Below are 142,146 nucleotides of genomic sequence, written 5' to 3' on the forward strand. Positions count from 1 at the left end.
CTTTACCCCTCATCTGTCTGGCTAGAAGTTTATAAATTTTCTTGACCTCCTCAATGAAACAGCGTTTGGTTTCATTGATTTTCTTTTTAATTTTTCTTTTTCCTGTTTCTTTGGTTTCTGCTCTGAACTTGATTTCCTTTCTTTGGCTTATGTTGAGTTTAATTTGCTCTTACATTTTAGTTTCTTAAGGTGAAGCTCAAGTCATAGATTTTAGACCCTACTTCTTTTATAATATGGGCATTAGTATATTATAAATTTCTCTCTGAGTTCCGCTTTAATGGTATCCCATAAACATTGGTATGTTGTATTCTCATTTCTATTAAATCCAAAACTTTCTGATTACACTTTTGTTTTCATCTTTGACCGATAGGTTTAGAGGTGTGTTATTTAATTTCCAAATATTGGAGGATTTTCCAGATATCTTTCTATTATTGATTTCTAATTTAATTTCTATGTGGCCAGAGAACATGCAGCATATGATTTGCATCCTCTTAAACTTATCAGGGTCTGTGTTATAGCCCAGAATATGGTCTTTCGTAGGAAATGGCCCATGTGTACTTGAAAAAAATCTGAATTCTGCTGTTGTTTGGTGAAATGTTCCGTAAATGTTGATGAGGTCAAGTTGGTTGATAGTGTTGATAGTATTTTTCAAGTCTTATGTGTACTTACTGATTTCCTGTCTACTTGTTTTTATCAATTATTGAGAAATAAGTATTGAAATCCATGAGTATAATTGTGGATTTTTCTAAACTTGCCTTTCCATCAGCTTTTGCTTCATGCTTTTTAAAGTTCTGTAATTAGGAGCATAAATGATTACGAATATGTTCTTTTGATGAATTGACCCACTTATTATTATGAAATGATCTTATTATCTCTGGCAATAATATTTGTTCTGAAATTTACTTTGATTTTCATATAGCTATTCCAGTTTTCTTCTGAATGGCATAGCATAGACATAATATTAGCTAGGTATGTCTTTTTCCATATTTTTACTCTTAACCAATTTTTCTTTATATAGGAAGAGCAATTTTGTGGGTAGTAGATAGTTGGGTCTTGGTTCTTTATCTTATCTGTCAATTTCTGCTTTTTAATTGATGTGTTTAGACCATTTACATTTAATCTTTTATTGACACAGATTTAAATCCCTATTCATCTCTACTAATTTATGTCACTTTCCTAGGTGAGGAAATAGAGGCTTAGACAGTTAGAAAGCAATGTGAACTTACCCCAGGTCATGAGGCAGATGAGTGTCAGAGTCTGGGCTTCACTCCAGGTTTTCTGACTTTAAAACGTGCGCTCTTTTTAGCCACACTCTACTCCGGTGACCGTACCATCCAGAGTGGGCCACCACACGTGCTCTTGGAGTAACCTGTGGGTAGAGGCATCACCCACCCCAGTCATGGCTGCAAAGAGCCCTACAGAGCTTTCCTGTCTCCACTGTCCAGTCTATGCACTGCACATGCCAGGAGGACAAGCGAGAAAGGAAACATAAAAATAACAAAAAACAGTTACCTACCCAGCAGCTGAGTTCACAGCCAGCCCTGGATCCTGGTTTTGTTTCACTGCTCTTCCTTGTCCATGCCGGGAAGGACAATCCACAGTGTTGATCAGCACACCTGGCCTCTGGGCAGATGTGGCCCGGTTCTTCCACCTGCCCAGCCCGTTTCCCATGGTGTTCTTCTCTGTTAGCTTCTGCTCTGCTTCACAAGCCCCTAGACGGTCGTTGTCAGGCATCACGAACTCCCCAGATCTCCGGGAACTCCGGAGTCCATCTGCTCAGGGGGCCTGGACTGGCAGGATTTACAAGGAAGGGCAGAGGATCAGCCTGTGTGGAAAGAGGAACAGTGGGTGCTTCTCTTCTCCTTAAGGAACCACTGGGATGTAATGACCACACTCAATTCATTCGGCTTCATTTTGGGGCTCCTTTGATCTCTGGCTGATATGAAGTGATGGGTGGTGTCTCTCAGGGCTCATTGCTGGCTGCCATTCAGGGACTGCTTGAACCCCATTCTCCCCAGGGCTGGGCTGCGATGTTCCATGTCATGGTGAGCAGGGACTGCAGGTAAAAGCCAGATCTGATTGGGTGAGGCTGATTTTCTCTACCTGCAGGACATGGTCTTCCCCTCTGCTTCTGTAGATCCCTGCCCATGCTGGCGCTCACCACTTAGCCTTGCACTCAGCTTCTGCATGTGGCTGGGAGCGTCTCCAGGCAGGACCGTGTCTCAAGTCCCTCGTTCACATGGAGGACACTTGCTGTTTGCCCCATGTGAACCAACAGCTTCCTCTGAGATCTGAAGGGCTGCAGAAAATGTGGGCTCTAGTGGTAAAAATACAGGTTCACATATTCTTAAGGAATAAGCAAGAAGAACAGTTGAGAAGATGGCAGAGTAACCAACTATAATCTCAGCAGGCCAGGACCTGGGGGCTGGTAAACATTTCACTAACAAAATTGCACCCCAACCTTCCCTGTCTGTTCTGTTCCCTGCTGTACTCCTCTGCATTGCACTTATCGATACCAGATGCACTTTTATCTGTACAGGTCCATCTGCTTTTTCTTCATGACTTCCCACTAAAATGTAAACTCCTTGAGAGTCAAGATTGGCTCTGTTTGGTTCACTGCTATTTTCCCAGCAAGTTAATAACGCATAGGAAATTCCTAATAAACACTGTTGAGTAAATGAGTGAATGAACAGATTCCATACATCAGGACTGAGGGATGGGAAAAGTCTCCACAGGGCTGAGCCAGTCACAGAACTTTCTTATAAAATGAGTCTCCAGCTGAGCCTCAGGGGGGACTGTGGGAAGCAGGTGGTTGAGAAGAAGAGGGAACCCCAAGGTGAAGGTGAACGGGGCACTGCAGGCCATGGGCAGGCCCTGGTCAGGCTGGGTCCGAGGAGCTGTGGGCAGGTGAGACGGTGGGCCCTGGGACGGGGCGTTGCCCACAAGAGGGGCTTCCATTGCCAGGTGGGGAGCGAGCCCCTTGGAAACCAGGACAAAAGGCTCTCAGTCACAGGGAGGATATTACTTGGGCAGAAACTGTCAACATGAAACTCTATTTTTACTATTTGTGGATCTGAGTTGTGGTACATAAAGCTCAGGTTGAACAGTATTTGCACAACAGTCTCTAAACATTGGGGATTCAGTGCCATCATCTTTTACTTCATCAGCCTGTGCTTCATCAGATGGGCGAGCTGCAAGCTGTTTCCTGGATTCAAAATGCCAGTGATGTACTTTCTCCTTTCCCCCCCGGCCGGCACTCTTGGGACTCCGTACACGGCTATCCCCCTAACCCTGAGCTGTGGGACAGAGCAGTGCTTCTCCGTGTTAACGTGCAGGCAAATCCCCGGGCACCCTGTGGAAGTGCAGCTTCTGACTGGGGAGGGCTCCACAGGGCCTGAGACTGCATTTCTAACAGGCTTCCAGGGGTGCCCGGGCTGCTGGTTCTTGATCCACAGTTATTCGAAGTTCCTTCCTTTTCTCCAAGGCTGGTTATGTTTCCCCAGATGATAAACTCTCAGATATTCTGATCTGTAGAGATATTGAAGTGAACCAGAGCACAGAGTTAGTGATTTTTGTCATTACCCAGAGCAAGAGTGCAAAATGGTTGACGTATCACTGGGGCCAATGAAATATAGTTATTTTCCAAAATCTATAATAAAAATATAGAATAAATGTTATACAATTTAACATATATAATATTAATGATATATATAAAATAAAATTGCTGCCTTTCAGGGGAAGTGTTTTGGGCGAGACTCTAGGTTGAGCTAGCTCATTCATCAGTATTTCTCCTTTGGGATTTAAATTGCTTTTGTGCTGTAGCTTCTGTGGAAAATAGTTTAGTTTATTGAACTAACAGATTTTCATCTCATTATGGAGCACAGTGAAAGACAATGAGTTAATGATTCAAGAACATAAAAATTGGGAGGAGAGTAGAGGGGATCTGACATTTCCAGATCATTAACTTTTTGAATAACTTCTTAGAGAATTTCTTTGCTTGAAGGTTTCACCTAGATTTGACATTACTGAGTGAGTGTGTGTGTGTGAGTGTGTGTATGAGTGAGTGTGCAATTCTTAGCCTCTTGTGTGTGTGGGCTTAAGTCCTAGGTGGCAAATCGTATTCAACAGGTGGAAATGGCATTTACTTGGAACCTAACAGGGATGAAAAGAAAATTCTGGAAATTTTCTGCAGCAACTTGCAAAGATGTTTTGACACAGATGGATTCCTATCACTGTTTGAGATGGAGCATCCTGTAAAATCAGTTTTGCTGTAACATTGTTAATTGAATCACCTTACGTCACCAGATTGATTTGGTCACCAGCTTTCTCACACACCAATGCCCACACATTTTAGAACCTATTTCTGATGTTTCTATTTATACCAGTGATCTCTCTGTCCAATCAAGCACTACTACACATTGTTTTGATTATTAAAACTTTATGAGAGATGGAAGAAGATGGCAGCATAGAGAAGCATGGAAGCTAGTTAGCCCCCCTGGAACAACTAATAAACAACTAGAAACAACTAGTAAATAATGTGGAATAACTGCAGGGGGACAAATGTGACTGTCTGCTCATCATACACCAACCTGAATTGGGAAGAATGCCCGAGATCACAGCATAAAATCTGTAAATAAAAACTGTGGATCCAAGCTGGGACCCCCCCCTCCCCCCATTGCTCAAACTGCAAAGCATCACGGTGCTAGAGAGCAGCACTCTCTGAACAAGCGAATATAGCTCAGCTGAGCTCCTACTGGGGTTTTCATTAACAAACATGGATTACTCAATACAAGCTATGAATCCTCAACAAGCAGACAGAGGTTTTGGGTGACAACTTACCTTGGAGAACCAGAGAGTGGCCGTGGACTGGCCTTGAAGGGGGCTTTCTGTCCCTTTTTCAGCTCAGTGGAGAAAGCCTCAGCCATTTTCAGTTCCCAGCGCTCTGACCAGACAAGGGTGGAGATAGCACAGGCAGAGAGGCTATTCAAATGCTGATGACCTCTCCCTAGTGGGGTCACCTTCCCTAAGAATAAGAAGGTGGTTACTACCCACCTTCCATTCAGAGCCAGACCCCAGAGCCTGGGGGAAAACAGCCACAGGCCACACCTCCTTACACCAGTCTGGAGCTGTAGGCTGACAGGCGACACCTGCTGGGCAGAAAAGCACAGTGACTTCAGGCCTCACAGGGTGTATCAATCTTCTAAGACACACACTCAGGGAGACCTGAAACTATTGCCTCCTTCCAAGACCTGAGCCTGTTCTGGTCTAGGAAAACCTGATTTTGGTAACCAAGGAAACCAGATACCTAGACAACAGAAAACTACAACCTACACTAAGAAAAATGAAGTTATGGCCCAGTCAAAGGAACAAACTTACACTTCAACTGAGATACAGGAATTTAAACAACTAATGCTAAATCAATTCAGAAAATCTAGGGAAGATATGGCAAAAGAGGTGAAGCATATAATGAAAACACTGGGAGTACATAAGGTAGAAATCGAAAGTTCAAAAAAACCAACCAGCAGAATCTATGGAAATGAAAGGTCCAACACAAGAGATGAAATACACAATGGAAACATACAACAGCAGATCTCAAGAGGCAGAAGAAAACACTCAGAAACTGGAGAGCAAGGCACCTGAAAGCCTACACACATAAGAACAGATAAAGAAAAGAATGAAAAAAATATGAGCAACATCTCCAGGAATGTAAGGACAAAATGAAATGCAGGAATGTACATGTCATTAGTGTCCCAGAAGGAGAAGAGAAGGGAAAAGGGGCAGGAGCAATAATAGATGAAATAGTCAATGAAAATTTCCCATCTCTTATGAAAGACACAAAATTATAGATCCAAGAAGCACAGCATACCCCAAACAGAATAGATCCAAATAGGCCTACACCAAGACACTTAATGATCACATTATCAGACATCAAAGATAAAGAGAGAATCCTGAAAGCAGCAAGAGAAAAGCGATCCATCACATACAAAGGAAGCTTGATAAGACTATGTGAAGATTTCTCAATAGAAACCATGGAGGCAAGAAGGAAGTGGGGTGATATATTTAAGATACTAAAAGAGAAAACCACCAACCAAGAATCCTATATCCAGCAAAACTGTTCTTCAAATATGAGGGAGAGCTTAAAGTATTCTCTGACAAACAGACAATGAGAGAGTTTGTGAACAAGATATCTGCTCTACAGGAAACACTAAAGGAAGCAGTACAGACAGAAAGGAAAAGACAGGAGTGAGAGGTTTGGAAAACAATTTTGGGAGAGAGTAGCACAGCAATGTAAGTACACTGAACAAAGATGACTGTGTGTATGGTTGAAAGAGGAAGGTTAGGAGCATATGGGACACCAGAATGAAGACAAAAGATAAAGACTGGGACTGCATAATTCAGGGAAATCTAGGGTGCTCAACGACTGTGATAAAAGGTACAAATACGTTTTTACATGAGGTAGAACAAATGAATGTCAACATTGCAAGGTGTTAAAAATAGGGTGGGATTGGGGGGAAATACAATCAATGCAAACTACAGGCTATAATTATCAGAAACATTGTACTATGCTTCCTTTAATACAACAAAGGCAATATACCAAAGCTAAATTCATATGGAGGGGGGCAAAGGAGAAGGGTATGGGACTCCTGGCGTTAGTGATGTTGTCTGACTCTTTATTCTACTTTAGTTTAATGCTGTCTTTCTTTTTGTTGCTTTTTAGCTGTCGTGTTTTTTTTCTCTCTTTCTTTTTTCTTTTTCTTTTGTCCCTCTACCTTCTTTGACTCTTCCTCTTTCTTTGTGGAAGAAGTGGAGATGTGGTTATGGTGCTGAATACATAAATATGTGATTATACAGGGAACCAACAATTGTTTACTTAGGATGGCATGTGTGGTGTGTGCATAAAACCGTCTTAAAACAAAATGGGTTGATGACGAAAACTTGAGGGCTTTATATTGAGTGAAATAAGACAGACACATAAGGACAAATATTGCAGGGTCTCACTGATATGTTAATTGTACTAATTATAACATGTAAACTCATAGACATGAAATATAAATTACCAGGCTATAGAACGAGGCTAAAGAATGGGGAGCGGTTGCTTGTTGTGAGCAGAGTGTTCAATTAGGGTGAACTTAAACGTTTGGAGATGGACAGAGGTGATGGTAGAACGTTGTGAGAATAACCACCAGTGCTGAATGGTGTGTGAATGAGGTGGAAAGGGGAAGCTCAGGGTCATTTATGTCACCAAAAGGAAAGTTGGAGGTAAAAGATGGGAATGTATAAAACAGTGAATCTTGTGATGGACAATGTCTGTGATTAATTGTACGAATATTAGAAATCTCTCTCATGAACTAGAACAAATGTATGACACTGTAATTAGAAGTTAATAATAGAGGGGTATATAGGAAAAAAAATATATCTATTGCAAACGATATACTACAGTTAGTAGTATTTTAACATTCTTTCATCAACAGTAACAAATGTACTACACCAAACTATGAATCAATAATGGAGGGGGCTGATTAGGGGTATGGGAGGATTTGAGTTTCCTTTTTTTGTCTTTATTTCTTTTCTGGAGTAACGAAAATGTTCTAAAAATTGAAAAAAAATTAATTGTGGTAATGGCTGCACAGCTGTATGATGGTACCGTTGATTATGCACTTTGGATCTTTGGATAATTGTATGGTATGTGAACAACCTCAATAAAACAATAAATTAAAAAAAGAACAAACTTTATATGTTTCATATCTGTTGGGCTAATTCTCTTTTCTTCTATTACCCTTAGAATTTCTTAGTTCTCAGATGTCCATTTTCCCACATGAACTTTAGAATCTACTCATCTCTCCCTAAACTATCCTTTTCATGATGTCATTGAGGTTCTGATAACTCTGTGGATTAATTTAGAGAGACAGCATCTCTATCATGATGACTCTTGTGATCCAAGAACATGGTGTGTCTTTCCAACAATTCAGGTCTGCTTTTGGGTCCCTCACTAAAGCTCTCTTCAGTTCCCAGTAGTTGTATTCTTGGCACTTTATATTTTTGTTGTCATTGCCATGAGAATGGGATATTTTCTGTCATCAGACCTTCTAATGATGTTGGTTTGGATGAAGGCTATTGACTCCTGGATTTTGAGCTCACTATCACCCACTTGGTTGAGTCTTCTACTGGTACTAGTATTTCAGTTGATTTTCTTGGGTTTCCAGGTTTGTGCTGCTACTGTCTGCAAATGCTGACAATTGGGTTTTGTGGCATGGCCTGGAGGGGAGGGGACTTTGACCGTGGGAGGGATGGGATGGCCTCTGCCCCCACCCCGGCCTCCCTAAGGGAGTTCCTTGGACTGATTTTGAAGCCTGAAGAAGTAGGAGGAGCAGTTAGGGCTGGAGGGGAGGGGCTGCTTGCATGACTTTGCAAGACCCTGAGCCCAGGTGATGAAGCGTGACCCCCCACCCTATTGTCCCTCCCCTACCCCCAGTTCCCATCTTTGAGGAGACACCAGTGGGGCTCTGCGTTGTGAGGCCTGGAGGCCCTTGCAGCACTGGGGAGTGGCTTGTGGTGAGCCTGGGAGTCATCAGGGGCCTCTTGAGTAAGGGGGTGGAGGAGGGTGGGTTCCACAGGGAAGTGTGGGTGACTGAGGCCATGAGCTCCTTCCTGAGGACCTGAGAGCCCCCTTCTGCCCCCTGGAGTAGCAGGAATCCTTGGGGGCAGAAGCTGGGGGCGGGGGAGAGTACCGGTTTGTATATATTATGCGCCCCAGAAAAAGCCATGTTCTTTGATGCAATCTTGTGGCGACAGACATATTAGGGGGGATTAAGTTGGAACGTTCGGATTAGGTTGTTTCCATGGAAATGCGCCCCACCCAACTGTAGGTGATAACTCTGACTGGATAATTTTCATGGAGGTGTGGCCCCACCCATTCAGTGTGGGCCTTGATTAGTTTACTGGAGCCCTATAAGAGCTCAGACAGAAGGAGCGAGCTTGCTACAGCCAAGAGGGACACTTTGAAGAAAGCACAGGAGCTGCAGATGAGAGACAGTTTGAAGATGGCTGTTGAAAGCAGACTCTTGCTCCAGAGAAGCTGAGAGAGGACAAATACCCCAAGTGCAACTAAGAGTGACATTTTTGAGGAACTGCAGCCTAGAGAGGAACATCCTGGGAGAAAGCCATTTTGAAACCAGAACTTTGGAGCAGACGCCAGCCACGTGCCTTCCCAGCTAACAGAGGTTTTCCGGACACCACTGGCCATCCTCCAGTGAAGGTACCCAATTGCTGATGTGTTACTTTGGATACTTTATGGCCTTAAGACTGTAACTGTGTAACCAAATAAACCCCCTTTATAAAAGCCGATCCATTTCTGGTGTTTTGCATTCTGGCAGCATTAGCAAACTAGAACAGGAAGGGAGAAGCCCGGGGACCCCAGGACCTCCTTCTCTCCCAGGCTGGAAGTGGGGGGCATCAGGTAACCCACGTCCTTGCCTCCACATCTCGCTAACACCTGCTTGCAGTGACTCGGATTTTCAGGTTTAATGTTTGAAAATAAGTGCATGGGGGAAAATGTCAGCAGGGACGAGGCAAGGATCCCGGTGCTAAAGCAACCTCAAATGATGGCTTGTGCTGAAGTTTTCTGCCCAACATTCAGCCCCTTAGAGGAAAACCAAAGAGTATGCTTTGGGGTATTTATCTGTATGACTTTTTTATTCACCAACATGAATCGTATTTAAAAAAAAGTCTCAAATTAGATTCTAGAGCAAGGCTTGCCTTGGTGGAGAATCACGGTGGCTTTTTCTTCTCCGGTGAAGACAGCGGCTGTGGGCCAGGAGTGGGAAGTGGGCTTCGCTGTGGCCTCGGACCAGGCACCCCGGCTGAGGGGCTAGGGTCCCTAAGTCTTTTACTGCCTAGCCCAAGGCTGGTTCCTCCTCCTTTTTTTCCCACCATGTGCTACAAGGTTCATAAAAACTATGTTAACATCCGTTAAGCCTCAGCAGGAGGCCTGCCAAACCAGACGGAGATTTCTGTGGACGTCTGTGTTTTCAAGCCCACAGGTGAGGCAGTCAGAGATCGAGCCCCTGGGTCTTTGGGGATGTGGGAACTGGGGCAGGAAGGGCGCTAACAGGGTCTCCATTTCCCGAAGGCTCCAGCAGGGGTCAGCCGAGGCTCACGGGAAGGAGAGCGCGCTGAAGAGCGGTTTGTGGCTTGTTGGTTCATCGAGGTGAAATGTTACCCAGAATAATGAGGAATGTCCACACATTTCTACCTGTGGCGTCATCCTCCGGCACTTCTGTCCCCCGTGTAACGTCCTTATAAGGGATGGTGTGTTCTGGAACCTGGGTATGTCGGACTCGACCCTTCTGCCATCGCGGTGCAGGGCACCTGCCGTGGGGACCAGAATCAGAGGGGACAGGGAACATGTTGCTTCTCGTATGCTCGACTGTGAGATCCGAGCTTCAAAGCCATCTTGTTCCCCTTTGCGAACCCCCCTCAGAGGTCCCGCACGACGCAGGGGTCATCATGGGGTCCTGTTACCCTGGGGCACGAGCGGACGTCGCAGCTCCGAAGCGGTAAATCCAGAGACACTGCAGACCAACCCAAATCAGGGACTGTCAGTTAAATTCCATTTGCTTTGTTTGTAAAACCTTTGTTCATAATCATGATTAATAAGCTCGATGTGGCCCCGAGGTCTCCAGGGGAGAAAACAGGGGCAAGACTTTTTGCTGGAGAAAAAGAAAAAGTTGTCTAAGAGCTGAGAGGGGGATATATTTATCACAGGAGGTAGTGCCTGCTCACACCCCCAACCCCAGTAAATCCAGGACCCCTTGAGATCACAGCTAGGATGCTCTCCTTAAAGATTTTATTTCTGATGTAAACCAGGTGCATGACCAAGCCCCTGGCAGACCATGCTCTTTGCTCCCTGTGGTGGTGTCAGCCTCGAAGTTATGTTTAGCTACAGAAAAACTATGTTGGAAGTCAAATAAAACAAGGGGCAATTAATCATTCTCTCAGGAGACGGGGTTTGACTAAAAAAGCAGGGAGCCTTTTCACACACTGGCTCTTTGTACTGTGATGGAGACAGTTCTCCCTGAGGTTTGGGGTCTCTGGCACCCTCCCTTCTGCACGAGCAAAACCGAGGAGGCTGAAGGTGAAGAGCTGGGGCTTTCTGGCCAGCCTCTGCATTTTATAAAAGTCCACTTACAACTTGGCTGCAGAGCAGTTTGCAATAACGACATAATATCAGAGCTGGAATGGGGTCAGGGGTAGAAAAGAAGAAGGGCCCAGGGGAACCCCAAGTTACACCTGGACCGTAGTTGATGGTACAATTATCCATATGTGCTTTATTGGTTGTAACGATGCTCCACACAAGGCGAGGGGTTAATAATAGGGTGGTGTATGGGAACCCTGCATTTTAAGCATGATTGTTCTGTAAACCACACCCTCTCTGATAATTTAATAAAAAAAAAAAAAGAAAGAAAGAAGAAGAAAAGCCCACCCAACTTTTACTGTGCCACAGAGGGATTCTTGCTTGCAGTTGATGGAACATAAAGCTCGGCTGTGGGGCTGGGGGGACCTGTGCAGGCCGGGAGAGGACCCACTGGGGAGACCCTCATCAGCTGCTCCGTCCTGGCTCCTCTCTCCCCCTCAGGCAGCACCCACTGCCCCACTCCTCACCCAGCCCCCCCTTGACCAGGAGGGCGAAAAGGAGGCGTCAACGACCTACACGGTGGTGTTTGCCCAGCAAACGCCAAACGCCTCCAGATTTTCCACTTTAAAGGGTTTAATTTCATGTAATGTGAAATTTGCCTCAATTAAAAAAAAAATTAGTGGTGAGAAAAACTTCATGGTAATTGCTGTGACATCCCACGAAGGGCACATTTTTTCAAAGTCAAAGTCGTAGAAGCGCACATACATGGCTTCTTAGGAAAAAGCCCCACACCAGGGGAGCCGTCCCAAATCCTTCCAGGCCCCGTGCGAGCAGCCCCACTGCGAGCGAAGGATGGCGTGGGTGGGTCAGCTGTGTAACGGCACCCAGCCCCACCCCCACTCCCAAAGATGCCCCCATCCTAAACCCAGAACCTGCGAAGGGACTTTGCAGATGTGATTAAGTTAGGGATTTAACAAAACGATACCAAGGAGCGTCCTTGAATTAGTGGGGCCGGATGTCAGCCGCAGATGGCAGGGGGCAAAGCAGCGCAGGGCAGAGAGAGCCTGGAGGCGGCGTCGCTGCTGGCTTTGAAGATGGAGGGTGCAGGGTCCCCGGCCAAGGAATGCAAAAAAGCTGGAAAAGGCAAGAAAACAGGCTCTCCGCAGGAGTCTCCAGAAGGAACGCAGCCTGCTGGCCCTCTGGAGGACTTCTGACCCCCAGAACTGACAGAGAATAAGTGTGTATAGTTTTCAGCCACTGAGCTCATGCTAATTTGTTACAGCAGCCACAGGAAACCGAATCACGGGTGTGGACCCCAAACAGCAGCTCCCCACTTTTAATCTGGTGGGTGGCTTTCTTGTACAATTTTATTGAAGATCATACCTTTTTTTGGCCTAAAATCGCTCATACCTAAAGATTGAGTGGAATGGAAAAAGGAAAAATGATGGCAACTTGAAGAATAAGAGCATACAAAATAAAGTGAAGACATCCCGTTTGAAAACGTGTGATGGGTCTTTAATTCTGGAAATTAGAGTCATGGCTACTCATTTGCACTCCAAGCCACACCTCTTCCTTCATGTCACGGACCCTCGGGGCACGTACTGGCAACGTGGCTCCGTCACCTGCCACCTGCTCTGAGCTCCACGCACCTGAGCTCGCAGGTGAGCGGGTTCTCAGGTGGGAGGCGCCGAGGTGAAAGCCCACAGCAGATGTCCCGGAATGTGAAAGTGCATTTTGTGCTTTGACAAATCACATCAGGCAAGACCAAAATACCTTCACAATAACAGTATTTTACAGCCTCAGCCAATACTTGTCACCTCTTCATTATGAAGTTATTTAAAACAACCACCACCGCCAGCAGTCGGTGCTCTCAGCTGCCCTGGATCCAATTCCTCCAGTTAAACGCTGCGTTTGACCCATGGGTCAGGGCCTTCACAGGTGGGTTCACCATCTCCCACTTCCCTTTCTCTTTATTCTCTTCGCAGAAGCACATACCCAGAGAAGGGATCTGGAACAGAGTATCAGACCAGTTATTCGTGTTTCCTAACAAGTCAATCGACGTCAGGCTGGTTCTCGGGAAGCTGCCGTGGAGGGAGGTGTGGCGGAGCCCTCGGCTTGCTGCCCGCTGCCCTGGAAACCACACACCAGCTCATGGGAATTCTCAACCGGGAAGATTTTGCTGCCCGGGGGACATCGGGCATCACCTGGCACAGCGGGGGGTGGAGGTGCACGTGGCATCGAGTGGGTGGAGGACAGGGATGCCACTCAACACCCAACAAAGAAATGTCCAGCCCCAGGTGTCCACGGAGCCGACGCTGAGACACCTGGTCTAAGTCTTAGCAGCGCACGGTCTTGCGTTGGGGTTACCGAAAGATACAGGTGTCGCATTATCAGACCCGGGGAAAAAAGCACGGAGTGAAAATTTAGACCTCAATTCCTTCATCCATCAAATGAATGTGTTGGACTAGATTTTTGCTTTAAAATCCTTTTCATTTGTATGTTTTCTTGTTCTTTTTTATTTCTCTCTTTTTTTTGTTTTGTTTTGTTTTGTTTTGTTTTAATGTCTAGACATTCTTTGGTGGGATGAAAATTCTAAGACCACAGCAGAGGCTGGTGCTGACTCAGGGATGACTGCCCCCCTGCTTACAGGGACCCTGGGGGGTGGGCAAGCTCCTGGAAGGTCCATTCTCAGCTGCTCCTCACTCGAGGCCCAGTGTTCAGCCGAGCCCTTGGTGAACTTCTGCTGCACCTGGGCAAGCCCAGCCTCTGTTGGGGGAGGACGGGGAAGGCCAAGTAGTTGCCAAGTTTGGATGTTCAAGGCTGGCATCTTGAGAGGGCAGCAGAGCAGTGAGGGGTGGGTGGGGGCCGGGGCCACGCTGACTTCATGTGCCAATATGGGGACATCGGGGGCAGCGTCAGCCGCGCGTGCAGTGTGATCACCCTGGCTGGGCACGCAGCCCAGAGGAGAGCCCAGGGTGCAGAGGGGTGGTCTGTGCAGGGTACAGGGCTGAGACAAGGGTGCAGGAACAGGAGCCTGTGGGCTGGGGAGACATGGTGGCCTTTGCAAGACTGAGAGCAACCTTTCGGAAACAGGTGGCAGCTGGAACAGACCTGAAAGGTGGGCTCCCAGAACCCCTGGGTCCACAGCGAGTCCTGTGGGGGCCTCAGTCATCCTATCTGGAAGTCAACTATGGCTCAGGAACCTGGAGGGTTTGGGGACTGCTGGGTCCTAATTGGGAAATACCATCATGGGGACATTTTGAAGAGGAGATGTCTTTCTACGCAGTTCCAGAGGAAAACAGAACAAGAAAAGGGAGGGTATCCACAGCCGCCGGATGCCTCAGCCACCACATGGTAACACTCAGGGCTCAGAAAGCCGTACAGACACAAGCTCTTTAGATTCTCATGGACCTACTAAGAGGGGCAGGCACGGTCTCCCTCTGGCAGGTGGTGAGCTCAGCGTTGCAAGGCAGTGACGGGTGATGGCCAGCCCAGGTCTAGGGATCTGTCTCCCCGGCAGCCCCCAGACCCTTCAGGGAGCTCAGCGACACCCTCCTGCCTGCACCTTTTGGCAATGATAATGCCATGCAAAAGGAGCAGGTCAGGCAGCTCCTCCGCCATGGCACTGGCTTTACCACTGCACCAGCAGCCACATGCCCATTGGTTACCTGGTTCATTAATTTGACCATAAAAGACAAGGACAGTGGGCAAGTCCAGCCCTGAGTAGATTTTCGCGGGAGAGGGCTGGGCTGGGTCTGAGCCCCTGAGTTTGCATCTGTGCAGTAATCTCATTAATTGGATAAAAGCCAACCTCTGCTCTGCTGGGCGATGTTCACCAGGGTTGTCCGAGGTCCCCACTGTCCTTCTCTTCGTTTTTGCCATCTGTTTACTTTACTGTCAAGTTTTCAGGTAGCCCCAGCCCAACACCCGGGCACAAGAGCAGGAGGGCTGGAAGGTTCTCTCTGCCCATCGACCGTCCCTGGGTCCCCAGAGTGAGCCAGCCCAGCACGTCTCCTTCGTCTGACTTCTGATCCTAACTGCTCACTGTTTATTGGGCCATCTGTTTACTACGGGAATTACCAAGAATTATAATGTGACTTTAAAAAAGCCCTGTGTCTGGTTCTTTACACTGAGCCGAGGTCACGGTGAGGGTGAAACAGATGGACACCCTGTCCTGGGAGCTCCTGCCCGAGGCTGTCCTTTGCAAAAGCAGGTGGGCACGCTCTAGGGGGGCAGCCAGGCCCCTGCCCCTTTCCTAGTGGGCCTGTGTGTTCATTCTAAATGGGGGCATGATGACCCAGCATCTTCAGGTTGCTTGACCTTGGGGTCCCACAGAGAAGGGAGGGCACGTACCTTTCTCACTAGCTGGGCAAAGTCCCCGCTGTCCCGGGGTGGCAGCCTGAGGAGGGGCCGTGTGCAGGAGTCCAGCGCGGAGCCGTGGCTCACAATCAGGATCATGCCCACTGGAGAGGAGAGAGCACCAGGTCAAGGCAGGTGCAGAGAGTGCTTCAACAGACTGCGGGTGGGGTGGCTCAAGGTCATGGGTGGAGCCGCCTCTGAGTGCCCCCCAAGCCTCGAGAGCTGCAGGGGCGAGGAGAGGAGGGCGAAGAGGGGGAGTGGGCATGGCTCGCAGGAGCTTCATTTGAGGGGTGTTCTTTTTCAGCGTGCCCCATCTCTCACGCACCACTGTCCAGGAGCTCCAGTGATGGCCGAGCAGCCGTCCCAAATGCACCTTCTCCTGGGTGGCTGCCCCGGCACCATCATCCCCAGACCGGATCCGATTCCCTGTGGATTTATCAGCCAGTGGATCACCAAGTGCTTTAGATAAGAATATCCAGAGTCCCAGGCTGAACGAGCCTCCCTCAGGTGACACCAGGTGTCCTGAGCCAGCTCGGGGGGGGAAGGGGTGGGAAGCAAACACCTCTGCGTCTACATCGCCCTGGACAAACTGGAGCTCAGGAGCCTTAGGAGCCAGGCTGGCGGGTCAGGGAAAGTGTCCCAGGCCCCCAAACTCGACCTGGCAGCAGGATCTGCCTTGAGGAAATCAGAACTGAGTATTTCCCTTTAGACTGTTCTGAAATAGAGCAGTTAATTTATGTTGCTTCCAACCGTGATGACAAATTCTCCATCATGATGCTTGGGATGGAGTCCCAATCTACTTTTCCTGTGTTATTTCTTGTTAATTCAGTAGTCATATCTTTGGTCCCCAATGCCACCCCACGGCTTCCGGAGTACTGGTCTGGGGGATCTGACCCCGTGGGTCTGAGTCCCATCCTGCTATCTCTAGCTGGGCACCCAGGGCTCGGAGCCGCTGAGCTTCTAAGTCACCCGTGTCCGTGGAGATGCGTTATAGCCTGCACAGATGCCGAGGCCCTGACAGAGGAGGCTGCGGACGGGTCTGGCATGCGTCAATCACTGGCGAGTGTCAGCTTCCCCCCAGCCCAAGTGGATTTTTTGTCGCTGTGCCAAAGCTCCTCATGCCTCCCGCCCCCATGCCTTGGCTCGTGCCTTCCTTTCCCAACCATCCTCTGCCTTCCAGATCCTGCTCGTTCCACTGCTGGTCACCCCCTCCCCTAAGCCCTGGACACACCTGCCAGACCACGGCGGAAGGAGTTCTGTGCACCTTGCAATGAGCAGTGCACAGATGGGGCTTGGCAGACCCCAGACTCGATAAAGCAATGGCTCTGCATGGCATTGCAGAAGAACTTGGGGTTTTAGGGAGCTTCTGATGGGAGGATCATCCTACAGACATAGCAATGCAGCCCAGGAGGGAGGCTTGACATGGGGTAGCCCCGAAGGTGGGGCCCCGTTGTGCAGCTCAAGGCTTTAATCTCATTGTCTCTCTTCAGAGAAAATGTGGCAGTAATTGTGAATCACACGAGTTGGACAATTCATCAAACATCACCAAGGTGCAGTTTCCAAAAGTATGTTCCCCAGGGTGCTCATCAGTCAAAACAAGCAGTGCACAGGGGCTCCCTGCTCAGCTGTGTTAGGGGAACACTGGATCAGGCAAGGGCTAGAGCCTCTTTCCTGCAAGAAGCCGTCCCGGTGGGCTCCAGGCCTCATTCAGGGAGGCCACGTGCTCGCTGGTCCCCAAGTTTCTTGTTGCTGCACCTTCTGCCCCTGGACCCTCCCCTGGGACAAGAGTTTGACAGAACGCACGTGGGGGAAGGCAGGCATGGGGGCGTCTAACCCACTCTCTTAAACCCTTCTGCATGTTATTTCACATGACTTAATATTTCAAGGTTTGCACCTGTTTCCCCAAGAACATTCAAAACTCTTTGAGTGAGTGTGTCTTATTCACCTATATTTTTCCCAAAATGCTTTATTTGGGGTCTCACACGTAGTTGTGTTCAATTCACACCTGCAAACTTAAATTTATATGGGATTAATTTTTAACTTTTTATTACGGAAATCTTCAAACATACACACAAGATAGGTCTAACGAATCCCCACGTACCTGTCCCTGAGCTCCAACAATTGCTAACATTTTGCCAGTCTTGTATCAGCTGTCCTCTACCCCTCTCCCCTGCAGTACTATAAAGCATGTCCCAACACATCCTTTCAGAGGCTATAGCTCAGCTTGTCTCTCCAAATGATAAGCACTTTCCTATTCTTATATAGTCACCATGCCATTATCATGCCTAGAAAAATTAATGAAATTTCTTAAATATTTCCATATTCAAATTCCATATTTAAATTCCATAGCCAAATGCCCTAATACTCTCAGATCTGCTTGTGCAGGATCTTTCTGGCATTCAAGAGTGGCCGGACCTTGGGTTGTTATGTCTTAGTCTTTCCTGGTTCCTACGAGCAAGGAGACGAGGCCCTAAGTACTTTTGTGTTGACCCTGCTGTCCTGGGTCCCAGGGGTGCTCAGCCTGGATGTGGGGTGGCAGTGGGGTTTGCACCAAGGCTCCATTGCTGCGGAGGCTGCGATGTCAGACCCCAAAGTCTGGGGCGAGGGCCTTGGGGCATTCCTAGGTTCAGAAAATTGGCCAGTTTCCTTCCAAGCCCCAGCGCGGGGGAGGCTCATTGCCCAGGATGGTGGAGGCACTCACCGTCCTGAGCGCAGGTGCTGACGATCCACTCCACGCTCACCAAGCACCTGTTGACGTACTTGTCGTAGCCCTCGGCCGGCGTCAGGGAGGAGAGCGGAAATGCAGGCCTGCAAGCGGGCAGAGAGGGGGTCGCTGCCACCGGGCACTGCGGTGGTCTCGGCTGGAGAAGGAGCGTGGCCTTCGACACCGCTCCACCCCCAGACACGGCCCACGGCCGACAGACAGACTCCAGCTTGTGCTCAAAAGCCAGCCAAGGGCTGCAGTTTAGTGGCAAGGATGCACTTTTATCAAAGGCCATAGGGTTTTGAGCCACACATGGGAAGAGAACCAGGGAAATCGCAAGAGCAGAGGGCTCGGGAAAGGCCTACTTGTAATCAAGGTCCACGTTGAAATTCGCCTCTCTCAGCTCGGCCAGTGTCATGACGTGTGGGATGATTTTGCCGGCTTCCCATTTTGTCCATTCAAAGATTCCAGGTTCCACTCTTATCTTCATTGTTTTCTCCAGTCTGAGTTCTGGATTCAACAAAATACAAGTGTCCATGTTGGCACAAGGGAAAAAACTTTCCTCCTAGCCTCCAGAATCTTAAGCACATATTCAAGTAATACTAAAAAATGTTTTGTTTTGTTTTGTTTTTTTAATGGCAAATACCGTTCTGTGATTAAGCAAAGCTGTGTTATTTCTGAAAAAAAGACTGCCGGGCAGTCGGAAGGTACCAGGAAAGTGACCATCCTCTATCTGTCTGGAAGGTGCGGACAGCAGGACCCACCTCCCCACCCCCAGTAACGGTCAGTTACCCGCGCTCTCCCTGGCCTTATGATTCTGCACCCAGCAGGGGTTGAGGGGGCTGTGCCTGCTGGTGGTTCTTGGATTGTGATGACTTTTCTGTGGCCGCCCACCGCCACTCATCAAATCCTCACCTCCGCTGGCTTCCCCCTCCCCGCCTTGGAGAATGGCCATGGAGTCAAGGCACCATGACAAGCTCACTGATGTTCTCACTGACCTTCTAGGATGTGCTTGGCTGTCTGCACGCAGCGGAGGGCTGGGGAGGCGAACACGGAGGTGATTCTGACGCCACTGTCCAGCAGTGCTTCCCCTGGAACAGAGCGGGTGGGACACGCCTCTGTCACCATCTCAGCGTTCTCACATCTGGGATGGCAGCTGTACTCCCTGGGCAGGCAGGACCCTGAGATGCCCCCGGAGTTCTGCCTCCTTGTGTACAAGCCCTCTGAGATCCTGGGTGTGGGAGGAAGCCGAGACCATGACAGGCTGTCACCCCTGTGACGATGGCACCTCGTATGGAGAAAGGGAGAGCCCCCTGGGCAGACGGAACCTGCTCAGGCGAGCCCCACAAAAAGCGGAGGTTTCCTCCAGCAGGTCACACAAAAGACCTCAGGGAGAGATGAAGAAGAGGGATTCAACTTGCAAGAAATTCTCCATTGCTGGCTTCAAACATGGAAGGGTCCATGTAGCAAGGAGGGGGGGTGGTCTTGAGATGCTGAGACAGCCCCTCGTTAGCAGCAAGCAAGGAGATGAGGGCCTCAGTCCTAAACCCCAAGGAACCAAGCTCTTCCAACACCTCAAGTTGGAGCTGCTTCCAGGAGCCTCCCAGTGAGAACCCAGCCCAGTGGACACCATTCCCTCAGCTCTGGAGAGCCTGAGTGAGGGGCCAGCCGCCGTGCCTGGGCTTCTGGAACACAGAGCTGTGAGCTAATAAACAGGCACTGTTGTAAGTTCGTGGCAATTGCTGAGCAGCAATAGAAAACTCACATGCTACCTGAGGTTCACAGAAGGACACGCCTATAAAACATATTTCTCCTTGCAATATTAAGGGACCTGGTCTCCCCTTCTTTGGGAAAGAAAGGAGTCTCTGCAGGAGAAACACTGCTCGGTGCCACAAGCCAGGGAGGTTTTATTGAAGGCTGGCAGTGCTCACACAGACACCCTTGCACAGACTTTCTCAGTTCCACACACAAAGATGGGCTAACATCCCACCCAGGCGTGAAACACAGGCCTGTGAAGTACATCACAGCGCACAGCGAGAGGCACGTATGGTGTGCACATACCCACACATGCACACACACGCACACACACACGTATATCCACAGCACAGGCAGACCACAGTGTGCTGGGTTGTGTGTGGAGCTGGCTCCCATCAGCGTGTGGGAGCACCAGCTATGTGTGCTTCTTCCCAACTCCATGTTCGATGACCTCTTGGTAGCTTGAAATGAGTCACGGTGTAAGTACAGTTTTGACACCACTGAGATCAGCAAATGCTACACATCAGGGCCCCCCTCCCTGCCCAGAGAGCCGGGTGTGAAACCTTCACCAGTTTGCCCCGGGAGAGGGGCTGGGAGGGTCAGGCTCTAGTCAGCTCCCTCAATCAATAGCCATGTGACTTGGGAAGCCCTTTTGTCTCTCTAGATTTGAGTTTCCTAATTCATAAAATGAAGACCAGATGAACTTCATGGTCTCTTTTCTGTTCTAAAAAGGCAACTGTGTGACATTAATGACACAGACATAAAACAAAAGCCAAAAGTGATAAATTTGGAACCAAAACCAACGGGGGGACTTTGTTTTTTATTTTTAAAATAACATCCTTAGTGCACACAGAGGGTGTTGAATTTTCCTCCCTTCTCTTGTTCTTTCCATGCCTACTTTCCATTTCTGGTTTCAACCTCCTGAATCCCCCTAGCACCCATTCCTGGTAAAAATCTTTGCACTCCCACTTACTAGCTGTGTGAGCTTGGGCGAGTTACTTGCCCTCTCTGTGCCCAGCTTCCTCCTACAAGGGGGAATAAGCTAATGCTGACTTCAAGGGCTGAGCACACATTAACTCTGATCACTGTTCTCACTGCCATCACCATCCCTGCAGCACAACCGCGGGACACACCTGCAAGCCTGGACTGGAAGATTCCACACGATGATAACGGCGGGTCATTCTCAAAATCTTTGATCCCGTTGCTCCTTCTGGGCAGACTGCAAGGGAAGTTCAGGTCCGGCCTGTAGTATTTTCCTAAAGCATAAATAAGCATCAGACCTTCCACTTCCTCCACTAGGAAGCAAGACCCCTCTGGGAAGCTTGGGTACTCTTATGGTGGACTTGTGTCCCTCAAGAAGGTCTGCTTAAGCGGTCACCCCCGCACCTGTGAGTGTGGCCTTATTTGGAAATAGGGTCTTTCCAGATGGAATCAAGTTAAGATGAGGTCATGCCAGATTTGGATGGGCCCTAATCCAATGATGGGTGTCCAGAAAACAGGAAATCTGGACACAGAGATACACAGAGGAGAACCCACGGGAAGATGGAGGCAGAGACAGGAGTGACGCATCTACCAGCCAAGGTGCCGACAACTGCCAGGAGCAGGAGAGGGCTGGACGGATTCTCACTCAGATCCCAGGGAGGGGTGAACTGCCAACACCTTGTTTCAAACGTCTCCAGAGCCGTGAGGACATAAATTCTTATCGTTTTAAAACCCCCACTTTGTGGTATTTTAAGGCAACTTTAATAAACGAACACAGTCATTATTTAAATTATTGCTACCCGTGCTTGTTCTTGAACACTGTCTGTGATGTGGGTCCACTTCAAGGAGAAAATGCTGCTCTGCTGTGCACACAACATTTCCTCGAGTGTCGACAACTTAGCTTTCAGCCCCAGGAACCATGACAGCCTCTTTGTCCTCCCATAACCCCTCATGAAGAGACACTTGCACCATCTTCCTGAGAGCTTCCGTAGGAGACCAAGTGTCATCCATTAGTGATTTAGCTTAACTTGATAAGAATCTCAAGTTGGCATCGGTTAACAAGGTGAGATGGCTTTGATGGGTCCTGCGTAAGTGCATCCTGTTGCTTTCAGGAACGAGATGCATACAGCTGGAGATGCTCCGGCATTGGGCATTGCTCAGTCAATTGCTTGAAAGCTGGACTGAAGATCAGGGGGGTTCACTGGGACCTCCCACTCCCTAAGAGCCTGTGTGGCATTGTGGTTCACTTTGAGTTTGACCTTGACCTCTAAGATCTGACAGACAGGGCACAAATCCCAGCACCACCAGTTACTAGATGTGTGTCTAGAGGCAAATTATTTAATATCTCTTATCATAAAGGCAAAAATGATAAGAGTTGTCTTGATGAACCAATGAGATAATGCAAAGAGCCCATTATCTTATTGCAAATGGTCAATGAGCGGGAGGTCTGAGCTCATCACCATACAATCCTTCCAGAGGAGACAACGCCCCAGCAAGCCCCCACACTCTCTGGTTGACCTGTACGGCCCGCCAAGTGCCCTAGACCTGGCCACCCACAGGTTGTGGCAGCCAGTGGACTTCCCTGAGACGCACTTTGCACTCCATGGCAGCCCCCCGTGTTTGCACTGCCCGAGTCTGCCACGCCAGCCCTCCCTGAAGACTCCGAGAAAGAGGTGGCAGCTGCCTCACATGCCTTGTTTCTCAGGTTCCATGAAAAATTATTCTGAAAACATACTCCCCGGAATTTCCATTGGCAAGTCATTAGCTTTCGAACGCATAAACTCTATTCTCTTTAGTTCTCTTGCTCTCACTAACACTTTACCTCTGGTCGCTGCAGGAGGCAGAGAGCAGAGCTCCGAAGACGGCGAGTATCTGGGGGCAAGGCTGGGTTTTGGTGGGAAAAGTCTGTGCGGAGTCCAGAGCCAGCATCACTGGGGTCTGGGGGCCATATGAGAGGGTGGGCGCTTGGGCCAGAACAAAAACGAGGAGGAAAACTAGAGTCAGAGGAGAGGCCAATAGTGCCTTCTAAAAAACTCATTTGTGTCCACTTGGGTTGGTCACTCCAGAGAATGACACAGACAAATACTCCACTGTTATTTATTTAAAAATATAATGACAAATTAGACTGTCATTATGTACTTTACCAAAAGTTTCTTTGTCTTGTATAAAGATCCACCAGGGGTTTCCTCTAAGTAGGGAAGTTCCAGTGCCTTTAAAACATTTTCCCTCATAGTGACTTGACCTTTTGTCCAGATGACCAAATATTTTTTTCCTTTTCCCTGGAATCTAATACCTACTTTTGGTGTTGATTGTTTCGTACTGGTTTTCCAACCCCTCTCCCCCATCAATCACCACCCCCCACAACACCAACATAGCATGCCATTCCAATCTGTAGTTTCAAGAATTGTGTTATTACAAGAAACTTTCCTATAATTACACCTTTGAATGTCAATTCATCCTCACATCCACCTATTGTCTTATTATTTCTTCTTTGAGCATTTGTATCTCTGCTTGATCTTGTTTTATGGAGATGACCATCTCCTTCGTTCTTTTAGAGATGTGTTTGGTCGTGACGTGATCTGCTCAGAGGTTTTCTGGCGTGTGCTTGTCATCTGCCAATGGTTTTCCTGTTCATTTCCCCCTTTATTGTCTCATGTTGACTACTTTAGCTAATGACTCATTTTTGAGTGAATGGATTTGCTCGAGATCCGCTGTTTGCAGGAAGGCAGTAGGGCAGGACACCCTCCTGCCCGTGGTGAAGCCCCGTGTGACCTGAGGCTCCATTTGGTCTGTGGGAGCTGCCTTAGCCTTTCATTTGCTTCTCTCCCAGTTTCCTTCTCCCTGCAGCTCAGTCGCAAAGATTGCACATTTGCATGTTTCCCTGTTCCTCTCAGCTTCTGTCATAGTCTGTGGGGACAAATAGGGGTTGGGGAAATTTCTGTACTTGGTCCAGGCACTCTGATCTTGTCGGTCAAAGCAAGAGGTAATTCAAATGGCCAAAAAGCACAATGAAAAGATGCTCAACATCATTAGCCATTAGGGAAATGCAAATCAAAACCATATTGAGATACCATTTCACACCCACTAGAAAGGCTACTATTTAAAAAATGAAAAAATAACAAGTGTTGAAGAGGATGTGGAGAAATAGAACACTTGTCCCTTGTTGGTGGGAATGTAAAATGGTGCAGCCGCTGTGGAAGACAGTTTTATCGTATTACCTGGCAATCCCACTTCTAGGTATACACCCCAAAGAATTGAAAGCAGAGACTAGAACAGATATTTGCACACTGATATTCATAGTGGCATTATTTACAATTCCCTAAAGATGGAAGTAACCCAAGTGTCCATATATAGATGAATGGCAAGACAAAATATACAATGGAATATTATTCAGCCGTGCAAAGGAATGAAATTGTGATACATGCAACAATATGGATGAACTTGAAGTCATTATGTTGAGCGAAATAAGTCAGATACAAGAGGACAAATAATGTATGATCTCATGGATATGAAATAATTAGAACAAGCAAATTCACAGAGTTAGAAACTAGAATACGGTTACCAGATGCCAGGGTAGGGGTAGAGAATGGGGAATTAATTCTTAATTGGTGCAGAGTTTCTGTTTAGGGTGATGGTAACATTTTGGTAATGGATGGTGGTGATGTTAGCACAACATTGTGCATGTAATTAACAGCACTGAATTAAATATCTGAATGTGGTTAAAACGGGAAATTTTAGGTAATATATATGTTGCTAGAATAAAAATTAAAAACAAACAAAAAAGCGCCACCAAAATGACATCCATAGGACTGTACAACACAGTGAACCCTAATGTGAACCACGGACTATAGTTAATAGTACAATTATAATAATAGTCTCTTGTCTATTGTAACAAAGCTACCACACTCATGCAGAGTTTTAAAAATGGGGGTGGGTAATATGGGAACTCTGTGTTTTCTGCACGATCTTTCTGTAAACCTACAACTTCTCTAATAAGTAAATAAATAATAATAATAAATAAAGGGAGGGTGTGTCGGTTTGAGTGTATTGTGTCCCCCAAATGCCATTATCTTTGTGGTTTTGTGTGGGGCAGGCGTTTTGGTGATGGTTGGATTTGCTTGGAATGTGCCCCACCCAGCTGTGGGCAATGATTCTGATGAGATGTTCTCATGGAGGTGTGGCCCCGCCCATTCAGGGTGGGCCTTGATCGGTGGAGCTACATAAATGAGCTGACTCGGGGGGAGGAAGAGAGTGCAGCTGGGAGTGATGTTTTGAAGAGAAGCAAGCTTGCTGGAGAGGAACGTCCTGGGAGAAAGCCGTTTTGAGGCCGGAGCTTTGGAGCAGATGCCAGCTGCCTTCCTAGCTAACAGAGGTTTTCCGGAGGCCATTGGCCATCCTCCGGTGAGGGTACCCGATTGCTGATGTGTTGCCTTGGACGCTTTGTGGCCTTAAGACTGTAACTGTGTAGCGAAATAAATCCCTGTTTTATAAAAGCCTATCCATCTCTGGTGTTTTGCATTCTGCAGCATTAGCAAACTAAGACAGAGGGGTAAGTGCTCTTGGTCCCTGGGGGTGGAGAGGAGAAGGGGATAGAAACGTCCTACAATTTTAAAACCGGGAAGCTCTGTGGTGGGTTTGTAAAAATAACTTTATGCTGGTTTCAAGGCTGCCTTTTAAGCAGGGAGCTTAGTGTGTTTTTTAACTTCTAAATTTTGATGGAGTTCTTTTCTGAATCCATTTTCTCTGCAGGGTGACTTCGGCCTCTGCATCATATAGTTGGCCAGCAGGTAGTAGAAACACTTTGACTTGACGAAGCAGTGGGTTCCTGTTTGCATTTGGGAGCTCCCCGCTCCCCGGTAATGGGACAGGCTCTGCGCCCCCTTTCAAAGTACCGAGGACACCCGTGGGCATCTCTGGGTAGACGGCCACTCCACCCAGAACCTCACAGCCCCCTGCGGGTCAGCCCCAACCTGCAGGGCCTCAAGGGCACGAGGCCACACGCTCCCTGCACCTTCCCACCTGGCACACCCCACGGTTCCTAGCAGCTTCACCCGCGACGGTCTGTGGCCATTGGTCAGCAATGTCCCAGTGGACAGAGGAGCTGGACAATCTGTTGATGAAGGCAGACCCCCGGCCACACCTGGCACCCGGCAGCACCAAGGCCATGTGGCACAGCATTTGTCACAGTTGTCACAGGGCCATGGCAGTGACAGGGCAGGACGTGGCCCCTCTGGGACAGGAGAGGATGGTAGCAACGAGGGCAAAGCAGGAGCTTCTGGGTTTGGAGCTGTGGACAGAGATGCTTGCTTTGTTCCGGAGGGTGCATGAGAGAAATGCATAACTCTTTCCTCCAACAGAGCAGAAGAGCCCCTCTGATTTTCTGCCTTAGGCTGACTCAGGGAGTGTCTCCAGAATGTCATCCTGGAGATGCAGATGCTAAACTGATCTCCCAGTGCCCGGACTGGTTTGGGCCTCCTCGGATCCTGGAGGGTTCCCGGAAGGGCTTGGCTAGCTCAGCAACTGCGAATGGCTTTTATACTAGGTTCAGTATCTCACTGATGCAACTAGACCTGGCCGGAGATGGTGGCCATGGCCCAGCCAGGTGGGGAAGTGAGTTCCTTTAGACATCGGCCGGCAGCAGGACATTGGCCTGTGGGTCAGCTGCATTTAGAAGCCCCGTCCTCAGACCTGCACTTGCCGAGCGGGCAAAGCTGGGGCAAGCCAGAGACACCTTCAAGTACAGGCCCATCTACCAGGCATCTCAGCCAGAGATCACCAGGAAATGACCGCAGCAGTTAAGATCAGTGTGGGGAGATGGGGAGATTGAGTGATGGGGCACATGCCAGCAGCTGTGGGTTCAGAGACTGCGGGCCAGGGGGGCCACATCCACTGATTGAGCCCCATCCGTGTGCCACTAAGGCAAGCGGGACGGCCCGTGCCCTCACGCCGGCAGGCCTGCTCATTGTTTACAGCCGTTCCTCTGTCTGCCAGAAGTAGTTGAGGCAAGAGTCTTATCTCAAACAGACCTGCGCCAAGGCAGATGTGTGGTGCCTGTGGAGAGGGATGTTGCTTGCAAACCTCCACAGGGACCATCTGTGGTCCCTCTAAAGAACGATCCATAGGGAATCAGGTGCCAGGCCGGGGAAGTTGTGAAAGTGGCCCTTGCTCGAGCTGTCTCGTCTCTGTGCCCAGGTTCTGCTGGGGCTTTACCTACCATCTGGGGTGGTGCACTGCTGCAGCCATGACTTCCCGAAGATCTGATCCACTCTCTCTCCGTGGCGCACCACCAGGACACTTCTCCTCATTATCGCGGCCTGGAAGGGCGGAGAGAAAGAGGTGGCACGAGTTAACAAGAAGTCATTGTCTTCCTCAAGCACTGTCTCTCCCAGTCGTCCAACAGCTGGCCTGGACACTGCGTCTCTCCCTTCCCTGCTCAGCACCACTTCTTACCAAGGCCCTTACAATAAAAGAGTACCTGCCACTGGAGGTAGGAACCTCTAATTTCTTCCAACTTTTTATTTCCTGGACAGTGGAACCTCACGAAGGACGGGAAACAGGAAGGCCCACTCCCCAACACTTTCCTACTTCTCTGTTTATTTACCTGTCCTCACCCCTCCTTAGTGGCTTGCAACTTCTTAGGACATTATATATAGATTTACAGCATCTCCTCTTTTGCTGGCAGTCTTCCTCTTCCGAGGAGCCTTCCGGGACTGCTCCCGGGCTGGCCTGTGCAGGGCGGTTCTGCCCTCATCACGGGTCCTGCTCTGAGCACTGGGGGAGAAGCCCTGCATCCAGCCACCCCCTCCCCTTGCTGCTTTCCTCTGTTTGGCTGAGAGCCCGGGGAAGGCAGTATTCTATTTTGAGATTTGTTTACTTATTTTTAGCAAGAGAACAGCACTGACCAGTGGCCAGCAGCTTTTAGCCATGGAAACAGCGAATCTCTCTGGCTCTTCCTGGCTTTGGGCAGTTCCCAGATGGCCTCTGAGCCGCACGGTTGCCCAGCAGGGCCCTGTTCTCGGGGGTGTCTGCACCTGGGAGAAGCAGTCCAAGGTGCACACATCAGGGGGTGACGCAGAGTGTCATTTAGAAGGGGCTCCTATTGTGGGGCGGCATGGGAGCCCCTCTTCGGGGGAGCCAGGACTGGCCCTACCTGCCCCATGCTGGGAGAACTGGTGAGGGGAGCTCTGCCTGCACTCCAAGAACATGGTGGAGGGAGTGGAAATGGGAGCTGAGGGTGACCAGATGGTCAGACGTGCTGAGTGCTGTGTCCAGGATGAACCCCGAGGCTTGGCCCCAAGGCCCTGAGGCTCGGCCATGACCCTGGACAGCACCCCCAAGCCAGCAGGCGTTGCCCCCCAGCAGGCACACACAGAGCCGGGCCAGGTGTCTGGGGGACTGTTCTAGATTGGGGCAGGGTCCCCTCCACATCCACTGAGCCCCACAGGGCCGTCCATGGGCTCCTGTCACACTGTGGGGGCTCCAGGTTAGAGGCTGGGAGCAAAGCTGCAGATGTGGGGTCCTGTCCTGTGGGACCCCCAATCTCACTGGATGGAAGGACAAGGGGGGAAGGCAGATCACAGGTGGTAGAGAACGGGCCGGGCAGATGATGCCTGCCCAGGAGGTGGGCTTGGAGCTAAGGCCCCGGGTGGGCCCCCCTCAAAGAGGGGGACCCCTTTTCCTCCCCATGTTCTTTATCCTCAGGTGGGTCCTCTTCCTCTGACCCTGCCCAACCTTTGACTACACAGCTTTCTGAGGCTGTGCTTCTGGATTAAAACGAGAGAGATGATATTTTGCATCTTGGCTCCTGAGAGGTAAGGAATGGGGGTGACTTGACACAGGCATCCTCAGCCTAACCCCCTGTGCACCAGCCCAGGGTCCCTGTGATTCCCCCAAATCCTAGGGAGGAAAACGCAAACCCCAGGAGAGGCGTGACTCACTTTATACCCAGCCAGTGCCACTGATCTTCTCTTTTGGGTTTGGAACCTGCTCACAGGGGTTGGACCTCAAGTTGCTGCCTCCAACTGGCCGTTTCCTCCCAGACTCTTTGCTTGTGCTTATCATTGAGGGGAAAACGGGGCCCCCAGGGGGTGCCTCTGCACCTTGGGAAGTGGTTGGGAGCTGCTGAGATGAAGGGGACACTGTTAAGCAAGGGCGGTGAAGAGGAGTAGGGGACAAGGGATCCTGGGGCAGCACCACAGGCCTCCTAAGCAGCTCCTGCCAAATCCTGCCAACCCCCCCCCCCCCATCCCTTATGCCTGCTGACCTGCACAATGCCGGATCCGCAGCTGTTTAACACACCGGGCCAGTCTTTGGGGATCTAACTACATGCTGATGGGTGCATGAAATGGGGTGCTGATGAGCTGATTAGAACCTTCGGGGTCTCCGCACAGAGAGCTGATCAGGGCTGCTGGCTGAGTCGAGAACGGCAGACGTCCAGCTCTGGGACAAACTGCCTCCTGGGGTGGAGCCCTGAGAGGAGGTCGCGTCACCCAATTCTGAAGCTCGATTCAGCCGCCATTGTCTACACCAATGCCAAGAGGCCTGTTTGTTTTTTTTCCTGAGAATGAATTATTAAAATTAAAATGTCCTATCCCACCCCCTGTTGCAAGGCCTGCACTCTTGGAACCTCCACCTGCCTGGGGACAACTTCAGAGTCGTCAAGGCTTTGGGATGAGATTTTGGATTTGGGACATTTTGATACTGGAATTACTCTGAGGAGTTGAGCTTTGAAACCTGGAACTTTGCATGGAGCATTATTATGGTCAAGAGAAAGTTCCATGGGGGATGGACAGCCCAAGCCCAGGGGCTCACAGCACAAGGTGGGGTGCACTGATTCTCCGACAGAAGGTGCTGCCTTCGTGTCCTGGGGCGGCTGTAGCAAAGCACCGCAAACTGGGTGTCTTACAACAACGGGAGCTTACTCCCTCTCAGTTCCCCAGGCCAGGTGTTGGCAGGTGTTGGCAGGTGTGTGCTGTCCCCAGGGCTCTTGGGGTGCGTCCCTCTCAACCTCGTCCAGCCTCTGGCGGCCGCTGGTGTCCCGGCTGGTGGCTGTGTCCAGTCTCTGCCCGGGGCTGTGTGGCCTCCTCCTTGCTGACTGTGTGCACCCCACACCCCCACCCTGCCTCCCTCTCGTGGGGTCACGCGGTCGGATGGAGGGCACCCCCGGACAAGCCAGGACAGTCCCATCTCAGGATCTTCAACTTAATCACATCCACAAACACCTCTTTTCCTAATAAAGTAACCCTGATGGGTTCTGGGGATGAGGAGCTTATCTTTGGCCGTTATTCAGCCCGCTACAGGCACTGGTACTAAACCTGCTGCCACAGTTTTCTTCCCCTGCAAACAGAAAGGGTGAACTCGGCCAGGTGAGGTGGGTCCAGCTCCCAGGTAGGCATATACTGGGTCTTTTCTGGCTAAAGTGCCAGCTCGTTTAGACGCAGGCCACATGATGAGCTGAGACTTTTGTTCCAGATGCCTCCCTCCCTCAGGCTGGGGGGCACAGCCTTGGGGGGAGCTCCTGGGGGGTGTCTGCTCCCACTGCCCCTGCAGGATGGTTGGGGGGAGTCCAACCCCGGGCAGCCTGGTCTGGGAAGAGGCTCCCCCTCCTCAGCTTTGTGCCTGGCAGGTCTCTGGTCTCCATCAGGGGCTCTGGGGCCCGGGGTCTCCATCTGAACCCCTGGCTGATGAGGACTTGGCCTTGCCTTTGAGCCTTGGTTCCCAGCATCCTGTGCTCAGCTCCTGTTTGGGCTGAACTTGCCTCAGCCCCAAGGCAGCCTCCAGGAGGTCGGGGGGACTTTGGGGAAGGAGGATGAGCTTTGGGTTCAGGGAGACCCCGTAACGAGTCACAGTCTCAGCCTTTTGTCTGGTGTTCCATCATTCATGGAGCTGGATTTGTGGGCCAGGCCTCGAGACGGGCCCTGGGGGTTCAGGAAGTAGCCGGAGCCGCCGTGGCCCTGCCCTCTGGAGAGACCCGCTCACCCAGCCACAGGCCGGCCCCGGGTGGGCACTTGACACCCAGGTTGCCATCCGCTCCATAGCCCAGTGTGGGAGGCCCTCAGGGGCCGGGAGGTCCTGGTCATGCTTCTGGGCCTCTGTGAGCCCTGGATGCTGCATCCTCAACACGGCAAGGAGGCAGGGAAAAAGCCTCCTGTACCACTGGGGGTGCCCCGGGGTGACAGGTCACCCCATAGCGCGTGTGGTGCAGAGCAGGGCAGAGAGGCAGCTCCCCCAAAGTGGCAACAGGCCAAGGACCAGCTTGAGGTCCTGCCCCCTAGGGAAGGCGGCAAAGCTCCACACCAAAGGGCCACCCTGGATGGTTTTGGGGTCCCAGCCAAGGACATGGTGTTATTTGTTTGATTTCAGAGAAGGATCACCTGTCCCACAGGATCTGTGGGACCCTGCCCCAGCAGCCTTCCCTCCCGGATCTGCCACCACGGTGGTGGCAGGGCTCAAGGCACCCCCACCTTGCCCCAGACCCCGGACCAAGGCCGTCGAGTGGAAAGCTCCTCACCGTGTCCAGCCCTGACTGCAAAGACGAGGAGCTGAGGCCACGGGGAAGCTGCTCCTTCAGGACCACGCGGCCAGTTAACGAGAGAAGGGGGGGACTTCGGTTTCCAGGCTGTGCTGCTCCCCAGCCCCACCCTGCCCCGCGTCCTCCCTGAGACCCCCAGGTGCTTCACCGTCACCGTGCACCTACAGCCCTGAGACCACCCCAGGGCGATGGCGTGGCCACGCCGGCCACGTTCAGGAGCGTGGCAGCCGGCACTCCCGGCCCAGGGAGGAGGGGGCTCACCCCGCTGAGGCAGACGGGCCACAACCACGGCCCTGGCCACGTCTCGCCATCACCGGGAAGGCCCCTTCCCAGTCCACGGCCCAGTCTGCTTTCCAGGGGAGCAGAGAATGTGTTTCCAAAGGACAGAAGTTCTACCTAAGAAGTGTGTCTACCATGCAGTTAATGTAACAGCGAGGTTTCGCTTGGTTTACTTAAAAAAAGAAAGAGAGAGAGAGAGAGAGAGAGAGAGAGAGAGAGAGAGAGAGAGAGAAGGCAAGTACACTACCTGCAGGGCCAGCACGCTGCTAGCATCCCTGGGCGTTTGCGGAGGACGAAGTTCCCCGTTTCGGCGGCTGCTAGCTCCGTCGTCCTTTCTGGGGTTGAGGTCTGTGGCCAGACTGAAGGTGTACGTCCTGTGGAAGGGAGCGGAAACCGTGAGCAGAGAAGCGACTGGAAGCCTTTCCTTGCCTCTGGGTACGCGCGTGCTTGAGGACGCGCACAGCTGATGGCCGAGCAGGCAAGGGCTCTGTGGGGACGGAATGATGCAGCGTGTGCCAGGAGGCAGGAGAGCGCGTGGCAGGTGGCGACCCCTGAGGACGTGGCGGTCATTTGAGGGTCACTACCACCATCCTCCTGGAGTCACCTCTAAAGGAGTCCAGGGGGGAAAGACAGGCATAGCTGGTTGTGGGGATCGAATCAGGTGCCTCAAAAGATATGTTCAAGTCCTAAAACCACCAAACAATCCCTCCTCAAGCTCCTCCCGAAATCCCAATAATGTCCGGAGCCAGGAGTGGTGTCCTTTATCTGGTTCTCGGCCACACGCAGTCCCAAGGCACTGCCCGTTACCCCCACACTACAAGCCCTTCGCCTCTCCCTGCATGCGTGGGGTTTTGGTTTAGTTAATGCATTTCTTAGATTGTCTGCAAGTTTACCTTCCCTTTCCAGCTCGTTGTTACCTGTCCTGTCTGATCTGTAAACTCCTTTTTGGCGGGGTCCATTTCAAGTAGAGCTACTTTGCTTATATTTTCTCACCACGTTTGATACTAAGATAGTCAATTTTATATGTCAGCTTGGCTGGATTACGAGTTTCAGAGGTTCGGTCAAACACTGGCCTGGATGATGCCGCAGAGGCATCTAATAGATGAGATTGACTTTAAGTCAAGGAGATGACCGTCAGTAAAGAAGGGGGCCTGCGGGCAATCAGGTGAAAATCTTAAGAGCAAAGGACTGGGGTTTCCAGAAGAGACCACAGCATCTACTCCTGCCTGAGTTTACACCTGCCGGCCTCCCCACTGGATTTCAGACTCAAGACTTCAGCATCAGCGCGGGGTGGAGTTTCCAGCCTGCTGCCCACCCTCCAGGTTTTGGACCTGCCAGCTCTCACGACAGCATGAGCCGGTTCCTTAAGCCAATCTCTTGACAGCTCTCTCTTTGTGTCTATATATCCTGTTGGTTTGTTTCCTTGGAGAACCCTGACCGGCACAGTGGCCAACAGACGTGAAACACGCACTTTCATTGACGGCGATCAATGAGCATATGTTGACCTATAACTTACTTCCGTTTTAACTGAACACACTGTAGGCCACAGAGGTGCAATTTATAGTCTCCCGTTGACACAGGAAACGGTGAGTTTCCCTCTTCCTGGGGGCAAGGGGAGCATTGCACCTCGCTTGTGACTCGCTGTGCAGGCAGCAAAGCCTTGCTATCTATAAATAACATCTGAGAAGCTTACAGTCAGAGAGAAAATAGAAATTTTTTTTTGCTAGTCTTTTAAATGAAATGTAATCAAGATTACAACGAGAATGCGGTAGCGGTCAGAGAAAGGAAAGAGCTTAGCACCTTAAGATTTCTGCTTTTCTCTTTAACTTAAGAGAATCACTCAAAGGTTAATTTATACCATGGAAATATAGGTGTTTAAATTCTCCCTGGTTTGTAAAAAGGGCATAGCTGCAGTTTGTGGGATTGTACGCCCAGCACACCTTGATTATGTCTGAGCTACTTGCCACCAACTAGCTCTGTGGTTTTTGAGAAGTGATTGATGCATTCGGTGTTGAAGATTCCATCTTGACCGGGAGATGAGCAAGTTCTCCTCCAGCGCCAACATTCGTGGGCCCTCTGCTCTTTGTTTCCAATTATGCTATCTGCCTTCTGCGATATGGAGAATTGAAAACCACTATCGCCATTCATGAACACACGCCCCGCCCCCATTAATCACTCCCCAAATTCCACCTGCTCTCTTTCTTTAAAGGAATGGACAGATATTTTGGGATTTTGTCATAGAGTTCCAGAAGCATCTGGTAAAAAGGCTGGCAGACCTCCCCCATATGTGGGACATGACTCCCAGGGGTGTAAATCTCCCTGGCAATGTGGGACATGACTTCTTGGACTAAAAAGGGGAAGAGTAATTAAACAATATTTCAGTGGCTGAGAGATTTCAAATAAAGTCAAGAGGTTATTCTTATGCATTATATAGATATCCCTTTTTAGTTTTTAGTGTATTGAAATGGCTAGAGGGAAATGCCTGAAACTGTTGAACTGCGATCCAATATCCTTGATTCTTAAAGATGATTGTATGACTATATACCTTACACTTTGTGACTGTGTGATTGTGAAAACCTTGTGGCTCACACTTCCTTTATCCAGTGTATGGAGAGATGAGTGGCAAAATGAGGACAAAAAGTAAATGAACAATAGGGAGGGATGAGGGGTATGGGATGTTTTGGGTGTTCTTCTTTTTACTTTAATTTTTATTCTTATGCATTATATAGATATCCCTTTTTAGTTTTTAGTGTATTGAAATGGCTAGAGGGAAATGCCTGAAACTGTTGAACTGCGATCCAATATCCTTGATTCTTAAAGATGATTGTATGACTATATACCTTACACTTTGTGACTGTGTGATTGTGAAAACCTTGTGGCTCACACTTCCTTTATCCAGTGTATGGAGAGATGGGTGGCAAAATGAGGACAAAAAGTAAATGAACAATAGGGAGGGATGAGGGGTATGGGATGTTTTGGGTGTTCTTTTTTTTACTTTAATTTTTATTCTTATTCTTTTTTGTGCGTAGTAATGAAAATGTTCAAGATGTTCAAAAATTGATCATGGTGATGAATGCACAGCTATATAATGGTACTGTGAATAACTGATTGTACACTGTGGATGACTGTATGGTTTGTGAATATATTTTAATAAAATTGAATTAAAAATTAAAAAAATAAAGGCTGGCAGAGCTCTATTGGTGACAGGTGATGATAGCATGCCTCCTATCTGCAAAGTCACGGCGGAAACATGCTCTGCGTTATATGGAGGGCGGGAGATTCCTCGTCGGGGCATTTGCAGATCTGTTCTCTGGCACCGTATGGCCAGCAATTCTCGTTGCTCGGGCTGGCTACGCCACGTGGGTGTGCAGCACCCCATGGCTGTAGGATGGCCTTATCTGAGCACCTGTCTCTCTGTGCTCACGGGTCGGCTGGCCTTGGGACCTGGCATTAGTGTATCCCAAGACATTCAGAAACTATTTTCTGGTTTATAGCAAAGTGCACTTTGAGAGGTTTAGAAAGGCTTAGCTTGGACAATGGGTCCGACAGCTCTCATGATCTGCTGTGCTGGCCCATAATCCCACATCCCATGCACGGTTTGTCAGGGGTCTCAGTGCTCCCCAGTAAGAATTTGGAGCTTCAAAACCCGGACACCACACAGCGTCAAGCCCTGCACTGGTTTTTCTCTCCTTTTATTGTGATTTTTGTTAATGTTTATTAATTCCCAAGGGAAACTTGTCTCTAGAAAGATTAGTCCCAGAAGCGCCAGGCGGACAGGCTGGAATAGTTATGTTGGTGACAGATGACCCCGTGTATAAATTGTGAAGCCATTAATACAATAGCCACAAACTATAGCCCTCACTGCATAGCTCTGAACAGACCCGGGTTTGCCAATTGTCTGACGGTTCTGCTGTGTCCCAGGTGGGGTGGGAGGAAGGACAGGCCAAGCTGCAGGGGCTGCCGGTAGGCCACACGCCTCCTGGAGGTTAGATGGTCGGCTCAGGTGTAACCAACATCTCCTCACCTGCTTTTCCTTCAATGACTTATTGGGTCAGTGACTGATGAAGTTGGTTCTAAAAGGAAATAAGGGAGTTCTTAAGTCTGTCTTTGCCCAGCCTCCCTGCCCCCCTGGCTACGAATTTTCTCGTCTCTCCCGTGGGAGGGGTTGCATTTGATTGCATCTACAGGCCCTTGTGATTCTGATGTGGCCGCTGGACCCAGGGACATTCTCCACCAGCAAAACTGCCTCCCTCCTGGACAGGCGGCCTGCAGGATCTGTGCTTCCACTGGACAGGGAAGGCTCAGACTCAGGAAACTCGCAGCGCTGGCTGGGCAGGCCCGGCTTGGTCTTACTTCTCTACCTTTATTCTCCCCTTGGCTCAAATTTCTTACATTCTCTTGTTAAAATTTGAGATAATCAATACATTATTTGAATAAGTAATACATTTACATGGTTCAAACAGAAAAAAATAAAATAGTGGAGAATACCAAGCTTCCCTTCCATGCCTGTCCATTCTGCAGCTCCCACCCCTAACTCCCACGGGTGACCACTGCTATGAGTTTCTAGAGATTTCCTCTCCAGGGACTTTTTAGGCATATACATGTATATAAATACACATCAGGCCTATGAATACATATGCATATTTATAAACACAGATATGCATGACTTCCCCTTTTCCTACAAATGGTACCATGCTATATATACTGTTCTGCAACTTATTTTTGTCATTTAACCATGTGTCTTGGATATTTTTCCACACCAGTATGTAAAACACTTCCTCAGGCTTATTTTAAAACAGCTAGTCTCCTGTAGTATGGATGTCTATAACTTATTTCGATGACTTATTTTTTTAATTAAATTCAGTTTTATTGAAATATATTCACATATCATATAATCATCCATGGTGTACAAACAACTGTTCACAGTACCATCATATAGTTGTGCATTCATCACCCCAATCTATTTTTGAACATTTTCCTTATATCACAAAGAATCAGAATCAGAATCAAACATAAAAGTAAAAAAGAACACCCAAATTATTCCCCCATCCCACCCCATTTTTCATTTAGTTTTTGTCCCCATTTTTCTACTCATCCATCCATACACTAGATAAAGGGAGTGCGAACCACAAGGTTTTCACAATCACAGTGTCACCACTTGTAAGCTACATTGTTATACAATCATCAATGACTTATTCTTAACTTAATTGTATCTTCTATCTGCAGTTTAAATAATGGTTGGAAGGATGGAGTTTGAGTCCTGCTTCCTCTACTCAGTAACGATGTGAACTTAGTCAAATTACTTTATCGCCCTGTGACTCAGTTTCATTATCTGTAAAATGAACAGTAACAGTACCTACCTCATGGATTAAATGTATTAATAATTAATCAAGGTAAACATCTGGAGCAGAGCCTGGTATAGGGTAGGTAGAATGTAAGCATTTAGAGCTGTTACTCATCTCTTAAGTTGCCTTAACATTTTTTTGAATGAGGTGGATTATAAATCAACACATTGGTAAGTAAAATCAAATGACTGGTGCTGCATTTTCCTTCCCTATTTGTATTTTATGGTCCTTGGTGTTTATTAATTAGGGTAAGAAGTTAAATGGCTTCAACTTAACATTATATGGAGCATCTTGCTAATCACAGAGATCCGCAGCTGTTGGGAACTGCTGGATCCCCTCTGGCTGTGTGTTGAATAGTCATTATGTATAGTTGGGCAGCCCAGGGGCACAAATGCTAAAACAAACCTCAGCGTATTGAGATTAGCAGGAAAGAATGTGACACTCACTTAAATAAACCAGCCATAATCAATTGATCTCTTTTAAAAAATATTTTCAGAAAATGCTTCCAATTTTAAACTACTCTTTCTTGAAATATTTAGTCATTTGTCCTAAGAGTTTGTTAGGCACTGGTGTTGAAATCAGTTTTTGCTGTTTCTTCTTCTTTTTTTGTTGTTGTTGTTTGGGAAAAAGTGTTCGATAAGCAATCACTTACTTCAGCCCTTCAAAATGCATTGTTATTAATTTACTCAAAATGCTAGTCCCATTAGTTATGTATTGACTACCTTATACTTTTCAACGATTACTGAAATAAAATGGCATGATTCTCATGGTTTTGCTTTGTGCACAACCTCGACAGGAAGGGGTACAGGAAAATGTTCTGTAGCTGTAGAGATGCTGGTAAATATTTCTCCATAGCAAATGTGCAGCATGGACCTGAAAACGTGTAGATTGAGCAGGTGGCTAATACATCTGTGTTCAACTTAATGATTCATTCATTTGTAGGAGGAAAAAACACCTAGGGGAGGCTGTGGAGGTTTTCAGGAGAGAATTAAGAAAGTGAGTGAAATAGTAAAGTGATTTTAAAGCATCCTTGCCTGGAGGTAAGGGATGGGCCATGTGTTTTCCAGCCTCTTCACCAGTCACACCCCTCTCAAGGCCCTGGTAAGCTCCGGAGCACAACAGATGGTGTTTTCAAGCCTTCTCCTTGCTCCTCACACTCTTATTCAGTTTTTCCAACCATCTGCTTTATCAGAACCCCCTTCCATGACCTCCCACCCACAGACACACAAAGAGGTGCGGCCCCCTTCTCTTGTTACTGTGGGTTTTTTCATGTAGGGACTTTACCCTCCATTTTTCTAATCAAGGCCTGGGAGGAGGGAGTGCAAACACTCACCTTGAAAGGGCTTTGTGCTGTGTCAACCTGGCCAGCCTGAGCAGCTGCTCCCAGAATTTCCTTTCTGATCAGGGTGGGCTACAGGGGACATTCTCATGGAAGTTGAGGATGGAAGGAAGGCAGCAGCTGTTTTATAGCATACACACACCTCCTCCCATTTATTCAACCAAATGCTATTCTAGAAGCTGCTGTGAAGACTTCATGCAGATGTGATAAAAGTCTCTAAGTGGTTGACATTAAGTTAAGCAAAGGGAGATGATCCTGGTTGGACTTGACCTATTTGGTAGGAAGACTTTTAAAAGAGAGCTTAGGCCTTCTCCGAGCTCAGAGACTCCAAATAACACCTGTGTCCGCAAGGACCCGCCTATCTCCCTGGACGGTCCCTCCTGATTAGCACTTGCAGATGATGAGCTTTGGCTCCCGCCCATGGGTTTCCATCTCACTTGTGATTTTCCCTTCCTGATTCCTTACTCTTTCTTAGCTCCAACAATTGCATAAGGCAAATTCCTTGTAATAATAAATCCATATATATATATATAAAATTACTGGTTCTGCTTCTCTGGGGAAACACTTACTGATACTGAATTTAGTATCAGGAGTGAGATGCTGCTGTAACAAAAACCCAAAACGTAGGAGCAGCTTTGGAACCAGGCAGTGGGCAGAGGCTGGAAGAATTTTGAGAAGTATGAAAAAGAAAGCCTAAATCACCTTGAACAGACTGTTTTAGTAGAAATATGGTTGTTAAAGGTGCTGCTGGTGAGGGCTCAGAAGGGCATGAAACACATTATAGGAAATTGGAAGCAAAAATTATGTGGTGGCAAAAGGCTCAGTGAAATTGTTGTGGCAAGCAGAGCTTCTAAGCAACGAAGTTGGTTGTAGAAATAAGTTTCCAAGCAGAGTATTGACAGTATCATCTGCTTATGGCAAAATGCAAGAGGAGAGAGATGCATTGAGAGAAGAACTGCTTAAAAAAAGAGATATGACCTGACGATTTGGAAATTCAGACTCTCCAGAGGATGCTAAAGATGGTAAGATGAAGGGATTCTCAGGCTGAGTGCAAAGCAGCAAGCTGCCCCGAGTCCTACAGCTTCAAGGAAATGAATTCTGCCAATAACCCTGTGAACCTGGAAGAGGTCCTGGGCTTCAGATGAGATGTCACCCCAGGGGATCCCCTGATCCCAGCTTGGGGGAACCTGGGCAGAGGATCCAGCTAAGCCATGCTTGATCCTGCCCATGAACTCAAGGAGGTGATAAATATATTGTGGTTGTACAGTTAAGTTTGTGGGAATTTATTACACAGTAATACAAAATTAATAACACATCTCAGGACTTCTCGGTGATTGGAAGAATAAATAAACCCAAGTCAGGACCTCTGATCATAATTTATCATGTTCAGAAGGAAGTAGTGTTTTGCAACTTTTTTGGGATTAGCATCTCAGAAAAGTAACATGGAATAATTCATGTTTTGAATGTATCAGCAGAAAACCACAAAACAATCAAGATATTTACTGTACACCTGCAGGGGCAGTTTTGCCACTAAGGAGAATGCAGTTCTTACCAATGATGCAATGTTCTAGAAGTGTGCAAAAACTTCAACCACCTTTTTCAGATGGGTGATCTCAGACACAGGCTCAAAGACACCTGTGTGGGCTGCCCCCAGGGGCTGCACTTACCTGTGTTTGACCCAGGTGTCGGACTCACTGGCTCGCTCCGTGTAGTTCTCGGGCAGGAAGCCTCGGCAGCCCGTCCGCTGTGAGATCCCAATCACCCAGCCTACGCTGGCTTCTTCCTGCTGAGTTGGGTCCACGAAGATGTATTCGCCAGGACTTAGCATCAGCTCGTCCATGTTCTGGGGTTTATACTGGAACAGCGCTCTCAAGGTCTGGGAAAGAGGGAAGCATTTTAATTTCTCAAGCAACGATTGTATCAGGAAATGACAGCTTTGTTTGCATCGTGGCCCATTTACACTTTGCTTCTTGCTTTCAGGCTCCCCTGATGTGTTCCCTGCCTCCAAAACTACACCGAAGTCTCTGTTTAACAATGTATACATTATACATTATGTATACATTGAATGTATACATAGAATATAATGAAATACAACACAGCATTCTTTTAGTAGATTTAGAAATAAATTTTAGTACACGTTTCTATCTTATATGAAAGATCTTAAAGTGTAACCAGACTTTCACATCACCTTCCTTTCATGACATTATTTATATCTTCTAAGGCAAAGAACATGATGGATTCATTCATACTTTTTTCCTTGGATCTGAAAGGAGCGCCACATGCTTTCTTTCTAAGGCAATCAGTTCATAGGGAAGTCTTGGCATGAGGCTTCACCCAAATCATTATTTAAAACAAATTAATAAGCAAAACAGTGCATTTGTAAATCTTTGCAAGGCTCTTATTCATATCAGAAGTGTTTGCATTTTGTTCTCAAATCTGCATGTCTGCAACTAGTATAAAAGAACGCTGGTCCCAAATTGCACAAATTGCACAAGGAAGCAATCACTTCTAGAGAAGCAATAGACGTTCTTCCTTCTGCAAAGACACTGTCAGTGGAGTTGGAGTCAGTGCTGGTGGGACCATCCAGCCCAGCACCCCCAGTGAACTCACGTGGTAGTGCACGAACCGCATGTCTCGGGAGTAGAGCGCGGCCGTCCACTGGCAGCCGGGGTCTGGGCAGAGAGCCCTGGCCAGCTGCTCCAGCGTCCTCTGGTGGTGGGGGTAGAACTTGTGGGCCAGGGTCAGGTGCAGCTGCTTGGTGCAAGGCTTCACGATGCAGTCTGTGAAGACAGGTGAGATGCAGGTGATGTCGGGGCCCCTTTACCACCAGCCAGTGCCCCACGGCTAGGTTGGGGCAGAGATGACTGCACATCTTCTGCCTCTCCTCACTCCATCCTCCTCTGCCCTGGCACTGCCTGAACACGCAGCTCACCTGCAGACTTTCCCAGGAGGTGGGAAAGACGAGCAGGTAGAGATGTGGGTGTATCGTCTCTGGGGTCCATCAATTTGCAAGTCATCTGCCCAGACACATGGTTAAGATGCACAAAGTGAAAACCTTTCCTTTCTGCATCTCCTCCTGCCTCCCCGGGTGTGGGAAAGCCCCAGCAACCTGGAGCCACACACCTGTTCCCCCAGGTCAGTGGCTTTTTGTTCGATTTTAAAGTCTGAGGAAGAAAACTCCATTGGCAGCTCAACTCTGTAAAACATGGGGCATCTTCAACATCTGGCTCCCTTTGGTCACACAGGAAGCGCTCAGAGGGGCAGACCACAGACCCTTTTGCCTGCCCCTGCCTCTCACTCCTCTCTCCCTGCCAGTCCTCTCCCCAGCTTGGCGAGCCTGGCTGCTGGCATCACCAAAGCAGCCGGGATCTGATTTCAGCCGGCCATAAAGTAGTTTATGTTCCGGGGAGGCGATGTTTTCATGGAAACAGTGTGGACTTTGGTTTCGGGTAGACCTGGCGTCTGAGCTCATTCTGCCTGTTTTGGCTGGGCCACCCGGGGCAGCATCTCGGCCTGAATCAGGCTCAGTTTCCACCGCAGTGACGTGAGGGTGACGGCAGCTCCCTGCTGGGCCTGCTCTGGGGTGTTGGCCTTGTGTCTCGAGGAGGTGCTCAGTAAATATTAATAGCCTTTGACGTCTCTCACCTAAGAAACATGTACCAGACTCTCCTCTCCTCTTAGAAAGCACCAAGGATGGGGCAAGCATATCCTGGGAGCCCAGCTGGGGGGCCTCATGGGCTGTTACATCCTATACCCGAGGCTTTGGTAGCAAAGTGGCTGACGTCAAGGTCTCTAAGCTAGCCCTGAGCTGCTGGGGTGAGAAAACTAAAGCAAAAGGGCACGTAGACAGTGGGGAAATTCCTTTTCTGACATTTTTTAGCAGTGGGGGGAGGGATGGCCTTGCCACATGAGTCAGTGAGGCCTGGGACAGGCTGGTGGAGCACATGACTGAGTCCCTCCACCCAACCTCCAAATAGGCCCTTGTCTTGGCTTCTCTCCATGGCTCATGCCTGTGGGGACGTGTTGCTGGTAGGGCCCAGCATGGTCAGGGTGCCTTACAGGATGGGACACTCAAGGTCAGGCCAAGGGCACAGGCCACTGAAGGGCAGGGCAGAAGCCGCCTCGGGGTCAGGGATGGACGTGAGGTCAGAGCCCGCTCTCGGGAAGCAGGGCCGGTCAGCAGGGAAGCCCAGCTGGTGTGGAGCTAGACAGAGCCGGTTCCAACTGGCTGCTTAAGTAACCTCTGACAGGCCACGTTAGCCTTCCCAGCCTCAGTCTCCCATCTGTAAAATGGGGCCAGTGATGCCACGGGACAGTAGGGAAACCTGAGCTGCGGAGCCTGCAGGCATGTGGCTGATACATTGTATCAGGACAACAAGAATCCCTGTGTCCTTTTAGAGGAGATTATAGAGCAATCATTCAAACTCACATTTCTGCCAAGGAGACAAGCCACACAGAGATGCAAGAACTATGGTTAATCTGACAACTATGACCCATGGAGGTGTCAGGGCACAGATAGAAACCCAAGTGCCTGGGTTATGGGGCCGGGCTCTGTGTTTCGTACCCATTAAGGCACAGGAGCAGGACAAACACCTGCTAGGGGAGTCTTCCTAGCAGCATGCCGCAGCCTCTACAGGTGTCAGAGTCAGCAAATCATGCCCATATTGAGCACCTTCTGTGTACCAGGATCTGGGACAGGAGGCTCTGCAGAAACTGGCTACACTGTTTCAATATTGAGGAGCAAGAGCCCTCACTGTTTTGTGTATAAAGAAAAAAAGACTCAGGGAGTTGCAATGACTTGAAACAAGTCACAATCCTAATTGGAGGCGAAGGAAAAAGTCAAATCCAGATCTTTGGTGGCAAGCCTGGAATTCTACCCACTAAACCTCCATTGTAGCCTCCATCTCCAGACCAGGGCTGGGGTTTGGAGAAAGGGGCATTTTGCTGATTCTCCAGGTGAGTCTAGACAGTCTTTCCACCAAGAAGTCAAGAAGAGGAGAGTAAGTGCACACTAAAAAAAAAATGGAAATCAACCAATTTGGGATTTGTATTTTGCACACAGTGCTGCCCTTGCCAGGAGAGATGCCTAAGTTGGATGTGGGCTGGGGGGGCATCCTGAGGTCCCTGGGTGTGCCCCGGCCTGCAAGCCCCATCGCCCCCGTGTCCCCACAAACACACACGCATGATGCTTGGGAGACCTGGCTGGGATGGCTTCCCAAGCTGCTGGAGGATGGCTTGGGGTTTCGAAAAACCACATCAACGCAAGGAAGGCGATTCTCACCAAAAAAGGAAAAGGCCACTGTTGTTTCTCAGAATCTTCCTATTTGCTTACCTGACCGAAGGATATACTGACTCATGATGGAGGCTCTAGTTAAGTTGCTCAGTCTTGGTTTAAGACCATGCTAAGCACACTGGCTGAAGTCAGTCCTCCAGCCAGCTGGTGGGCTCCTCCACATTCAACGCCACCATCGTGCATTACAGAACAGCCTCGACACTTTGCTCTGTGGCATCGTCCCACTGCTCTGGAGGTGGGTGAACACAGCCCGGTGAGACAAAGGACCCCTCGTTAACTGGCTCACGGGGCCGCGCTTGGCCGGGGCAGCCTACCTGCTAAGACAGACGCTTCCGTGGCGAACGTCACCGCGAATTCCCGGAGGGTGTCTGCGGGACTGTCATTGATGAAGAAGCCGAGGTAGCTGACGGACGAGTGGAGGACCAGGGGGACGGAAGACGGGAAGGAGCTCAGGACCTTGTCCCCAGCTCTCTTCAGAGCCTCGTACAAACACTCCACTTTCTGGTCTTCGCACTAATGGAAAAGACACAGACAGCATGTTTCCCCCTCTCTTATTAGAAAATCATCTATTAATTTAATTAATAAAAAATATGCCACCATCAAAGGCGACCCTTCTTTGTTCAAAACATTAGAATATCATTTATCCAGTCCCTGGGGATTTGGGGTTATGGTTTTGTTCTGTGGTTGTGATCAGTTTTAATTCTGGTAAAATCCTTTGTGGAGTGGAGTGTCTTTTGGGTGCCTGGGGTGGACACCTTGTCACCTGACCCCCATCCCTCCTGCCAGGTGATGCTGATGCAGCCCCTGCACCACTCTGAGCCAGTCCCTCTTCCCTATGCCCAGGGGTCTTAGCTTCTAGGGCTGCTGTGACAAACACCTTGAATCTGGGGCCTTCAAACAGCACAAATTCACTCTTTCCCAGGTGTGGAGGCCAGAGCCCCAGATGAAGGTGTCGGCAGGGCTGAGTGCCCCGAAAGCTGTAGAGAGGAATCTGCTCCTTGCCTCATTCAGTTTTGGTGGCTCCAGCCATCCGTGATGCTCTTTTTCTGCCCCTGTTGTCACCTGGCCGTCTTTTCCCCTGTGTCTCTGTCTCGGGGTCCAAATTTCCTCTACCTTCAAGGACACCAGTCAGATTGGATCAGGCCTCATCCCACTCCAGTTTGGCTTCATTTTAACTCATCATGTGTTCAAAGACCCTATTTCCAAACACGAGTCCAGTCATGAGATGGGACATCAGACTTGATTTTGATCTTGTGGGGACACAGTACAGCCCACAACTCTGGGGTCCATTGCTTTGCTCAGGATGCCGTTGTTCAGCTTCTGAAGCTTCCAGTAGATTCTGGCACAGCTGTAGGGTGTTTCAGAGCAGGGCTGCAGGCTGTGGCTCAGGCCCCCAACCCCCAGGCCCTACTCCTGACCCTCTCCTTCCACGGGCCTCAGAGCCAATGTCTGAAGGCTCTGGGTGCCCTTTCTTCTCTTTCATCCTCAGAAGTGTTTTCCCAAATCCTGCCTGGTGTCTGCTTCTTGGAAGACGCCAGCCCCTGCCCCCCTCCCCCAGACTCTTTCCCAGTCCCTCTGAGCTGCAGCACACAGCTCTCCCTATTGGGCATCTTCACCGTCTGCAGGCACCAGGGGCATTGCGTCTGGGCAGCCTGACTCCAAGGCCTGAGGAGCTGGCCCTGCACACGCTGCCCTCTTGTTTCCCTTCCCCACTTGCACTGGACCTCCAGCCAGAGCGCCTCTCAGCCTTGGGCCCGTGGCTGCCTGCCGCGCCCAGGACACCTCCTGACCCCAGGTGGCCGCCAAGTGCCCCGGTGAAGACATGGACGCAGCGGCCCCAGCGGGAAACTGGCCAAACGCCTTCTCTGCCCAGCCATCTGGCTTCCTCTGCATGTCCCACAGCACTTTTTGTGCCCTGTAGTGTAGAATCATATTAGAGCTTGTAACGTACATTTCCATCTTGCCTCCCGGACCAGGAGCTCACCAAGTGCACCCCTGTCGGTTTTGTCTGCTCAGCCCCACAGTGCCCAGGAAAACACATGCAGAGCAGGCTTCTCCAGTAACCGCTGCCCAAATGTGTCCTCGCTTATGAATCCATCCACACCGACTTCCTTGGTCTCAGGCATGTAATTTGCAAGTGTAGAGTCACATAAGCAGAGATGTAACTGGCGTCATGATTTGCTGACCTCACGCTTTCATTTTTCTGTACCAAGGCGGAGAGTGACTCTCTGTTACACTATTTCCCCTGAAAGGGCCCTCAGCTAGTCATGACAGTGCAGGGAGCGGCTGGGGGTGGGTGTAACCCCGAGAGGAAGGAGGCAGGAGCCATGTCGTGTGTGCACACACATGCTTGTGTGTGTGTACGTGCATGTGTGTCCATGTGTGTGCCTCAACAGGTTAGGGCCAGGGGCGTGGAGGCCGGAGCCTGCTCTTGGTGCCATGATTGAGCGCATGTGGTTTCTGAGCTCACTTCTTGTGGCCCAGTTTTGGCTGCCTTTCTTTCCTTGGCAAGCTCTCGAGGACAGGCCAGAAAGGGGTGTGGCTGTCTCAGAGACCCACAGGTGTCCAGGAGGGTGACTGGCTCATCCTGAATTCCTGGAACTTTCCTGGTTTTAGCACCAAGGCCCTGCACCCCGAGAACACCCCAGCCCCAGGCAAACCAGGATGGCTGGTCAGCACGTGTCAAAGGCTTTGGAAGGGGCGCTGGTTCTCCCGCGATGTATTGGAAAACATCTTCCCTGCAGCAGTCTGCTCTCTCCCTTTCCAGCCAGGGCTGCAGAGCCTTCACTTGCAGTTGCAATGGGAGCCCCCATCCTTGGGGCCTGGTGGAATCCCTTGAAATGGGTGGAACCAGGCAGAGTTTGCCAAAGGCCAGGCAGGACGTGACAGACGCTGGGTGTGCCCCTCTCCAGGTTTCTCTGGTGGGGAACCACAGAGGAAGTGGCAATCAGTTGCTCCTTCCCTCCTTCTCACACTTCCTTTGTCTCTTTCAAACAACCTCTGGGCCCTCCCTTCCTTCCCAGGACCCTTACAGAGCTGCCCAAGTGCACCCCTGTTAGTTTTGTCTGCTCAGCCCCACAGTGCCCAGGAAAACACATGCAGAGTAGGCTTCTCCAGTAACCTAAATCAGAGACTGTCTGTCCTCGGGCAGGGAAAGTCCTGTGTTTGTGACTGGCCAACAATCACCCATTCCTCAGCTAGTCTTGGGGTAGGTGGGGTACAAAGATTAGTAAAGCATCCTTCTTCCCTTGAGGGACTCAGGGTAGTGGCAGACACATTGCAATACAACATGGTAAGTGCCATTTGAGCACAAAGGGCAGTGACTCCTTCTGCCTGAGGGAAGACTGAAAAAAAGTAGGGGATAAATGAGCTGGGTCCTGAAGGATGAATAGGAGTTGACCAGATGATTCCAGGGAGGAAATAAGGGACCCAGGGCCACCTAATCCTGCAGTGCTGAACTACCAAACCATGAGGCTGTCCCTTCCTTTCTTCCCCGTTACCTAGTTATCACAGGAATATGACTTCAGCTGCGGAGTTAGCATTCAGGCACAAGGGGCCGACTCACCGTGAAGAAGTCACAAAGTGTCACATGGGGGAAGATCTCGTGAGCTCTGTTCTTTGCACACTGACGCTTGCTCTCTCTCCAGAACTCCTGGAGATTTTCCAGCATGGTTCCCGTGGGACAGAGGAAAAGAGCATATTCCTGTGGGATGGGGTCATCTAGAGAAGGGTCGTTGCCATGACAACACAGCCTGCAAGAAAGAACAGGCCATGATCATCTACCATCAGGGCAAACAGCAAAATTGAGGACAAACAGTAGCAATGACTGCAGCTCATAATAATGGATCATGCTGAGCACCATTTGCGTGTTACAGGAGTCAACCCTCCAGCCCCTTCCAGAAGGCGATGCTATGGCCAGGCAGGATGTGACAGACCCTGGGTGTGCCCTTCTCCAGGTTTCTCTGATGGGTGTGATGTAGGAGCAGCGAGGCTCTGCTGAGGCCACGGAACTGTCTGTGTCTGCCCAGTGCTCACTCCCTGGCTGGCCTGATTCTAAAGCCCAGGGGTAAAGCAAAGGAAAGAAAGCTGACACAGAATTAAAATCTCATCTTCAAGTAGTCTTTGTGGTTCAAGCCTCACCATGGTATTGGAAAATTTTGTGGAGTAAAATCACATTTTTCTTTTATTTCATATTTCAAATTAAATAGAAAAATCAAAACCACAGAGACTAGACAAAATTTATGTGGTGATTATATTTTCTTTGGATTCAGAAAGTGATTCTAATTACAAGGGAAACTGATAACCCGCAAAGTACATGTCCATTCTCACTAATAACAAAAACAGAAATTGAAACAATCACAAGATGCTGTTTTTTCTAGCTGTCAAATTAACAAAGTTTTTTTAAAGGATAAATTTTATGCTCAATTTTGTCAAAGGCACAGCAAGACTTAAGGACGAAGTGGCACAAACCTTACAGGAAGGAATTTGCCTATATGCATCTGTACTCTTTGATTTATTCTAAGATCTTGTTAGAGAAATTCTGACTGATGCTTAATAAAACTAATTGATGCTTAATAACTCCCTTAAATAGAATGCAATAAAACTGTAGTTGCTAGTTAAGTTTGTATCTGTACTCTTTGAACTAGTAATTCTAATTCCAGAAATTTATCCCAAGAGCAACATATATAGACTAAACTGTATGTATAAAATACTTATCATAATTAAAACAGGAAAAACAAAGTAAATGATAGTAAATCCACTTATAAACTCATTAGAAATTATGGTTTTGATGAATTGCTAATGACTTAGGAAAATGTTTGTGCTATAATATTAAGTTTGTAAAGCAGTATCCAACCACTTGGGCAGTTTGGTATTGACTTGGAAAGCTGTAAACCCTGAACACAGTTCTCCCCTCCTAGACACAAAGCCTTGAGAGACTCTCCCATGTGAGTGCCTGGAGGCCTGGCAGGAATGTTCATTGCATGTTGTCTGTAATATTAATTAAAAAAAAAAAACACACACAAGAAATAACTCAATGATATCATCAGGAGAATGGGGCACAGTCACATGATGGGATAGTACAGAGCACTGAAAATGTTCTATTCAACAACATGAATCTTAGCAACATAACGTTAGTTTAAAAAAAGGAAGTTTCAGAGGACTGCTTGACAAAATCTTCCATACAACTCAAAAAAGAAGCAACTCTAAGCAACATGCTGTCTACAGGTATGTACATATGAAGTAAAGCTATATTTATAAGCAAGGTAAATTTTCAGGAAAAGACGGGATATTGAACACTTGCATCTAATTTCATTTCTTCCTAAAACTCACTAAAATAACAGTCAAGGGACTTAAAAAAATATAAAACACCAAGCCCGTAATGGTTGAGGGAAAGGGAGAAGAAGCAACACCACCAATTTGCAGAAGGAAAGCAGATGTGCAAATGACGACTGACATCAGCTGGGAGACGAGGAAGGGCCATAGAGCAGTGTTAGGGCCCCAGGTCCCCTCCCCACTTTGTGCAGCTGGCAGAAGCCTGGAGGGCCAGTCCTTGCAGAGGGTGAAACATAAGGTGCTGGAAACTTCTTCCACGCAGCTCTCAGAGCACAAGCCATGAGGCTTCGGCCCCCCAAAGTGAAGTAAGAAGAATCTTCACTGGAAGTTTGCCCAGCCCAGGGGAGACGTCTAAAGACAACGAGTTTGGGGGGTCCCCAACGATATGGCCAAGTCAGATAACCCTGCAGTGAAGTTTAAGGTCAACACACTATCTCGGAGCTTCCAATCGCCTTGCAGCCCCTATCATAAATCTGAGCTGACAGCTGAGTATTGTCAGGCAAATGAGGGAGCCTATAAAATAAAAACAGAACGCAGACCAGACAAGGGAAAGAAAAGTTAAAATTGCTATTATCTTCAGAAAGATGAGAAGATAGCTCAACCACTAAACATGCAAAACCGAAACAAGACGCAACAGAGTGTTATCAAAAAGGAACAACCAAAAAGGGCTCTTGGAAATTACAAACACATCAGCAGAAGTGAAAAATAAGACAGAAAAGTTGGAAGATGAAATCAAGGAAATTTTCCAGAAAGAAGAGCAAAAAGACAGACGGAAAACACGAAGGGGGAAAAAAACAACTAGAGGACCAATCCAAAAGAGCAAATATCCAAATAATGAGAGTTTTAGACAAAGAAAATGTAGGAAACAGAGGGAGAAAATAATCTCTAAAATAATGCAGAATGATGTTTAGAACAGAAAGACATTCATTTTCACATTGAAAGCGCTCACCAACTGAAACTTCAGAATGCTGGAGAACAAGAGAAGGTTGTTTCAGCTTCCAGAGAGAAATTAGAAAGTTTGCACCTAAAGATCCGGAATCAAAATAGCCTCAGGCTTCTCAACAGTAGTACTTGAAGGTAGAGACAATGGGAAAAAAAATTTCAGCCTAGAATTTGATATCCAGTAAAACTCTTAGTCAAAGAAGATGGTACAATAAAGCCATTTTTACATATGCAAAAATCTTAAATAATTTTCCTCTCATGTTCTTTCTCAAAAAAGTGCTGAATGAAAAATCTGCCAAAGTCAGCTCATAACCAAAAAAGAGTAAGGTGTGGGGTACAGGAAAACAGATCACACACATGGGGGAGGTGAGCAGCTCCAGGATGATGGTGAAAGGAGATCCTAGAGTCCACGCACCCTGTGTAGGGGAAAAATGGGACAAATGTCACAGAAGAGAGGGTCCTGGGGGACGTTTCACCAAGATGAGTTTGGTAGGAGATCTGATGCATCAGAAAGCCTTGAGAGGAAATGCCAACAGTTGGCAGAGAATTTGAGATTGAATTCATAAGTAAGCAGAAGAGTAAGTGAGTGGGAAAATAAGGCAATTATAACCTCCAGGAAAAACAAAAAGTTATGTGGAAAGGAAAAATAATTATAACGACCCATATGGCTCAGCTCTGAATGGTGTTCAGAGCCATAGAAATGTAAACACTGATTATAGACCGAACTAAGATCACACAAAAACTCTGTACCATGAGGATGGGAAAGGGGCATGAATGCTGCTGGTGAGTGGGGAAAGAGAGAGAGTATAAAGCCTAAAACGGAAAATTCAAAAAGCAGTGACACAAGTTGTGTTATTTGGAGATGTGACAGTAAATACCAAAATAATCCGCTAGAAGAGGTGAACATCATTGAGAAGGACACATGGGATGGGGGACAGGTGATTGAGAGGACTATCATTTTTCCTGATGAGTTTTGTAGAAATATTTGACTCTTTATATGAATGTGTAACTACAGTAAAGATAAAACATTAAAACCATGCTTTCAAATAACAGTAGTAAATAGCAGAGCACTGGAGTGACAGCTGGGGGGTGTGACCACGGGATCCTGGTTGAGTCGCTTGGTCTCTTTGGGCACTGCTTCCCCCATTGGCCAGGTGGGGAGACAGGCTGTCCTCAGGCTGTGGTCTCATGCGCTGAGTCCTGAATCCCTCAGATACAGTTTACATATATAATTTAATAATTGAAAGGGGTTTGAATCCCTTGAAAAAATAAGAATATATTTAAAATACTCTAAAGTAGAAAAAATAAAGCAAGGGAACAGTAAGCACAGAATTGAGGGCAGTAGTTACAAGTTTGGTGGGGGAGGTGAAGGGAGAGAGTCGGAGGTTGTTGGGTGGTGAGTTCCTGGGTGCTTCATAACTTGCACATATTTAGTGTATTCATTTGTATATATAAAATATTACACAACACTCATTTGAAGTAATATATAGAGAACATTGTATATATGGTATGATCTCAATTATGCATGATAGAAATATGTGGTGAGTATATCTCTATATACGAATCTGTATGTGTGTGTACATGTTGTGTAGATGTATGTGATACATATATATAAAGCACATGGCGAAATAGCTCATATTATCAAATTTTTTCCTGCCTTGCAATTATGGCTACTGTTTTTCCTTTGACTTTTCGTGTTTTAGTTTTTTAAAATAAAGAGCATATATCACTTCTATTAACAGGAAAAACCCCTTCGAGACCCCTTACCCCGCTCCCCTTGTGCTACCCCAATGCTTTTGCCCTTTCGATTGGGCCTCAGGGGTGGGGATAGAGAAATGGGCTGAATTGCCCTGGGAAGGCTCATCATTTTTGGTTTTGCTTTTTGGAGGGGATGGGGCCGTGTCTGCTGCCTGGTTTGTTTTATTTTAGAAAGTTCTAATTACCTTAATTATGCACAAATACGTTCTCAGAAAAAAAAAATAGAAACATCTCTACCCTTTTCCTCTTGGTTTGGTATCATATTTTAAGGGCTAATATTCTCTTGCATACATACTTCATATTTAGTTTATTGATTCTTACAGTAACAAGCATTTAAATTGTTTTTTTTCTTTTGTAATAGCACTGGAATCAACACACCTGTACAGATCTTTCTAGGCCCTTTGTGTTTCTCCAGGGAACACACCCACTGCAGTGGGGCTGGCTACCTCTCCTAATTAATTAATTAGTTGACACCCCGATCGATCAATCGCCTTGCATGGTGGACCTGCCGAGCAGAGGACACCCCTGCTCTCAGCAGCAGCCCTGGCAGCTATCTCTTTTGTTCTTAATGGTACTTTAATTTGCACTTCCCAGATCACTCACTCAGGGGCCCTGACTGCCTCCCCTCCAGGGGGTCTTCCGTGCTTGTGAGGTGCCAACCACACCCCTCATAGGTGGGCTTGGCTTTCAATTCAGATCTGACCCCTGACTTCAGACTTGGACCATCCAGCATGTCATGGGCATTTCCCTTAGTCCCGTGGAGGGGCTGCAGCCTCTCCTCTTGGCCTAGAGCTTTTGGAGAAAGGATGGGGGGGCACTGAGAACATCCTGGAAAATTAGAGACCCATTATCACAGAGGTTTGCCATGCTGCTTTGGGAGCCTTGCGAGACGTGCTTCCTTTTTTACTGTGTGACTCCCACTGTGGGTTTCCATGGCTGGAGTGGAGGGGATTTTCTGTGGAGGTGCCGTGGCCCACTCAGGCTGGGCTGGGTTTTAGATAACGAGGGGCGCTCCTTGTTTCCCAGAGCAGAAGGCCGAGCCCAGAAGCAGGAGCAGCCTGAGTCCACAGCTGCTTCACGGCGGCCGGAGCTGCCCCTCCACCCCTCGTACCCCTTAAAACAGGGGGATTCACTACCACAAGGGAACTTTCTTTCTATCAGGGGTTGCCAGAGAGAGTGGAAATCTCTGTTCTCTATCAGCAAAAACGGCTCTTCCCTATTTATTCAACAAATCACACAAACCTTTTTCTCCTTTGACAGTCAAAATTGGATTAAATCAGATTTTGATCAGAAGAAAGTTTTGTTCAAAGTTCTCTTTCTTTCCTTTTTACACAAGGGCCCTCCTTTTGTTCCCTTTCCCGGCTGCTGGCTGGTGGGTGTGGAGATGATTCTGGTTTTGCTTTCATGGAGCCCCCAGGTCCCACCAGATACTCCCCAAGTTCCACCCTGGAGAACAGGCAGTCTCCACACACAGGGCGACTGGGCTCCGCCCGGCCAGCCCCACTCACCAGTCAGATGCCTCCTCTGCCGTCTTCCTTCCAGTAGCTGCCAACGCTTTGAGCCTGTAGGGAAGAAGGAGCACAGGGAGCACTCAGGGCTGGGCTTTGCGCTGGGTGGAGGAGGGTGAGCTCAGCGGGCTGCCGCCCCTCTTCAGCCTTCCGGTGTGCTCCTCTGCTGGCCAGGAGGGTGGGCTCTGCCTCTGGAGCACGTGGGCACAGATCCCCCTCCCTGTGGCCACCGCCACGGCCCTTTGGAAATGCACGCTGCCCGCACGGCTCCCTGCTCACTTCCCTTCCGGGGACCCTGCTTCCAGTCCTTTGCAGGGAGTCTGGGGACCTCACCATCGGCCCTCTGTCCACTCCTGCCATCCTGTCCGCCCGAACCAAAACAGCATGGAACAGCCTGCAGAGTCAAGAGTCCCTGCCAACACGCAGCCTGACCCCACGCTGAAATCATGCTGATCTTTTGAGGCTGAGACTGAGCATCCCCTCTGGGAATCCTGATGAGCAGTGTCGTTTGCAGCCCCTTCTTTGCGCCAGCCCCCACCCATGCATTCATCACGGGTCTCATCACAGTTGATGAGCATCCATCTGTCCCCCTCTAGACAGAGTCCCCCGGGGCTGGGCTGTGTCTTAACCTCATGGTAACCTGGGACCTACATGCTGTATTTAGGCACCAAGTTGAACAGAACGGAAAATGGTTAAAGTAATTCATTCAGGAAGGCAGGCCGGAAACAGCCCAAGAGTTGCCTGCCAGTGCAGCTCCTTCAGTGGCTGCCAGCGGGCGTGTGGCTCTCTGGAGAGCCTTGGCACAGGGCCTGGCCTGCAGGGGCTCAGGTGAGAAGCTAAAACGCAGCTCCCTGCCCCCCACGTCTGCTTCATGTTGGAATAGATGGAATTTTGGGTAAGAGTCCACACTGCAGCACCAGCAGCAAATAGCCATGAGAAGAGGGTGGGCTGGACCAGGTCTCTCTCAGAGCCTCATGTTCTTGGCTGTAGCCTGGGATGATGAATAAGAGATAAAAGGCACCCAGGAGCTGCCCACGCCGGTGCCCACTTGCCACGGCTTTGCCCACGGACGATTGCCCTCCCTGACTAGCAACCCCTGGTTTCTCATGAACACACTGACGGCCAAGTCCCCGCTTGGCGAGGGAGAGGAGAGGGTCTGACTCTGAAGTTACTTCATCCAGTGTGGCCAGGGTTTCACTATAAAATTTAAGGAAAGTCTGCTCCCTTCCCAAATCCTCAGTTACCTCAAGTATATTTCTGTTCTATTTTCCCTTTGAGCAAGTGTCTGAAAAGAACCAGATCTAAGAAATGGGTTTGGTATAAAAGTTGTCGCCCAGTGTCAGCACTGTCACAGCTCATTGGTTTTTCAAGGGGGTGTCTTCCTTCTCTGAGAGGAGTAACTCCCAAGGCGGGAGTTTCCACATGAGCAACCTCTCCTTGGAGAAGGAGGTCAGCACCCACATGCTCCTAAGGTTTATTAACCATTTTGCAAAAGATTCTCCCCAAGGAGGAAGGCTCTCCCCGTGCAGTTTAGAAACCCAGGCTTGCTGCTGGTCCTTGCAGCGGACCCCGGCCTTGGACACTTACTGGGCTCTGGGACCTTTTGAAAGAGTTTGGAACCCTTTGAAATGCCATGTCCAGAATCCCTAAGCTGCACACAAAGAAGTTACGACCAGGCCCAGACTCGCGCAAGCTCTGACAGCCATGCGGACAGAGGGCTTCTAACTTTCACCCATTTCAGGGCCCCTGACCCACCAGCCAGCAGATTCTGTCTTTAAAAGGCAAAGCTCGTCTCGTTTAGAGAGAGCTGGAAGAGGGCCTTATTTAGAGACCCTGTTCCGTGCCCAGCGGCAGGAAGTAGGCGCCCGGGCTGCCTGCAGTTTTGCCGCAAGGCCGCGGAAGGGTCTGGGGCACCAGGCCCGAGCCAGCGGCGGTACTCACGCGGTGTGCGCCGGGAAGCCCAGCGCCAGGAGGGCCTCCAGGGCCGGGGGGGAGCTCCGGCCTTTGAGCTTGCTGGAGACCTTGGCGTAGAGCTGCGCCTCGCCGGCCGCCATCTCTTCCTGCCCGCAGCTCGAGAGGTTTGCCTTGCAGACTGAGGCGAGCAGATAAAGCCGGAGAGGCAGAGAGGGCGAGGGGAGGGGAGAGGCTGAGGCTGTTAAGAAAAACCTCAAGCCTCTTTTGATCTTTCTGACAAAAGCTAATATCCTGTCTGCGTGAGGGACTGGTTTCCAGAATTCTCTGTGCGGGGGCTGGAGCACGGTGTTAACCAGCCCGGCTTCCGCAACGAGTTTGGGTTCAGAAGGCCCAGCCAGGCCCCTGCAGGGGGTGGGCAAGTTTATACCGACTTGAGGGGTTTTGGGGGCCGGTCTGTGTGAGAGCAGTGGGGGAACGGCGTGAGGGCAGGGGTCAGAGGGCAGGGTTCACTAACGGGTCCACTGCCTGTGGGCCTTGGTCTCCTTATCTGTAAAACAGGATGTTGCCCTTGTGTCATCTATTGTCCCTGCTGGCTTTAACATTTTTGGGCTCTTTTGGTTATCCATTGACTTCTTTTTTGATTTGGAAAACTTTTAAATTAAAGTATCATCAATTAAACTAATTAATTATAATTAATTAATTATAAATTTATAATTAATTAGAAAAGCTGGAGCATCTTACTTGAATAGCTCAATGAATCTTCATGAAGTGACCACTCACAGGTAACCATCCCCAGGAAAGGCCATGAAACAGGGTCCTCCATGGGGACTCTGCCCCCCGGGGACCTTGGCCATGCCTGGAGACAGTTTTGATTGTCATTTGGGGGAGGGGGTGCCACTGGCACCTAGTAGGTAGAGGCCAGGGATGCTGCTACACATCCTACATGGGACAGCCCCCCAACAAAGAATGATCCAGCCGAAATGTCGACAGCACTGAGCTTGAGGGACCCGGCTCTAGAACACTGGCAGAACCTCAGGAACTTTCCTTCTTCCCCCTGCTCAGCCCCCCAGGTATCTCCCACCTGCCCTGCCAAGACAACCATCACAGCTGCTTGTACATTAGTTTTTCCTCTTTTTGAACCTTGTGTGAATTCATCCATGTTGTTGTAGCAACATTGGAAGATGCCCCGTTGTTGCTGGTGTGTTCCACTGGGTGAATCGACCATCAGTTGTGTATCCATTTCTCTGCTGATGTACATTTGGGGGTTTTCCGGGGATCGATGCTGCTGTGGACATTCTTTCGCAGGTTGCTTCGTGCCCTGGGTCTGGAGTTCTGTTGGGTGTGTCTCTGGGAGTGCAGTGGCTGGGCTACGGGGCATGGCACACTCTAGTGGAAACTGCTGAGGAGTTTTACAAGGCAGCTGTCCAGTTCACCTTCTCGGCTGCAGTGGGCGGAGCTGCAGCTGTCCACATCCTTGCTCATACTCGGGATTGCCGGTCTTTGAAACGTTAGCCGTTCTGCTGGGCGCTCGTTGTGGTTCTGATTTGCAGTCCTCTGACTGAGCTCCATTTCACGCACTTCTTGGCCACCTGAATATCCTCTTTGGGGACATGCCTGCACTAATCTTCTGCCCATTTTTCCTTTGGGTTATTTGCTTTTCCTTATCAATTTTTGGGAACTCTGGAGTTAAAGCTTTAATTGGATACATTTATTGGTGATGTCTTTCTCCAGGCTGTGGTTTGCTTTTTTACTTTCTTAATAATGTCTTTGGATGAAACGAAAGTTCTTAATTTGAGTGAAATTTGCCAACCTTTTCTTTTATGGTAAGAACTTTCTGTATCCAGTTCAAGAAACGGTCGTTGATTCAACGTTGGTGACGATAGGCTCCTATGCTTCCTTCTACAAGCTTTATTACTTTTACTGTTCATATCTAGCTCTATGATCCAGATGAATGAATTCTGCATATAATATGAGGTAGGTGTTGTTTTCTTCCTTTTCCTACATTTTTATCCATTGAAAAGACCTTTGGTCTTTTAGAACTCTTAAAGTAAGTCAGATGACTGCATCAGTGTCTTCAGATGCTATCACATTCCCTTGTTTGATTTGTCCATTTTTGTGCCCATAATACACTCTCTTAATTAGTATACTGTTAAGCCTTCTGATTTTGTCATCTTCTTCAAGATGGTCTCACCTCTTTTAGCTTCTTTACGTTTTCGTGTAAATTTTAAAATCAGTTTGCCATAGTGTGGTATTGGAGAGTTCAGAAAACCCCACACACATATGGCCAAGTAAATTTCAACAAGGGAGCCAGTGTAATTTAGTGGGTGAAAGCATCTTTCAACAAAAGGTGCTGGAAAAACCGCATATTGATGTGCAAAACACCAACCCTTACTTCACATCATATGCAAAATTAACTAAAAGGATATGATAGACCTAAAAAGTAAAAGTTAAAACTATAAAACTTCTAAAAGAAAATCTAGGAGAAAAATTTTTGCTTTGTTGGAGCTTGCAATGTTTTCTTATGACATAAAAAGCATGAACCACAATAGAAAATTTTGATTAATTGGACTTCACCAAAATTTAAAACTTTTGCTCTTTAAAAGACACAATAAGGAAAATAAAAAGGCATGCCACACACCCTCTCTCTCCAGCTAACCCAACTAGGCAGGTGAACTCACTGCCCTCCCCCCTATGTGAGATCTGACTCCCAGGGGTGTAAATCTCCCTGGCAATGCAGGATGTGACTCCAGGGGATGAATCTGACCTGACATCATGGGAATGAGAACATCTTGACCAAAAGGGGAATGCAAAATGAAACGAAATAAAGTTTCAGTGGCTGAGAGATTCCAAACGGAGTAGAGAGGTCACTATGGTGGTCATTCTTATATAGTGATATAGATAACCCTTTTTAGTTATTAGTGTATTGGAATAGCTAGAAGTGAATACCTAAACTATCAAACTACAACCCAGTAGCCTGGACTCTTGAAGACGATTGTGTAACAAGGGGTGACAGTGTGATTGTGAAAACCTTGTGGATCACACTCCCTATATCCAGTGTGTGGATGGATGAGTAGAAAAATGGGGACAAAAACTAAATGAAAATAGGGTGGGATGGGGGGATGATTTGGGTGTTCTTTTTTACTTTTATTTTTTATTCTCATTTTTACCTTTTCTGGTATAAGGAAAATGTTCAAAAAATAGATTGGGGTGATGATTGCACAACTATATAATGGTACTGTGAACAGTTGATTGTACATCACAGATTGTATGATATGTGAATATATCTCAATAAAACTGAATTTTAAAAAAAGGCATGCCATAGACTGAGAGAAAATAGTTACCTTACATTTACCTGACAAAGGACTTGTATCCAGAATATATGAAGGAAAACAGCCCCGTTTCTAAATGGGCAAAAGACCTAAATGGACACTTGCTAAAGAAGGACATGTGAGTGGGCAAGGAGAAAACAATACAATGCTCAACATCATTAGTCATCAGGGAAACATAAACTGAAACTCCAATGTGACACCACAAAATACTGACTCCAAGAGCTAAAATCAAAAAGATGGACAATACCAGGTTTTGGCCAGGCTGTGGAGTAACTGGGACTTTCATACATAGTTGGTGGGAATGCCAAATTGTCCAACTCCTTTGGAAAACAGTTGGGCAGTTTCTTAAAAAGTTAAACAACATTTACCTTTTTACTTAGCAATTGCACTCAGCTATTTAACAGAGTAATGAAAATGTGGTTTCTCACAAGACTTGACTCCTAACTGTCCCAAAACAGAAACAATCCAAATGTCCATCAACTGGGTGAACAGATACACAAATTATGGAAATTCCAATCAATGGAACAATACTTATAAGTGAACCCTGCTGATTCATGCCACAACATGGACCGATTTATTTAAATGAAATTGTGTATAAAAAACCTAATCTATAGTGACAGAAAGCAGATCAGTGCTTGTCCAGAGCTAGGGCATGAGGGAGATTTTGGGGGTAATGGAAATGTTCTTGGTTTAGTGGTAATTTCCTGGGTGTATACATTTTTCCAAGACTGACTAAATTGAACACTTAGAATGGATGCATGCTAATGTATATAAATTAAACCTCAATAAAATTGATTTTAAAAAGATATGGAAGGAATGCTGAGGAAAAAAGCAGCTAAGCCAATTTCTACTCAAAACAGCCTGCTAGGATTCTGTTGGGATTATACTGAATATATAGATGAATTAGGGGAGAACTGTAATTCCATTCCATCAATATGACATACCTCTCTCTTTATTTTGAACTTTAAAAATTTTTCTTAGTAATGTTTTATAGCTTTCAGTGTCTTGTATTTGTCATCAAATTTATTCCTAAGTGGTGTATGTTTTGATGCTATTGTAAATGATATTTTCAAATAATTTCGCTTCCAATTGGTTATCTCTAGTGTATAGAAATACAATTGCTTTTCAATATATTGACCCAACATCCAATGATCCTAGTAAATTAATTTATTACTTCTAATATATTGTAGATTATTTTGGATTTTCCATGCACACAATCTTCAAATAAGATTTGTAATCATCAGATAATGACAATTTTCCCTCTTCCTTTCTAATCTTTATATAAACTTTATTTCCACTTCTTGCCATATTGTTTTAAGATCTCCAGTATTATGTTAAACAGAAGAGGGTTTTTTTTGAGGTAGATATCCTTCATCAGATTAAAGAAATCACTTTTTATTCCTAGCTTGCTGAGGTGTTTTTAAAAGTTCATTAATGGATACTGGATTTTAGCAACTGCTTTTTCTGTATCTATTGAGATAATCATATTATTTTTCTTCTTTATTCAGTGAGTGATGTAAATCCCACTAATTTTTGAATGTTAAATCAATCTTGTTTTCCTGGGATAAATCCCCTCAGCTATAATAGGTTTTCCTTTTTATGCATTGCTGGATACACTTTGTTAATACTTTGTTTCGAATTTTTGCATCAACATTTGTGAGAGATCTTGGTCTATTATTCTCCATTCTTGTCATGCCCTTGTGAGGTTTTGGTATCATTAGAGTGACCAGCTCACCCCAATTTTCTTGGGACTTTTCTGGGTTTAGCACTAGAAGACCCTTATCCTGGGGACCCCCCTTTTCCCAGGCAAGCCAGGATGTGGCACCCCCGAGGGTGCAGGTGATTCTGGCCTCATAAGATGAGTTGGGAAGTATTTTTTCTTTCTCATTTCCTGAGTTTTTATAAGATTGTTACCATTTCTTCCTTAAATGTTTGAAAAGACTTGTAGGCCTTGAATTTTCTTTGCTGGGAAATTTTTAATTATGAATTTAATTTCTCCAATAGATATTGGAAGTTTCTTCTGGTATGTGTTTTTAAAAATGTTTTTCAATGAATTTGTCCATTTTATCTAAGTTGTTAAATTTCCTGGCAAAGAATTGCCAGATCTTCTTTCTTCAATTCTGTTTCATAATTTACTGTTTAGAGGTCTTACAGTAGTTATTAGATTTTTCCTAGGGATTTGATAATTTTTCCTGCCATTGAACACTATATCTTTTAAAATTTAATGTTTGAACTCTTCATTGCAAAAAATAAAAAAATAATATTGATTTAATATTATTTTACATTGATCTTACATCCAAGAGTCTTGCTTTACTTATTAATTATAACAATTTATCTTTAGAATTTTTAAGGTTAATCTATGTACCAACATAGTTTTGTCTGGGAATATGAGAGTTTTATTTTTCCTTTACCAGTACTTATGCCTTTTCTGTCTTAATTTCTCTCTCTTTCCCTCCCCTCCCCTCCTCCCTTCTCTCCTCTCCTTTCCTTTCCTTTCTTTTCTGCCATTATATTGGCTAAGACCTCAAATAAATGTGGAATAGATGTGGTAATATGGTGTGTCCTTGTATTGTTCTCCATCTCAGAGAAAAAGGTTTCATATTCCACCCTTAAATAGATGTTTGTCATAAATTCATTACATATTCTATAGTATTATTTTTGTTTGAGGAATTCAAATGATGAAATAATTTTTTAATCACAAGATGTACATTGAATTTGAAACTCAGAAAATAGACAGAGCCTGTTACCCAAAAGGAAAAAGAAATCAGGTTTTGAGTCTGAAATATAGCTTCCCCTAAAATATATTTTTCTGTTACAAATAATAAACTCTTTTTTCAGGAGCCATGTTTATCTTTGTAACATATTATAAAATAAAAAGAAAAAAGATCTACTCTTCTTGAATAAAAAACCGTCTTGCCCTGTCTTGCTCGATCCCTTTTTCATAACTTGAAAAGTTATCTTCCAGGTGCAATAGAGAGAAGACTTCCTGACTGACAAGTTCTCAAGCAGGTGAACCCCAAAGCCCCCCTTCCTACTAACGGGCTTAGGAGACGCAGAACATGCGGTAATTCAAGCTCTGTGCAGATGGTCACCGGAGCGCCGCAGGGCTCCGGAAAGCTCTCAGCGGGGGCTGCTGGTGCTCTCAGTCTACCCGAGGCAGCTCCGGGCACTAGCTCAATGAACAGCAGGTGCCAGCCCTAGGTACCTTTCTCTCCTCCCTTACAATGTGAGTTTGAGCAGGAGGGCATTGCGTTCTAGCTGCAGAAGTGCCGCCACCCCGTGGTTTGCTCTCCCCTGGCCACCTGGCTGGACCTGTGAACTACCCAGGACACCACGTCCAAAGAATCGTTACCAGGACCTCATGCTTCTTTTGGTTGCCTGCAGCTCCCTTCAGTTATTAGTCACTCCTGTCTCCTGCTGCTGGACACGATCGGGGCTTAGGAATGTGACTAAATCTTACAATATTAAGAGCGGCATTTCATTGGGAAGACATTGTCAAGTGTGTGAGCAGGTACTGGAAGGTAGGAAAATGAAACTGAATGACCTCACTGTTCTCTGATGAGCTCTCTTTGGCTGTTATCATCAGCAATTCCTGCCAATACCACCCTCAAACTCAACCCCCCATCCAGTCAGTTCTCTCCACTGCACCACTAGCACCTGGCCCAAGACTCAATCCCACCACCCATGTTTTGTCGCAGTCTCCCAAAGGCTCTGTGTGTCCCCCCCTGCCCCCTTCTCACCGCACCCCATGTGAATCGTGCTCTTGCCCCACTCAGGCCCTCCATGGCTTTCTGTCCTGCTGGAACTAAACCAGAGTTCTCATGGCGGCCCCCACACACTTCACCTGCCCCGTTGGTCTCTCCAATCTCAGCTCCCGCCTCTCTCCCTCTTTCACCACCCTCCAGCCACCTGGGCCTTCTCAGGTTCCTTGGAGGCCCCGACCTGGCTCTCTTCCCTGGGCCTCCAGGGACCCTCTGCTGGAGCAACCTCCCCTACTATCTGCACCAGACTCTCCTGATCTGTCATCAAGGGCTCTGCCAAAGCGTGCCATCCTCCTGGGGCCATCTTCACCCCATCACTGTCACTCCCACCGCTCACCCAGCGTAAGGTCTTCACTGCACTGCCACTGTCTGCGGCCCCGTGTGAGTGCCCGGAGCTCTGCTTGGTCCAGATGCCCAGCACGTGGCCAAGCTCTACCAATATCCACTGAGTCCGTGCATTGATGAGTCAACATCTGGTTCTCCTCCACCTTCCAGAGATGCAGCACTGGGGATCGGTTCTCTCCTGATAGCACATCCTCACATGGAACTGTGTGCAGAAGCTGCTGGGGACCCAGAGGCCTCTTGGGAACAGACCACGAGCGTCTCTTAGGGTGCCCACCCCGGTGAATGTGCTCAGTCCCCTGTCTGAGCCAGCCAGCTGCAGGTCTAAACTCAGGGGCTCAGCCCAGGGAAGGGACAGAAACTCCTACCGGAGACACTTACCTGCCCCTGCCTCCCGCGGCTTCTTGTCCACACTGGGCCTGTCACTTGTCTAAACATAAGGAGGACCGTGTTCCAATTATTCTCCTACGGGAAGTTTCTGGAAAGGTTTGCTTATCATACTTACTCATTAAAGGGAAGCCACATTTTCTCCCTCCCTGGGCCCAGCAGTCTTACCCCCGACCGCCACTCGATAGCTCCAACCGGGTTGGGTTACACGCGGTGAAGCCATCAGCTCTGACGACTGAGCCGACAAGGCTGAGTGGCTCGGTGAGACAGCTCCCTGCAGGACTAAGGTGTTGGCGGCCTCCTCACCTCGCTCTCATTTTTATGATGAAAAAGGAAATTACTTCTGCCTTTAATGATGGCAGCTCCAGAAATGGTGAGTACGGTGGGTGTGGGGGAGAGAATGCTTCTGAAAGATGGCTTCTCACCCCTTCCCGATGCCACCCCAGGGACAGTGGCCCGTGCGGGAGGGGCTTTCTAGCTCAGGTTTGATGTTTTCAGAAAGCGTTTTACTGTTTGGTCTTAATCTCTTTCTAAAGTTAAACTTTATGATTTGCCATTTGCTGGGAGTAAGCAGCAGGTTGCCACGGGAACCAAAGCCAAAACGTAACTGAGTGAGATTTTACTATCTGAGATATTCTTCAAAGCGCTCGCAGCACGGAAATGAAACCAACATTTTTTAGTGCCTACCTTTTGCTTAGATTTTACTGGGACCCCAGGAGTCAGCAGAAAGACAGTTTGTTTTAAATGGCTAAATAGTTCCTCTTTAAAGTTCAACCTACAACCAGAGAGGAAATAAAAAGGGATGATGCAAATATCTACTTTCACCCGACTGCTGGAGTCTGCAGGTTTTAGTGCTTTCGGGAGGCAGGTTCCTAGAGAATGCAGAGCCGTACCTGGGCAGGTGGGTTGGGATTTAGTGGGGAGAATTCCGGCGTGGCCCCGCTTCCTTCTCCGAGCTGCAAGAATGCCTGCGAAAGGCTCCTGGCCCTTGGGTGGCACATGAGGTGGAATTTTCCCGCAGGAAACAGAGCCCCACTGTTGCCATGGGGTGAGCCAGCGGTCCCAGCCGCTTCTCACTTCGCCACGTTGGGAGGGGACTGGCCTCCCAGGGGCCCGGATACTTTCATCCTGAACTAGGTCATCCTGTGCGAGCCAGGAAAGGGCTGTGTCTGTGGGAAACCACTAACCCAGTGGCTGAGTGTCCCTTCTTCCCTGGTGCCATGAGCTTTCTTGGGGAGCAGATGTTACGTGAGTATAAAACCTTCCTATGTTTATGGCAGGTGTGCCACATACACACGCAAAAAATCAAGTTTATGTGGGACAGATGATGAACAATCACCAAAAGAGGTGGAGAGTGCTTTGAAAATAATTCATCTTCTTAAAAATAATCATGCAACATCTAAATGGTAAAATGGCATCTCTCTAAAGGCATGCTGTCAAACTGATCCTAAGATTGGTTGAGCAAACAATGGAGAAGTCATTATTTTAGTGGAATTAAGTTCTTGGTAGTATTTCGCTAACTCAAAAAGCTTCTCTGTTATCTGATGTGGTTCAGAAAAATTGTGTTCTCACTAGACAAATATTTTGATCAATTGATACTGAATGCACTTTGTACGGATTGTCAAATTTCAAAGACTTAAAATATGATAAAATGCATTTGATACTAAAACCATGAATAAGGAAGAAAATGTTTTTTGTTCTTCCATGGCGAAGGAGGTGGATGTGGAGGTGGAGCCGAATCTCCGAGGCCCTGAGATAGTCACGATGGGGGAGAACGAGCCACCTGCGACTGAAAACCCCTTCTCTTTTCGATCTCTCTTTGGCCTTGACGATTTGAAAATCAGTCCTGTTGTTCCAGGTGGGTGGAACCAGGTGGGTGGAACCAGGTGGGCACAACCAGGTGGGCGCCTCTGTTTTCCACCCAGCCTCCCCATCTCACTAAGGAACACAGCTGGCGTCTCCGTAGGGGAGTCGTCTCCCCAGGTTTACAGAATCCCGGGGAGAAGGGGCGATGGAGACGGCATCGTTTCATTCAGCCCTGTGCCATTAAGCTGGTGGAAGCACGTCAACTCCCTGGAGACAGAAATTGAGGCTCCACAATTGCCCCCAGTAGACAGAAATTGTCCCTTCCAGAAAACTTTTTAAAAAATCTGGATGTCACCAAAGATATTAGATGCCTAGATTAAAACCCAGCAGCAGGTGAAAGAGCTGTTCCTAGCTACCAAAGAAAGGAAAGTTTGTCTTGTACGTGAGTCACAGTGGATTCCCTGAAGCCCGCTCAGCTAGAATCTTTTCAGCAAGAGCCATCGGGACGGTCAGGAATATTAATTCCCTGGGGCTGAAAACGGGGACACCATGGGGACTCTGGCTGAGGTCCCAGGAAAGACGAAGGGGGTGCCACCCTGGTCTAATGGCTTTTAAACCCCTTGGACAATTGATGTGGGGGTGTGGAGGGGGTAGGAGGTAGGAAGAGAGGTTTTTAGTAAGTGAAAAAGAAACATGTTTGAAAATATAGCTAAAAATATTAGCATAAATGGAAATGGAAGAAAAAAATACCCTGCAATCACTTGACCCTGAAAATTTACCTGGTTTTTATTTGTTTGCATTTTCTTCCTGTCCTTTTCCATACATCTGGAATGCATGCATGGTGCACATCTAGAAAGGCATTTGCACATGGGCCATTTGGTTTTCACAATTATCTCTTCTTATGGTGTCATGTCATTCTGTCAAGTACATAGATAAGTTGTATAGCCATTTGACCATCATTTGGCATATCATTGTTTCTAATAACTCATAATGTAAATAATGAGAATGCGAATAGTTCTATATATATTCTTATTTGCTAATTATTTCCTTACAATTAATTCCTAGAAGTGGAAAAGAAAAAAAAGAACTTTAAAAAAATACACAATGTATTATTCCTTACAGAAATTAAGAAAATACAGTTAATTGAAAAGATTTTTTAAAATGACCTGCAGTTGGGTATTACTCAGAGATAACTCTAGCAATACTTTATCACTGAATTTCTTGCACTCCTTCCTCTCTCTAGATCTCTGTTTCCTTTTTGGACATGAGATATACCATTTATGCTATTTTGAGACTCTTTCTTTTTCACTTACTATATTATGTTCATCTTTCCATGGCACTGAATACTTTTCAGGAGTTGACCAACTCTGGTCCATGGGCCAAAACTGGCTCACCACCTGTTTTTGTAAATAAAGTTTTGTTAGAACACGGCCGTGCCCATTTGTGCACATATTGTCTCTGGCTGCTTTCACGCCATAACAGCGGAGGTGAGCAGTTACAACATAGACCACGTGTCCCACAACAGTTAAAATATTTACTTTCTGATCCTTTACAGAAAAAGTTTGCTGATCCCTTTCCTATATCATAGCGGTATTAAGTACCTGTATACATATTCCACTGTATGGATATACCATTCAAATTAGTTCACAGTTCCCTTTTGATGGACATGTAGGCTGTTTCCCATGCACCAATATTCTAAATGGCTCTGTTCCGTGTCCTTGTCAGCAGAAATTTGTTTACATCTGTGATGACATTTAGGACGCATTCCTGCACGTGGAATTACTAGATAAAAAATTACTTCCATTTTTGAGCTTTTTGATACGTTTCCAATTTGGCTTTCTGAAAGTTACACGATCTATACCCCTACCGACTGTAAATGGGGGTCCGTTCCCTTCCACTTTTGACAGCAGTAGGTATAATCATTATTAAAAGTCATTGTAAGTTGATACGTCTAATTTGCTTTTTTTTTTCTGTTCCCAGAGAGGTTGAAGGTTTTTCTGCTTAATGTGCTTATATATCATTTGTACTTCTTTGGGGAGGAGAATGCATCCTGCATTTTATTCCAGGGTTGCCCTCAGCAGAGCAGAGGAGGGGTTGGGGCCCTGGGATCACCACAGGACTCCCCAGCAAAGGCGAGCGGGAATTGATACAACATTCTAATGATCCGAACATCTTTGATTCTGCAATCTGGGCTCGTCTCCTAAATCTGACTCTTGGATACAGAATAACTAGAATGAAAAGGGGCCATTCTTGGGATTCCTGATGATCTTTAAGGGTAAAATGGAGGTGGGCATCTCAAAAGGACAGTGATTAACTTCTTCTGAGGAGGGGGTGGCAAGGGTAGAGAGGAGAAGCCCCCTCTGCCAGCTCAACACAAAAATGTGTTGTCCTAAAAGGAATTGGTCTCTGACCCTGCCTGAAAGCAGCCTTTGTTATCACAATGTCATTCATTCATTCATTCCTTCATTAAATATTCCCAGAGGTGACTGAGCCCTCGGTGCTCTCCTACGTGCTGAGGATGCAGCTATGAACAAGCCTCTCGGCCCTCCCCGTCGTGTCATTTGCCATAGTCAGAAGTGCATTACGTGTGCTTCCTTATCTCCCTTCTCTTCTTCCCTTGCCCCTCTTACCTTTCTACATTCTGCGTACTCTTTTCTCCTTTTCCTCCCATGCCATCTCTTTTTACAATTTTTGTTTGTTTTTTAATTCTTTTTCCTTTTTTTTTTTTCTTAGGCAGCCCTGAATGATATTGACTGTTTTATAACCATACTCTTTATAGCCAGGTTGTGGGTTCTAAAGACGGGCAAGGAAAGATCTTTCTAGTTTTCCGTGGGTAACCTGTCAGCTCAACATCTCCAAGACTAGGAGAAGAAAAAGCAGGGTGCTAGGCTCTGTCCTGAGTAACTGTACAACTCTTGGAAGGCTTTTCTCCCTTTTCTGGATTCCAGCCTTCCTAATGTTGAATGAAGGCAATGATGGCTTAGATGTTTAGCCAGGATTCATGATATAATTTGTGTGAACTCACTTGTGATCCCTGAGAGTAAAGGGTGTCAATGGAAATTCTCCTGGTTGTCCAGGGCTGAAAATTTTGGATATCTTAATGTTCCTCACATCTTCTTTTGCACCAAGTCTGCCAGGTTCTTTGTGTGAGAACTGTGAAGGGTCTGAGATTGTCCCTTATTTGCAAGCTAACAAGTCATGGATGTTGGCAGAAGACATGAGACTCCTGGGTCAGAGACAATAGACTTAACTGCTTGCAGCACAGCAGGCAGCATGAACTTTCATGTTCTCATCAGTTCCCCTTGCCACCCAAATACTGTGGAGGCAATGTGGAGGGGCCCAGATGTATGCTGCACATGCACTGGGTTTACATCACAGCTGAGCTACCCAGAGCTAAGGAGATGCTTCATAATGGCTACAAGCAACTTGCATAAACTTTGCCCTGGATACAGGCACCATGTTTATTAAACTGGACAGTAAGCAAACCTGCTCCTTGCTCTGGAGGGAGTCATTATTGATATCTTCAAAGGCTCTTTGTTTCACTTATGTCCTGGAAGAGATGATCCAGTACAAAGGCCACCGGTGCCTCTTGCTGCAAGAAGTGAGATCTGACGCTATGGGGAATTATCTCCCAATGTGTTCTCTCCTGGGACCTCTCAGAGGTCCCAGCTCTCCCTTTGCCCGAAAGTACCCCATTCAGGTTTTACACGTCATCCATGGGAGTTGGGGCTCTTCTTCCTACCCCTTAATCCCAGCTGGACAGAGCTGCCAGAGTTGGAGAGGGTGGGACAGAACTTCCCTCGTAGAGAAGGTGTCCCCTCAGTAGGTGGCCTTTTCTCTACTAAAGCCAACATTCTCTGGGGGGCAATCTCTGCATAGAGGGAGGGGGAGCATATAGCAAAATTTTAAGCTTCACTTCACTGAGGTGGGTGCTCTGTGGCTTTCTGCTCTCTCCCCTCTCCTTGGTCCTCAGATGCGGACGCGGTGGCTGCGCAGATCCTGTCGCTGCTGCCGTTGAAGTTCTTTCCGATCATCATCATTGGGATAATTGCGTTGATACTGGCACTGGCCATCGGTCTGGGCTGTGAGTAGAATTCACCCCTTCGAGGGCCCTCAATGCCTATGTAAAGCTTTTCTCTTTCACGAGCTTCCCCACACGGCAGCATTTTGCGCCATCCAGCCTTAATGCCTGGAGGCAGAGATCCTTCTGGTGTGCTGACTCTGAGTGTTATTTGCCGGCCTGACTGTAAAGTCGGTCTGGGGACCAGCGGGGGACTCCTGGCCGTGCTCAGAGCTTCGTCACCACGGAACCTGACTGGTTAGAAACATCCAAAGGCAGCTGATGAAATAGGATTCCACAGGCTGGAAGGGGTTGCGGGCCCCAACAGAGTGGACAAAGAGGTCCATTCATGCAACGCCAAACACGCCAGCTATTTTTAAAATCAGGTGCATGCAGCTTGGGGGTAAGTGGGTCATTTGGAGAATCTCTAGGAGGCCACAATTTCTCATTTTCTCTTCTGAATCACTGGCTCAGAGGGGGTTTAGTTCACCCTGTGTGCAGTGGTGTGGGCCACAGCTCATTCTTGAGCTCTTTCCAGATGGAGAGACAGCAGGAGGTAGACGGGGTGGCCGAGCAGCCCTCGGCCAGACACCTTCGTCAGCCGGCTCAGCTGGTCAGCCCACAGTCCTGTGGTTTCTCTCTTGACCTTGAGCCCTCTGGAGTCTGAATTCACCCAGGGTTGTGCCTGCTAGGCCAGGTCACTCAGTGAGACAAAGTGGGGCCCAGCGGCCTCCCACGCCCTGAGTTCAGCACAGAAACTGGGTTGAGCAGGTGCAATTTCAACACAGGTTTCATTACTCATGGGCAAGCCTGAGGCCGCGTGGCGGGTGGCGGACGGCTTTCTCCCAGGACACTGCCTGTTGTCGGTGCTGCACAAGGAAGGGGCCTCCATCTCCCTCTTCTCCCCTTTCTCCCTCAGTCCACTTCGACTGCTCTGGAAAGTACAGGTGCCGGTCATCCTTTAAGTGCATTGACCTGGCAGCTCGATGCGACGGGGTCTCGGACTGCAAAGACGGGGAGGACGAGTACCGATGTGGTAATGCCTGCTTGGCCCAGCAGACGTAGCGCCTTGACGGACTCCCAGCCCAGCCTTTCTCATCTGAGAAATGGGGACTGGCCATGGTCATGCTATGTCCTCAATTGGCATTTGCTCCAGGAGCTACCGGGCTGGGGTTAAGGGAGGGTGGCCTCATGGAGCGGAAATTCAGCTGGGGAGCCACACCAGCATCAAGCAGAGGCCCCAGGAGGTCACGGGGGCTGGGAACGGTTGCTGCCCTGTAAGGGGGAGACCTCTGCGGGCAGAGGGTGGGTGAGCTGGCCCTTGGAGGGATGTTGGGGCAGAAATAATTCACGAAATGAATATAGCTCAATAAGGGACAAGAGATAAAAGGGTGCTGGGCTCCCTGCCCAGGGCCTCAGGGCTCCACCGGCCGCTAATGGATTTCTTTTCCCATTTGCTGGCCAGTCCGGGTGAGCGGTCAGAAGGCAGTTCTCCAGGTGTTTACAGCTGCTTCTTGGAGGACCCTGTGCTGGGACGACTGGAAAGCGCACTATGCAAATGTGGCCTGTGCCCAGCTAGGCTTTCCAAGGTAATCGAAGGAGCATTTCCAGCCCCTGTGTGAAAACAGTGGGAGTCCTAACTGAAGGACGGCTGCCCGTTACTTGAACACTTAGTAGGGGCTTTAACACATAATCACACTCAATCCTCACTCCACCCTCTCATGGGTTAGCATCTTCATTTTACAGGTGAGGAAACCATGGTCCAGACAGGTGAAGTCACTTGGTCAAGGGCACCCAGGAAGCGGAATGTTTGGGGTGCCTGGGGGTGGGGGGGAGAGCAGAGTTCTAAACATAAGCATTCAACAAATTGCTGCAGAGCTGGGAGATAACCTTCTAGGGCCTCACTCTCCAGCTTATGTAGTTTCTCACACAGAATCTCAGTTTGCTCTTAGGGGCCACATCCTCTCCTATGCACATTTCCCAGAGAACCCCAAAGATCCAGCATTTAAAAATCACTAATGAAATGAAAACACACTCATTCAAAGCACTCGTTTGTCAACATGTAGAAGAAACAATATTGCCATGGATTTTTCACTTTCAGGTGTTGGTGTTGTGCACGTGACTTGCTGTGTTGGAGTAACACCTTTTTCCCTGTGTAGGACTCTTTCTCTGCCTGACCCCCTTTTCGGACCCCCTATAACCGCCATGCTTGCCTGGGTGCCCGTGACTTCCCCTTCACCCCCCATTGCTCCTGATTCTCAGAGCGAAGGCTACTTGGGGTCCCATACTCACCTGGGATCTGAGCAAGTTCCAAGAATGTTTCCTTTTTCTTACACCCAAGGAAAAGCCATGCCGGTGGGAATCCTCCACGGAGTCTTGCTTTTTGAATTTAATGCGTTATGCTTTCAACTCCCTTTCTCCAAAACCAGTGAAACCCAAAATGTCCTATATCCCCGAAGTCTGCCTCATTCTCCCCCATTGTCAACCTGGAATCAAAGCTGAGCTGCAATTCAAGTTTAGTGACAATAGCAAAAATCACTCACACAAATGCCTTCCTGGGAATGAAGATCTCCTCCTCAAAATCAAGGAGGAAAAGTTCACGGTCCCTGGACACACCACCCCGCAGACAGCTGAAGGCGCCGGCATTTCTCATCCCTGCTGAGCCCCTTCCCCTGGCTCATGACGGGGGTCTCCTTTCCTTCCCTTCTCCCTCCTCCCCCTCCAGGACTACACTCCCCGCTGTTCTGAGCCCCAAGGCCTCTCTGCTCTGTTTTGCAGAAATACTCAGCTCAATCCCCTTCTCCCTCCCCCAACAGAACCCAGGAGCCCCTTCCTGGGCAGGAGTTAGGGACCACCCCAGAGCTGGGGCAGTTCTCAGGAGCCTCCTCCACCCCAGGCCTTTTGGGAAAATATTCATTCCCACCCTCCAACCATTTCCCCTAAGAGGAAGTCTGGGGGATGCAACTTCTCCAGCCTGTTTCTGAGCATTGTCTGTTTTCTTCCTGATAAACCTGTCCTTGTCTTCCCTATCCTTACATTCAATTTCTAAGCTTTCCTTCTGTATTCTTTTCTTTTAATGCAGTTTTATTGAGATACATTCACACATCATACAAACCACCTGAAGTATATAATCACTGGCCCACAGTATCATCACATAATTGTGCATACTTTGTATTGTTTTCTTGTTTTTTCTTCTTACTTTACTTCTCTTTAAAAAATCCTTCTTTAAATGTCTCTGCTCTACTGTATCCTGTGTCAGGTATCTGTGATTAAAAAAAAAAAGATGGACTGTCAAGGCAGAGTGCCTGGATTCAAATTCCAGGGCTCACTCAGAGAAGTTAGGTAGCTCGTGCCTTACTTTCCTCTTTTGTGAGACAGACGGTAATAGTACCTGCTTTAAAGCCTCGTTGAGAAGCATAAGTGGAGAGTGCAGACACGAGGCTGGCACGTTGGAACACCGTGTAGGGTTTGTGGTTGTCATCGTTCTACTATTTGAACCATGGACAATTTGTGGGGCTCCAGGTGCAGCACTCAAGGTCTCTTTGTATGTCACAGCCCCCCACCAGCCACCCTGCCCACCTGCACCAGCATCTGTCCGTGGCAGTAACAATTGGCTCCTACCCGCCAGCTCCTGCCCGATCGGCGAGTTGAGCAATACCCAGGAGAGGAGGAAGTGAGAGCAGGCTGGGAGGGCCACCGCTGCACCTTAATTACATTTTCCTCAAAACTTAAAGTTGACTTTCCTTGGCCTTCCACGTCTGCATCCCCCAAAGCGTTTATAAGCTAATAAAATCCTGTTTGATAAGCTGCAGGGTTAGGAGTAAAGCAAGCCGACTGCTTATGTTTTGTTCTTTTCATGGAGAAAAGGAAAAATGGCTATTCATTCACTAGCTTCCGTTTCATAAATACTTGATTTTTAAAGTCACCCTCTTTCACCATTGTTCTCCAGGGGGCCTGCTCCCTGGCAATTTAAACATTCACTTGCTCCTGGCGCCCCCTGAATTTCTTCCTTCTACATGTTCTTTTCTCTCCCACGGGGAACCCAAGCCAGCTCTGGGCAGACTGGGGAAGCCCCTCTTTCTTCCCATTGTTCCTGGGGAGCTTGGCGTTCCCACTTGGAGCTCACCTAACAATGCCCCCCATAGATCTGTGCCCACTCCCTCTGGGGCTTGCCCCAGGCCAAGCAGAGGTCAGTCCAAATGACAAAGTCAACATGGCCCTCATCCAACTGCTTCTGTCAGGAAGGGAAGACGGGGTCCCCCCTCCTGTGTGGCTGGAGCCCAGGGGAGACGGGCAGGGACGTGGGGCGGGGGCAGAAGAGCCAACTGGCATAGACTGTGGAGGTCTAGAAAGCCTTGCTAAGGTGCATGAACTTTATCCTTTTGGCAAAAGGAAATCGTTGACAGTTTAGTGACAACATGACATGTCCCAATACAATTCATTTGATGCACATTGTTCATAGATTCTGTATCTGCGATTCATCTATCACTAACATTTGTATGTAATCCCAAAATCAGTACTCACAGCGCTTTCCCGGTCATTCATGGATACGCATGGATGGTGAAAGATTTGAGTAATCCAACGTGCATGTTCCCAGATGACACCGAGTCAGGCAATGCTCTGCCTTGCGGTTCCAGCTCAAATACTGCAAAAATGTGTCCTTTATGTGGTCTATTTAGTGCTGCATTTATTGCATTTTGGTGCTTTTCTTGGTGGTTTTGCTGTTTAAAATGGTCCCCAAGAGTAGCACTGAGGAGCACTGGCTAGTGTGCCTGAGCACAAGGAGGCTGGGACGTGCTTCAGAGAGAAACTACAAGAGTTTGATGAGCTTCGTTTGGGCAGGAGTCAGGGTGCTGCTGCCCGTGAGTTCAGTACTAATGAATCAACGGTGTACCTCAAATGAGGTGTCTTTAAACAGAGACGTAGGAAAACAAGGGTACGTATTGGTCGGTTGAAGGAAATGTGACCAGAGGCTCACAGGACCCTCATCCTGAGTTTCCCCCAGGAGCAGAGGTTCAGTACTCGCTAACTCAGTGTTCCTGGAAACCTTACGGAGCATAATGACTGTGGTTAACGCGCCTCGGCTGTCCCTGTGACAGCCGACTTGCTGGCAGGTTGACTCGAAGCATAGAGTAAATATACACAATGGTCTACGTTTCCAACGTGCCCACAGCTACGTGCACTCAGACGAACTCAGGGTGGACTTGCTCGAGGAGCAGTTCCAGGAGAACTTCGCGTCCATCAACCACCTGCTGCCGGACGACAAGGTGACGGCTCTGCACCATTCCGTGTACGCCAGGTAAGCGGCGAGGCGCTGCTGGGGCTTGGCCCCGCTGTCCGTTTGCTCGCTGCATCTGCAAAGTTGTGCTCAGCTCCAAGGGGACTCGAGAGGCACAGAGGGCAGGTGGGAGGCCACCTGGTGAGAAGGGGCAGGTGCACCAGACTTGGGGTGCAGGGACCTAATCCCAAGCACAGAGCATCATGGCCCAACAGGGAAAGGAGAGGAGAGACAGGGAAAGAGCAGTAGTGATGCACTGCATATATGTTTGAGGAAGTAAGGAAGGAAGGAAAGAAGGAAGGAAAGGGAGGAAGGAAGGAGGGGGAGAAGGGAGGTGGGAAGGAGAGAGGGAGGGAAGTAAGAAGAGATGGAAGGAGGGAGGAAGGAAGAAAGGAAAGAAGGAAGAAAGGAGGGAGGATGGAAGATGGGAAGGAGGGAAGGAAGGAGAAAAGGAAAGAAGGAGGCAGGAAGGAGGGAGGGAGGGAGGGAAGGGGGAAAACAAAGAGAGAAAGAAACATCCTTCTTTGTTTAAAAAGTACTTCAATATCCACGATTTGTTTTATATGTTTCTCCTAACAACTCATGAGCAAGGTGAAAACAGGTAGCTCAGATTACAAATATGTGCCTGGAGCTTAGAGGGGTTACCTGCCTCACCCCAGGTGAGACGGTGAGGTATCCCAAATCCAAGTTCAATGCTCTTCCTGATTCCTTGGTCAGACTCCAAATATGTTCTCTGCTCTGCAAAAGTCTTGTCAGTCTGTTCATCATGTAATTAACAAGCATCCCTGAGACCCCCATGCCAATCGATAGGGGGCAGTCTGTCTCTGGGGTCCCCAAACCTCAGTCTGGTGACACCAGCTGCTTCTTGCAGGACGAGGCAGGGGCTGTAAAGGAAGACAAAGTTTGAGAGGTTTGGGGGTTCCTTCCCCTTCATTGTAAGGAAAGCACGTGGCCCAGCCCCCATCCACCAACAGGGAGTGAGAACCATTTCCTCTACTAGCTGTGTGACCCCTAGCTTGGCAAAATGTTTTCCACTAGAGTTCACCACATGTCCTCCAGGTACTCTGCCTGCCTCATGGGCCGGATGTGACAACATTGGGGGAAAATCGACACACAAATGCCTCCAGTATATGTTTAAATAATAGAGTACATCATGCATCTTTTATCATCAGCTCTGTAAAGCTTGGAAATACTGAGCAGCCTATCTCATAAGCAATACTTTATTGTTAATCAGGTGCTTTGTAATGAATTGTGTGTACTCGTGGCCATGGCTCCCTTTTTTAAAAAAATGGCTACAACTGTAATCTATATTCAAGAGCAGAATAGAATTTATTTTCTTTTACCTCAAAATTAAGTAAAAAAAATTGCTAATTTCACACCAGGGATATCTATCACATCCTACTCTTTTTTTCCACTTTAGGGAGGGATGTGCTTCGGGTCACGTGGTTACCTTGAAGTGCATAGGTAAGAGTTTCCTAAATGTGGAGAACTGGGTGGAAGCAAGTGCTGGCTCACAGACTCCTCTCTCTTCCCTTTCCATTCTCCCTGTCCACGGACCACTCTGAGTCCCATCCTCCAGAGCCAGGTGGGGACTCTGTGTGCTCCTACCTGTTCTAGGGTCTCACCTGGTCTCACCTGTCGAGGGATGGGAAGCAGCACAAAGCAACTCAGCAGCAGGACCAAGTCCACAAAGTCCTGTCACTTTCCCTCCCCACTCTGAAAAGTCTGTAGAGGCTGCTCAGTGCCCCAGGCCCCAGGGCAGACACCCCCTTGCTTCTGGCAGCAGAGAGGGCTCTCGTGGCAGGGGCTGGGTTCGGAGAAGTCAGGGAGATGCAGCCCAGCACCTGGCTCCCACGGAGGTTTGCGACCTCTGGAACGACAATCCCAGGACACGGGCCTTAGGGAAGAGGGGCGCAGCCAGCACCCTTTGTGGCCCCCAGGGAGGCTGTCTGCTCTGACGGGCTCTTCTCACGGCCTCCCCCGTAGCACCTTGTTGGTCTGTTGTGATCTGCCCACCGAGCCCCTGTGTCGCTGCCCCTCCCCAGAACCCTTCCCCGCCCTGCCCCCACCCCCGTCTCCTCTGCCCAATTCCCATCCCAGGCTGGGAGTTTTGTGAGGGCAGCTGCTAGGCTGGGGACAGAGGAGCTAGCCCTGTGATGGGGACCCACTTTCCCCTGGAAAGTTCTTCCAGATGGCCCCACGCGCCCTTGCTTCCCCCCTGCAGCCTGTGGCCGGAGAATGGGCTACATGTCCCGCATCGTCGGTGGGAACGTGTCCTCGCTCATGCAGTGGCCCTGGCAGGTCAGCCTCCAGTTCCAGGGCTACCACCTCTGCGGGGGCTCCGTCATCACGCCCACGTGGGTCGTCACGGCTGCGCACTGCGTTTATGAGTGAGTGTTCCAGCCTCGTTGGTGCAGGTCCTCTGCTCCCCTGGGGCCAGGGTGGGATGGGGCTGATTTGGGTGGGGTGCAGCAGGTCCAGAAAGCAGGAAAACAGACCAGATCATTACAGATCACACGGCCAGGAAGAGTCCCCTCCCGCCTCCCCATGCACTGTGGCCAGCACTGTCGGGCACCGTCGGTGACGTGTGACTGATGACCCTGAGCTCAGTTGAGGTTTTCAGATCTGCAGCTCTTACAGAAAAGGTAGAAAGAGGAGGGAGGAAGCTCTCTTGCAGGAGGAAAACCACCAAAGTAAAAGGGCCTCAATCTTCCTGTGCAGCTAATTACAGTAGACGAAGTTGTAGTCAGGTGACAGGGTGGGGTGGGGTGGGGGCAAGGGAGTGCTGTGGTGGGGGGAGGGGAGGAGGCATTGAGTTTCCTTAAAGCAGTCTCTCTTGGGAGCTCAGAGCATAAGAAAACCATAGACAGGGCTTCAGAGCTCAGTGATTAGGCTTTGGGTCAACCAAGATGGTGGTGTCAGATGCACCAGGGAGCTGTTCCCACACAGAATCTTTGGACAAGCAGAAAAAAACTGGCAGAGCCATCTTCCACAAAATTCTGAAACACAGTTAAAGGGTTACAGTAACTGGGCAAGTGCCAAATCAAGAAAACCCAGCTTTAAAGCTGTAGGAGAAGCTCATGGCTCCCTTGCTAGGCCCTGACACAGCGTGGAGTCAGCCTGGGCTCCCATTGTGGGTTCCTGGTGCTGTTCTAGAGGGAGAAGAGTAAACCCTATGCACATACTGGGGTGCCTGTATATCGGTGCAAAACTCTTGGGTAGAAGCCTGAATGACTGAACCAGGCAACTTGTCTCAGGCTCACTCTCCCAGAACTTTCCTGCAGGCAGAGCAGCTTGTGGACAGCTAAAGCAGTGTAGGAGACAATTAAGTCAAGGCAGCCTGGGCAAAGGATTACCTGCTTCAAGACATACAATAGAGCACCTGGCAGGGGGAGAGAGTCTGTTTCATAAGGAGTTGAGTGGGTACTGGAATTCCTGTCAACAGGAAAGTTCCTAAGGCCCAAGCAAGCCCAAGTCCAGGACAAGACTCAGGCTCAGCAAGGAGGGAGAGGGCCATGCAGTCATATTTGTGTCAGGCTGAACTTCTTGATAGGAGGGCTAAATTCCAAAGGAGACCACAGCCAAGGCAGAGCCAATGTGCAAAGACTGTGAAAGGTGTTGTTTGCTTTTGTTTGTTTGTTTTTGTTAGTCCTCAGCACTCAAGGAAATCTCTGTCCTGTCACTAGCTGAATATAAACTTAATGAGCACATAGCTCATTTAGTCCCAGAGTTAACATTTTAAAATATTAAAATGTATAGTGTATCAAAAGATTATAAGACAAACAAAGAAACAGGAAATGATAGTCCATCCAAAGATAAAAAAGATGAAATCCAGAAATCATCAATGAAGAAGGTCAGACTTTGGACATACCAGCAAATACTTAAAAAAAAAAAAAATGTTCCTTGATATGCTCAAGGAGATAAAGGAAAATGCAGGGAAAGAACTAAAGGATATCAGGAAAACAATGAATGAACAATGTGAGAACTCAATAAAAAGGCAGATCTTTAAAAAGAATGAAACAGAAAATACTGGAGATGAAGACCACAATAATTGAAATGAAAAATTCCCTAGAGGTTTTGACAGCAGATTAGAGCTAGTAGAAGAAAGAATCAGTGATCTCAAAGGCAAGACAGTGGAAATGATTCAGGCTGAGAATCAGAAAGAAAAAGAATTTTAAAGAAGTGAACAGAGCCTAAGAGACCTATGGGATACTATCAAGTGTACCAATATATTCAGTATGGAAATCCCAGAAGGAGAAGAAAGAAACGAGTAGGAGGGATAGTCAAAGAAATAATAGCAAAAAACTTAACAAATTTAATGAAAGACATGAATATGCACATTCAAGAAATGCACTGAACCCAAAACCGGAGATAAACTTGAAGAGAACCACACCCAGATACATAGTAGTCAAACTGTAGAATTCCCAGAACAAGGAAACAGTTCTGAAAGCTGCAAGAGAAAAGCAATATGTTATGTACATGGGAGTCCCAAAAAGATTGAGTGCTGATTTCTCATCAGAAACCATGAAGGCAAGAAAGCACTGGGATGAAATATTTAAAGTGCTGAAAGAAAAAACTGCCAACCAAGAATTTCATATCTGGTGAGACTGTCTTTCAAAAATGAGGGAGGGATTCCTGGCAAGATGGTGGCATAGAGAGGAGTGGAAGCTAAATAGTCCCCCTGGAACAACTACAAAAAACCAGAAACAACAAGTAAGTAATCCAGAATAACTGCGGGGGGACAAACGAGACCATCCACTCATCATACACCAACCTGAATTGGGAGGAATGCCCGAGAACACAGCATAAAATCTGTAAGTAAAACCTGCGGATCCAAGTCGTGAGACCCCCTCCCCCATAGCCTGAGCTGCGGAGCCTTGTGGTGCCAGAGAGAAGCTCTCTCCCAGCAAGCGAATATAGCTCAGCTGAGCTCCAACTGGGGTTTTAAGTAGCGAGTGTGAACTGCTCACTACAGGTACGCATCCCCAAAAAACAGACAGAGGCTTTGGGTGACAACCGACCTGGGAGAGCCAGAGGGTCGCCTTGGACTGGGTCTGAAGGGGACTATCTGTTTCTTTTTTGGCTCAGTGGAGAAAGCCCCAGTCATTTCCAGTTTCCAGGGCTGTGACTTGCGGAAGCGTGGAGACAGCACAAGCAGAGAGAGACCATTGAAATGCTAATGACCTCCACCTGGGGGCTCTGTCTTCTCTAGGAGGAAAGGGGTGGGGCCCTTTCCATTCAGAATCAGACCCCAGAGCCTGGGGGAACACGGCCATACCTCCTCACACCAGTCAAGAATTATAGGCTAACAGGCATCACCTGCTGGGCAGAAAAGCACAGTGACCCGAGGCATCAAAGGGTGAAGAAATTTTCTAAGACACACCCTCAGGGAAACCAGATACTGAATATTTCTTCCCTCTGGGACCTGAGCCTGTTCTGGTCTGGGAAAACCTGATTTGGATAACCAAGGAAACCATGCCTAGACAACAGAAAATTACAACCTGCACTAAGAAAAACAAAGTTATGGCCCAGTCAAAGGAACAAACGTACACTTCAACTGAGATACAGGAATTTAAACTAATGCTAAATCAAATCAAAAAGTTTAGAGAAGATATTGCAAAAGAGATAGAGGCTGTAAAGGAAACACTGGGCATATATACGGCAGAAATCAAAAGTTCAAAAAAACAACTAGTAGAATCTATGGAAATGAAAGGCACAACACAAGAGATGAAAGACACAATGGAAACATACAACAGCAGATCTCAAGAGGCAGAAGAAAACACTCAAGAACTGGAGAACAAAACACCTGAAAGCCTACACGCAAAGGAGCAGATGGAGAAAAGAATGAAAAAATATGAGCAATGTCTCCGGGAACTCAAGGATGAAACAAAGTACAATAATGTACGTATCATTGGTGTCCCAGAAGGAGAAGAGAAGGGAAAGGGGGCAGAAGCAATAATAGAGGAAATAATCAATGAAAATTTCCCATCTCTTATGAAAGACATAAAATTACGGATTCAAGAAGCGCAGTGTACTCCAAACAGAAGAGATATGAATAGGCCTATGCCAAGACACTTAATAATCAGATTATCAAATGTCACAGACAAAGAGAGAATCCTGAAAGCAGCAAGAGAAAAGCGATCCATTACATACAAAGGAAGCTTCATAAGACTATGTGCGGATCTCTCAGCAGAAACCATGGAGGCAAGAAGGAAGTGGTGTGATATATTTAAGATACTGAAAGAGAAAAACCGCCAACCAAGAATCCTATGTCCAGCAAAGCTCTCCTTCAAATATGGGGGAGAGCTCAAAATATTTTCTGACAAACAGACAATGAGAGACTTTGTGAACAAGACACCTGCCCTACAGGAAATACTAAAGGGAGCATTACAGGGTGATAGAAGACAGGAGTGCATGGTTTGGAATACTATTTTGGGAGATGGTAGCACAACAATGTAAGTACACTGGACAAAGATAACTATGAATACGGTTGAGAGAGGAAGGTGGGGAGCATGTGAGACACCACAAGAAGGGAGGAAAGATAAAGACTGGGACTGTGTAACTTGGTGAAATCTAGAGTATTCAACAATTGTGATAAAATGTACAAATATGTTCTTTTACAAGGGAGAACAAGCAAATGTCAACCTTGCAAGGTGTTAAAAATGGGGAGGCATTGGGGGAGGGATGCAATCAGCATAAACTAGAGACTGTAACTAATAGAATCATTGTATTATGCTTCCTTTAATGTAACAAAGGTGATATACCAAGGTAAATGGAGATAAGAGGGGGGGATAGGGGAGGCATGTTAGACACTTGACATTGGTGGGATTGTCTGATTCTTTATTCCACTTTGATTTAAGGTTATTTTTCCTTTTGCTGCTTCCTAGCTGTCATTTTTTTTTCCTCTTTCTTTTGCCTCTCTACCTTCTTTGACTCTCCCTCCTGCCTTGTGGAAGAAATGTAGATGCCCTTATATAGATAGTGGTGAGGGTGGTGAACACATAAATATATGACCATGCAGAGAACCATCGATCATTTACTTGGGATGGAATGTATGGTGAGTGAACAAAACCATATTAAAAAAAAAAAAAAATGGGTTGATGACAAAACCTCGAGGGCAATATACTGAGTGAAATAAGCCAGACACATAAGGACAATTATTGCAGGGTCTCACTGATAGGAAATAATTATAATATGTAAACTCATAGACATGAAATATAAGGTACCAAGATATAGGACAAGGCTTAAGAATGGGGAGTGGTTGCTTAGTATGGGCAGAATGTTCAATTAGGATGAACTTAAATGTTTGGAAATGAACAGGGGTGTTGGTAGCAAGATGTGAGAATAACTAACAGTGCCAAATGGTGTGTGAATGAGGAGGAAAGGGGAAGCTCAGAGTCATATGTGTCACCAGAAGGAAAGTTGGAGGTCAAAAGATGGGAATGTATAAAACTGAATCCTATGGTGGGCAATGTCCATGATCAACTGTACAAATATTAGAAATCGCTTCCATGAACCAGAACAAATGTATGACAATACAATTAGAAGTTAATAATAGAGGGGCATATAGGGAAGAACTATATACCTATTACAAACTGTATACTACAGTTAGTAGTATTTCAACATTTTTTCATAAACAGTAACAAATATACTATATCAATACTACAAGTCAACAATTGAGGGGGGTTGGTTAGGGATAGGGGAGGATTAGAGTTTCCTTTTCTTTTTTTCTGTTTTCATGTTTCACTTTATTTCTTGTCTGGAGTAATGAAAAGTTTCTAACAATTGAACAAAAATTAAGTGTGATGGATGCACAGCTGTATGAGGGTACCCAGGGGCAAGTGATTGTACACTTTGGATCTTTGGATAATTGTATGGTATCTGAACAATCTCAATAAAAATGAAAAAAAAATGAGGGAGGGATTAAGACATTTCCAGATAAACAAAAACTGAGGGAGTTCATCACCACTAGAGTTGCCTTAAAACATGCTAAAGAGAGTGCTTCAGACTGAAAAGAAAGGAAACCAGACTGCGGATTAAAGTGGCATAAAGAAATAAAAACTTCCAGAAAAGGTAATGATGTAGGTAGTTAAAAAAGCCAGTACCATTGTATTTGTTTTTTTGGTATGTAACACTACTTTTTACTTCTTACTGGTTATAAAATGAAAATGCATAAAAAGTAATGATAAATCTATGGTTTTGGACATGCAAGGTACAAAGAGATAATTTGTAACAAGCACAACAAAAAAGTGGGAAGATGGGGAGGTATAGAAACAGTGTATGCTATTAAAGTTAAATTGGTATCAAATCAAAAGTGATTGTTATAGGTTAAGATGTTAAATTTAAACCATTTGGCAACCACAAATAAAATATCTGAAAAATATACCCAGAAAGAAATGAGAAGGGTCTCAAATGGAACAATACAAAAAATCAAATAAATATGAAAGTATGCATTAATGGAAGAATTAAGGACAAAAATGGTATAAGTCTCACAAAGACCAAATAACAAAATGGTAAAAGAAAGTCCTGCATTATCAGTAGTTATTTTAAATATAAATGGATTAAACTCTCTAGTCAAAAGACAGAGATTTGCAGAATGGATAAAAAAGCATGACACAACTATGGGCTGTTTACAAATGACTCACCTTAAATTCAAAAACACAACTAGTTTGAAAATTAAAGGATGGAAAAACATATACCATGAAAATATTAACCAAAGGAGAGTTTCGGTAGCTATACTAATATTAGATAAAAGAGACTTTAAGTAAAAAACTATTACAAGGGATGAAGAAGTTTACTATACACTGAAAAAGGGATCAGTTCAACAAGAGGACAAAATAATTATAAATATATATGTACTTAATGACAGAACACTCATATTTATGAAAAAATATTGTCATATTTGAAGGGAAAAACAGACGGTTCTACAACAATAGTAGGAGCCTTCAGTGCACCACTTTCAAAAATTGAATAGAACATTGTTTTAGTTTCCTCATTGCCAAAGTAAATACCATGCAATGGTAGTTGGCTTAAACTATGCGAATTTATTGGCTCATGGTTTTTAGGCTAGAAGTCCAAATCAAGTTGTAATCAAAGTAATGCTTTCTTCCTGAAGACTGGAGTTCTGGTGTTGTTTGCCATTGCTGCATGGACCTGGGCTTCTCTGTCACATGGCAATGCACTCCGGGGGGGCTGCGGGGGGAGGCCTCTCCTGGCTTCTTTCTTCTTTTCAGGGTTCTGTTGACTTCCAGCTTCTGGCTCCTCTCCATGGCTTCTCTCTCCATCTGACTTTCACTCTGCTTATAAAAGACTCCAGTCATCTGGATTAAAGCCCAACCTGATTCAGTTGGGCTGCACCTTAACTGAGGTAGCATCTTGAAAAGATCTTATTTACAACAGGTCCACACCCACAGGAATAGATTAAGTTTAAGAATCTGTTTTTCTGGGGTACATAGCTCCAAGCTACCATGAACATCTAGACAGAAGATGAATGAGGAAATAGAAACCTTGACAGACACTATAAATCAAGACCTAACAGACAAATATAGAATACTTTGCCCAACAGCAACAGAGAATATATTCTTCACTAGTGCACATGGATCATTATCTAGGATAGACCATATGTCAGGTCACACAAGTCTGAATAAATAAAAAAATATTGAAATCATACAAGGTATCATCATTGACCACAATGGAATGAAGCTAGAAATCAATAACAGTAGGCAAACTGGAAAATTGACAAATGTGTGGAAATTAAATAATGCACTCTTAAACAATGAATGGGTCAAAAAAGAAAGCACAAGGAAAATTAAGAAATATCTTGAGGTGAATGAAAATGAAAACAAAATATACCAAAACTTGTGGGATGCAGAGAGGGAAATTTCCCCCAGAGAGGGAAATTTATAGCTCTAAATGCTTGCATTAAAATAGAAGATCTCAAATCAGAGACCAAGGTTCACAACTGAAGGATCTAGAAAAAGAAGAGCAAACTAAACCCAAAGTGAGCAGAAGGGAGGAAATAATAAAGACTAGAGCATAGATAAATGAAATAGAGAATTAAAAAAAAAACAGTAGAGAGAATCAATGAAACCAAAAGTTGGTTCTTCGTAAAGATCAATAAAATTGACAAACTTTTAGCTAGACTGACAAAAAAAGAGAGAGAGTGCACGTAACTAAAATCAGAAATGAAAGGGGGGTATTGCTACCAACCCCACAGTAATAAAAAGGATTATAAGAGGATAATATGAACAACTATACACCAACAAATTAGACAACCTAGATGAAAAGGACAACTTCCTAGAAACACACAAACTTTCTACCCTGGCTCAAGAAGACATAGTAGATATCAGCAGACCAACAATAGGTGAAGAGAATGAATCAGTAATCAAAATCTCCCAACAAAGAAAAGCCAAGGACCGGATGCCATCACTAGCGAATTTTACCAAACATTCCAAGAAGAATTAACACCAGTCCTACTCAAGCTCCTCCAAAAAACTGAAGAGGAGAGAACACAGCCTAACTCATTCCAAGAGGCCAACATTACCCTAATACCAAAGCCAGATAAAGATACTACAAGAAAATAAATATCTGTTATGAATATAGATTTTAAAAATCAGCAAAATACTAGAAAATCAAATCCAACAGCACATTAAAAAATTATACACCCCAATCAATTGGAATTTATTCCAGTTATGCAAGGGTTGTTCAACATAAGAAAATTAATGAATGTAATACACCATATTAATAGAATGAAGGGGAAAAAAATCACATGATCACCTCAATTGATGTAGAAAAGGTATTTGACAAAATCTGGTACCTCTTCTTGATATGAACACTTAGAAAACTAGGAATAGAAGGAAACTTCCTCAATATGATAAAGGGCATATATGAAAAACCCGCAGCTAACATCATACTTAATGGTGAGAGGCTGAAATCTTTCCAAGATCAGGAACAAGACAAAAATGCCCACTGTCACCACTATTATTAAACATTGGGCTGGAAGGGCGAGCCAGGGTGATTAGGCAAGAAAAAGAAATAAAAGGCATCCAAATTGGAAATGAAGAAGTAAAACTTTTCCTATTTTCAAATGTTATGATCTTTGTTTTAATTTCCTAGGCTGCTCAAAACAGACACCATGAAATGGATTGAGTTTAAACAATGGGAATTTATTAACTTACAGCTTAAGGCTGTGAGAATGACCAAATCAAGGCACCATCAAGGTGATGCTTTCTTCTGGAAGACTGGCTGCTGGTGATCCTTGGCTCCTCTGGCACATGGCAAGGCACATGGTGACGTCTGCTGGTCTCTGCCTTCTCTTCCAGGTTTTGTTGCTTTCAGCTTCTTGCTTCTGTGGTTTTCTCTCTGTGTCTGAATTTCATTCTCTTATAAAGATTCCAATTAGAGGATTAAGACCATCCTGAATGAGGTGGGTCATGCCTTTACTGAAGTAAACTCGCCGAACGGTCTTACTTACAATATGTTTATACCCACAGGAATGGATTAACTTTAAGAACCTGTTATTTCTGGGGAACCTACATCTTCCAAACACCAGAATCATATACATACAGAATCCTGAAAACTCCACAGCAGTTACTAGAGCTAATAGACAAATTCAGCAAAGTAGTGGGGTACAAGGTCAATACTCCCAAATCAGTAGTGTTTCTATACTAATATCAAAAAATCCAAAGAGATAATGAAGAAAAATTTGTATTTACGATAGCAACTAAAAGAATCATATATGCAGAATAAATTTAATGAAGTATGCAAAGTACTTACACATGGAAAAATTACAAAACATGGCCAATGGAAACCAAAAAAGACCTAAACAAATGGAAGGACATTTTGTGTGCATGGATTGGAAGACTAAATATTACTAAGATGTCAGTTCTACCCAAAACAATTTACAGATCTGAGGCAATCCAAATAAAAATTCCAACAGGTTTTTTTTTGGGGGGGGGGCAGAAATGGAAAAGCCAATCATCAAATTTATGTGTAAGTGGCCCCAAATAGTCAAAACCATCCTGAAAAAGAAGAATAAAGTTGGAGAACTTACACTGCCTGATTTTAAAACTTATTACAAAGCTACAGGAATCAAAATGACATGCTACCTGCACAAGGAATGACATATCGACCAATGGAATCAAATTGATTCATGGCCAATTGATTTTTGTCAAGGGTGCCAAGTTCACCCAATATGGAAGGAATAGTCTCTTCAACAAATGGTGCTGGGAAAATGGATATCCATATGCAAAAAAAAAAAAAAAAATGTAGGTGGACCCCTGCTTCACACCATGTGCAAAAATCAACTCAAGATGGTCAGAGACTTAAATATAAGAACTCAAACTAGAAAACTTCTATGAGAAAACATAGGGAAGCATCCTGTATTAAGCAGGGGTTGCCTAGACGTCAGACCTAAAGCGCAAGCAACAAAAGAAAAACTAGAGAGATGGCACTTCATCAAAATTTAAAACGTTTCATGCACCAAAGGATGTCATCATGAAAGTAAAAAGACAACCAACAGAACAGGAGAAAATATTTGGAACCACTTATCTGATAAGGGTTTAATGTCCAGAATACTTAAAAAATATCCTACAACTCAACAACAGCAATGCAAACAACCCAATTAAAAAATGGGCGAAAGACTTGAATAGACATTTCTTTAAAGAAGATCTATAAATGGCCAATAAGCACATGAAAAGATGCTCACAATCATTAACATCAAACCGCAATGAGATACCATTTCACACACACTAGAATAGCTATTACCAAAGAAAAAAAAAGAAAGAAAAGAAAAAAAAAACAACCAGAAAAGAACAAGTGTTGGAGAGGATGTGGAGAAATAGGAATACTTCTTCCTTGGTGGGCATGTAAAATGGTGCAGCCACTGTGGAAAACTGTTTGGTGGTTCCTCAGGAAGTTAAACATGAGAGCTATTAAATGATCTGGCAATCCCACTTCTAGTTACACATCCCACAGAATTGAAAGCAGGGTCTCAAACAGATATTTGCACACTGATGTTCATAGCGGCATTATTTACAATTTCCAAAAGATGGAAGTAACCCAAGTGTCTATCTACAGATGAATGTATAAACACAATGTGGCATACACATACCATGGGATATTATTCAGCCACATAAACGAATGGAGTTCTGATACATCTGACAATGTGGGTGATCCTTGAAGACATGTCAAGTGACATAAGCCAGACACAGATGGGCAAATACTGTATGATCTCACTGATATAAAATAATTAGAATAAGCAAACTCGTAGAGTCAGAAACTAGAATACAGATTATCAGGGGCTGTGATGGCTATAGGGAACAGGGAATTAATTTCTTAATTGTTGCAGAGTTTCTGTTTGAGGTGACAGAAAAGTTTTGATAATGGATTGTGGTGATGGTAGGACACATTGTGAATGTAATTAATCCCACTGATCATATACTTGAATGCTGTTAAAAGTGTAAATTTCAGGTTATACATATGTTACCAGAACAAATATTAAAGAAACACCACAGAAATGTACAACATTGTTCCAGTTTGCTAATGCTGCCATTATGTAAAATACCAGAAATGGAATGGCTTTTATAAAGGGAGTTTATTTGGCTATAAATTCACAGTTCTAAGGCCATATAAGTGTCCAACCTAAGGCATCAACAAGAGGACACCTTCACTGAAGAAAGGCCAGTGGCATCCAGGACACCTCTGTCAGCTGGGAAGGCTCATGGCAGGCATCTAATGGTCCTGGGTTGTGTTTCAGCTCCCCTCTCTCTCAGCTCCTGTGTATCCTTCTGTCTCAGCTTCTCTCAGCTCTCTGCTTCATTCTCCTGGGGCTTTTCTCTCTTAGCATCTGGGAGTCCTCTCTTAGCTTCTCCAGGGCAAACTGTAGGCTTCGTCTCCTAGCTTAGTATCTCCAAATGGCTTTCTGTCCGCATCTCAAAGCATCTCTAAGTGTCAGCTTTCAACAGCCGTCTCCAAATTGTCTCCCTCGGCTTCTCTCGGGGCGTTTTTGTTCTCTCTGCTCTCAGCGTGAGTTCCCTTTGAAGGACTCCAGTGATCCAATTAAGACCCACCCTGAACGGGTGGAGTCCACACCTCCAGGGAAATAATTCAATCAGAGGTTCCACCCTGATCAACAGACTAATCAGTCTGCCCCACAAGATTGCATTAAAGAATATGTCTTTTATGTGGGACATAATATATCCAAATGGGCACCAACACTAACTGTGAACCTTAATGTAAACTATGGAGTATAGTTAATAGTACAACTATAATAATACTCTGTCATCAATTGTAACAAAGGAAATACAGATGAAGTGTGTTAATAATGAGAACTTCATGCATGAGGGGGGTATTTATGATCTCCATATTTTCTGCATGATTTTTCTGTAAACCTATGACTTCTCTAATATAAAAATAATAGCCAAAAAAAAAAAAAAAAGAAAAAAACACCCCACAGTGGTTAATCACCCTGTTATTTTTATTTCCTTCTATTTTGGTTGCTGTTTGGTGAAGAATGGGTCTTAATTTTTGCATTAAGCAAAGTTGAGCTCAGGTCTCGAATGCTGAGAAGTTCCCAGAGGTGCTAAGTGAGGCTTGTCTAGAAAATGTGTGAGGTGCTTCTGCAGGAAATGGGAGCCCCAGTCAGATGTCAAACATCAGTGGGGTAGCGGGGCTGCCTCTTGTCTGACAGCATCCCCTGTCATCTCCTTGGGCACTGGCTCTCTGGACATCTTAGGTCAATGGGGTTGTCTTAGTTTCCTAGGCTTCAGTAATGAGCTACCACAAACTAATTGGCTTAAAATAACAATTTACTCTCTCATGGTTCTGGAGACTCAAAGTCCAAGATCAAGTGTTGGCAGGGTGGGCTCCCTCTGGAGTCTGTAGGCAGGAATCTGTTCCAGGCCTGTCTCCCAGCTTCTGGTGGTGGTCACCAATCCTTGGTGTTCCTTGACTGGTGGCAAAACTCCATCTCTGCCTCCGTCATTACACGGCCATCTTCTCTCTCCATGTCTGTGTCCAAATTTCTTCTTCATATAAGGGCACTGGTCATGTTGGAACCTCTTCCAGCTTGGCCTCATCTTAACTAATCACATCTGGAAAGACCCTATTTCCAAATAATGTCACATTCACAGGCCCAGGGATTAAGATTTGAGGATGGGTTTTGGAGGGCATGGTTCAATGGTTGGGATTCTCCTGTGCCTCACCTCTTGGTCTCCCATTTCAGCCTGTATGTTCCCAAGTCATGGACCATACAAGTAGGTCTGGTTTCCCTGTTGGACAGTCCAGCCCCTTCTCATCTGGTGGAAAAAATCATCTACCACAGCAAGTACAAGCCAAAGAGGTTGGGCAACGATATTGCCCTCATGAAGCTGGCTGGACCACTCACATTCAATGGTATGTTGGGGCTTCTTTGTTGTTCTGTTTCTTTTCACTTGTTTCAAGACAATTTTCAGTTGCTGGTTGAAGGATTTTTTTGATGGCTGCTTTATACTCCTTGTCAGATAATTCCAACATCTGGTTCATCTTGGTGTTGGCAGCAGTTGATTATCTTTTCTCATTGAAGTTGTGATTTTCCTGGTTCTTGGCATAATGGGCAATTTTTAAATGTATCTCAGTGTTCTATAAAGCAACATATACCCTTGGTCTACAGCAAGGGTGAACCAAATCTGGCTCATTTCCTGTTTTTTTTTTTTTTTTAATGAAGTTTTGTTGGAACAGAGCCTACTTCTTTATGTATTATCTACAGCTGCTTTCAGGCAGCAACAGCAGTGTCAGGTGGTTGCTGCTGAGACCACACAGACTTGCAAAACTGAAAATATTTGCTACTTGGCCCTTTGCAGACAGAGTTTGCTGATCCCTCATCTGGACATTCTCACATTACCACATTATAGGGTTGTTTTAAGTTTTAAGGTTCTAGGGGTGTCCCTGCTCTGAACTACTAGCTGTCAAATTACCAAGGGCTTGACCTTTCTTTGGGAGAGATAGAGCTCCTTAGAGACATAACAGAGGTGAGAGTAATTGTTTTCACAGACTAATGCATCAAATGAGTTGAGAGTAATTGTTTCCCCTTTAAACAGAGATGATCCAACCAGTTTGTCTGCCCAACACAGAAGAGAATTTTCCAGATGGGAAAATGTGCTGGACGTCAGGATGGGGAGCCACAGAGGATGGAGGTCAGTGGTCCGAAATCAAGATTCTGAGTCCAGGGATCCCAGAAACTAGGGGGCCAGGGTGGGGGCCCACATGCAACACACTTTCCTCCAGGGTCCCCATGTAACCTTCCCACATGGTATCCAGATGTCCCGGCCAGGGGAGGGCACATCAGCTGCCGGAAGCATGCAATCTGCTGAGTAAATTGTGGCTCATAATCATGGTTGCATTTGTCTGGGGACAATGTGAAACTGCAGAATTCTCAGGACAGAAATATGAAACAAAGGAGAACCATGGATGTCCCTTGGTGGGGAGAAGTCAAAGAATGGTACTTTTTTCCTTGTGGGACTTTGGAAGATGTGTTATTTCATCCTACAAAGGTCAAGGAGAAAAAGCAAACAACCAGGATCTTATTGTTATGTAATCATGGAAGAAGGAATATCAACAGTAACAACAGATGCTAATGAAACCTGTACCATCCTTTTGTCGGTATGGAGCACCAATGTGCACAATTCTTAGGTTTTCCATCAGTTGCTCTCCTTGTTAGTCAGAAGTTTAGTATTTTCCTCTTGAGATATATTAGTTGTACCCACCCCTTCCTAAATGTCCAGGGCACCTGGGGCTTACTCCATCCAAATGGTCTGTGGCATTCTGGGTGCCCAGACTGCAACAAGCACCCACAGTGGTGACCCAGCCTGGCTCAGGGTTACTTACACTCTTGGTAGTTTCCAGCTCAACCACTTGGCCAATTCCTGGCTCTGTGCCAACATGGCTGGTCCGGGGTCTTCCAGCTCTTTTAGAACCAGCTGCCCATGTTCCTGTGGTTTGTGTAGGAGCAGGGTCACTCCTCGTCCTCTCGTGCTGAACTCTTATGAGTTCTCCTTTCGGACCCCTCATCAGAGTGGTTCTAATGGCTCTAGACTCTGACGAGGAGGGGCAGGAGAACAGCACCTTTCTCCCAGAACATTCTGGGTTCCTATGTAGATCTGCTCACCTTGCTAATGAGTCAGCCTGTCCACCAAAAGACTAGACTGACCCCCTGCCCCAGTGTAATGGGGTTCCATCCACATGGCTTGCTATCTCCCCTGCCCGGGATGGAAGCTTCTCCCACAAGTGCATCAAGCTGTTTCACCATGCACCTGCCACTCTGGCCTTGTTCTAGCTTTCGCCACATGCTGAGCTGAAGGTTTCGATGTTCTACTGTCTGGTCCTCACAGCAGCCACCTTGTGGGTGAGGAACCCAAGGGTGAGGGACACTGAGCTCCCCGCCCAAGCTCACACACCAAGTGATGGGAGGTCTGGGGTTCTGGGAATGTGCTCCCCACCCATGACCCTCTCCACACTGGAGTGCCTGAACAGGGTGATTTCGTTGTCTTCGCAGCATCCCTGTGGGGTGGGTAGGGACAGATTCCACTCAGCCCATGCCGTGGCCAGGCAGCCCCCACGTAAAGGACAGTGGCCATGAAGGCCGATCCAGGAAGCCCAGACAGGAAACCCAGCATGACTCACAGTCACCTCACACTTAAGATAAGGGTTTGAGGAGTGCAGCCCTACCTGCTACCTGGTGATACCTGCCAGATGGTAGAAACAGAGCGTCCCCTACATTAAGCTATTAAACATACAGGTAACTAGGTTTACAAACAAGTGCAGTTAGAGGGTGTCGAGCTCTTCACAAGTTGGTCGACCTCTGGTGTATTTTCTGGAACTGCTGTAGCAAGTTAGTACAAATTTAGTGGTCTAACAAAATGTATTTGTTATCTTACTGTTCTGGAGGTGAGAAGTCTGAAATGGCTGTCACTGGGCTAAAACCAAGGTGTCAGCCGGGCTGCACTCCTTTCTGGAGGCTTCAGGAGAGCATCTGTTTTCTTGCTTTTCCTGCTTCTAGACGCTGCCCACATTCCTTGGCTTGTGTGCTCTTCCTCCATCTTCAAAGCTGGCAGTGGGCATCTTCAGATCTCTCTGACTCTGACCCTCTGCCCTTCTGTTATCATGTCTCCTTCTCTAACTCTTATAAGGACCCTTGTGATTGCATCAGACCTACCTGTATCACCCAGGATAGCCTCCTTCCCAAGATCCTTAAATTAATCAAAGTCCCTTTGACCATGTGAGGTCATGAGCACAAGTTCTGGGGATTAGGATGTGGATGTCTTTGGGACCGTTTTTCTGCTGATCACCCCAAGTTCATTTAGTAGCTAGGTGTGACCTCTGAGACCCTCAGTCTCCTCTTCTGGAGCATGAGGTCTAAATAGGCCGGTGAGGGTTGAGTGCTTGGCCCAGGCCTGGCCCCTGGGAAGGCTGCAACTGCCACCACCCCCTCCACTGCTCAGGCTGCCTAAGGAGATGCTGTCCGTGACCTGAAGCAGAGCGGCCTGCACGACCCAGGGAGAGGAGAGCCAGGCTCTGGGGCAGGTGGTGCTTCACAACTGGCTGCATCTCCTGGTCCCCCCTGAGTTTCACCGCACCTGCCTGGTGGGTGCCTCCTCGTTGTCTGAGTCCCAAGGTGGGCTCTGAGTTCCAGGCTGGGCCCTTCCTCGCTGCACACACCCTCCTTGCTTTGACACAGGAGATGGCTCCTCCATCCTGAACCACGCAGCCGTCCCCCTAATTTCCAACAAGGTCTGTAACCATAGGGACGTGTATGGCGGCATCATCTCCCCCTCCATGCTCTGTGCCGGCTACCTGAAGGGCGGCGTGGACAGCTGCCAGGTAAGGAGTCCCCACCCCCATCCCCAGGACCCCCCAGGGCCATGGCCTCCTGACAGGCCACCAGTGTTTCTCTGTGACTGACTGAAAAGCAAATTTACAGGGCGTGAGAGAGAAGTTTGCTTAAGATACTGATCCCTTTCCTGGCATCTGGGCCTGCGTTTATCGGACGCTCCCCCTCTGCTTCTGGTGCTGAGTGGTGGGAGGGCCCTGGTGGGTGGTTCCCTCCCCAGCCCTGAATCTCAGAGTTTGCAGGGATTGGGAGGGGGGGTGGGAGGAGCAGGTGGGAACCTGTGAATCTGGGCCTCCAAAGGCTACAGTTATTGGGAGCTCCAAGACCCCCAGCCACACTCTGAGAGCAGCCCCCTCCACTGTCCCAGCTGCCCTTGACCTTCATGAGTTCAGCATATCCAGAATCTCCGAGGGAGGGGCAGCCTGGAGGGACACTCCTGGAGGGGCCGAGGGCCCTCCCCCTCCCCAGTGAGAATGCGGGACCGAGTCCCAGAAGGGCTCATGGATGCGGATGTAGAACCACCCTGCTGCCACATTGTGTACGGGGGATTCTGCTGCTACCACAGGAAAACCTGCTCTAGTGACCCTTTTCTTTCCTCACCATTTAGGGAGACAGCGGGGGGCCCCTGGTGTGTCAAGACAGAAGGGCGTGGAAGCTGGTGGGGGCGACGAGCTTTGGTATCGGCTGTGCCGAGGTGAACAAGCCGGGGGTGTATACCCGCATCACTGCCTTTCTGGACTGGATCCACGAGCAGATGGAGGTGGGTGCCTCGCCACCCCCACCCCCACCCCCAGCTCTCCTGGGCCCATCATTCAACTCAGGCAACCCTTTAGGTACCACCCAGTCCCGCTATAAGGCACCAGGATGATGAATGAGTGGTCGGTGCGGCCAGCAGTGGTTTTGCAATTCTCAGTGTCGATGCTTGTGAAGGGCTGCTAAAGGGGTGCTGCAAACAGACGGGAGCGGGGCTGATCCCACAGGGCTCTCTCTAGGTGAGGTCCATGCAGAGGGGCTCATGGAGGAGAGCATTGCCCGCTGGGACATGAGGATGCATGAGGCTTCACCAAGCAGGGAGTGGAAGCAGAGGTGGTCGAGGAGCACCCTTTGGGAATGGGGAGGGTTGAGTGTGCCGTGCCTGCAGATGGAGGGTGGATGGCTGGTGTGATGACAGATGAGGTGGAGACAGAGGCGGGTGGGGTCTAGGAGGGGCTCAGGATGCCCACCAAGGAGTGTGGACCTTGCTGGGAACCAGGGATGGGATGGAAAGTCTCCAATCAGGAGAAGCCTGGCCAGCTCTGGGCTTCATCTGGGGGAATGGAGGAAATGGGAAGGGCCAGGAGGATGGAGGCAAGTCAGTGATGGGCTCGGCAGGAACAGGGTGGGCAGGGGGCGCCCTAAAGACCCCGAGGAAAGAATCGCTGAATATTGGGGAAAGAGTGGGACACAGCCAACTCCAGGCCTCATGTGGATCTGGGATGCCAACTTGGAGGTGAGCAGGGGAGTCCCCGGGTACAGCAGGGCCTGGCAGCATGGCGCCTTCCTCCCTGAGGGCTGTCAGCCAGGATTTGCTGACTTGGTCTCAGACTCTGAGCCCCATGTCACTCCTTGGACAGCTTTCAAAGACTTTTTTTTTTTTAAATGCTACTTTGAAACAGTTGGCTAAGAAAGGACATCAAACTCTCATTGTGCTCAGACAACTTAAGTGTGCTCAGTTAATTTCTGTTTTAGAAATTTGGCAAAAAAAATCAAATTTTTGCCTTAAAGCAGAGACTACATAATGGTTCTCATCTTTAGAAGTGTGTCTGGGAGGCTGAGACCTCACCGGGGCCATTGGGGAGGGGGCCCTCCACGGCAGCTGTGAGCAGGGGCTGAGGGTCCTTTGTGACCGGAGCAATCATGAAAGTTGACTTGACACCTTGAACAATGCAAGTCAAAGAAGCCAACTCCCAGCTCTCCAAGCTGTGGAGGAACGTGGGGTCGGAGACAGGTGGGGCACAAAGGTTCCAAACTCACTCTGGGGAGCCTTCGAACCGTGTGCCATGTCAGGGGTAAGGTCTTACCCTCTCTCCCCTGATGACCGTCCTGGATGGCAGCTCCTTCCCCGTCCCTGAACTACAGGTGAGGGAACTGGGGAAGGCCCCAAGCTAAGAAAAGGTAGCGTGTGAGTCTCACGCAGACCCCTGACTCAGTCCCTCCTGACTTTGCCCAGCAGAGTGAACAGAACAGGTCTCAGCTTTGAAGATGCATTAGGCTCTCCCTGGCATAAATGGTTCATTGGTATAAATTCATTGGTGTAAGTAAAGAATCCCAGGGACCTTTTCAAGAAACTCCAAGTAGGGGTCTGGGGCAAGGTGATTGTGATACAGATGGTCTTCAGGGAACACCTTGAGAAGCATGATTACATGTGATGTTCTCACCATGTGTGAGCAGTTGTCAGTTACGGATAGCAGGCTCCCTGGATGCTGGGAGTGGATGCTCTTGGTGGGATGTCTTAGTTCTCAGCCACCTCAGTGTTGGCCTGTGTGAGATGTTGGCCAGCCCTGGAGACACCCTTTCCAAAGTCTCCAGGTGACAAGGACTAGAAGAGGCTTCCCTTCTCATGAGGGGTTTTCTGGTGGTCTACATTTTTGGTTGTCTCTTCCCAACATAAATGCAAGGACCTTCCAATCAGGGAAATTGCCGTATTTGTTAGCTAATGGTTCTGCCTTCCACACCATCAGCCATTGTCTCTATCTAGTTAGGGTTCAAAATCAGACTTTTCTGACCCCAGCTGGGACTGAGGAACATGCTTCTAAGAGCTGGAAAGCTCTTGTGAAAACTATGGAGAAATCTCAGGTTGGTGATCACAACTGCAGAGGAGTTTCTGGTTTGGAGGGGCTCCCGTGTGGGGAGGCTTTTGCACATTTGTCTGGGATCTGCACAGAGCTCCAGCCTCCTCCGTCAGAGGCCAGACTTGCCCTGCTGTTGGTACACTGTGTGCTCCATCAAGAAGAGCCAGACGCTTTACCCAGGCTAAAATGCAGGTGCCCACTGGCTTGTGATGTTGGAGAGATGACTCAAAGAGCAAAAAAGGTAACACCTGTATTTTCATCTTTAGAGGGACCTGAGGACTTGAAGAGGAAGTGGACAAGCCACCACCGTGAGCTCCTGCATTTCATGGAGGTTGTGTGGAGACGTTGGACCTGAGTCAATGCCTCCAGTCCTTGACTTTCCTGTGCTCCCAGCAGAGCCAAAAGGAAGGGGGGTCTTTCCTCTCCTGCACACCTAGAGCAACAGCTGCTGACACCTCCAGCCAACCATTGGCTGTTGGACTAAAACGACCTTGAAGCTCCTTTCTGACCTTCACTAAGAGCAAAAGCAGGAATTTAGCACCAAAGTGCTATGTTTTCCCACTTGTTCGTTTGATTTTTTCCTCCAGGGATTGTTAAAAATTACCGACCAGACAGACCAGTCTCACGTGAAAAGGAACTGGCAGCTGCTCCAGAACTGCAGGCGGATGTCACTGTAGAGTTAGGTGTCTCTACATTTGAATCCCTAGGGACCAGAACCATACCAACATTTTCTACTTCTAAGATTTTTTTTTGCACGTGGGGAACTTAATGTATTAATTATTAGTTTTAATGCTTATGTTATCTCTTCATGGCATTTGGTGCTTGATGTACTATTGTCCTGTGCTTCCAAAGAACATGTATCTTCTTAATTCACTCATTAATTAGAGCTTGTTTGAAATAGTATTTACTGCTCATGTAAATTGAAATCATAAGCTTAATTCCAGAGGCTTGATTACTTTGATCTCTTCTCTATATGGATTTTGCATTTTTCTGGCAGAATAGTTTCTCAACAGATCAGAAGAATTTCATATCATGTCAGAAGACTCAAGGCCAAGTAAGAAAAGACAAAGTACAGGAGCAAGATAGGGCCACCTAAACCCCACCCAGCGTGTCCTGAAGGCACACAGAGTGAAGGTCACACATCAGGAAGAGGCCAAAGTTCCCTTCCTCTCGGTACTGGTCCGTTAATCTACCATGAACTTGCAGGATTAGAGACACCCCCCCCCCCAGGTCAACCTCTTGCCTTCTGTAGCTCCCATAACACACACGTAACTGAGGAGGGGCTACTTGTTAAGTAATCATTGCCCATTCATACTGGATTACATACTAATGCATCAGGAATGAATCAGTTGACTTGAGGCCACAGTGGGCGAGGTGAGTTAGCTTACATAAGAGCACTGAGAAGGATCATGGTGCCCGAGGAAGGGAGCACTCTCAGGAGCCTCGTGATGACGGTGAGCCTCTGGGATGTGCAGGAGATGGGGGAGAGTGCCACAGGCACAGCTGGCCATTGAACATTGTGTTTGGATTTAGCCCACTTTGTAGTTCACTGTATCAGTCACCATACATTTTCTGTGTCTGTCAGAAAATGACAAGGCTATTTTTATGTAGGTATTTTTGCCTATTTCTCTCTAATTACCAGTAGCTCATATATTGCAGATCCAAGTTATGAAAAGATAAAAGATGCCATATGCAATAACCTCAATGGAGCCAACTTGACTGGTATTGGTGTGGGGTTAACAGAAATGTAGTTCTAGTCCATTCTGGTTTCATCCTTCTTGAATTGCTATTGAGTTTTGCTAGGAAGTAGTTGACATCTCACAACTTTCTTTCCAAAGGTCTTGTATAATAATAATAGCCAGCAATTAATCAGCGTTGCTGTGTGCCTGGTCCATTCTATGCCATGTTTCATACATGCAGTTGTTTGAGCTTCACAACAACCTCATGAGACAGCGACTGTCATGGCCCCCAATCTGTACATGTGGAAACTGGGGCAGAGAAGTTACCCGACTTTCACAGGTCCCTCAGCCGGCCAGCGGAGTCTCTAGGACTCAGACCCGGCTCATCACACCAGCAGGAATAAAAGCAACGTGGGGAGCTAAACTCTTTGGCATTGGAGTCGAAAGGGACTTTGGACATCCACTTCTAGTCACTCGAAGTTGTGTTAATTTATGCAACCTCTAGGAGATATTTGGTCCCCACACAGACATTTGCCAGCTTGAGCCACAGGCTGATGGGATTAGCCTCAGGCTGATTTGTGATTTGACTCTTTCCTTTTCTCCATGGTTGCAGCTTCATAGCCACTTCACCCCAAGAGCTAGGCCAGAGCGGGATCCAGGAGGGAACTTCATGGCTGGAGCACCCTAACCTGCAGCCACATCTAGGGAAATAGCTGAGAGAACAGTGTCACGGAGGAGCCTGAGAGGCAGACATGGCGTGGCCCACGTGTTTCCTGAGTTAATTACAGTGGAGCCCTGGCTTCCACCCAGATGCCAGGATGGACCATGGGAAACTGTGTCCTTCTCTTTCTGTCTTTCTCCTTCAATGCTTTCTCATTTGACATGGCTTTAGTTTAACATTTTTAGAAGAAATATAGAAAACTTAAAATACTATAGAAAGCTTGGAACAAAAGAGTGTTAAAAATTGGTCAACAACTTAAATAATAGAGTTGGCCATGAGAGCTGTACTAGGAGGGTTTCTAGACTGAGGCTGAGGACACCTGCTGAAGTCTATTTCCTTCATTTCTTACGTGGAGAAACTGCCTGGCAGGGGACAAGAACATCCATGGAAGGTCTGGGCTTTTAACCCCCCAGTGTATGACTCTGCCTCAGACCCCTGCCCGGGAGCCTCTGGTGGTTGAAGAAGTTTGGAAGTGGGTGCAAATTTATGGATCTCAACCTCAGAGATCATAAATGCAGCACAAAGTCCAAAGGCCCCCGATACCATGCAGATCTAAAGAAGTGAGGGCTGTGAATGCATAGGTAAGAAATATGTCCTATTCAAGAGCAGATGTAAATCCCTGATGACCTACTCCAGCAACTGGAAGGCCCAAGGAATCACGCAGGTGACGTAGAAATAAAATGACAATCGAAAAGAGTAAAATTTCTGCTGCATAAAAATGAAATAACATTGACTTCAAATCTAGGCAAGTTTAAAAGTATTACTTATTGGGCAACTTTTTTTCCCCATGAAGTTTGCTCCCATCTTGGCAATACTGACACGATGCTGTCTCTCTCAAGAGGGTCTTCAGGTGGATCTCATCACGTAGACCCTTGGCCTGTGCTTCTGCTCAGGAGAGCTTCTTGAGATGTGCTGAGTTCCAATTTGTTTGTCTCTTAGTTGCCTAAATGGTCTGTTTTTTTTCATAAAATTCATAGAGAAGGTTGTCTTTCTATGGTGCTCCCATGGTACTTGTGTGTGTGTATGTGTGAATGTGTGTGTGCATGTCAGTTTATGTGTGCACATTCACACACATAGTGGCACTTACATACAATGTAATCATTTGTTTCTGATCCTGTCTTTTGTCCTACCCTGATAGCTCCTTGGGGATGCAGTTGGGTTCCATTTTCTTGTGGACCCCCAGTATTTCAGACCAGTGGCTGGAAGTTAGAAGATGTGCACAAACACTGATGGAAAGGATGAAGAGGGCTGTACAATAAACGTGCCCCACAGTGGACTCGATCTGATGTTATTCTTTCACAAACCAGCACCTATTTCATTTGGAAATAGGTGAAAATCAGCCCAGATGTAGCATTTGGAACTTCAATACCATGAAAGGAACGTCTCACATCTTCATTTACAAATACAAAAACAGCTGCTCAGTTTGTGAACACGGAACCCTGCTGCATCACCACTTCTCTTAGCAAAATCCTGCAAAAAATACAACTCAGTTTAGTTCACAGAAAAATACTATCACTAAGGGGTGGGAAATGACAAAATGGAGGACTATTTATTTCTTTTTTCTAAAGTATGAAAAGAAAAGGAGAATGAAGTCTCTTAAAATCTGTCCACTAAAAAGGGTGTCATATTTTTGGGCTTGAAGAACTGGGTTCTTAAAGCACATTTCCTCTAACAGTGTCTTTGACATTTCCTTTACCTCCATCTTTTTCATCCAAGGTGCAAACTAGAAGCTTCCTCTCCACCTCTTGTCTTTAGTGGGAACAGGGCAGTGACGGGAGGGTTGCAGAGAGAGCTGGGGTGCACTGCCTCTCCACACATATCTGGGCACTTCCTGACCCTTCTCTTCTTGGGGAGTTGCTGGTACCAGAATGTGGTCCCTGCCCCTGCCTTGGGAGGGGTCCAGCAGAGATTGGGCTCCCTCCAGCTGGGGGATTTGGCAGGAGATGCCTTAGCTGGCACGTTATAATGTGTATGACATTAATAGTTCCCAACACAGTATTAAAACTGCATCCTTCAAACCTCTAACAAGCAGACAGAGACTTTTAGTGATGACTGACCTTAAAGAGCCAGAAGACTCTGCTATCCCAGGAGGAAGAGCCCAGAAGACCAGGTGTTACCTCTGGCTGAAGAGTGAAATTGGGGGGCCATGTACTAGTTCTAAAAGGGGGCTTTCTGTCCCTTTTTCTCTCTCTCAACCTGAGGGGCTCAGAGGAAAGAGCTGCAGCCATTTTCAGTTCCCAGCTCTCTGACCCAGACTGTGGAGATAACAGAGTCAGAGAGACTATCCAAATGCAGATGATAACTCTCTAGGGGGTGTATCTTCCCTAAGAGTAAAGAGGTGATGCCCAGCTTCCCCTTCAGAACCAGACCCCAGTGCCTCGGGGAAAACAGCCAAAGCAGAAACCAAGGAAGTAACACCTTCTTACACCAGTCAGGAGCGACAGACTGACAGGCACCACCTGCTAGGCAGGTTAGGAAAAGCACAGTGCCTGGAGACCTCATGGGAAAGTCTGTCAATCTTCTAAGATACACCCTGAATATAACCTCATTCTGAGACCTGAACCCATGCTGGTCTGGGAAAATCTGACTGGGGTAACCAAGGAAACCAGATGCCTAAACAACAGAAAACTACAATCTATACCAGGAAAAACAAAGATATGGCCCAGTCAAAGGAACAAACTTACACCTCAATCAAGATACAGTTGAGATATGGTTTCACTTTAATGAAACAATCTATTAAAGATTTTCAAATAAATATGCTAAACCAAATCAATGAGTTCAGGGAAGATACAGCAAAAGAGATGAGGGCTTTAAAGAAAACACTGGGCAAATATAAGGTAGAAATCGAAAGTTTGAAAAAACAACTGGCAGAATCTATGGAAATGAAAGGGAAAACACAAGAGATGAAAGACACAATGGAGACATACAACAGTAGATCTCAAGAGGCAGAAGAAAACACTCAGGAACTGAAGAACCAGACACCTGAAATCCTACACACAGAAGAACAGATAGGGAAAAGAATGGAAAAATATGAGCAACGTCTCAGGGAATTCAATGGCAATATGAAAGGTCTCAGGTAATTCAATGACAATATGAAATATGTATGTGTCATGGGTGTCCCAGGAGGAGAAGAGAAGGGAAAAGGGGGCAGAAGCAATAATAGAGGAAACAATCAATGAAAATTTCCCATCTCTTATGAAAGACATAAAATTACAGATCCAAGAAGCACAGCATACCCCAAACAGAATAGATATGAATAGGCCTACACCAAGAAACTTAATAATCAGATTATCAAACATCAAAGACAAAGAGAGAATCCTGAAAGCAGCAAGAGAAAAGTGAACCATCACATACAAAAGAAGCTTGGTAAGACTATGTGCAGATTTCTTGACAGAAACCATGGAGGAAAGAAGGAAGTGGGGTGATATATTTAAGACACTGAAAGAGAAAAACCACCAACCAAGAATCCTATACCCAGCAAAACTGTCCTTCAAATATGAGGGAGAGCTTAAAATATTCTCTGACAAACAGACAATGAGAGAGTTTGTGAACAAGATACCTGTTCTACAGGAACCACGAAAGAGAGCACTGCAGACAGAAAGGGAGACAGGAGTGAGAGGTTTGGAACACAATTTTGGGTGATGGTAGTACAGCAATGTAAGTACACCAAACAAAAATGACTGTGAGTATGGTTGAAAGAGGAAGGTTAGGAGCAGGTGGGACACCAGAAGGAAAGAAGACTGTATTAGTGAAACCTAGAGTACCCAACAATTGTGATAAAATGTACAAATATGTTTTTACATGAGGGAGAACAAATGAATGTCAACTTGCAAGATGTTAAAAATAGGGTGGTATTGGGGAAAAAATACAGTCAATGCAAACTAGAGACTCTAGTTAACAGAAACACTGTATTATGCTTCCTTTAATGTAACAAAGGCAATGTAACAAAGCTAAATGCATATGGGGTGGTGGGGGGAGACATATGAGAAGGGTATGGGACTCTTGACATTGTTGATGTTTTCTGATGATTTTATTGTAATTTAGGTTAACTCTATCTTTCCTTTTGTTGCTTTTTAGCTGTCATTTTTTCCTTTCTTTTTCTTTTATTTTGTTCTCTTTGCCTTCTTTGACTCTTCCTCCTTCTTTGTGGAAGAAATGAAGATGTCCTTATATAGATAATGGTGATGGCGGTGAACATATAAATATATAACTATACCGGGAACCATCAATTGTTTACTTAGGACAGAATGTATGGTGTGTGAATAAAACCATCTTAAAAAAAAACAAAAACAGATTGATGAAGAGAGCTTGAGGGCACCACATTGAGTGAAATGTCAGACACATAAGGACAAATATTGCAGGGTCTCACTGATACGAACTAGTTGTAATATGTAAACTCATAGACATGAAATACAAGTTACCGGGATATAGAAGGAGGCTAAAGAGTGGGAAGCGGTTGCTTATCATGAGCAGAACGTTCAACTAGGGTGAACTTAAGTGTTTGGAAATTGGCAGAGGTGACAGTAGTGTTATTGTGAGAATAACTAACAGCGCCGAATGGTGTGTGAATGTGATGGAAAGGGGAAGCTCAGAGTCACGCATGTCACCAGAAGGAAAGTTGGAGGTTAAAAGATGGGAATGTATAAAACAGTGAATCTTGTGGTGGACAATGCCCGTGATTAACTGTGTAAATATTAGAAAACTCTATCATGAGGTAGAACAAATGTATAACACTATAACTAGAAGTTAATAATAGGGGGGTATATAGGGATAAAATACACCTATTGCAAACTATGTACTACAGTTAGCAGTATTTTAACATGCTTTGATCAACAGTAACAAACATACCAATACTATGAGTCAACAATGGAGGGGGGTGGTGGTTAGGGGTATGGGAGAATTTGAGTTTCTTTTTTTGTCTTTATTTCTTTTCTGGAGTGCGGTCGCGGTTACTGCTTCTGGGGGGAGTGGCGGCCGGTAGCTGAGCCCTCAGCTCTCGGGGCTGCTTAAAGGGTACCGGCGGCGGGGGCTCTTTCCCGGAGGCGAGGGCGAGGCGGAGGACTTGGCCAGGTCCTCGGCGGGGGGCGTACAAGGTGTGGAGGGCGGCGATAAGGACAAAACACTCTTCATCCAGTAGGAGTATGCGCCAAAGAGATTTATTCAGGGGTGATCACAGGTTATATAGGCTGGTAAGAAGGGTAGGGCTGGAAAGGAGGTGAAGTAGCCTTAAATGGCAATACTGAAGGGAGAGGGGCTAGGATTGGTTCTGAGAGGACGCAGGAGCCGTTGCAGCGGGCGGGAGTTGTTCTGGCCACGGTGCATGCGCGCTGGCGGTGGCAGGAGTTGCCTTGGCACAGGGGAGTGTGCGGGCAAGATAAGGAAGTGGGGAAAGTGCGGTTGGGAGAAAGGCGGTTCCCTCCAGCAAGCCTCCCCTGCCCGTGACATTTTGGGTGAGGAAAAGGGAGCTGCCTTGACCTCGCTCCCCAGGCTCGGGGGGGCTGCAGAGGGCACTAACGCCCGTACCTACTACCCTCCCCAGGGGGTGATATCAGGTCCTCTGGCCCAGGCCTGGCAAGCCGAGGTACAAGCCCAGCTACCCGCACTGGAGTAATGAAAATGTTCTAAAATTTGAAAAAAAAAATAATTGTGGTGATGGATGCACAGCTATATGGTGGTACCAGGGGCAATTGATTGTGCACTTTGGATCTTTGGATAATTGTATGGTATGTGAACAATCTCAATAAAATTAAATTAAAAAAACAAACAAACAAACTGCATGCTCACTTCCTGGAGGCACCAGAGGTGATGGTAAGGAAAGGCAAGGGATGGGAAGCACTGGATGGTTCTCCAAGAGCCTTCTTCAAAGGAGCCCTGGAAACTACCTGGGCCTGCCAGCCAGGTGTGGCTTCCAGGGAGGGTGCAAAATGATGAGAGGGAAGATAGTTCCCAGACCCAGAGGCCTTCTGAGCCTGCGACTTTGGTTTTCCACCTCGCCTTCCCCCTGGCCTGTTAGGTCTCCCTGTGGGAAAAGCACCTGGAGGATTATAGAGCCCTCATTCTTGGTAGACCAGTACTACTTCCCAATCTCTTACCAGGAGCACCAGGAGCACCGGGAGCACCCGCAGCACCTGCAGCATCTGGAGCACGTGGAGTACCTGCAGCATCAGGAGCGTGCAGAGCAACCGGAGCACCAGGAACACCTGGAGCATCTGGAGCATTTGGAGCACCTGTAGCACCCGGAGCACCTGGAGCATCTGGAGCACCTAGAGCACTTGCAGCATCTGGAGCACCTGGAGCACCCAGAGCACCTGGAGCATCTGGAGCACCTGGAGCATCTGGAGCACCTCGAGCACTTAGAGAACTTGCAGCATCTGGAACACCTGGAGCATCCAGAGCATCTGGAGCATCTGGAGCACCTGGAGCACCTGCAGCATCTGGAGCGTGCAGAGCAACCGGAGCACCAGGAACACCAGGAGCACCCGGAGCATCCAGAGAACCCAGAGCACCCGGAGCACCTGGGGCATCTGGAGCATTTGGAGCACCTGGAGCATATGGAGCATCTAGAGCACCCAGAGCACCTGGATCACCTGGAGCACCTAGAGCACTTGCAGCATCTGGAACACCTGGAGCACCCAGAGCATCTGGAGCATCTGGAGCACCTGGAGCACCTGCAGCATCTGGAGCGTGCAGAGCAACCAGAGCACCAGGAACACCAGGAGCACCCGGAGCACCCAGAGCACCCAGAGCACCCGGAGCACCTGGGGCATCTGGAGCATTTGGAGCATATGGAGCATCTAGAGCACCCAGAGCACCTGGACCACCTGGAGCACCTAGAGCACTTGCAGCATCTGGAACACCTGGAGCACCCAGAGCACCTGGAGCATCTGGAGCACCTGGAGCATCTGGAGCACCTCAAGCATCCAGAGCACCTGGAGTACCTGGAGCACCTAGAGCACTTAGAGAGCTTGCAGCATCTGGAACACCTGGAGCACCCAGAACATCTGGAGCATCTGGAGCACCTGGAGCACCTGCAGCATCTGGAGAACTTGGAGCATTTAGAGCATGCTCACTGTGTCAGCCTTGAAGCTAGCAGCAGGAAATGAGCCAGCCTGGTAGCCTGATACCAGGGCTGAGGTCAAGATTCTAGAGTCTGCCCATTTCCACCCAAAGCAGTGGCTCTCTGCCTTGAGGAGGGTCTGTTCCTTCAGCTGTGAAGTTGTAAGGACAATTTGGCATCCCCAGGGCTTCCCCAGAGCTGAGGCAAGGACTCCTAAGTGAGTGCTCTGAAAGTGGTGGGAGCTGGCAAGGCAGGGATGCCAATGAAGGGGGTGGGGAGGCTGTTGAAGGCTGAGGGGTTCATTTAACCACCTCCTGGGCTTATTCTCAGGCTCCCGGGAGAGAAGGGCATGCCAGCCACACGGGGAGGTGGGATGAAAATAACCATGCAAAATGGGTTTTTAAAAGGTATATTTGGTTGTGTATTTACAAGAACTATGATTTCAGAAAGATTCTTATTGGAATAATAGTTTTTTTAATTGAAATTTTTATTGAGATACTTGTAGATTCATATTCAGTTGTGTTACGATTAGTAGTAGTAGTTTTTTCTTTTGTTTTCACATGCAGTTTTAAGTGTCGACCAAGAAATAACACACTGAGCTGTAAGGCATCAAAGGCGTTTATTTGGGGTTTAGAATAGTGATTCAGACAGCACAGACTCAGGTAGCCCAAACTGGGGCTTCCAAGCAAGGGTTTTTAAAGAAAAAGATTAGCTAAGTTGTTTATGATTGGTGGATAGTCAGGGTGCTCCAAATGTCCTTCAGGTTAGATAGTTTATGATTTCTTTATCTCGTGGTTAGTTCATGGTGTCCACATGTCCTCACGGTTTTGAGAAACATTTGTTGTTTATGGCTCCACACACACTGGCAGTTTGTGATCTCTGGCTGAGACGTGTAAGAGTTACCTCCTGAATGGTCTCGCCACTCCGTTTTTTGTTTGTTTGTTTAATAATTCAATTTTATTGAGATATATTCATATACCACGCAGTCATACAAAGCATACAATCAGTTGTTCACAGTACCACCATATATTGTGCGTCCATCATCAAAATTAATTTTTGAGCATTTTCATTACCACACACACAAAAGTAATAAGAATAAAAATTAAAGTGAAAAAGAACAACTAAAGTAAAAAGGAACACTGGGTGCTTTTTTTTTTTTTTCTTTTTGACCCCTGTTATTCTACTCATCCTTCCATACACTGGACAAAGGGGAGTGTGGTCCACATGGCTTTCCCAATCACATTGTCACCCCTCATAAGCTACATTTTTATACAATTGTCTTCAAGATTCAAGGGTTCTGGGTTGTAGTTTGATAGTTTTAGGTGTTTACTGCTAGCTATTCCAATTCATTAGAACCTAAAAAGGGTTGTCTATATTGTGCGTAAGAGTGCCCACCAGAGTGACCTCTCGGCTCCTTTTGGAATCTCTCTGCCACTGAAGCTTATTTCATTTCCTTTCACATCCCCCTTTTGGTCAAGAAGATGTTCTCCATCCCACGATGCTGGGTCCAGATTCCTCCCCAGGAGTCATATTCCACATTGCCAGGGATATTTACACCCCTGGGTGTCAGCTCCCACGTAGGGGGGAGGGCAGTGATTTCATCTGCCAAGTTGGCTTAGCTAGAGAGAGAAGGCCACATCTGAGCAACAAAGAGGCATTGAGGAGGAGGCTCTTAGGCACAATTATAGTCAGGCCTAGCCTTTCCTTTGCAGCAAACGTCTTCCCAAGGGCAAATCCTGTGGTAGAGGGTTCAGTCCATCAAACCAGCAGTACCCTATGTCTGTGAGCACATCAGCAACCATCGAGGTGGGGAATCCCAACACCCCTGCATTCTCCCCCAGCAATGTTCACATTAGTGGTAGCATATAATATTTCTCTTTTTGAGCCTGGCTTATTTCGCTCAGCATTATGTCTTCAAGATTCATCCAAGTTGTCATATGTTTCATGACATCGTTCCTTCTTACTGCTGCATAGTATTCCATTGTGTGTATATACCACATTTTATTTATCCACTCATCTGTTGAAGGGCATTTGGGTTGTTTCCATCTCTTGGCGATTGTGAATATTGCTGCTATGAACACTGGTGTGCAGGTATCTGTTTGCATCACTGCTTTTGAGATCTTCCGGGTATTTGCCAAGGAGTACAATTGCTGGATTGAAGGGTACTCTAAATCTGGTTTTCTAAGGAACTGCCAGACTGTCTTCCAGAGTCACCACTCTGTTTTAAATCTCTTAGCCAGGGTAACTCCATTTTGTTTTATTGCTTTTCATGTAAGAAATAATACACAGAGAATCTTTGCACACTTTGCCTGGTTTTCCCCAATGAAAACATTTTGCAAAACTATAGTACAAATCACAACCAGGAGCTTGACGTCGACAGAATTCACTGAACTTACACAAGCTCCCTGGTTTTACTTGTACTTGCGGGTGTGTGTGTGCTTGAGTATTTTAGTCCTGTAAAGTGTTATCACATGTAGCTCAGGTACCCACCGCCAACGTGAAGATATTGAACTGTTCCATCACCGCAAGGATTTTCATGTTACACTTTTACAACCACACCTAACTCACACACACCCACATCACACCCATCTCTAACCTTTGGCAACCACTAATCTGGTCTCCATTTCTCAAATGTTGTCATTTCAGAAATGTTATATTAATAGAATTGTACAGTATGTGACTGTTCTAGTTTGCTAATGCTGCCAGAATGCAAAACACCAGAAATGGATTGACTTTTATAAAAGGGGGTTTATTTGGTTACACAGTTACAGTCTTAAGGCCATAAAGTGTCCAAGGTAACACATCAGCAATCAGGCACCTTCACTGGAGGATGGCCAATGGTGTCTGGAAAACCTTGATTAGCTGGGAAGGCATGTGGCTGGCATCTGCTCCAAAGTTCTGGTTTCAAAATGGCTTTCTCCCAGGATGTTCCTCTCTAGGCTGCAGTTCCTCAAAAATGTCACTCTTAGTTGCACTTGGGATATTTGTCCTCTCTCAGCTTCTTTGGAGCAAGAGTCGTCTGCTTTCAATGGCCATCTTCAAACTGTCTCTCATCTGCAGCTCCTGTGCTTTCTTCAAAGTGTCCCTCTTGGCTGCAGCTCCTCTTCAAAACGTCACTCACAGCGTAAGCTGCACTAAGTTCCTTCTGTTTGCCAGCTCATTTATATGGCTCCACTGATCAAGGCCCACCATGAATGGGTGGGGCCACACCTCCATGGAAATTATCTCATCAGGGTTATCACCTACAGTTGGGTGGGGCACATTTCCATGCAAACACTCAAAGAATTCCAATCTAATCAGCACTGATAACATCTGCCCACAAAAGATTACATCAAAGATAATGGCGTTTGGGGGACACACTATATTCAAACTGGCACAGTGACCTTTTGGAATTGGTTTTTTTCTCACTGTCTAATTCCCTGGAGATTCATGCGTGCTATTGTACATGTATTGATAGTTTGTTCCTTTTTATTACTGAGTTGTATCCATGGTATGGGTGGACTAGTTAGTTTATCCATTCACCCACTGAAAGGCGTCCGGTTGTTTTCAGTTTGGGGTATTACAAGTAAAGCTATTCTGAGCATTTGTGTACAAGTCTTTGTGTGAATGTAAGTTTTCATTCCTCTGAGATAAATGTCCAGGAGGGCAATTGCTGGGTCATATGACAGTTACATATTTAGCTTTTTAAGAAACTGCCACACTGTTGTCCAGCCCAGCTGCACCATTTTACATTCCCACCACAGTGTCACTTTTTAAATTTTAGCCACTGGAATAGGTATGTAATGATATCTCAATATGCTTTTAATTTGCATTTCCCTGATGGCTAATGATATTGAACATTTTTCAAGGGCTAATTTGCCAACTGTGTGTCCCTTTTGGTGAAATGTCTCTTAATGTCATTTGCCCATTTTTTAGATTGAATTTCCTTTTACTATTGAGTTTTGCTGAAAGTTCTTCTTTGTTTGTTGATATGGTGGGTTATTTTATATTTTATAATGTTAAACCAGTCTTGCATACCTGGAATAAACCCTACTCAATCATGTTCTTCCTATACATTGTTGGGTTTGGTTTCCTAATATTTTGTTAAGGAATTTTGGATCTAAGTTCATGAGAAGTTTTGGTCTGGAGTTTTCCTTTTATGCATCGTCTTTGGTTTTGGTATCAGGATAATAATGGCCTCATAAAACAAGTTCGGAAGTGATCCCCCATTGTTGGGGATGGAATCGTGCCCTCTACAAAAGGCTTGTTCATGTCGCAGCCCCTGGTCCTGTGGGTGTGACCCCATTTGTCAATAGGACCTTTGGAGTTGTTGGTTGGGATGTGCCCAAACTGACTGAGACTGGGCCTTAGTCTAAGATGGCTAAGGTCCTTATAAGCAAAGGAAATTGGACATGGGAAGAGAAGCCACAAGGAGCAGCCAGAAGCTGGAAGTCAACAGAACCCAGAAGAGAAAGGAGAAGACACTGCCATGTGCATTGCCATGTGACAGAAAGCCAAGGACCAAGGATTACCAGCTGCCAGCCCCAGAACACCACAGCCTCAATTTTAGACTTCTCTCAGCCTCAAAATTGAGAGCCAACAAATTCCTATTGTTTAAGCCAACCCATTGCATGATATTTGTTTTAGGAACTGGGAATCTAAAACACTCCTCTTCTGTTTTCTGGAAAATTGTGTAAAATTGGCTCTAATTCTTCTTTAAATGTTTGATAGAATTGTCCAGTATAACCAACTAGCCCTGTAAATTTCTTTTTTGGTATATTTTAAATAACAAATTCAATTTCTTTGATGGTAATAGGACTATTCAGATAGTCTCTTTCATCTCAATTGAGGTTGGGTAGTCTGTGCTCTTCAAGGAATTAGTCTACTTCTTCTAAGTTGTCAAATTTATGAATGCAAAGTTGCATTGCCTTGTTATCTTTTTGATGTTTTATTTTGCCAGGCTGCTATGACAAGTACCCCACAAGGGGTCTTAGAAGACTTTATTCACAAATGAGCCCACATCCCAGCGGATAATCATCTTCAAAGGGTCGTGCTTACAAATGGGTTTGCACCACAGGAAATGCAGACTGAGATTAAGGACAGGTCTTTTCTGGATACATAGTTCCATCTACCACATGTGTCTTCAGGGTCTGTAGTGATAATTCCTGTTTCGTTCCTGATATTAGTAATTTGTGTATTCTCCCTTTTAATTTTGTCAGTCTTATTACAGGTTTGTCAATTTTACTGATTTTTCAAAAAAACTGGCTTCTTGTTTCATTGATTTTTCTCTTTTTTCCTATTTTCAATTTCACTGATTTCTGCTGTTATCTTTATTGCTTTCATCCTTCCTTCTACTCACTTTGGTTTTATTTGGCTCTTGTTTACTTATTTTTTTGAGGTAGGAACTTCGGTTGAGAATTTTTCTCATTTTTAATGTAAGTTAGTGCCATAAATTTCCGTTTCAGCACTGTGTTAGTTGTGTCTCCCACATTTTGATACGTTGTGTTTCACTTTCATTCAGCTCTATGTCTTTTTTAAATTTTTTAAGAGTCTCTTTTTGGTCCACGAATATTTATAAGTGTGTTATTTAATTTCCATATGTTTAGAGATTTCTCCCTTTTCTGTTGTGGATTTCTTATTTGATTCCATTATGGTCAAAGAACACATTCTGTATGATTCAATGCTTTTAAATTTGTTGACCTTTGTTTTATGGCCCAGTTCATGGTTTATCTTGGTGAACATTCCTTGGACACCAAAAAAAAAACACATGTATTCTGCTATTGTTGGATGGAATGTCCTCTAAATGTCAGTTAGATCCTGTTGGTTGACTGCAATGTTCAGATCTTCTATATCCTTGCTGACTTCCTGTCCAGCAGTAGTTCTATCAGTTGCTTAGAAGAGGGTCTTGAAGTTCCCATCTATAATTGTGCATTTGTCTGCTTGTCCTTTAAGCTCTATCAGTTTTTGTTTCGTGTACTTTGAGGCTCTGTTGTTTGGCACAGGCTAATACTTTTGCAAATTTAAAATGCAAAATAATTTTTTGAAAGCCACGTGAAAATATACTTGTCACATTTTCTCCCTGAGCCATGCTCAACTTCCTCATTGCACCGTCCTCAGTGCAGAACATGGAGGGAGAGTGCCCGGAGACCTACTTTTTCTGAGGTCTGGGCCTCAAAACTAACTTCCCCTTTTAATTTAATTAAAAAAAAAAAAAAAAAAACAACTTTTGTCATCACCCCCTTACGTGGAAAAATGAAAAAGACTAAGGGTAGACCTGCTAAGCAGCATTCTAAAAATTCCATAAAAACTCTTGAGAACCACAATGTCCCCTTTGTAAAGCAGAAAGTTACAGGCTAGCGTTTGGACTTCAACCATCCTCTGCCACATGGGTCCAGAATGGATTTCTCGTGTGAGCCTGGACCAGGTGCAATTCTGAGCATCTTAACTCCAAAGCCACCTCTTTCTTCACCATTGAGGAAAAACTGTGAAAACATAGGGGAGGGAGAATAATATTATGAAGAGAATTGTGACTCTTTTAATTTGTATTTTAAAAAATTAAGTCATTCAAAACTTCATTATTTTGACAGTTATTAGGAATGCGTCACTAGTGACACCATGGAGAAGGGCTGCCGAGCGTCATGAATAGCTCCTATTTTGAATGGTTAGATCTTGGGGTCTTGGGGATGTGACTGGCACATAGGAAATCAGGGGCAGGTTTTGGTGCAGTGTCTCAGTGCTTCTAAAGTGGTGAGGAGGCCCCGAGAAGGGAATCAGTGCCATCTTGGAAAGCAAACACTGACTGGGGTGGGAGTGTCTGGGAAACCTGGGTTCTGGGCTCAACCCACCGCTGAGTAATTGCATGGTAGTTTCCTTAACCTCACCCCACCCTTCCCAGGGTTATCCTTTATCACCTGCCTTAGCTAAATTTTAGGGTTAGGGAGAGAAAACAAGATCCTGGCTGGGGGTTTATTTTTTTGTCATTTGTTTTGCGTAAGCATCCAGTACTAATGATCACAGTAATGATCAAAGTGATACAAATGTTTTCAATTTTATCTCAGCAAGTATGAAGTTTGCATACAGGCTGGAACACAAACAACTCAGAGGTGGCTGATTCTAAAACACCTTTAGTGGCACACCTTTATCAGAGCCTCTGTCCCCCAGAAGATACTGCACAGCAGGAACACAAAGATGCAGATAAGGACCTTGCCAATGAGAGGGGGCACACGCAAAGGGGCATAATTCCATATACTTCATAGTCCAGTTGCTGGACGTGCAATCAGATTTGTCTGCATTCCAGAGCCCAACCCTTAGCAACTACATTTAGAGGAAGTAAATAAAAGGGAGGGAACATGATTAAAAGGTATAAAAATAAAAATAAACTATAAGGAGGGTCTTTAGAGATTATCAAATCCGGGGCCCTCGACCAGTGAATGAAAGTCTCCCTGGGCTGACCACTAAATCGATTGGCCTGCTGTCCACCGTGTCTTCATCTCTGGGATTATAGATGATTATGAGGGGAACAGGCCTTAGAGCAAGGCCAGGACCAGTTAGTTACCTGCCACACTTTGGAAGTTTTAGTTACAGGTGATTTACCTGTTATTCTTCTGGTCCATTTCTCAGTAGGAGTGGAGACTGTTCCCCATCAGTCCAAGCCAGGTGGAAAATCCTCATACCCCAAATAAAAAATATACCCATATGCCTATGTCTTGGGTAGACCTGGCTTGATTAGAACCAGGGGCCATATTCCAAGGTTCAATTTGGGAGTGTAGATGGGAAGTGGGGTCGTGGCAGATCTTGGTAGCACGGTCTTTGGGCTGGGACCACCAGTGTTCACAGTCAGAAGGGGTGCAGTCCTGAGGTCCAAGGGGAGCTTATCTGGGATGAAGCAGGGAGCCTGGGACACAGTCACCTCCACGGCGAGAGGGCTGGCCCCACCTGCTCCCCACTGGGACCGAGGCACTTGTGAATTAGGGTGGTGGTGGAGGGGTCTACAGCGTCCACACTTACCCAGGCTCCCTGAACCCAGGCAAGGAGCCAGCAGGTGCATTTCACACTCACCCACTGGGAGGAGCAGCACTTTGTCCCAGCCCCGGGTGCTGCTGGGCCTGGGCTGGAGGTTTACGTAACTGCAGCCTGGCCGAGTCACCGGGAGGCTGAAAGGAGGGCTGGGACTTGAGGAACCGGGTGCCAGTTTCCCCACCTCTCCTTGGAGCCCAAGATAAGGACTTCATATCGGTTTTTGGAGCCTCGATCCATGGAAGAGATGACTGTGCCCTAGCCTTGTCCCTCCAAACCAGGAGCGTGGTGAGAGCTAGAGATGGCGTAAGCCGGGGGAGGAGGCTGTGGAGAGGCAGAGGTGAGGGGGCCGCTGATTTACCATTTGTGGGGGGCAGGCAGGTCCTGTTCCCTTCTTAGGGGTCTGCAGCTCCCTGGAGACGGTCGAGTAGCACTCTTGGAGTTGTTGGGTGGGACGAGGAGGACTCAGTGGGCAGGAATGGGCAGCTTTGCTCAAGGAGGCTGCCGAAATCTAAGAGATTATAGGCTGCTCACACCCCAACCCCAGACCTGTGTTTAACTTCAGGGAAGGGGTGAGGTAACAGGTCATGAGCAGGCATCTCAGCGGGGCGTGGCCTGCAGGGAACCCCTCCAAAGTTAAATACTCACCTCGAGGTTTCACTCACTGACTCACTGACTGGGGGATGGTGGGGGAACTTCTTTCTTTTTTGGGGGGGGGAATGCAAAATTATTATATATTTTTTTTAAAAAAACAGTTTTTTCCATTATAAAATTTAATCATGTGCATTAGAGACATTTCAATGAATAGGAAAGCAGAATCAAGGGGAAAAAGGGGTAGCATAATTTACCAGTTATACTCACTAATGTAGATTACTTTTAATTCTTTTTTTTTTTTACTGAGTTGTTTACTTTGCATCCTGTTCTTTTTGCTTTAACACTGCAACATGGCATTCTTCCATGTTAGAACAAATTCCACAGAAATACCCTAGTGATAATTGCATGATATTTCATCATGTAGCTCAATCAATACCTGCTAATGAGTCTTCTATTATTGCTAATTTGGATTGTTTAAAATTTTTCACTATTATTAAGGTTTCTTTTAATGACCATCCGCATACAAAATTATTTTTCTGTGTTTAGGATCCTTTCTTTATCACTTCCCAAAAGCAGATTTACTGGGTCAAATAGGGTATTCTTTTTAATACTCTTGATACAAAGCACCATGCTAATTTCCAAATAGATAATGCTGACTTCCACTTGCTAAGTATGTACTTTACCCTACCTTCAGCAGCAGTGAATCTTCTTACCAAACAAACAAACCAAATCTGACAATTTGATTGGCTTGAACATTATTACTTTAAATTCTTTCTTTGATTACTAATTATTTCCTCTAATTTCTAGGCATTTATTTGCATATTACCTTCTAAGAATTTAATGTTCATGTTCTTTGCCTCTTTATCTACTGGAGTAGGTAAACAGCTCATTTGTGTGAGCTCTTTATAACTTAAAGCTATTAAATGTTTTCCAACATTTGCTCTAATCTTTTTCTAGTTTATTTTAAATTCTTTTTATATCCAAAGGTACTAGTCAAATTTGTTTTCTACCTGTATATGCTATATATATTTAGATGATTTCTCTCATTATTAAAAGACTTAGAAATACCCAAAACCATCTAGAAATTAGTCATGTATTTACTGTGATTTTCTTTAATTTAATAAATTACATAAAACAAAGCCACTAGAGTAACTGCTTTGGTTGCTGGTCAGAGCTCGCTTCCCATTTCTTTTCCCATTAGCTTCTGCCAGCACCTCAGCTGGGTGTTTATTTACCTGGTAGGGTGACCCAAACCTTGACACCTGAGGGATGTGAGTCTTAGTGCTCTTGTATTTATTGGGCTGCTTCAGTTTTCCATTGATCGGGACTATTGGACAAGACAGTGTTAAGAGACGCCCAGACGCTCCCTTGTGTTATAAGCATCAGCCTCCTAATCCCCAGTGTGCGGTGGCCACTTAATTTCCCCTTGGGAATCAGGACCAGTCCCTGTAACCAACACTTCTCCTCTGCTTGTTGGCTCGGCTGCTTGAGGAGCCCAGAATTGCCAGACGGCAGTCTCAGCTGCAGTCCAGTGGAACCAGAGCGTGTTTCCTAGCGGAAACAAGTCTCTCGGTCCACTGCACTCTAAACCCAGGAAGCCCAAGGACGTGAGGATGGGAAGCAGAACTTCTTCCCATAGTTACATCCTCAAGTATTAAGAACAGCCACTCCTACTTCCACGGCTTGTTTCCTGCACATGTGCATTTGGGCTGTGCAGGAGATGGTGCACCATATTGGCCCTGGTTTAGGCGTATACCAAGTTGCTGTCCTCCAGCTGGTCAATGAGCCTTCAGCAGCCAATGCCACCCTTCTAGGTGATGGGCACGAGGGAGGACCAGTGAATTCCTTGGACATTGTTCTACTTCCTCACCCTGAAATGTGTTGTGAGGGTTCCAGGGTTAGGCATTCTGCAAGTTCACAGGTGGCAGTGCTGCCAGCGACGCAGGCGGAGGGGGCAGGGCCAGTCCCAGACTGGAAGGAGCCCAGTGTGACCAGCCTGCTCCCAGTTGCCGGCTGATGCTCCTGGGGAGCGGTGCCACATCCAGCTCAGCTTTGCAGGTTGGGAACTCTGTGGGGTGTCAGTCAGAGGGGCCCCACTGCGAGGAGCTCTGCTACTGCTCCCATGCCAACGTCACCACGTTACATGAGCCGGCCGTGTCTGCACAGGGCGAAAAACTGATTCACGTCCACGAGATTTTAATTCCTCCCCAGCAACACCTTGATTGCAGCCTGTGAGAGACCCTGAGCAGGCCACCCAGCTAAATTACAGCTGAATTCCTGATGCACAGAAACTGAAATAGTAAGTGTTTGTTGTTTTAAACCACTACGCTTTGGGGTAATTTGTCATACGGTAATAGAAAACGAATACAGGGTCTGTGCTGTATTAGGGCTTTGCAAAGACGTCCCAAACCATGGAGCTTTCTGGGCAATCCGGCTTGTACTACAGCCTGCACCTGCTGGAGAACCCTTTCTCATTCCAAGCTCCACTAGAAAACTGCCAACATCACAGTTAGCCTGGTAAGAGAGCCAGAACAATATTATCAAATGTGGCATTTGTTATCTCCAATACCCAAAGACCCATAAGTACTCATTGCAGTGAGTGGTGTGAGATGCAGAAATTTATCTTTCACCCTAGAGAGAATATTTCTACTACCCCAGATCTTTTAAAAAGTCCTTAATCTGTCAGGACCCCAAACATTTGAAGTTCTGACCTTTGGCTCCCACATGTTTTACTAAAGCATCGCAAATCCAAGGAACACAGAGCTTCGTGTCTTCAGTGTAACAGGTGGCATGAGGTTTAGTTCACATTTCTAAGGCCAGACAGGAGCAATATCTGCTGTTTCCAAATATCTGCACTGAAAGGAATGGGGAAAATCCAATATTTTCTAGGTTAACAGCTACACTTAGGTGCCAGGGGCTAAACAGATTTTCTCCAGTAATGATACCACATCCAGAACCTCAGCTCAATTGTCATCACCACCTGATCAAATTTATGAAACTCTGCACACGGGACTCGGCACCCTACAGGCTCTGGGCCAGATCTTGTTGGCAACATGTTCTTGCACAGCCTGCAAACTAAGAATGGCTTCTCCATTTGTAAAGGGTTGTACAGACAAAACAAAAAAGAAAATGCAACAAAGACAATCTGTGGCCCACAGAACCTGAACTTCACAGAAAAGGTTTACCACCTCCTCTCCATGGCCCATCTCCATAACCCGCTGCCCTTGGCACTGACCAGGCAGTGAGGCAGATGGGCACGTGGTAGGGATTCTCACTTCAGTGACTTTCGAGTCCTCAGGGGTGACACTGACTTGTTTCTGCAGTTCCCTCTGCGATTGGGGTCTTGGTATTAGTTTGCTGTCTTGGTGAGGGGACAGCTCCAGGGACTTCCACTCTCGTCCCTCACTCCAAAGGCCAAGACCCAGTGTAAGTGATCTGCTGGTTCCTAAGCCCGTCTGTTCCTGCTCTGAATTCCGGACCTGGGAAGGTACCTAAAGGATGGATCTGGGTCTTGCCAGGTCCAGTTGAGACTGACTTGAGCCAAGACTCCGTCTACTGCTGAAATTCCCACTTTGGTGACTCATGATGGGCTTTGGGTCTCTGAGGATTAGTGTCAGTTCTGAGCTTATATTTAGTGACCCTCAGAAAGTCTAGATTTTCCCCTTTCCCTAGTGAATGGAAATCTCTGCAAAAGGCCTCTGGTCACCCTGGGGAAGGTTTGGGGGACGAGCCACGGGCAATAGTCATGATCTTATTGCAAGGTCCTCCCTCTCAAAGGGACTGGCCTCCATCATAGTTGAGGGATTCTGGGTCTCTCAACCATGGCCCACAGAAGTGAGCCACAGGACTTCCCAAGGGTGCTGATGGCCCCTCACCATGGCGTTCCTTAACATCTCAGTGCTGGGGGCATCCTCCGGGCATGCCCAGGCTGGCTGAGAAGGCTGTGCACAGCAGCTCCAGCTCCACCCTCCCATCTCCCTGAGCCCCAGGAAGCCTGCTCCTACAGCAGCCCAGGGCCTCTTAGACTTTATGTGCAGGAGAATCACCCAGGAACTCCTGAAAATGCAGATTTGACTTCACAAAGTCTGGGATGGAGCATCTCTATCAAAGTCCCAGGGGCTGCCAGGGCTGCCCTCCCACAGGCGAGGCCCACCGTGTGCGAGGGGGGCTCCAGCCTTACTGCTGCCCCCCTGAACACCATGACACCACACCCCGGTGCTTGAGCAAACACATGAAATCCCCAATCCCGGATGAGCACAATGATGTCAGCCCTACTGAGCATGACAGTTCATTCTCCAGGGCCCAGCACCCCTAGATCCCACTCTCAAATATCTTCCCCAGGCTCTGCCCATGCATGCCAGCAAGCTTCTGCAATGCTTTTGGGGTACAGGTTGTGCTTCTGTCTTTTGTCTGGGCTCTGTGGGCAGCTAGCACTTTGGAACTGGAGGCAGCGATAGGTGATAGCAGTGGGTCCCAAGAAGAATCTGCATTCCTTGAGGTCCTTGAAACCTTGTGTGCAGAGAAACTCTGCTTTGTCTCAGACAGGGGTAAAGGGGGCTGCATCTGTTGTGGAGAAGGTTTTGGGGGGCTTGGGAGTTCAAAATTCTCGACCCCATATGTCTTGGCCAAATACCCCAGCCCCATGCCTTAGAGTTTCACTCTTTCCACCAGAGTTTGGATCTGCGTCTAAGGGGATCGTAAGTGCTGTACCTTTACTTGGGGCTGTAGCTCTACTCCGTCAGTGCTGCTGGGAAAGGCTCCGATGGTCTCGTCCTCAGTCGTCCACTCACAGTCCTGCATTTCTTTGTAGGTGGCCTAGTGCCTAGGAAGAAGACAGCTGACCCCAAATCTTGATCTCCCAATTGTCACCATGGCAACGAAATGCCTCATTCACTAGCCCACCCCCCGCCCCCGCCATTGCCTTGCCTTACCCCTGCCCGTCGTGCCACATCACCTCCCATGTTGGCCTGAAACAGTGATAGCACAACCATGTGGGTCACAGGCCAGGGGTTATGTGGGCTCCTCAAACATCCCAGGAGTCTGACATCATGATCTCATTTGGGGGACTTTTTAATAGGGTCTCAGTTGGCAGCCGGGCAGGAAAAAGAAGTCACTCTCCCTCTGGGTGATGTGAGGAAAGTTCAATGAAGAGAGTGTCAAACTGGAGGAGCAAGGAGTGGGGTCAGCCAGGGGACCTGGAGGAGGCAGCGTGGGGAGAGGGCTGCCTGCGTGGGCTGTGGGTCAGTAGAGGGACGTGGCCAGCTCAGGGTGACCCTGCAGGGAGGGACCCAGGAGGTAAATGTCCCAGCCTCACTTCCTCCCAAACGCCCCTCCCCTGCTGGTGCCACCAGAGGAGCCAGCCGCAGAGGACCCGAAGGCGCAGGTAGGACACGGGGAGGGCCGCCTCCTGGGCGTGGCTGGGGGAAGCCCGGAGAGCAGATGGGGGCAGGGGAAGGAATCCCATTCGTCTCTGGAGCGGGAAGGTGGGGTGTGAGAAATGGGGAGAGATGCCCTTAACTGAGAAATGGGGGGCCCTAACCCCAAAGCAGCAAGATGGGCTGGGCAGGCACGAGAAGCACCCACCAGAGCCCAGAGCCCGAGCGCAGGAGAATTCCGGAAAAGGGCTTTAGACTCCATCACAAAAGATCCCAAGTTAAGGGCTTTAGACCCGGGTTTCCTAATAAGAAAACTAAAACCCAGGGGTGAGCAAGTGCTTGTGCAAGTTTGCACCTAATTAGGGGACTGAAACTCCGCTGAGAGCACAGGGTTTTACGCAGAGGATATCACACGACTGTACCTTCTCGTGCTCCTGCCGTCCGCTGGGAAATCTCGGCGTGAACCCTGGGAGTCTCACAGGGGACCTGGAGGGGAGGAGCTTCCTCACTGAGGACTAAAGGACAATGAGATAGGAATTGGGCTTTCAAAAAACTAACCAGACATGGAGTGTGTATAAATAAAATTAATAAGAAGAACAACAGTAATTGCAAACATACAGGAAATGTGCTGACACACACTCATGGGCCTCTTTCCGCTCCCCAGAAAAACAGAGGCTAAGCCTTTGAGCATATTTCCTTTAGATATTTTTTTCCAAGAAATAAAACATTACAGGTGGATTGAAGTCCCCCTTCCCCCTCCCCCCTCCCCCCCTCCAGATGTACCCGTTACCCCACCGTCAGTGAGCCCTCCCTCTCTGTGTCTTTATAATTTTATTTCATCTGTGTGCATTTCCAACAGGACATTGTACACTAATATATTTTGGAAATTGACATCAATGATATATGTTAAGAACTATTCTTCAAGTTATTTTTTTCCATTTAACTTTGTTTCCAATATGTATCCATGTTATTTATGCACTTTCGGCTGTGGTAAAGTAGTCAAGATAATCCCTTCATATATAGGACATTTGCTTTAAGTTCTTTTTCCTTGTCCTCTGCTAATGAACAGTTACATTGTTTCTTTCTTTATGAGTTTTGTTTTTTAGCTGCTGCAAAGAATGCTGCAAAGGAGATCTTTATCCACCATTCCTTCTGTCCTTCTGTCCAAGTGGGAGGGTTTATTGGGGATCTGTGCCAGGAGGAGGACCAGTGGAAATGCTGGGTTGAAAGATCTGTGTTGCTTCGGCTTCACTAAAATCTGCCAAATTTCCCCCCAAATTGTTGCACAGCTTGCATCCCCATTTCATTGTGGGAAAGCTGAACGGTGAGAAACCCACCGTCCTGGGCCTCACCCCAGCACAGAGCTGCGGTCTGTCTTTGGCAGCTGTAACCCGGCCCGCAGAGGCGCCCTTAGCCCCACCCTGGGTCCTGCCCCGAGCTTGGTTTTGTGGCCCCTGGGGAGAGGCTGGGCTCTGGGCAGGGCATGAAGACGAACGTGGAGACCCCCTTCTCCCCCCAGCTCCATCCCAGAGGGGCTGTCGAGACTGACCCACCAGATCTCCTACGAAAAGGGAGATCTCTGAGGCTGGCATTCATTTCTCTCAGAAACTAATCACTCACTGAAGAAAAAATGTATTTGTCCATTTGTTCATTCAGCCATTCAGTCGTCCAGCAAATGGCCCCTGAGCACCTACTGTGGGAAGCAGGACTCCAGGGGCCATGAGGTGGGATCCTCGCCCCGACCCTCACCCCGACCCTCACCCCGAACCTCACCCAGCCTTCACAGAGCCTCCACCTGCTGGGGGCGGGGTGGGGCGGGTCTAATAAACATACTGCACAAGTCAGTCAGGTTCTCTATTAGAAGACTGTAAGAGCTGGGAAAAAGGAAAACCTAGGGCAGGGGGAGGGGCGTAGGGATGCTGGGCTGGGGTCGCCTTCTAAACGGGTTTGTCACATTTGCACACACGCTCCGGACAGGAGCAGGGTGAGCGGTGCAGGCCCGGCAAGGGGTGGGGTTCTAGGCATGGAGGACAGAGCGCCTCCACTTATCGGTTTGCTGTGTCAGCTCTCAGATGCAAGCTCACCTTTCAAAGGAAAAGAAAAGAAAAAAAGGAAGGAAATCATCAATTTCGGTAAATAAATAAAGGAGCCAATGCACATTTATTGGGATTTTAAATGTTCGCCAAATTCAAGGTCAGCAGCAACTAGAACGTGAGCTCCCCTGGGACAGGCTCACTTTCGCTCGGTGGAAGACCTTTTGGTGTTTGCTCACTTCTAAGGTGGCCATGGAAACATCTAACCAAACATAACTAACGGAGGGAAGATGAAGTTTGAGGGTCCAAAATCCCCGGGGCTGGGGAGTTGGGGAGGAGAGGACAAGGCCTTTCCCTACCCATCTTGTCCAGCAGCTGCTACTCACCCCAGACTCGAATTCTCGAGTATTTGAAAATTGCTTGCGTGTCCATTTCTAAAGGAGAGGGTCAGTCACTCGGGCCTCACCTGCTCCTTCCCTCCCCCTGAATTGTGGTGGCCAGGACGGGGACCCCGCGAGCCACCGCTGACCCGGCTGGGCCCCTCTTGGGCTACCTCTTGCTACAAATCCCTTGGGCACTAGGTGAGATGTTTACACTGGCGGGAGGGCCTCGTCCCTGAGATTAGGGATTGTGCTGAGTTCACTGCCAAGAAATCCCACAACCAAGATGACTTCACCGTGAGACATTTTTCGCAATCAGCTGAGGCGTCCATTGGGCCTTTCTGTGTTTAAGAAACACCTATGAATCAGTGGAAATTACCTGGAATGGAGACCCTGGACCCTCCTTAGGCAAATCTTAGCTGGAACTCTTTAAGCAAACAGTGTGCAGAATAAAACTGAGGCCTGGGACAGGCTCTCATCCTCGACTCGCGCTCACCTTCGGACCAGAGAGGAGGGAGGCCGGAGCACATGGAGCACAGGCTGACCTGCATTCTGGCCGTTGCCCTCCTGCTGACCCTCGGCACCCTGGCGCAGGAACCGACAGGTAAGATGCCCCCCCTCCTGTTTCCGCTTCCGGGCACAGCCAGGCGGACGCTGGTGGGACTCTCCTTCAGGGGTCACTGTTTGGCACCTCATGATTTTGAGTGCCGGCGTTTTGAGCCAGGTGCCATTCTAAGCACTGGGGAGGGGTCCCATTCTACAGGAAAAGCAAACCCGGGCGGGGGACAGAGCCAGGGGAAAGGGCCCGATGGCCACGAGGAAACAGATCTGCCTCGGCCGGGAGGTGCCGTCCAGCGCCAGCACTAGAATAGGCTGCTCTTCTTAAGGGTCATATTGCAAAGAGGAATCTTTGGGCTGGGGTGTAAGAAGAGCTCTCCCCAATGTCTAGCCCGAGTCCAGCCCCAGGTGTGGCCCCACCCGAGGTTGGTGGGTGCCCCAAGAACTGGCCCACAGGATCGACTCTCACCACTGGTATCTCCCACCTGTGCCATCCAGCCTTTCCAGGGGCTCCAGCCCTTCTGGAGAATGGGGGGATGGCACCCTGGCTTCTTTGGAACTCGCTGGGGCCCCAATCCTTTTATCTACAAAACAGGAGCAAAAATCTCCTACCTTATTGGATGGTCAAGGGAATTAGCAGTGGAAATGTTTGTGACAAGTGCTTTGCAAACCCCAGAGCACTGAATAAATGTCATTTCTTGTTGTTAGATGCATTTTTTTTTAATCTTCATTTTATTGAGATATATTCATATACCACGCAGTCATACAAAACAAATCGTACTTTCGATTGTTCACAGTACCATTACATAGTTGTACATTCATCACCCAAATCAATCCCTGACACCTTCATTAGCACACACACAAGAATAACAAGAATAATAATTAGAGTGAAAAAGAGCAATTGAAGTAAAAAAGAACACTGGGTACCTTTGTCTGTTTGTTTCCTTCCCCTATTTTTCTACTCATCCATCCATAAACTAGACAAAGTGGAGTTTGGTCCTTATGGCTTTCCCAATCCCCTTGTCACCCCTCATAAGCTACATTTTTATACAACTGTCTTCGAGATTCATGGGTTCTGGGTTGCAGTTTGATAGTTTCAGGTATCCACCACCAGCTACCCCAATTCTTTAGAACCTAAAAAGGGTTGTCTAAAGTGTGCGTAAGAGTGCCCACCAGAGTGACCTCTCGGCTCCTTTTGGAATCTCTCTGCCACTGAAGCTTATTTCATTTCCTTTCACATCCCCCTTTTGGTCAAGAAGAGTTAGATGCATTTTTAAAGGGCAGGGGATGGGATGAGGGATTTTCCAAAGTTTTTTAAAAACGAGGATTTCTTTAAGAAAGGGTTTGAGGAGAAGGGAGCTCAAAGTTGAACAGAGTGAATGCGGGCTGTGGGCTGGGGGAGCGAGGGGCAGGTTTGGGCAGTGGTCGCAAGGAAGACATCGAGTAACAGTGTTTAAGGTCCCCAAAGCCACCAGCAAGGAAGAGCAGATGGGTTTCAAAACCCGAAGAGGCAATGGCTTTCGTGTGGGGGGTGAAAGGACGGTGGGGCCCTGCTCCCCTCCCTGGCCTGTTTTCTCCTTCCCGGCCACCCTCCCTGCTGCACCCAGCTCTGCCGCCGCGCCCTTCAGCTTCCGGAAGCCACAGAATGGGCCGCTCAGCCTGACCCTGCTCCCCACTTGTCGGGGTGGGGGGGCCACCTACCTGCCCCTGCCCTTGGGCCCAAACCTCAGCATTTCTTCTTGGGCCATGCAGAGTCAGCCATGCTTTTTATAACAGAAATCTAGAACACAGAGACTACAACTGTAGCCCCTGAAAGGAATCACTTCCACTTTGTTCCACTGTAACACACAATGCGTAGGCGAGGCGATTTTGCTGGTGGTAGGCAGAGCCCTTGCTCTGGAACGCCTTAATTCCAGCTGGCAGGGAGCGGGTCACCCAGCATGTCTCCCATGTGGTGGGGTGGGGAAGGGGACAAGCGCCATTGTGCCAAGCCCTCACACACCCCAGCGCCTCCTGACTTCCCCGGCACCCTGCAGGGTGCACAATGACCATCGTTGTTTAATGAATGGGGAGCCAGACCCCGGGAGTGGGCCCAGACAGAGACCCCGCAGCTCCTGGGGGATGCCACCAGACCCTTCCTGCAGAGCCACATGGCCCTTTCTTCCAAGAGGACTGGAGCCAAACCCCAGACGTGAACCCCAAGAGCAGCTCAGGACGACAGGCTCAGCACACAGAATGTCCTGCTCTGTCTGGATAATTCTTTCTGCATTTAAGTGAGGAGCAAATGTGGGCCTTCTCGGTTTAGGGAAAGCACGTTCCACATCTACCTATTTTTGAATGGATTGCACCACCCCCCAACCTGGCCCCTGCTCCCTGCTCTCCTCCTGCACCCCTTTGTTGTTGGGGACCCCACCCCTCAGCCCCCTCCTCTCCTTGCCCAGGTTGTCCGCAGCTCAGGCCCACTCAGGCCTCTCTCCTGAGCCCCCTGCACACCCCAGCACCCCCAACTCCATATTCCCCAACTGAGCTCCTCACCCCCCAGGGGGTGTGCTCCCCTCATCACTCCACAGCTTCAAGACGAGACGGGGGCTGTTCTAGACTCCTCTTGAATTACCTGCCCCAACCCGGCGACCTCCAGATTCCAAGTTTAAATTTGTCTTTAAGGAGCGCTCAGTCTGCTCCTGAGTTCAGACCCTAAAGACCTTGCATCAAGATTATACAACCTGCCGGCTCAGCCCGTCCCCTCCGCGTGCCCTCCCCTGTGGCCCGATTCCATGTTTCCCCTGGCAAAGCTGTCGGGATGCGCTCACCAACCCCCTCAGCACCAGCTCCCGCGCTCCCCATGCCATCACCCCCACTCTATCCTCTGACACATCACCTGCAAATGCACTTACACCTCCTTGAAAACACCTGCTCTCTCCTTAGGGCCTTTGACCATGCTGTCCCCTCTGCCTCCTCCTCCCCCTGGCCAACTCCTCCTACAGGAAGCCTTCCTTGCTTTGTTCAGCCTAGTAGCTAGTTGTCCCTCCACTGCCCCCCACTGGCCCCTGTGTTTGCCCTTAGCACCCAGTGATCACCACATGGTGTGGTTTTGTGCAATTACTTGGCTTTCTCTTCTCTTAAACTGTTGGTTTCTTAATGACGACTTCTACATTTTAAATTTCTGGATCTCCAGGAGGTCTCCTGGCCAGGCCATCTCCAGTTTCCCGCACACACAAATGGTGCTCAATAAGTCTCCATCGATGGGGTGAATGGAGTTTAATAATTGCTGAAATTAACAAGGGAATGAATCAATTACCTAAGTAGGCCCACGTTTTGCAAACTCCTGAGACGGGCACTTTTCCCGAGCGTGTGGGCTTCGGCGTCAGGGAGCGAGGGCTCTCTCCAGCTGGCGTCCTGAGCCCCGGCTCTCTGCCAGCTGTGCCGGGCGGTGGCGGATTTCGCTGAGGAGGAGCCAGACTGGGGTTGCAGCCCCCCATGCACCTTTGCCACCTGCCCCTGTGCTTCCAGAGACGTGCACGATGCTTCCCCGTGAAAGGCGGAACTGCGGCGAGCCCGGCATCACGCCCGCGGTGTGTAGAAGCAGAGGCTGCTGTTTTGACAACACTGTTTCCGGATTCCCGTGGTGTTTCCATCCTTTGGAGCCTGAAATTCCAGAAGAAGGTACCGCCATGGCAAAGCCATGGGGCTTGCCGATGTGGCATTAGTGAGAAAAAAGCACGTGGGGCTGTGGGGGCTGTCATCAGCATCCTCAGCTGTGTTTTCACCTAGAAAAATGGCCCCCGACTGACGGGGAAGGATTAGTTCACCCTGAATCACCTGAATCCAGTCAGAGGGGTGGAAGGACGTGGCTTCAAAGCTGTTTGGCAAGGAATCCCATTTTTTTTTTCCTGGCTTTTGTTCAGATCACTAACCAAAAAACCTTTGGTGAATCACCCTTGGGAATGCTAAACAGCTTGTTTGGGGTGGAAGTGGAAGGAATGGCACTTAAAATCGGAAGACAGCTGATATCGCCCGAAGAATTTTCTTATCGATACTTTAAGTCAAATTCTCTGTAATTGTTTAAAAGCAAAAGAAAAACTGCGCATTCTCACTAACACATTTCTCTTTCCCTCAAACTTCACTGTCTTAGAGTGTGAGTTTTAGAAGGATCTTCCTTCAGGATCTGCGTGTATCAGGAGATGGAATCCAGCCTGGAATCCACCACGTCACGGACCACAGCCCCCGGGACCCCCACCTGGAGCCCATGTGGGGGCGACTTCTCTATCTGCACCTTGACATCCGCTCTGGTTTTTAGTGTTAAGAACTGGGCCCCAAATTAAAAGAGATGAATCTTATTCTGTGCTGTTGGTTCTTTCCAAAAACAAAATACTTTTCCTTTCTTTCCAAGAGAAGTGCAACATTTTCATTTCTGGTTTCTTGTTGTTGATTGTACATCAACTCAGAGTATCCAAGGCGAGAGCTGAACGAGCAGAGGAGAGAATGAAGTGCGAGCTGCGAGTCGGTTTAAGTCCACTGGGGGGATATTGGGGTCAGTGCTGACGTTACAAGTGCATTGGATTTTGAGCAATTCTGTGAAACTACAAAGTCTGAGCCACACTCTTGTCAAATCCTGGAAACAGACACCAAAGTCTACTAACATTCCTTAAGTATTCACTGCAGATGCCCCAGCTGCCATGTAATAAAAACTACTTTTCAATTCCTTCACATCCCCACAGATGGCTGAAAGCGTTTTTAATAAGACTTGCCAAGAAGGGCATGCTGGCCTCGGCAGGGCCCCTCCTCCCACCCGAGCTCTGAACAACTCAGACATAAAATGGCAGGGGTTGGAGAACTGCCCTCCAGGGGCATCTCTCGCTCTTCTGATCCTTCTCACACTCTTCACCTGCTAGTTGGAAGTAACAATAAACCAGCCTTATTTAGTTCAGTCCCTTTTAAACGTCAGTGTTTTATAATAATTTGCACAGCGTCTGTGGGGGGTTGCTGCTCGGTCTCACTGACCTTGGCCCCCCAGACCCTTTTCCTGCTCCTCTGTAGAGCCAGGCGTGTGGGGGAAGGGCTCACGCAGCCTCGGGGCCGTGGGGAGGAGGGCCCTTGGCTTTGGGTTTCCATTGGCCCAGCTGTGGCATGGCAGCTCACACATCCTCATGATCCCCCATGGCTGGGTCCCCTGTGCCTTCTTCGCCTCACAATTCCCTACAATTGTGGCAGACCTGTTTCCTGGGTCCAGCACCCATTCCCTCCCTTCTCCTTACCCAACTTCCTCTCTATAGAGAATGGGAAGATACTTTCCCCAGCCCTCTTTGAGTTAGAGGCGGCCACTTGACTCTGTTCTGGCTCGTGAGAAATAAAAGGACATCTACTGGAAAGTTTTAGGCAAAGATAAAAGAAGAGCATCCTCTGGCCAACCTGGCCTGCCCCTGCATCCTGCTTTTGGATGTGGTAGGAAGATGTGGTGTGCTGCTTCAGGCAGCCATCCTGTGATAATGAGGAAAAGCCGGGGAGCTAGCGTTCCAACATCACTGGGCTGCTGATTCGACCCAACACCACCTACCCCAGACTTAAATGAACCCAAATGTCCTTATGGTTTAAATCACTGCTATTGGGTTTTCTGTTATGTGACAATAAAAAGCCTCTTTACCAAGCCCTGTATCTCCCCTCCAGCACAGAGCAGCGAGCCTTATGGCTCAGCCACCATGGGCAGGGAGACTCCTCCAGCCACAGGGAAAGATCTTGGGTTGAGTCCCCTGGGCTGGATCTTTACACGCAGGCAGGCTACCCATCCTCTCCCCCACACTTGGTTTTTAACCCTAATGTCTCACTAATGCCACCAGGTCTCCTTCCACTCGGGCCCCCGGCACTCAACCTCAGGGCTCAGCCTCAGAGTGACTGACCGCAAAGGAAGGTGAATGAGGGAGAACTAAAGGCAACACTCTCCATTTGCAAAATCAACCCTATTCCAAATGACACTCCCCGGTGACTCTATTCCCACTTGACAACTGACGAGATCGGTGCTGAGAAATGTTTAAGAGCTTGCCCCAGGGAGCACACACCCAGATCGGTTGTCACTTCAGGCTCTCATGAATCAGAGGTCTCCCCAGAATCCAGGCTTACTGATAATTTTGAGGATACAGGTGGCCAAGAGGTTCAAACTGAGCACAGAGAGGCCTGGTCACCAAAGGGAATGCCCAGGTTTTCCCTTCCCGAGTCAGACACGCCCTTCTTGCCTGGTTTCTAGAAGAGGCCCACGTGGTGTTGAGTTTAACTGCTGAGCCGGCACCTTTCCCCCCAGGACGCTGCCTGGTTTAAGCAACGTTCCTGGGGAGCCGTGAGCTCCTTTGCTGGTCTTCCTTTGCCCAGAGAGCATCCAGCCAAAGTGCCTTCTACCTGGCTGGTGGCCCCGGGGCCCAGAGTACCAGGCGATTAGACCGCCCTTTATTTTCCGGGCTGCGACCTCTTCCGTGGGTTACCTGGAGAGAAGCCCTCAGGCTCCATCCACCACTGTCCACCTCCAGGCTTTCTGCTCTGTGACTCCTCCATCGGGGTGTGGCCCCTCCAGGATGACCACCCTGCCCGGCAGCAGCCTGTCCACACCCAGGGCCCTTCACGTGGGAAGGAGGAGCTCAGGAGAGCATTTGCTGACTGCCCGGCATGGCCTCAGCCACACGGTCCTTCTAGAAGATCATCGGATTAACTAAAAGTACATAAAACTCCATAAAAATTCCGATAGTGGAATGCAACTGATGGGGAGGAGAGAGGGAGCACTTGGGGAGGGGTTTGGGGAAAACGGACAGAATAAACTCCAGTGGCCTGGCCCAGAGCAAAGATTCTAGATTTTGGGGTGCATGTCTTGGGCTTTCCAGAACATCTCCAGGGAAGCCTATAGAATGCATGAACTTTATCCCGGTTCTGGCTTAGCACAGACTTTTAATGCAGGAGAACTGAATGGAGAAGTAATGGTTGATTGTGGTAGTTTGGAGCTGTGATGTACCCCAGAAAAGGCCATTCTTGTGGGTGCAGACTTAGTGGGACCTTTTGATTAGGGTGTTCAACCGGGATGTGACCCAGCCCATTCAAGGTGGGTCTTGATCCTTTACTGGAGCCCTTAATGAGAAAATAAAAGTCAGAGACATTTGGAGAGAACTTAGAGAGAGAGAAACACCCTGGAGATGCTAAGAGAGAAACCACAGATGCTCAGAGAGAAAGCCACTGCAATAGGAAGCTGAAAGCAATGAAACCTTGGCACAAAGGACCTGCAGACGCTGGCCAAGTGCCTTGCTATCTGACAGAGAAACCCTGGATGCCAGCCTTTCTTTGTACAGAGGTGTGAATGTTTATGACTAATTAAATGTCTCCACTCCAAAATATCCAGCTTAGGGAAATGTTTGGAGTTGAGAAGAACTGTGTACCCTTTTGCTACTAACTAGAATCTTCTGTCTGCTTGGATTTTAAATTGGTGACTCCTTCCTCCCTAATAGTTATTGATAACCTTCCAGTAATTTGCCAAGTATGTGTCTCTTTCTCATGGGTTGATGTTTCCTATCAGGTTCACAACTGTTGAATATTTCCAAGTGCCACCCCTACCCACCTCTGCACACAAACATACTCTCAAAGAAAGGTGAGGGAGTTTTCTTACGCTAACGATATCCTTTCCAGTGACCCTACAAATACGATCTTAAACCACAGCCTGGCTTAAAGAATTAGTTCCTGGTTTGGTTCTTAATTCAACATTCTCTGAACAAAACCCTTGTGTGTGAAAAATTATCTGGAAGCCATGATAACCTCCAAGTACACTACCAGACACAGAACAGAAAAGCTCACAGACCAAATTCAGGTGCTCGAAGCACAGGGCTTATTAAATCAATCAAAAAGCCTGTGAAAAGCCAGGGGAGAGAGACTCCGTAGACTAACACTCAGCTCAGGGTGCAAGTGGGTGGAAGGGCCACCCTCCCGCGTCCCGGGCTGTGCAATGTTCAGACATCCCGTCCCTCCCTCCCCCGCACCAGCCTTCCCTGCCAACGCTGTGGTTGCAAGGGCCAGAGCTGAGACAGGAGACACCTGCGGCCAACACACGCTCACTCAGGGGCACAGAACAGCAGCCCTGATTTAAGTCTGCATTGCTGGAGCAGAGCACACCTGGGGGCCCAACTGGGCCATGACGGGGGTCCCCAATGGGGGCCCGATTCAGGGGGGACAGAGCTGTCAGCCAAGGCACCGAGTCATGTCTTATGACTTGGCCTTTCCATCGTTTTCTGTCTGTAACATTCCTCTTTGCTCCGTCCCTTTTATCATATCATCTTACAAGCTCCCGACTGTCTTAGTCTGCCATAAATTTCTAGGGATGCAAAATGAATGAGGCATAGGTACGGCTTTGGATCTCACCCTACACCTACTTATTGTATTATTTAGACAATGATTTCACCAATGTGGGCTGTAAAATTGGTACAATATTAGCCCCTCTTTGGATTGTTGTAAGGATTAAGGGGGATAGAGCATGGAAAGCCCTTAGAATATTGCCTGGCATAAAGCCCACAGTAAGTGCTAGCTGTCATCTTAGGTATAATTAATAAAGGAGCCAGAAAAGTAAAAATTTGTTTACAATATGGGCATGGTAAGTTTGTGATGCAGGTAAACTAGCAGTGCTATGGGTGAAAGGGTGAAGGGCACCTATCTTCATTCTGGGAGAAGTAGGGCGTCTTTCTTGAAGAAGTGACTCCTGAGTTAAGGGCTGGTGGGGCAAAAGGAGTTAGCAAGGCGAAGGGAGGAGGATGGCATTGCAGAGAGAGGAGGACCCATGAGCGGGGCTCAAAGATCAGAACGTTCAGAGGAGTTCAAGATGCTTAAATTAAGAGGGAGGGTCTAGCAATAAAAGAGGGTGGAGGGGATTTAGGGACAAGTTCCAAATAGGTCTTGCTTTTCATACTCAGGAGTTTGGTCTTTACCCTACAGGCTTTGAGGAGCCGGGGAGTACATCAAGGGAGTGACAGTGATAGATTTCACTTCATAAGATAATGATGGCACCAGATCATTATCTGGATACGTGTTGGTGGCTAAAAGACCAGTAAGGAGACAGCTGTAACAAACCAGGTGAGAAACAATGATGACTGGACAGTTGTCAATGCAAATGCTTACAGAGACTAAGTAGGTGCCAAAATGGAATAAATCCAGCCAGGTGGGAACGGGGGCAACCTGGGTGGTGCATGCCAGTGATAGGGGCTACAATTTCAGCCTGAAAATTTATTTTAAAATTTCTTAGCAAACAGGTATACTAATGACAGATTCTCACACTTTTGTTTGTCTAAGGAAGTATTTTGTCTTCACTTTTGAAGCATATTTTCACTGAGTATGGAATTCTGAGTTGACAGGTTTTTTTCTCTTTCCCACAGACTAAAGATGCCATTCCACTGCTTTCTGGTTTGCATTGTTTCAGAGGAGAAGCCAGTCGTTAATCTTACTGCCGTTCCACTGTATGCAGTGTGTCCTCTCCTCTGGCTGCTTTAAGAATTTGTTTTTATCACTAATTTTCAACAATTTGGCCTTGATGAGGTTTTCTTTGTATTTATCCTGCTTGGGGTTAGTTGTGGCTCTAGGATCTGTGGGTTTATACTTTCCATCAGGTTTACAAAAAATATTGATCATTATTTCTTCAAATATTTTTTTCTTGCCAAATTTCTTTTTCCTCTCCCACTGGTATATGGATACACGTTTTAAACTATTTAATATTGTTCAATAGATCCTTGAGATTCTGTTCTTTTTTTCAGTCCCTCTTCTCACTATGCTTCTGTTTGGATAGTTTATCTTGCATTGGCTTCAAGTAAACATTTCTTCTGCAGTGTCTAATATTCAGTATCTAATCTAAAACCTATAGTGAATTTTTCATTTCAGATATTGCATTTTTTCATTTATAGAATTGCCACTTGGTTCATTTTCAGCATTTCCATTTCTCTATTGAGATTCCTTATTTGCTCCCTCATTTATTTGTGTTTTTCTTTAAACCTTTGAACATGTTAATAATACCTATTTTAAAGTCTTTCTCTGCTAATTCCACAATCTTTGCCATTTCTAGGTCTGTTTTTATTTGCCTGTTTTTTTCTGCAGTTCATATTTTCCTGCTTCTTCACATGTCTAGTAGCCTTTTATTTTGTTTTAGGCATATAAACACTGTTGTTTGTTTGGATTCTATTGCCTTCCTTAATAAAGTGTTCAGTTTTGTTAAGAAGTTAATTTATTTGCAATTTATCTTGATTTTTTCAAGGCATGTTTGTTAGAATGAGTCTAGAGCACCTTCACAGTAGATAGATAGATCGGTCCACTCTCATGGACTTTCGGTGTCTCCACTGAAACAACTTTTCTCCACTCTGGCTAACCAGAACTTAAATATTTCCCAGCACCGTAGAAGTTCCAGTAGTTGTTCAGTTTAAATCTCTCCAGTGGTTTTTCTTCCCACAAAAGTTGCTCTTTGCCTGGCCTTCTGTGCGTGGCCAGCTTAGTATTTGGCCCCAAACACAAGGTGAACCCCACTCAGATTTCTGGAGCCTCTTTTTCTCTGTTACCCAGCCCTGCGGATCCAGCTGCCCCATAGCTCCCAATTCCAGCCCCTGTCTCCTCAGCTCGGTGAGAGCACTGTGCTCTCTGCCCTGCAGCCCAGGAAGTGCCTCCAGGCATAAAACAAGGGCAGCCCTGGGGCTTGCCTCACTGTTTCCCTCCTCTTGGAGATCATAGTCTGGCATGCTCTGCTGTTCATATATTTTTTTCCCCAGTTTTAGGTCTACTTATGATGGGAGGTTATAATTACTCCATAATAGTAAAAGTGGGAGTCCAGTTGGGTGATATTTGAGGGAGCACCCATCTGCTGGCTTCTGTTTTTTATGAGAATTAGGAGACAGTATTATCTTCAAAGTGTGCAGAATGGAAGTGCAAAGGGAATGGAGAAAGACAGACACAAAGAAAAGTGCCCAGAGAGTTACGAGACCATGAATTAACAGTGACAGCAATCGATGACATGCTTCAGCCAAGCTCAGCAGACAGAGCAGGTCTAGAGACAGTAAAGAATTGGGGTGCACCCAGGGGTGCAACAGAACAGTAGCTAAGAGAGTGAGTAAAGTGGGGTCCATGGAAACTAGGCTGGAGAAGGAGGGAAGGAAGAAAGAATATGCAGGATGGAGCTCACAGAGTAAAAGCAGTGGGGTGGGTGATTTGAAAATGTTATGGGTTGAATGGTGCTCCCCAAAAGATATGTTGAAGTCCCTACCCCCAGTACCTGTGATGTTGACCTTGTGTGGAAATAGGGTCATTGCAGATATAATTAGTTGGGTTAAGATGAGGTCATACTGGGGTAGGACTGGCCCTAGCTCCAATATGACTGGTGTCCCGATAAGAAGAGAAGAGACGCAGAGAGGAGAAATGCACGTGAACCTGGAGGTGGGGACTGAAAGGCTGCAGCTGCAAGCCAAGGAGTACCAGGGAGTGCCAGCAACCACCAGAAGGGAAGAGAAGGCAAGCAAGGATCCTCCCCTACAGATTTTAGAGGGAGAGTGGCCCTGCTGATGTCTTGCTTTCAGACTTCTAACCTCCAGAACTGTGAGAGCATATATTTTTGTTGTTTGAAGCCACCCAGTTGGTGGTTAATTTGTTATGGCAGCCCAAGGGAACTGAGACAGAGGGTCTTTGCTTTCAGAGGGCAGGTGGGGAGGGAGTCACAGAGCGGGTTAGCACTCTAGGACACCCTGAACACCAAGGTCAGGTACGGCTCATCCTTCAGAGGTAGAGCACAAGTTCTGGGTTACATACAGGCTCCACATGTGGTCGCAGAAGCTGGTGGCAGAAGTGGAGTAGGTCCACAGAGATGAGGAAATAAAAATCAGAGTGACTGCAGATTTGGATGAGATGCCCACTGGAATGTTGAATCCGTCCAGGGTGTTGCTACATCTCAGAGCGATGAGGAATACAGTAAACTAGGTGCTAAAATTGTGAACAAAGGCGTCCGTCAGACTGAAGGGCAGTAGATGACTGTGGGGCAGGGGCATCCAGATGGGTGCAGTTCAAAACCTGCATCTCCAAGGAGCATGGGTTGTACATGAGGATGGAGACACTGGGGCTCAAGACCAATATCCAGCCCCCCAACCCAAGTCCATAAGCTGGGGGCGTGCCAGCCATCAAGCAATTTGTCTTGGAGAAAACGTCTTTCTCTAATTTGCTGAGAGCACTGTCTGGGCTGGAGGTGCCTCAGGAGTGGCTGTGATCCTCCCCCCCCCCCCCCCCCCCCCCCGCCTGGGACGGGCGCAGGGGAAGCATTTCAGAGAAGACGCAGGAGGGGCCAGGTGGGGTGAGAGGCTGAGACGATGAGGGATTTCTTTGCCATGGATGAAGCGGTTGCAGCAGGAACCTAGATGGGTTAGGATGTGGGATGGGCAGTGGGAAGTTGGGTCAAAGGGGAGGAAACAAAGAGGAAAGTGGGCAAGAGACTATGGCAGAGAATGGATGACTTGGTCATCAACTAAGGCCAGCCAAGAAGTGAGACCCAGAATGTTTATCTTTCCAAGGTTTTAGAAGCTCACATCCCAACAGCCAGGGGGTCTGGTCTGGAGGAGCTTGAGCTGAATTCAGCAGAAGCCCTGGGGGACTGATGCCTGCTATTGGGTCAAGGCTTCTAGATTCCATGAAGCTTTGGGTCACTGCCTGTGAACCCAAGATTTACAGGCTGGCAGCCTCCTGCTAGTTCCTCCACTGGAGGGGAATTTGAGCTCCTTCCCTCCCCACATTTTTTCTCCTTTTTCTTTGGGATGTCTCTCCTTCTGCTTCTCTCCTGCTTCTTTGTCAAACCCACAGACTTCTTCCTATAGCATCTAACCTCTGGGTGCAGGCAGATCCTGGTTTTCTGGTGCCATTATTTAGGGAATGTAGAACATTCCCATGGAGGAGAAAGTGAAGGATACCAGGCGTTTACTGAAAACGAGCTTGTTATTGAAAAGCCCACGGAGGGGGGCGGGTCGGAGCCCGGCGGCGCGGCGGCGCCCGCCGAAACTGAAGGTGGTTCCGAGGCGGCGGTGCTCCGGGTCCGAGGGGCTCCAGCGAAACGGCGGCGGTGGCCCCCGAGGCCCCTGAGGGAACTGAGGACGAAGCCGTGAGGCGACACCGCGGCGCGGCCCCCCCCAGCGGCCGTGCGCGGAGTAAAGCAAAAGAGAATGAAAGAAGTAGACAATCTTGAAAGTATAAATGAAGAATGGGTTTATGAAACAGGTTCTGACAACCAACCTCTTAGTGACAACCAGCAAACAGATTGTGAATATTTTGTTGACAGCCTTTTTGAGGAAGCACAGAAGACTGGTGCCAAATGCTTGTCACCCACTGAAGAAAAGAAACAGGTAGATGTTAGTATCACATTATGGAAAAATGGGTTTACAGTCAATGATGATTTCAGAAGTTATTCTGATGGTGCGAGTCAACAGTTTCTGAACTCCATCAAAAAGGGGGAATTACCTTTAGAATTACAGGGAATTTTTGATAAAGAAGAGTTGGATGTTAAAGTTGAAGATAAAAAAAATGAAATATGTGTGTCAACGAAGCCTGTATTCCAGCCGTTCTCAGGCCAGGGTCACAGACTAGGAAGTGCCACACCAAAAATTATTTCTAAAGCAAAGAGTATTGAAGTAAAGAATAAAAATAATATGTCTGCTGTCCCGCTTAACAACTTGGAACCTATCACTAATATACAGATCTGGTTAGCCAATGGGAAAAGGGTCATCCAGAAATTTAACATTTCTCATAGGGTAAGCCACATCAAAGACTTCATCGAAAAATACCAAGGATCTCAGAGAAGTCCTCCCTTTTCTCTGGCCACAGCTCTCCCTTTCCTCAAATTGCTAGATGAAACGCTCACACTGGAAGAAGCAGATTTACAGAACGCTGTCATCATTCAGAGACTCCAAAAAGCTGCTGACCCTTGTAGAGGACTTTCATAGCATTGATTTTTGATAGACTAAGTGGAAAACTTGCAGAGAAATGATGGTTATAAATGGTCATGCAAACAGAGATGGGGGAAAGGAAAAGTCAGATTCACTGGACTTTGATTCAAGTACTATTTAACTCTCTTCTGATGAGAATTCTTAAATAAGTACAAGTTAGCACAGTAAAATATGACTGGAAACCATATCCAATGTACTTTTTCCAAAAGGCTGCTCAGAGAGAAAAATATACTTATTTTCAAAACCAATTAAATCAATATAAGGTATATTAACTATATCATTTAGAGTCTTAATACGGTGTACATAGCCAAATACATTCACACTGTCATTCTCAAATCAATATTAGCTTCCCAAACAGCAGTGATTTATTAAAATGTTAGCTGTTTCAGATTTTAAATATGGCAGTAAATTTAAAAATTACACATTGCAAATTAAAAGTATCAATATAATTCTTTACAACAGAGATGGGATGGGATGATACTGTTTTCACCCCAGCTATGCCTAAACTTCATAGTGTTCTAATCTTTATTCTCTCATGGCAGGATATTCTCAAATATTAATTTGGCAACAGTATGTAAGATGTATTTTCATTTAAGAATAAAATTTTCTAGCTTAGTATAATTCAATATTATTCTGCCTACTCACATTTCTACATTTTCTAAAAATATAATTTTTAAAAAATTATTCTCTCCCCAGAAACATTTCTATTTTATTTTATTTTTGAAAATTATGGCTTTGTTTTTAACTTACATTTGCCGTTAGCCATGTATCTGCCACCACTTAGACGCTAATGTGCATACTGTCACATTACTAATTAATGACTATTTTTAAAACTATCATGTAAAGTATGGTTTTCCATTTCATTCATCAGAGTCAACCTATGTATACATTAAAGGATGATTTATTGCATTCAGATGTCACCAAAGAAAACATGCTTTGTTACTTAGACTTTTAACAAAACCAGTTAGACTTTGATATTTCACTGTCAGATTAAATTCCTTTGCCTGAAAATCCTAAGTTTAAGAAGCTTTTTTGCACATGGCCTATTGAATTAGATTTGAGGTGGCTTACTCATTCTGTGCCAAGGAACTAAGTGGCCCAGGCCTGTGAATCAGTGTTCATGCACGCTGGGTATATCCACCAAAGCAGCAGTTCTCAAATTTTTGGTCACCAAGACCTTTTATTTATGTAGGTTATATCCATCAATTATATATTAGAGATTAAAAGTTAAAATTTTTGTTCATTTAAAATAATAAACACATTACATGTTAACATAATATTTTAATGAAAAAAAAACTTTTCCAAAATATAAAAAGCCTTATTGAGAATAGTGGCATTGCTTTCCATTTTTGGAAATAGCTTTCCTGTCTGGCCTAACATAGGCAGGTGAATTCTCATATCTGCTTCTATAAAACCTGCTGCAGTTTCACACACCATTATTCTCTGGAAAAAACGCCACTGCATACTCATAAGAGAGCAAAGAAAGCAAATAACGTTTTAATGTGATGATGAAACTAGTTCTGATTTCAAAGACCCCCTAAAGGGTGTCAGGGACCTCCAGAGGTCCCCAGATCCCACTTCTGAGAACCACTGGGGAAGCTTTTCAAAAATGCCAGTTCCTGCCATCTTCCACACACATTCTGATTCATTAGATCTGGGGTGGGTCCCAGATCTCAGCGTTTTTTCATATCAGATGAATTTAGGTATGTGGTCAAAGCACCATTCTCTGGGAAATGCTAAGGTTCCACCTTGGCAAAGTAAAACCTGTGCTCTTAACCGGGGGCAGTGGAAGACTCCCCAGTGAGATGGGGCTGCTAGACTTCCAAGTTTTGACCCTCACCCCCATAATTTCCTCCTAGAGAGGTGGTTCCCCCTATCTGTGAACTAATCATGATGTAACCCTGTGCTTTATGTCCTATAGTACAGCTGAGACAAAGCTGGAACATTTAAATGAGGTTTTTACTAAAGGCTCAGGAATAACAAAAGGGAAATAAACACATAACTAGATGACCTGGCTTACGAGGTGTATCTTCTGTTTGCAGTCCATTTTTAAGATGCTTCCTTTTCTAGCTCCCAAACTTCCACATGGCAGAAGTCCATCTTTTTATTGGGAAGGAGGACAAAGGAGGGTCCTTTCTTTTGGTCCTTCAGAAATGAATAGGTACATAATAGAAAGTCAGTATTTATTGTCAGTAATATTTACAGCAGCCATAGGAGCCCCCTCTATAGTGTAAAAAAAAATAATTGTTCTTTAAAAAAATATGAGGGAAGGACAAAATCAATGAATTTATCCTTAAGATATGGAAAATAAGATGATTAATATATGTTCAGGAATCTCTAAGAAAATGTTTTGTAGAGGACTGTCATGAAGAATTATATAATTTTCATTTGAATTGTAATCAGTACATGACTCCATATATTTTCTGTATTCTCCTTGGGAATGTTCTACATGTACATATATGAAAGCCTCCTTTGTGAATTTTTTGGTTTATAAATATTTAATCAGAAGATACATTTTGAGATTTTCTTGTGTGTTTCTTTATAGGGACCCAAAGGAGAGGTCCCTATAAATACCTATCATCAGCAATAATCTTCAGTTTTGTAACTGTAAAAACTTTCATTAGTGTGAATAATTTTCTCACAGGTTTTCTAGAATGAGAATCATCCACTAAAGTGCTTTCTCTGAAAGTTAAAAAGTTATAAACCTAGTAAATAAATATATATATATGTTAATTAAATGTTTGTAATACTCAAAACAAGTTGACTTTGGAAAACAAACTGAATTTACCCAAAGAGGGAAAACTTGAAAATAAGCAAGCATCATTGGTGGGGATAACAATTTGAACTAAGCAGTTGTTTCAAAACTATCAACATTCGGTTTCCTGAAAGTTGTTGCTAGGGCTAATAGATAGAAATGCAGTTCTAATTTTAGAGATTCTAATTTGTTCATTAAATCACTGTGCATAAAAGTTATAAAAAGTAATCTTATTTATTTTATATACTTATTCAATATGCTTTTCATAGTTCAGTGTGTTGAAAATAAGTTGGCATCTGTCTCAGTGCCTTAAAGTATTTTGAAAGCAATTTTTTCAAACTCTTTTCTGAAGGGTGAAATGCTATTCATTCAACGGATTTAGGAAATAATTTACATGTTTGTGATAAAATAGTTATATATGGATGCATTTGTCATTTTTATTTGGCAAAATCATTCAGTTTGAGAATCAACCGACATTTATTGACTTCTGTGTGCTATATACTTTAACCAATGTTACATTTGTTGAATACTCAGAAACGTACAAATTTGATATTTTTAATACTATGTCACTTGTTTTATTTTTTAAACCGTCTTTAGTGTCCTTATCTGAACTAGCACGAAGACTCCTTGGTAAGGTTTACTCCTTTGTTCTTCCCGTAAGTACAAGCCATTTAATTTAAAATTGTGCATCACATTAAATCCTCAAATAGTAGTAGTTTATTCAATAGCGACCAATACTTAGTTCTTTGTCACTTGTTTTAAATGTATATGTTTGCTTAAGTAATTCATATTATTGTAGAAAATTATAAAATACAGATACACTAAAATGATTTTTAAGTAACCTATTCCACCATTCAAAGATAACCACTATTAACATTTTGGTTTGCATTCTTTCAGGTATTTTTTTGGTATGTTAGTCTTTTGTTTTAAATAAAAGGCATGCTTCTTGGTTGTTGTAAAAAAAAAAAAAAAAAAAAAAAAAAAAAAAGCCCACGTGCAGACTGCTCCTTTTACCTTGTCACCTTCTCCTCCGAGAGCAGACCTGAGGGTGGAGACAAGGACACTCAGCCCAGGGAGGGGGTTCCCAGCACCTCAGACTATTCTCTCATTCCGTGGGGAGGGGTCTGCTCCTCTCCGGCAGCTGCCCTGTTCATTTCCCCCAACCTTTTTGAATTCCTGTGGTGGCCGCACACCTTATCTGAGGACGTACATGGCTTATCCTACTGGGGCTGGGGCCCGAGTGAGTCCACGCTCTGCCCGGCCCCGGCCACGCATCCGGCTGGCTCTCCACGTCGGCAGCCCGGCACGCCCGGCTCTCCACCCTGGGCAGGGGGCGGCTCGCAGGGTGGAGGTGCCACAGCCCCCGCACCGGAAGCCTCGCCTCTGCAGGGCGCGCTGCCCCTCTCCGCCACACCGGGGCTATCTCAGCTCCTCTCCTAACAAAGGAGCCAAAGGCTTGGTGCCACCAGGCAGAGGAAACATTATCTGTGCTTGTTGAGTAAACAGAAAGAGGGTTATAAAGCGCGGCTCACGGTGCGGGGCTGCACCTTCTTCGGAGCTGCACCTTCTGGGGAGCCCTCAGGGTGAGGTCAGTGCCAACATGAGACTTTGCAGCACCCCTCTGCTGGCAGCGCTCCTCGTCCTGGGGCTGTACATGCTGGTGGCTGGCCAAAAGCCTTGTAAGTGATGACTTCTAGAGGGACCCCCATGGCTTGGTTTGTCATCTCTGAAAAGGGTGTTTTGGGTTAGAAGAGACCCAAGAGCCTACTAGAACCCCACAATGGCTCTAAGTCCTTTGCCTTCTGCAGAGCCTCCCTCTCTTGGGGGTGTCTCTTATGCCACATGGTTTCTTATTCGTTTCTCTTAAAGAAAGCAGGTGGCACCATATGTTAACTTGAGGGGGGATGTCGCTGAAAAGGCAGCCATCCTAAGATCTGGGATGTCCCCTGTATTTGCCACATAAACTAGTCCCCCTTTTCCCCCATTTGTGTTCATTTCGGCTTCCCCATTATCCACGAAGGATACACAGGGTGATGTAAGACAAGGAAAGGCCTCCTGCCAGGGGAAGGGCCAGGGAACGGAAACCGGGGGGCAGGTGCAGGAAAGGGGCTGGTGGGGAAAGAGTTTGATTATTATTAGTAGTAGTAGTATTTTTACTAATAGTTTCAGCAAAGCCCTTGCCAGTCCCCCAACAGGAAATTGCACGGTTCAAATAAGGGTGAGATAGGACCTTGCAGTCTCCCCGTGTGGCAACAAGCCGGCTGGAGGTGCCCCTGGGGGCCCCGCGAGCCCAGCTCCTGGCCTCTTCCCCCAGCTGCCTGCCGGTGCTCGCGCATAACCCCCAAGAGCAGGAAGAACTGCGGCTTCCCGGGGATCACCAGCGACCAGTGCTTCACCTCGGGGTGCTGCTTTGACTCCAGCGTGCGGGGGGTGCCCTGGTGCTTCACCCCACTTCCAGAGCAAGGTAAGCTCCCCGGGAGGGCTGGCAGCAGTGGCCCGAACGAGGCACAGTGGACGCAGCCACCAGTGGAGAGCCAGCCCGGCCGGGCAGCAGGCGCTCCCTCCCACCCCCCGCCACCCACCTCCGCGTCCTCACCTGCAACTGCCAAGCGCCAGCTGTTTGCCCTTTCAGACGACATTCCCTCGAACACACAAGTTTTAGTTTTTTGGAGAGGAAAAGCATCTCACGTCCCTTCTAGCTCTATGACAAATGAAGCCGTTTCATGGGACATCGGCTGCCAACAGGGCTCAAATGCTAAGAACTTAAGTTAAGAATCTGGGCTTACCTGTTGGGGTGCCTTTTAGGACAGTGCATGTTTCTGAGGCCTGAGGTCAGGGATGCCAGGGCCACACAAAGACAGCTGCCCATGCAGTGCCCCCCTCGTGTGCCGACCTCAGTGTCCACCACCTCTTGTGTGTGCCGAGGGATGGGAGTGGGGGTTCTTTCTCCCCAGGACATCCTCTCGCCGGGTGCTGGAAGCCAAACAAGATGGGCGATCCTGAGCAGGCGCCCTTCACTTTAGTGGAAGACTTGTTGGGGTGTCCCTACTTTTCACCAAGCAAGTTACATCCTTAAAGGGGGTGCCTAAGCCTTGGCCTGGTGGCCACCCCCGTTTCAGAGGAGGAGATCGGGTCCAGAGGGGCGCATGACCTCCCCAAGGCCCCTGGACTCCCGATGGGGCGCCTGCCTCCCACCGCCC

General features: G+C 47.0%; 5 protein-coding genes across 6 annotated transcripts in view; 4 read left to right on the plus strand and 1 right to left on the minus strand.

The window, feature by feature from the left end:
* Positions 1-11,545: 11,545 nt before the first annotated feature.
* On the minus strand, positions 11,546-55,361 carry UBASH3A (ubiquitin associated and SH3 domain containing A). 2 transcript variants are annotated; one of them, XM_037831332.1, is made up of 14 exons: positions 55,204-55,316; positions 53,263-53,316; positions 47,286-47,472; positions 44,035-44,233; positions 41,038-41,207; positions 40,095-40,303; positions 31,991-32,117; positions 27,148-27,247; positions 21,086-21,208; positions 19,196-19,288; positions 18,563-18,707; positions 18,195-18,301; positions 15,488-15,597; positions 11,550-13,142 (listed from the first exon to the last, which is right to left on the minus strand). In XM_037831332.1, the coding sequence occupies exons 1-14, from the start codon at positions 55,314-55,316 to the stop codon at positions 13,005-13,007; spliced, it is 1,875 nt and encodes a 624-aa protein (XP_037687260.1). In that variant the 3' UTR covers positions 11,550-13,004. The 2 variants fall into 2 exon arrangements, with proteins under 2 accessions (XP_037687266.1, XP_037687260.1); XM_037831338.1 differs by lacking the exons at positions 15,488-15,597; positions 18,195-18,301 and having other exon boundaries at positions 11,546-13,142; positions 55,204-55,361.
* Positions 55,362-64,744: 9,383 nt separating this feature from the next.
* On the plus strand, positions 64,745-96,433 carry TMPRSS3 (transmembrane serine protease 3). The gene is made up of 12 exons (XM_037839768.1): positions 64,745-64,853; positions 68,775-68,885; positions 69,781-69,897; positions 70,327-70,450; positions 74,035-74,160; positions 75,560-75,603; positions 76,364-76,529; positions 89,363-89,532; positions 90,216-90,311; positions 92,852-92,994; positions 93,612-93,764; positions 96,102-96,433. Exons 1-12 carry the CDS (start codon positions 64,760-64,762, stop codon positions 96,117-96,119), a joined length of 1,362 nt encoding a protein of 453 aa, XP_037695696.1. The 5' UTR covers positions 64,745-64,759; the 3' UTR covers positions 96,120-96,433.
* A 7,627-nt stretch (positions 96,434-104,060) lies between these two features.
* Positions 104,061-105,338, plus strand: LOC119541831 (histidine-rich glycoprotein-like). The gene is made up of 3 exons (XM_037846160.1): positions 104,061-104,134; positions 104,249-104,381; positions 104,469-105,338. Exons 1-3 carry the CDS (start codon positions 104,061-104,063, stop codon positions 105,336-105,338), a joined length of 1,077 nt encoding a protein of 358 aa, XP_037702088.1.
* Positions 105,339-121,976: 16,638 nt separating this feature from the next.
* The window catches only part of TFF2 (trefoil factor 2), a 21,169-nt gene continuing 999 nt past the window's right edge, over positions 121,977-142,146 (plus strand). The window contains exons 1-7 of the mRNA XM_037846272.1: positions 121,977-122,273; positions 125,738-125,890; positions 128,743-128,835; positions 132,785-132,841; positions 135,122-135,350; positions 140,453-140,625; positions 141,261-141,410. Of these exons, the coding sequence (XP_037702200.1) occupies positions 122,198-122,273; positions 125,738-125,890; positions 128,743-128,835; positions 132,785-132,841; positions 135,122-135,350; positions 140,453-140,625; positions 141,261-141,410 (931 nt within the window). The 5' untranslated portion in view covers positions 121,977-122,197. The remainder of the gene's footprint in view (positions 122,274-125,737; positions 125,891-128,742; positions 128,836-132,784; positions 132,842-135,121; positions 135,351-140,452; positions 140,626-141,260; positions 141,411-142,146) is intronic.
* Positions 135,214-139,458, plus strand: LOC119530156 (UBX domain-containing protein 2A-like). The gene has a single exon (XM_037831352.1). The coding sequence runs from the start codon at positions 135,412-135,414 to the stop codon at positions 136,186-136,188; it is 777 nt and encodes a 258-aa protein (XP_037687280.1). The 5' UTR covers positions 135,214-135,411; the 3' UTR covers positions 136,189-139,458.

The sequence above is a fragment of the Choloepus didactylus genome, chromosome 1 (genome assembly GCF_015220235.1).
Source record: "Choloepus didactylus isolate mChoDid1 chromosome 1, mChoDid1.pri, whole genome shotgun sequence".
In the NCBI taxonomy this organism is placed as follows: Eukaryota; Metazoa; Chordata; class Mammalia; order Pilosa; family Megalonychidae; genus Choloepus; species Choloepus didactylus.

Bases quoted from the DNA above. Each gene is read 5' to 3' on its own strand.
- TMPRSS3 (XM_037839768.1), top strand. From the start codon at position 64,760: ATGGGGGAGAACGAGCCACCTGCGACTGAAAACCCCTTCTCTTTTCGA. The intron at 68,886-69,780 runs GTGAGTAGAATT...TTTCTCCCTCAG, and splicing joins ACTGGCCATCGGTCTGGGCT to TCCACTTCGACTGCTCTGGA. The intron at 69,898-70,326 runs GTAATGCCTGCT...TTTGCTGGCCAG, and splicing joins GGAGGACGAGTACCGATGTG to TCCGGGTGAGCGGTCAGAAG.
- LOC119541831 (XM_037846160.1), top strand. From the start codon at position 104,061: ATGGGAAGCACTGGATGGTTCTCCAAGAGCCTTCTTCAAAGGAGCCCT. The intron at 104,135-104,248 runs GTGTGGCTTCCA...CTGGCCTGTTAG, and splicing joins TACCTGGGCCTGCCAGCCAG to GTCTCCCTGTGGGAAAAGCA. The intron at 104,382-104,468 runs GTGGAGTACCTG...GAGCACCTGTAG, and splicing joins ACCTGCAGCATCTGGAGCAC to CACCCGGAGCACCTGGAGCA.
- LOC119530156 (XM_037831352.1), top strand. From the start codon at position 135,412: ATGAAAGAAGTAGACAATCTTGAAAGTATAAATGAAGAATGGGTTTAT.
- UBASH3A (XM_037831332.1), bottom strand. From the start codon at position 55,316: ATGGCGGCCGGCGAGGCGCAGCTCTACGCCAAGGTCTCCAGCAAGCTC. The intron at 21,209-27,147 runs GTAGGTAAAGCC...TTTATGCTTTAG, and splicing joins GCAGTGCACCACCCCAGATG to GAAAATACTACAGGCCGGAC. The intron at 19,289-21,085 runs GTGTGTCCCGCG...GCTCTGTTCCAG, and splicing joins CTTCCAGTCCAGGCTTGCAG to GGGAAGCACTGCTGGACAGT.